The 144,179-nt window shown below is 36.6% G+C and overlaps 2 protein-coding genes across 2 annotated transcripts; both read left to right on the forward strand.

Moving 5' to 3' along the window:
- Positions 1 to 40,452: 40,452 nt before the first annotated feature.
- LOC131079582 (condensin complex subunit 2) lies at positions 40,453 to 96,563 on the forward strand. The gene is made up of 13 exons (XM_058017571.2): positions 40,453 to 40,861; positions 40,977 to 41,075; positions 63,173 to 63,296; positions 65,902 to 65,969; positions 66,060 to 66,123; positions 66,273 to 66,479; positions 66,576 to 66,874; positions 67,001 to 67,151; positions 67,253 to 67,506; positions 67,666 to 67,696; positions 67,828 to 67,982; positions 93,212 to 93,322; positions 96,123 to 96,563. Exons 1-13 carry the CDS (start codon positions 40,625 to 40,627, stop codon positions 96,351 to 96,353), a joined length of 2,031 nt encoding a protein of 676 aa, XP_057873554.1. The 5' UTR covers positions 40,453 to 40,624; the 3' UTR covers positions 96,354 to 96,563.
- On the forward strand, positions 89,460 to 90,048 carry LOC131079583 (uncharacterized). Its single transcript, XM_058017572.1, has 2 exons — positions 89,460 to 89,643; positions 89,747 to 90,048. Exons 1-2 carry the CDS (start codon positions 89,475 to 89,477, stop codon positions 89,956 to 89,958), a joined length of 381 nt encoding a protein of 126 aa, XP_057873555.1. The 5' UTR covers positions 89,460 to 89,474; the 3' UTR covers positions 89,959 to 90,048.
- Positions 96,564 to 144,179: the final 47,616 nt, after the last annotated feature.

The raw sequence follows: 144,179 nt of genomic DNA on the forward strand, positions 1-144,179 counted from the left end.
CCTTTAATTTTCTTTGTTTCTTGATTTTTTTGTCATATAGGAGTATCTTATCGTTAACCTATAAATTATTTTAATTTGATATTTTGATAACATCATACTTTCTACCATCTCCTTTCTATTAAGATATGATATTCCACAGGTTGTCTTGCCTCGTCCAATTTTCCTAACTCTTATAGTCATTGCTTGATGAACTTATCGTTTGTGAGCTTTAAGGACAATTTTTTGTGGAGGTTAAGGACAATAAAATCGAGAGGTGGGCTAACCTCCAGCCCATAGACAAGTTCAAAAGGAGTAAATTTTGTGGAACATTTATAAGTAGTGTGGTGGGCCTAAAGTACCATACGATCTTGACGTCCCAAACTGTTTTGTTTGCATCACACGTCTTAATTATAATAGTTCCAATAATCTCGTTTAATGCTTCACTAGCCACATTTGCATGTGGATGATAAGATGTAATTTGGTTCTGAGTAATCATAACATTGGTCAATAATTCCTTTATTTTATTTACAAAGTGCTTTCCCTAGTCACCAATTATACTTAATGGGCACTTGAATCTAGTGATGACTTTGTGATAAATGATTTTAGCAAAACTATGTGGTGTAGTTTTTAGTTATTTGTCAAATCTATGATGATTAATCTAGCTTTAGAAAGTTTTGTCGGAGGGTCTATGGGCATAGTGTAATAAATAGTTCGTTTTTCAAATGAAACTTGTGCTAGAGCTTGTTGCAGGGATATTTCACCTCTAGTAATAGGTTGTCCTATTTGTTTCTATATGTCATTATTTTTAGTAGACTTCTTAGTATCTTTGTATTAATTAGGCTACCATAACCTAGCTAATAGTATCTTTCAAGCAGTGGTGTTTCTGTAGTGAAAACTTCAATGATGTCATCATGTGCTTCCCATAGAATTTGATCTCATTTATTGTCATATACTACTCTCCAAAAAATGACCTCTCTCTCTCTCTCTCTCTCTCTCTCTCTCTCTCTCTCTCTCTCTCTCTCTCTCTCTCTCTCTCTCTCTCTCTCTCTCTCTCTCTCTCTCTCTCTCTCTCTCTCTCTTTCGTATAATACTACTAGTAGTTAAATTGTTTGTCATGTACTATCATGTTAGTTGGGCATTCTCCTATAGAAAGTAATGTAGATGTGCTATAGAATTATTCTGGTATCATAGTTATCCAAAACTAATGGGTGTCAAATAATTCTTCCTCATCCTGCTTTAGTTTTTCTCTTATGCCAATGCAAGATAAATAGTCCAAACCTTGGTTATTTCTCCCCAGTTTCATCATTATGTAGAAATTAAACTCTTGGAATGTTTGCAACTATCTATAAATTCTTTGTTGTATAATTGGTTTATTTAGTAAAACCTTCAAATTTCATGGTCCATGTACAATGTGAATGGTGTAGATAAGAGGTAGTGTCATGATTTATGTAGTGTGTAGGCCATAGCTAAGGCCACTCTTTTAGTGTTAGTATAATTTCATTCTGCTTGAGAATATTTTTTGCTAGCGAAAGCAATGAGATGATATTTATTATCATGAGGTTGGGTGAGGACTACTCTTATAGCTATGATAGAAGCATCTACATGTATATGAAAGGGTACTATCCAGTCTGGGAATATGAGGATATTGACTTTTGCTTTCTTTTGTTTTAGGGTGTTTAAAGATCACTAACATTGCTTAGTCCATTTAATTTCTTTATTAGCCTTGTTCTTTAAAAGTTCTTCTAGAGGGGCTACTAGGGTGGCATATCCTTTGATAAAAATTCTATAATAGCTTGTGTATCCTAAAAAGGTTTTGACCTTTGAGGTTGTCTTAGGTAGTGATAGTGTCATGATTAGAGCAATCTTAATTGGATCCACCACAAGTCCTTCTTTATAGATTATATGACCTATAGGTGTACCAAAAGGTATCATAAAGATACATTTTTTGATGTTGAGGCATATTTTCATACTTTGTCATTTTTATAACATTGTGCAAGGATATTGAATGGGGTTTTTGGCTCATTCATGCATTGTCTAATCTTCTCAATATACCTCTAGAAAATTATGAATAATTTCTTGAATGTGTTGACATCAATCCTACTAAATTTACTTTATTGAGGGCCTCTTTCTTCCCATCTTTATGTACTACATGCCATGATTGAGCCTCCATGTGATAGACCATAGTGACAACATCTATATAGGTGTCAAAAATTCTTCCATTTAATGTTACTTTGATATCTTTTTGTAACCCAAAGATGAATCATTCAATCATCTAGTGCTCAGTTAAAGGATCTTCTAATTTTTGGCATACCTCCTTAAATATTTTATCATATATTTTAATGAACTCGTCTTCCTTTTTAACTAGGTTTCTCTTTTGTTTACACTCTTTGTAGGAATGTCTAGAGAGTCAAAATTTGCTAGGAAGTCCTTCTTGACTTCTTCCCATTTTTTCTCATGTTTGAAGTATGTCTTTTTATATCAGTGTAGTGTGTCCTTCCACAAGGAAGCCACAAATTCTGATAACTTAACCTTTCCCTCCTTAATATCCTATCTTATCCAAAGTGATGCTAACAAGAAGATATGTTGCATATCCTCTATAGTGTCTTTTTCAAAGACTGGTAGCTTAATTGATGACTCTATTTTGGTTTCTTTCTTCTTTTTTGTTTGGTCTGTAAATTGGTGGACTATTTTTTCTCCTTCTTTATACTTTTTACTATGTGGGGCTTATTTTCTCTACTCTTATCCAAGAATATATATCCAATATGTTTCCTTATGGCTTGCTTGTATTTTCCTTTTCTGGTACTTTTTCTACTAAAATCCTCCTACTCTTATATGGCATGGGGGATGGGTCCTTGTCCAAGGGTTATGACTCTTCATAACCTATCTTCATATTTTTATTTATTATAACATTTCATTAATTAATGAACATAATTCTTCTCCCAAATTATACTTATTTTTCTTCTCTTTTTCTAATTTTTCCTTCCTTAATTTCTTTATACTTCTATTAACTAATTCCTATGAGTATTCTTCTTGAATGGAGAGGACCTTCTCCAAAGATTCAAGAAATCTATCATCTAACATTAACTATTATGTTTGATAGACATGACCTAATTGTCAGATTTTTGGAGAGTTGTAGTAGGGATGGAGCTTTCATTATACTATAGTCTCCAAACAACAACTTTTAGATTTTTAATAATTATCAATGCTCTTCTCCAAACTTGTGAGTAGTTATTCTTTTTCCTGCCATGAATCCAATTTCTCTAGGGTCTTCCATTCTTCCTCTTTGGTTTCTTTAGTTTTTTCCTTTTCGACAACACCCACCTTGATGTGCTCAACAACACCCTCATTAACACACTCAAAAACACCCTCACTGATGCACTTAATTCTTTTATTTCCCACATTCTCTAATCTTCGACAATATATATCTTTTCTCTCTCCTCATTCTATCTTTGTATTTTTTCTTCACTATATGAGCTATCCATGTATGCTTTTATTGTTAATTCAATCGGTTCTCTTATTTCTCTTGAATTATTCTTATCTCCTTTTGGAACGGGTATGTTTGGTTAGATATTACATTACTCCTTTATCTTTTCCCATGGTAGTTATTTGGTATCTTTTCTATTAGTCACTTCTTTTCAAGTTTTCCTTTCATAGATCCTCCTCCTCTCCATTATCCATCCCATTGGTGCCTAACCATCTCTCATGAGGCAACCACCAACGAGATAGTGCTACATATTATAAAAAAAATCATCCTTTTTTCTCTTTCTATATTTGTTTTAAAATTTAAAAAACTAAGTATATCATTGCTATCTTTTATACAACCTAACTAGGGTCCGAATAATAGAACTAATGTTAGCAAGAAAAATGGGGAACAAAGACTAGAGTTTTGAGCCCCATATAATTTTTGTATGGCTTATTTATACCCCAGTCTTAGTTATACAAATGAAGCAAAGAGTTAATCTGAATAGAGCACTTAATTGTTTAACAAAATATGAAAGCATGACATATTTAATAGACATATTCATACACATACATATAATTCCATATACATAGAATTCTAGTATATTGATATTATCAAGATCAATCATGCACATTCATCTCATCCTTATTTCTCTTGTTACATCAAATACAAATATCTTATATTATCTTTTATATCTTCTATCCATGCTTCTTTTTACTCTTGCATTTATATGCTTTGTTATATATATCTTTCATTATATAAATGTCTAGTCAATGAAAGGTTACCTATCCATTCTACTCTTACCCTAGATGATGTTTTTTCAATTTGAAGCTTCATAAGCTCTTTATTGTTGAGTGTGGTAGGTTTTGCATTGATTGTGTTTGCCCTTACTCCTTTCTTGCTAACAAATATATTTACAAGTCTTAAATTTTGTGTAATCCCAATTATTTATTATTTTATCCTTTGGGATAAATATCAAACTTGTTATTATTATTCATATTTTGGGTCTTTAAGAGGGGTTGCGATAACAACAATCTTGGGGGCTAATTTGTATTAAATGTTACGACTAGAGGATCAAGTGTGTTATACACCTTACGGATCTTAGGTCTAATTCAAATTATTTAATAGTTGTAATGTTGTAATTGTAGCATCATAAATTGTATCCACATACAATTTCGTCTTCACCTAGAGCTCACCTTGGAGTTCTATCTTCTGATGCTTGATGTTTGCTTTGATTTTGCTCACACCTCCCACAACCTTGCATTTTCACTCTCTCTTGATTTTTCCCCAAAGTTGAGTCTTGATTCTCATGACTACGGTACCTTGGTCCTCTCAATAAAGACCCAAATTTGGTCCTCACAACAATCACATCAAGTGAGGGGGAATTTAAGTCTTGTGTCGGCTTGCTCAAAAAATTCAAATAGTTTTTGGCCGGTTAAGTATAAAAGGAGGAGTAGGCCTACTCCTCTTGTTTTAAACCTAATGAATTCTAAGAACCTCAATCAATATCTCAATTACACTCTTCCATTAAAGTGAGAAAGCATTCAAACATTCATCAAGCATTGAAGGGGAAGTTTAGCCAATTTCAAGCATTCAAGATGACATCCACGATAAAAATTATATTAAGACATTCTACATAACATCTTAAAACCCTTGTGTGAGGATTCAAGCAAGATTAATCAAGGTATACATCTCAATTACAAGCATTCAATTTTAGATCTAGACTTTCTGATGCAAAGATTCTTGGAGTTGCTCTCAGTCACCTAGTTGTCTTTCTTGTTCTCTCCAACCTTCTAACTCCTCAAGCCCATCCAATGGTACTTGGTAAGGGTTCTGCTAGTTAGACCTCAAAGATTTAATCCACTTTGGTTTTCCTCCAAGGTATAGCCACAAATTTTTTACAACAACGCTTCCTATTGAGGATTCCACCTCAATCCCTATCACACCTTCCCAACGCTCCAACAACCTCTACAAAGGATCTTTAATCACAAACTTGTTCCATGAGTGTAAATGAAGTTGAAATGGTGTATTTTGTGTATTATAAGGGTTTTATCACCTTTGAACCCATTTCCAAGCCTTCTTAAGCTCACTTTGTCTATACCGGGCTCCAAATAGACCTAATTCAATTAGGCCTCTTTTTACTATTTTTCAAGGCTTAAGTTCACCTCTACCCACACAAGGCCCCAAAAAAATTACACTTATGAGTACCCTTTTCCTATTTACATACATTATTGAAAAATGGCATCTGGGTTCTCCGTACACATGGGGTTTCTAGAACTGTCCTATTTTTAAGGGATTTAGGGCTACCCGGGTGACTTGCAAACTTGGCCTTAGAAGGCTTCACCGGTCAAAATCTCTGCACAAAATAATCATGCATTCTTAGAGGGAATTCAATGGGGTCTCCAAACATGTATCAAATTTTTCTATACCAATCCATGTGTGCTCTAAAAACGCACATCTTCTATTGTCCTAGTCTACCAACTCCTAGTTGTGAGCCTAGGGTATCATTGTAAAACCACCAAAAAGGTCTGCAAAGCCAAAAAAACTACACTAAACATATTTACAGACCCCAACCTAGCATTCCACTAGATTTCAATCGGTGCCATCAGTGGGTGCTCAGGTTAGAGCCATTTATTGCTTAAACCCTAGCCTACAAGGGTTTTGTACCTAGTTCACAAAGAATGGGTTGAATCTATGCAACCAGACACAATAAAAACTTGAAATATATCTTGATGGAAAGTAGGTTCACCAGTCCTTCATGCCCTGTAGGTAGGTTCCTCCGACAAGTCTGTACTGGACCGTACAACATAGCAAAAACAAGGAAAATAGTGAAAGCGGTGTAAAACAAGGTTTTTTCCTTACAAACAAAACTTGCTCTGCATTCCAAACTCTTCCAACCTATACAATGATGTTGTCTTTTGCTTTTAACATCATAATTTAGTTGGTTAGAACCAACTTCTTCACCGCTAACAACATAAAGTGCAACTTTTTGTAATGTTGCAAATGTTGCTTAGCATTTTACATCTTTTTGATCCTTAGGATGTAACCTTGCACTCAAGTGTACTCCAAGGCTCCAAAGACCCTCTATGCATTATAGGAGACCTAAAATAATGCATTACACCCTTATTACATGATGATTCTATTTTTAGAGTAATGCACCTGTGAACAACATCAACATTACATCTTTCTAGGATATCAACATCCTGAACACAACAAAAGATTGGACAACTCAACCATGACTTTATTAAGTCCCAAATGGTTGGTCCACTTATTACAACATGAAAGATAACATAAAAGACTTAAGAATAAACCAAAATTTGCATGGAGTGACAGGTGCCCTGCACCATACTCCCCTGGGACAAAGAACTCAAGTCCCTTGAGTTAAGAGGTCTGTAATTTCCACACCATGTTGAAGTATATCTGATTCTGACATCCACATAGCATTTGATTCAAGTAACCCTGCCCACTTTACAAGATAATGCTTGTATACCCCTTTCCTTGTCTTCTTTATTACCTTGGTGTCCAAGATAATTTCCAGCTTGACTAGTTGGCTTGGTGGCAAATCTCTCACGCAATTTTCAGTACCCTGTGATGAAGTGTCCAACTGATGTGTTTGTGATTCTCCCTTGTATGGATAGAGATCACATACATTAAAGATAGGAGAAATACCCAAGGTGGGAGGGATTTAAACTTCATATGCATTCTGACCATATTTATATCTCCAATCTTAAATTGCACATTCCTTCTTGTTTTATCAGCATTCATCTTATACTGCTCGGACTTTTGTTGTAAGGTTTATCTTACCTTATCATGCACTTCTTTGATTCCTTCTGCAAAATTTTCACCTTGTGCACTCTTAGGTGTCATATAACTGAGATCCATGAGCTCTAATATGCCCCTAGGATGAAAACCATACACTATTTCAAAGGGACTTTTACCTGTACTTCGTTTATGTGAGTCATTGTATGCATATTTTGCCTAGCCGATTACCAAATCCCAAGTCTGCCCACATTGTTTGGTGAGGCATCTTAGTAGATTACCCAAGGATCTGTTTACTACCTCTATCGGACCATCTAATTAAGGATGGTAGGCAGATGAAAAAGATAATTTTGTGCCCAACTTTCTCCAAAGGGTTCTCCAAAAGTGGCTTAAGAACTTTACATCTCTATCATTGACTATATTGATTGGAAGGCCATGAATTCTACCTATGTATTTGAAGAAGAGTCCTACAATGTAGGTGGCATCATTGGTGCTTTTTCAAGGTATAAAATATGCCATCTTGTTGAACCTATCTGTATACGGTGAAAATGGATAACAACAATGTTGAAAGACTAAATGAGTTCAACCACAAAACCCTAGCTTAACAACAACAAAGATCCACCATAACATATGAAGATTACCTAAGACAATGCAAATCAAATGAAATCACAAATATTATACCATCACATGTCCAATAGGGTTTGAATCTCCATTCTTCCTATCTCCATTGATCTTGCTTGATATATTTGCTCTCAGATTTTATGTGCACAAGAGCTCAACAAAGAATGGAAATGTGGTTGCAAGAAGGATTGCATGTAAAAGGCGTAGTGTAGTCGAGTGCGCAATTGAGTTAGTTAGTTCGGGTTGATAATGAAGGAAGCATCTCCTTATATAGAAGACACCATAAGAAATGGAGGGATAAGATTGAGAGGTGTAAAAGATAAATGGTCGGCTATGATTAGAGGGTAGGTAAAGAAAATAAGAAAATAATGAAAGGGTAGGTAGTGTAGGAATTAAGAGATGAATGACATGTGCCATAGGTAGAAAAGGCTAATGAATTAATTAAATAAATAAAGATTTATTTAGTTAATAGAGGAAGTGGGATCAATTAAATAAATAAGATATTTATTTAATTTAGGAAAAAGGATAATTTAAATAAATAAATGTATTTATTTAAATGAGAAATAAGGCTAGAAGAGGATAAATTAATTAATTAAATAAATAACGATTTATTTAATTAATCGAAGAATTAGGCTTAAAATAATTAAATAAATAAAATATTTATTTAATTAGACATGACAATTTTAGGTGTCTACATTTTGCCCATCTTTGAGACAATGCAACTTGTCGCGTTGTTTCAAAGAAGATAATATGAACTGATACAAAGTTGCCCCAAGATGGGAATGATATGTCCCCTCAAGAGATTGGATGAAAATGTCTGGAAAGATCGCAGACAATCTCTCGATAAGAAAGAAAGGGGAGAATGAACTGACCGAATGGAGTGACAGAGTCACGGGATAAAGAAAACTAACTTGGGAAACAAGGGCTAGAGCTAGGGCTAGGGTAGTCTATAAGATAGACCATGAGGTGAAAAACATCCTCATTGTCATCCACACATCTAAGAGATCAAAGTGCAGAGAGAGAACAGAGAAGCAACAGTCAGCAGCGATGGCATTGGTGCATAGATTTGATCATGTTTGCCGATATCAGAGACCAACAGATGCAGGAGAGCCGATGAGTACCACAAAACCTCCTTGTACTTTGGTGCATTAATTGTTGTCATAAATGCATGCTAGGTAGTGCAATAAATGCGCTTTAGGATAATGTCAAAAAATGTCAAAAACATGTAGGCACATCTACATTGGTGCCAGGCGCGTCTATGTTGTCTAGGCACGTCTGTGTTGGTGTCAGGCGCATCTATGCTGGGAAAAGCGTCCGTGCTAGATGCGAGCGCGTTTGCGTTGTGCAGGCGCGTTTGTGAAATGTGGGCACGTCTATGCAGGATAGGCGTGTCTATGCAGAGCATAGGCACGTTTGTGTATTTTAGGCGTGTCTGTGTAGAGTAGGCACATTTGTGCAGTCTATAAGCGTGTTTATGTCATGAAGGCGCGTTTATGTCTTCAAGGTCAAATAGGCAATTCTGTGATGAACATATGCTGTCAATTGGATAAGCTGCTGAGAGGATACACTCAAGCAGGTCCTCTAGGGAAGACTAGGATAGCAGATAGGGTTAGGATTGACAATTCTGTGATAGAACATACGTTGCCAATTAGGAAACTACTCAAGAGGATACACTCAAGCAGAGGCCCTAGGATAGGATAGATCGAGGCACTTTGTGATGAACGGTGAGTACCAAGACATAGTACTTTGTGATGAACAGGGAGTACCAATAGGAGAAGCACTTTGTGATGAACAGGGAGTGCAAATATGAGCAGCACTTTGTGATGAACAGGGAGTGCAAAAGTACGTAGTACTTTGTGATGAACAGGGAGTACCACTAAGATAAATATCAACACTTTGTGATGAACAGTGAATGTCATTAGGATAGAAGCAACACTTTGCGATGAATGGTGAGTGTCACTAGGATAGAAGCAACACTTTGTGATGAACAATGAGTGTCACTAGGACTGACATGATTGATTTGCTTGACTACAAGACTACTTGCCTATGTTGGAGTCACGGGAGAGATTCCCATCGACTCAGAGGTTACGACCAGAGTTGACATTTGAGGACAGAGTAGTTATTGAGGTTATGGGTCTGCAATATATTCTGTATGTGCTTGAGTTTTGGGTGAACATGGGTTTGCTGACTACACTTGCTGAGAGATGGCATTCTGAGACATGCACTTTTCATTTGCCGATGGGTGAGATGATAGTCACCTTGGAGGATGTTTATAGGATTCTGAGAATACCGATTGACAGGGAGTTGATTCCCTATGATCGAGATGGAGACAAGGAGGCACTGATGCGAGTGTTTCGGGATCCAAGACTGGAGATGAGGGTTGGACATGTGGCATGGGACATGATGACAATGACAGGACTAGCACTACCAGCAGTGCTAGGAGGTTTGATCAGTGGGTTCCTATGTCCAGACAGGGTGACACGAGGGTTGGCTATGGGCTGGGGGAGCACCTTGGAGACACTAGTTACACAACATACCAGATACGCCTGGGGACCGTGCGTGTTGGCACACTTATACTATGAGCTTCATCAATATGTTTATCATAGATCCATAGGATTGGGCTGCGGAGTTACATTGCTACAGGTGTGGGCATATGAGCATCTGCCAGTTACATGACCGATACATTTCAGGGGCAGGGGTCATGGACGTAGCTTTGTTCACTTGTACAATATGATTACATCACAGCCACGGATTGGCAGGTTGGAGCATTGGCGTCAAGTTCTGGATGAGATCGACACTGTGATATGGAGGCCGCACCGTGAGTGCGAGCAGTGGGAGGATGATGCAGTGGATCTACCCTATAACTTTCAGAGCAGATATCTGACTGGGCGGATGCCCTATGTATTGGAAAGACAGTTGGTTGACAGGGTATGCAAGCAGTTTGGCAGGATCCAGCGGATGCCACGGGGTTCTGGTATGTATGCGCGGACAGTGCGAGACCAAGCACACTTTGGGCCACTATTGTCATATGATCAGGCCGTGATTTAGCTGGTAGAGATGGTGCCCATGCCATGGGATATGTGGCCAAAGATTGAGGATGCAGGTATGGATGTAGAGTACACTACATATTGGGCTAAGCATCCCTTTCCATGACTGACAGACCCAGGGGAGCCGATAGATGGAGATGGTGGGGGGGATGGGGATGATGATGGAGATGGTAGGGGGAGAGGCCGATGGAGGAGGCAGGGTGTTGTTGGAGAGAGGAGAGTGGCTCCATGGAGAGAGGGTGGAGAGGAGAGACAGGCTCGGGTGGTGAGGAGTCACGGTGGATTGCCATTACAGGTGCCAATAGCACAGGGTCCTAGACAGGTGCAGGGACAGGGACAGAGGTAGGTATAGGTACAGGTAAAGGCACAGGTACAGGCACAACCACCAATATAGGGGGAGCCACAGGCACAGGCATGGGGGGTCGAGGAGGAGGAGGATGAGCCATTTGAGCTGAGGGAGATCTGCCAGGGATAGGCAAATGAGATCCAGGATCTGGAGAGGGAGACAACTAGGCTCAGGAGATAGCTGAGGGATACTAAGCGGGAGCGGGATCAGGCTATCCAGCGTTATACTGAGGTTGAGATAGCACTAAGGGCTGGGACGCAGGTGGTAGAGGACACAGGGGCTGGATACACCTATGTTCTGTTGGAAGGGGAGGAGATAGGCTATTGGCGAGACCTATACTATGGGGCAGTGCCACCAGAGCAACAGGCGAGGAGCTTCAGCAGACCATCGCGGATAGTGATGACTACGGGAGGGAGCCAGAGGAGACAGGCGTCCAGCGGTGGGGTTATGGGTCCTCCACCACCACCACCAGATAGAGTGGGTAGGAGAGATGATCCTGGGGCGGGTCCTTCTAGGGCTCAGACTCCGTCGAGGCTAGGTGGCTCTAAGGGAGGGAGTTCATCATAGCCATAGAAGGCTCCCTATGTATTAGTTTTGTACCATTTTTGTATGATGATGTAGACACCTTCAGGTGATTGTAGCCATATGATTTTGACAGCATTGTATCATGACACTTTTGATTATATGTATATGAGATGATTCATCTTTGCGGCAGCTATATGAATGTGTACCTATGTGATGAGATGTTTTATGATGTATGTGATGCTTATGATATAGATGCAAATATGTACATGATGAAATGCAATATTTTTGTTCTTTTATGTTTTATGTGTTATGCCAATGCAAATGTGAATGTGAATGTATGAAATGCAGATGAATATGATAATGCAAATGATTATTTACATGATGATAATGTAAAATGTGCTAACATGTGTTGTGTGCAGGATGTGATGCAATTGTGATATCTATATGTATCTATGATATGCTAACATGTGGTAATGCAGGTGAAAACTACATGAAATGCAAATATTTTTGATGTGTCATTATACTCAGTCGTGTGATAGCAGGCTACACAGACATGGGAAGGACTATGGAAGTCAATCAAGAAAGGGGGATGGAAGATAGAAGATATGAAAGTGAAAGAGCTTCTTGTGCGTTATCATCATTGAGCTTTATTATGGCAAACTAGGTTATGACAATAGAGGCATATGGTCGACCTAGAAAGTCATTGTACCTGTTTGCATGGAGATAAGACAGTCACAAACAAGGAATGCCCTAGTTCACACTAGACTCACAGTGTCCTCATATCCTTGGACAAGTCATAGCATTACTAAGAGACAATCCACAGATAGAAAAGAAAAATAGTTGACAATACCCCATCCTCGCCTTTCTAGTCAAAGACATCCTGGAGATAAAATCTCTAGTCAAAGACATCCCGGAAAATCTAAAAGACATGTCACCAAGAAGATAAAATCAAAAGAAAACCAAGACTCGACACCAACATTCACTGTAGTCCTCAAGTTTAGTGTCTCTTGTCACTTGTATAAGTCTAATTTGATTGTGGTCACAATGTTTACTTTCACAAAAAGGATAGATAGCACTGAACCATATGTTGTCTGAGTCTGTTGAAAGATTTGATTTGTTGAAGCCCATTGTTGCTGTTGTGTCTCATTTGAAACTGTAGTGTCGTAAATTGTACGCGCTTGCTAGGGTGGTACAATTTCACACCTAGTTTAGCACCCGCCTTGGCGCATTTTGCATTTTGCATTGCATTTCCCCTTTAGCACTTAATTAATTAAATTAATTAGGTCGAAGGTTCTATTTCATCATCTTCCACATCATAAAGTTGGGCCCTTTCATTAAAGTGTGCCCCTTTCATTTTATTCCTCCAATATATCATTTAATCAAAAACCCTAATTAGGTCCTATTTTGAACTTGGGGGCCTGATTTCGGGGGTCAAAACATCTCGAAATCACTTGTAACTTCGGGATTCGCTCTAAAATCATCATATCCGACGGCCCTGAAAATTTGGTGAAAAGTTGTCGGGACCATGGCGCCCGGAGTGCACATGGTCCTGGACATTTTTCTCAAAATTTTAGGAGCGTGATCCAATCATAAAATAAAGCTTAACCCCAAGAAATTGGCGGGAGATTCAATCTCTAGGTCGGCCAAAAGTTGAAATTAAGACCTAGGGTTTCATATATAAAAGCTCTCTTTCTTCATTTGAAAGGATAGGAATTTTGTTTTCAGGAACCTCATATGCAGCGAAAGAGCAGATCTTTGAAGACTTCAACAACATTCAACATCCATCCATCAAGAATTCATCAATTTCATTCATCCATTTAGGGCTTTGAAGACATTGAAGAGCAATAAGGGATCACCGACTGAAGATTGGCTTGTACCCCTCCCTTGGGGTTGGGTATGATTTCATGTTGTTTTCATGTCTTTTTATGAGCCTCATTATATCATTTGTATTCATGCTTTAGATCACTTTGCATCTTGATTTGGAGCATTTACATTATCATTTACAAGCAATTAGGGTTTACTTTCTAGGTTGCTCTAGTTTGCTTACTTGCATTTTAGGATCTTGCACACACACAAGATCTGCACACACACTACTTTTACAATACAACTTGGCTATTCATGGAGGTGGAAATCACCAAAGAAGGGGTTTGACTAAGGCAAAACCCTATATAGCTGCCCAAAACACCTTTTCAGATATAAGTGCAGATTTCGGGATTCAGACGACGCCGCAAGTTACAGATCCGGGAGAAGCAGATAGAAACCGAGCAACACACCAAATTTCAGAATAGAAAGCTAGGATAGGGGCGTGGGGCGCCCTGGTCCTACCAGGATAGGGGCGTTGGGCGCCCTGGTCCCTGGGACAGGGGCGCTGGGTGCCCTGGTCCTTCTGTCAGACAACAACTTTCAGCAACTTTCTGACAGCTTTTCAAGTTGCAAAAAAATAGCAGTTTCAGGAGCAAAATCAGGACAGTGGCGCCCGCGCCCCCGTCCCGAACATTTTCACTCATATTTTAACACCAGGTACGCATTTACATTCTTTTCTTGTCCTTGTGTTCACAGCTTTCCATTGTTTAAGTTCAATTCTGCAATCTTGTTATTAGTTCATACTTGCACTTTGGGGTTAGGGATTGAACTTGCATCATTTTATCTTCCAATTACAACAAAGAAATAGAAATCCTAATAGGTAGCCCGTGGCTCTCTCTTCCACAAAAAGAAGTAGCCAATTGTGTGATACCTCTAGGCTCTTTCGTATTCCACAAGTGTGTGATTGAAAGTGAGATTAGGGCATGCTTGCTTAGTGTCACTTTTTCCCCCACACAGAAACTGACTGAATCCATGAAATTGATACTTTATTGCGGAGAAGATGAAACTTTATTGTGGATTGGTGATGCAAATGTTGCTTTATTGTGCATTGTGTGCGGATAGACTGAAGAAAACTGGAAGAAACTGTACTCCTTAGAACAGGCGATGCTCTTAGTTCCACACCCATCACTAGACTTATGATTTGCCTTAGCCACAGATAGGAGCTGATTTATTATGGATGGAAAGGGTGAAAGGGGGGTTATTATGAATGGCTAACCAATCTTAGGTAGATCAATAACAAGCCATGATGGGAATGGGTAAGTTTATTATGAATGGATAGGTTGTGAGTGTGTGCAAAGTGAAGGATGAAATGGAATCCTGAAGGAGAAAGGAGCAATGTCTCTATGCATGGCGTCGATGACCCGATTTTCACCATGGTACTTACCTAGGGCACCACTGAAGTGGTTTTCACCGTTGGACGAATTTATTTCTCTTTACTTTTTTTTATTATTCGCCTGTTTGCCAGGTTTTCACCAAGTAACGATTTTGTTTTTGTTTTTATGATTTTTTTGTATTTTTTATATTTTTTGATTTTTTTGTATTTTTGAATTAGGATACTCTAAAGAGCTATGTGTAAAACCTGCGAAGATGCATGTTGTTGATAGGATCCTCCAAAGGTTCACCCTCTGTAGTTGAAGTTGATATGCACCAGATCCATATGCTATTGTGATGATGTAAGGACCAAGCCAGTTTGGTTCGAACTTGCCCTTCTTCTCTCTGTCTTGTTGATTTTTAGGATTTTCTCTGAGGACCAAGTCACCTACCTCAAATGTGCGAGGCTTGACTTTATGATTGTAGCTGCGACTCACTCATTGTTGATAAGCCTTGAGATGATTAAAAGCAGTTTATCTTCGTTCATCCAATAGTTCAAGTTCTTGTAAGCGAGAGACCCTGTAGTCTTCATCACTAATAATGTTTTGCAAAGAGACTCGTAAAGAGGGTAACTTGACCTCAATAGGCAAGATAGCTTCAGTGTCATAGACAAATGAATAGGGTGTAGCTCCTGTAGGTGTGCGAACACTTGTGCGGTAAGCCCAAAGTGCGGGATTAAGTTGGATATGCCAATTACGGCCAGTGTCATCGACTGTCTTTTTCAAGATTTTAAGGATTGTTTTATTAGAAACCTCAACTTGATTGTTACCTTGGGGGTAATAAGGTGTGGAGAAATGATGGGTAATATGGAAGCGGTCACAGAGTTCACGAACATCCTGATTTTTGAAGGGATGCCCATTATCAGTGATGATGGAAACAAGAATACCATATCGAAAAATGATATAGTTGAGAATGAATGTAGCAATTTGTTTTCCAGTGACTTGTGTGAGAGGCACGACTTTGATCCATTTTGTGAAATACTCTGTGGTAGTGATGATGAATTTATGACCGTTGAAAGATGGAGGGTGAATCTTGCCTATGAGATCGAGTCCTCACTGACAAAAGGGCCAAGGAGTCGCAATTGGTTGAAGTTCTTGTGCTGGCACATGGATGAGGTCTCCATGAAGTTGACACTGCTTACATTTCTTGACAAACTGATATGAATCTTTTTCCATATTGGGCCAGTAATATCTAGTCTTGATGAGTTTCTTGGCTAAGGTAGGACCACTAGAATGTGGACCACATATCCCTTCATGTACTTCACGTAACACAATCTAAGCTTCACCACTTTCTAAACATCTAAGAAGAGTGCCATCCAGACCTCGACGATATAGGATATCGGCTAAAATGATGTATCGAGAAGATTGGCGAATGAAAGTGTGATGTTGGTTATTGGATAGATCAGGAGGTAGGGTATTGTCACGAAAGTATGTGAAAATGGAATCGTATGACTGGGACTTGGGACCAACAACACATATCATCTCAGTAGGAGTGATTTCATATGAGGGAACCAAAAGGTTATCCAACAAGAACTCATAACGGGTCTCATTCGGTGGTAGATCAATTAGTGAAACAATTGTAGCCATGGCATCCGTGGCTCGATTCTGCTCTCTCGGTATCTGCTCAAAGTCTATCTTCATGAAATGTTGTTTCAGGTCATCCACCATTCTTTTGTAAGGCATTAATTTATCATCCTTTGTTTGGTAGTCATTAGTTGCCTGACGAATTACAAGTTGAGAGTCCCCAAAAACACGAAGTTCCTGTATCTTCCACTGAACTGCAATTTGTAATCCAGTTGTTAATGCCTCATATTCCACTATGTTATTAGTGCAGGAAAATGATAATCGATATTATTTTGGTATAGAATCCCCTTGAGGAGTTATGAAGAGGATACCAGCTCCTGCCCCATGCTATGTGTATGAGTCGTCAAAGTAGAATTGTCAAGGCTTTGCATGTGACACTGTTAAAATGGATTCATCTGGAAATTCTGAAATTAGAGGAACATCATCTAACATGGGAACATCTGCTAACTGATCTGCGATAGCTTGTCCTTTTATTACTTTTCTGTCCACATACTTGATGTCGAATTCACTCAGGAGCATCACCCATTTGGCTAGTCGCCCAGTAAGTGTTGCTTTATTGAGAAGGTATTTCAATGGATCAATCCTTGCAACCAACTTAGTCTTATGAGTTAGCATGTAATGTCATAATTTATGTGAAGAAAAGACCACAGCGAGACATGCACGCTCAATTGGTGTGTAGTTTAGCTCATATCCCACCAATGTGCGACTGATATAGTATACTGCCTTTTCTTTGCCCTCAGCAACTTGTTGTGCTAAGAGTGCCCCCAGTGTTGTTGAAGCAGCTGATATGTATAGTAATAGAGGTTGGTTCGAAACTGGTGGCATCAAAACTAGTGGATTCAAAAGATAATCTTTGAGTGTCTAGAAAGCTTGTTGACAATTATCATCCCATTTGAATTTGATGTTTTTATGTAGCAAGTGCTGAAAAGGATTACACTTATTTGCAAGTTGTGCTATGAATCTTCATATGGACTGGAGTCTCCCTTGCAAAGATCAAAGTTGACTGATATTTCTTGGTGGTTGCATCTCTAGGATGGCCTTGACTTTTGTTGGATCGGCTTCGATTCCTCTTTTTGATACAATGAATCCTAGGAGCTTCCCGGAGGTTACTCCAAAGACACATTTCTTGGGGTTCAATCTTACTTTATACTTTTCCAACCAATCAAAAATGACTGAAAGTATGTCGAGATGTGTATCTCTATCTATTGATTTACCCAAGAGGTCATCAACATAATCTTCCACAGTTATGTGCATGAGATCATGAAAGATAGTAGTCATAGCTCTTTGATACATAGCGCCTACATTTTTTAGCCCAAAGGGCATAACATTCCAGCAGAAAGTTCCCCAAGGACAAGTGAATGCTATTTTGTGCTGGTCCTCGGATGCGATTTTTATTTGATTGTAACCAAAGAATCCATCCATCAAAGATAACATTGCATGACCTATTGTCAGATCGACAATCAAGTCAATATTTGGTAATGGAAAATCATCCTTAGGACAAGCTTTGTTGATGTCTTTGAAATTTGTACATATTCCGATACTACTATCTGGTTTACTGACAGGCACTGAGTTGGAGATCCATTTAGGATAATCAATTGGGCGTATGAATCCGACATCCAATAATTTCTCAAGCTCTGCTTTGACTAATAATGCGACTTGTGGATGCATCTTTCTTAATTTTTGTTTCATTGGTTTTGCCCCTGGTTTAACTATCAAACGATGCATTACCAAATCCAGATCCAATCCAGGCATATCAGCGCATGACAATGCAAAGTTGATTTATCGTTCTGTGAAGAAACTTATGAATTTTGACCTTTCCGACTCTATCAAAGATTGAGCCAAGAATATGTTGTGTGGAACTTCTTCTGTGCCAATATTTGGTTTGATAGTCTCCTCTACCAACATGGATGACTTTTCCTCATATGATGCTGGGAGAATGTCGAGCCTTCCATCTTTGGGTGCCTCAGAGAGGTTTTTGCCCTCATATACGTCCTTTTTTTTTACTTTTTTGGGGCAGACAACGCCACAATGTGGTTTTCGCCATAAGACCCTTGGTTTGTTTTTATTTTTATATTTTTGCCACTAGAAGGCCCGACACCCTCACCAAAATATGCCACACTAATGAGTTCTATAGTGTATCCCGCTTTATGGTCCCCAGGGGGAAGATCATCTCGTATGCCAAGATAGTCAATAAAAGCTTCATCATTTTGGAATGTGTCAAACTGTGCAGGTCCTTCATGGTCCCAGTCAATAAGTTGGTGGTGAACAAGGGGAAGGCCTTTGATGTCTTCGAAGTTAGCAGGGTTGAGAGTGAAGATGTGGTTATATTCAGGTATGTCGAGGTAGTTATCAAGGTCATCATTGGCACTCTCCTCATTAGTCTCAATCGTGAATGAATCCAAATTATCATCACTAGTAGCGCATTCTGGGACAGGTGTTCTCATTCTATGTGATTTCAACCTAGGACCTAGAGGCAAGGACTGTATGGGATCCTCCGGGGTTGTTTCTTGACCAACTTTGAATTTTTCATAAAATTCCTCTTCTTCTGTGGGTTCATCTGGCTCCCTGAATGTCTCGGTGAGCTCGTAGTCACTGGCAGATTTGTCTGAACCCCATTCCCATTCATTGGAGTCTGTGGAATAACGATTCTCTTGTTGAATTTTGGTAGCTTTGATTTGTAATGCTTCTTCTATCCTTTGAGTGTGGACCTTGGAAGTCACGAAACCAAGTCCCTTCGAGTGTTCCTTTTTGAATGTCAATTCAGGTTGTAAAGGTTCAATGATGCCTTCCTTTCTTAAGCCAAGAGGGCTTTTGCCATCATACCCATATTTTTGTAGAATCTTGAACCTTTTGCCATACTTTTCACATGGTATGCTGATGTGATCTTGTGTATCATTTTCAAGGTCTTTGTGAAGCATTTTGTATAGTCTTCCTCTTCCAGTTCACCCCATCTTTGAAAGATAGTAGGGTACTATTTGAGTATAATGATAGATACCTTCTTATTAGGATGTGGTCTTCCATATTCTTTTGGTGAACTCATGACTTGTCGTAAGTACATGGTTTGATTCAAAGTGTATTCACCCATGCTCTTGTCCTGGAATTTGCCTTTAAGCTCACCTTGTTTTGAGGTTGAAGGTTTTAATGATTCAAGATCAATGTATGCAGAAGAAGGAACAACTTCATGATTATTGGGAATAATCGTCTCAGTTTTTGGTCTCAGGTTATTGCAGTATATGAATGGATTAAGATCTCCATTAACTGTTATTTCAACTCCATTGTGAGGAAACTTGATGCATTGGTGATATGTAGATGGGACTGCCCTCATTTCATGAATCCAAGGACGTTCTAGTAATATATTGTATGTGAGATCTAGGTCTAGGACTTGACAAACCACATCCTTTGTAACTAGCCCAACTCTGAGGGGTGAGGTGATTGTGCCTTTAGATGAATGCTCTTCATCATCATATGCCTTGATGGTAATTTTGTTTGTAGAATTCACAGCTTTATCATAATTGTTTAATAGTGCTCAATGTACAAATGTTTAGACCTACTCCTCCATCTATCAGGACTCGTTTTATTTGATGTTTGTGTATGAAGGCTTCAATGTGTAGTGGTGCATTATGTGGCTGACTTATGGAGGCATCATCGACTTCTGTGAATGTAAGGGAGTGTGGAATGGAAAGGTATCCCACCATGGCTTGAAATTGGTCCATGTTCAGATCAGTAGGAACAACAGTGTCTCTCAAGATTTTATCAAGAATGGCTTTATGTGCAAGGGATATGCGTAAGAGCTTAAGAATGGAGATGAGCGGGGGGTCTTCCCCAACTGTTCTACAAGGTCATACTTAGGTTTGGTTGATGAGGAAGAAGTGTTTTTAGATGGAGCACCTTTCAAAGTGAATTTACCTCGATGAGTTGTGACATTACATTCAGAGGTAGATTCGAAAGAAGATCCAATGCCTTTTAGGACAATCTTGGGTCTTTGGGTAGAATTCTCGAGTGTTTTGTCCTTGATGATAATGGTAGAGACATAATTGTCCATTGAAACGTGATTGATAGTTGAATTATAGTTATAATATGCTCTTGTATAGTTGGTTTGGTCATTTGTGGCTGCAGCTTTTCCCTTATCATGCTTTGGGAATGGTTCCTTAAACATCTTGTGTTCTTGATTGGATGAGTGTCCTTCAATTTCAATGTCACCTCTATCAATAAGATCTTGTATGATGTTCTTCAGTCGATGACAATTTCCTATTTTATGACCCTTGCTCTTATGGAATTCGCAATACTCATCATCATTCCACCAATTTGGTTTGACCTTTGGCTCATATGGAGGAAAATCTGGAATCGTAATTACTTTGTTTGCCACTAGCTTCTTGAAAACTGACTCAAGTGGTTCTCCCAATGGAGTGTACTTCCTTCGTGACTTGGAAGTTGTTTGAGTATTCACTTGATTATTTGTAGAGCTTGATCTTGAAAAAACAATTTTGGGTCACACTGTATTAGCATCAACAACACCATCATTGACTGTGTTCTTGTTTTTGTTCCAAAATCTTGGTTTATCTTTTCCTTTAAAGTCATCTTTGTTTTCCTTGAATATCTTAATGACTCTTTTCTCAATTAGGACCTTCTATGTTGCTAAGCCTTTTTCAATGACGTCCTTGAAGGTGGACAAACAATCTTTTCTTAGGTAATAACCAATATCTTTGTTAACATTCTGGGTGAACATTTCTACCATTTATTTATGTGGAATTTCACAAGAGCATCTGCTGGCTAGATTCCTTCATCTTTGTAAAAATGATGAAAAGGATTCTCCATCCTTTTGTTTGGTGTTGCACAAAGTGGTGACTGATATGTCTGTCTCTGTGTTGTATGAGAAATGTTGGATAAATGCCTCTACTAGATCACCCCATGACTTAATACCACGTGGGAGTTGGGAGAACCATTCCATAGCTTGATCACCTAAGCTTTGTGGAAATAATCTCATCAAATATGTCTCTTCTGCTGCTACCTCAATACAAGCTATGAAAAATTGTCTTATATGTGCCTTAGGATCCCCTTTTCCTCTGTACTTATCAAACTTAGGTGTCACAAAGTGTGTAGGAAATGGAGGCATTGGAATGCTCTTGTCAAATGGATAGGGATATATGTCTCTCATTGTGTATGTTGGCTTCGGTGTATTTATGTCCTCCATTTTCTTTTGTAAGTCCTTGATTTGTTGTTCCAAATTGTTCTTCGGTGGAGACCGACTTCTTGGACCATACCCCATGCTTGAGGCACCAATTGGAGGAGGAGCATGTTGCATATATGGATGATATTGATCATACACATGTTCATATGGAGGAGGTCTATAATGATGTTGTGTATAAGGACCACTTGGTATAGAGTCATGATGAGGAATGGAATATCTGCTTTGTCCATGTATACCATACTCTATAGGCATGTCATGAGTTTGTTCTAGTGTGTTGCCCCCAAATTTGACGCGGGGTTTCCTTGTGTCCAAATTTTGAGCATGCCTTTGAATATCCAGTTGCTTTGGCGGTTGATCCTTAGCATTGGTATGTGATTGAGCATATTTTTTTGCATAAGACTTCCATAATGGTCTGCGAAGGTGAGTATCATATGCTTGACCACGTGTGTATGGGACCTTGTGTTTTTGAAACAAAGATGATGGTGATTCAGGCACCATATGTGGTCCTCTATTGCCTCCACTATTAGGCCTCCTTTGATCCATGTTGGAGTGAGGTTGTTGCAAAGGTCTATTTTCCATTATTTGAGACATGTCAAAATCATGAGGGATCTTGGCTCCACTTTGTGCCATCACTTGTAAGAAGTATTGTCTATCTCTCCTCATTATTTCCTCAACCAATCAATTGAAATGGGGATTCATAATGGTGTCTTCCACTTCCATTGAATGTACGGAAAAGTTTTCCATATTGTCATTGTGTGTATCATTGTTGTTTGTAGTGTCCATGTGCTCAATATTTGGAACGTTTCTATAAGCATCCATGTCAGGTAATGTAGTATGATCAGAATTGGAAAAGATATCATTGTCATATTCATAGGAACTCATGTTTGCGGACTCTTGAGCCTCTTTAGCTTCTCTCCTAGATTTTTGGGAATGAGTTTCAACCATGAACTAGGTATTGACCAAGATGTGTGAGACTAGATGAAAATGGAAAGAGTATGGAAGACCAAGAGTTGGATGGAATGTAAATGAATCTGAGGTGTACTTGTGATGTCCAAAGTGTAAGACCAAGTATGTATGTAGTAGAGTAGGTGTGGCTTCCAAAGAGATGATAGTTTCTCTTGATGAGGTAAGTTGACCTTGACTCTAAGTAAGACCAAATGAGACCCAAAGGTGATAGACCTTGATGACGGACCACTTAGCAAAATGTTCTTGTATGTAATGTGTTGACAAAGTATGATGAGGACAAGCAAGTGACCTTTTGACTCAAGTTTAGACAAATGTGAATGTAATGTAAGGTGTAAAGCAATGATGGACTTTGTAAGACCCAAAGACAGGTTGAATGCTAGATGAAAACCCCAGAGAGATAACCTAGGAAGCTCAATAAGTCTAAAACTGACTGTTCTTGTTTGTTGAATTATGAAAGTTTTCAATCCTAAACACAGACGTGCCTGTATACTTCACAGACGCGCTTAAAGGACACAAACGCTATTCTGTCAGACACAGACGTGCTTAAATGACACAGACATGGTTCTATCAGACACAGATGCATTTCTAAGATGCTGCAATGTTGCTCAAAAGACACAGACACGTTTCTGCAAATTTTGTGCAATTTTTCCAATCCGTGAAATTGTTTGTTGTGACCAAATCTGAATGTTTGACTATTTTTCATGACAAGAGGACACAGTGTTGATGAGGACTCGATGTTTGCAAGTGTTTAGACTCAAAGACTCCAAGAAAAGTGTGTTGTTTGATGTAAAATTGTTTTGCATACACTTGAAGACACAAAAGACACAATGTTTTGATGTTTGGTCTTGAATGTTTGATTGTTCAAAATAAGTCAAGCACAATTATTATGGCTGGCCAAGATAATAGTTGTTGATCCCACATGGAGTTTCCCCCGAGGCTACGCTATCCAGAACAGATACTTAGATGCTTAACCCCATTGGCTCCAACCTCGACACTCACTTCTCAAGGCAGCCAAGCATCAGTCCCCATGAAAAATCCCCGTGGTGAACTTTGTATCTCTACTAAGAACCGTATGTGTGTGGGCCGCTACCAGAGGTCCGACCTCCTGCCCCAACAACTAGAAGGATTTTGGCTTCTAAAACAAAAAGGTGCTAGTAAAGGCATCCGCTCGTGTGGCCATACATGCGGCACTTTCAGCTCTGTAAATACAGAAGGCTCCCAGCTGGTAGGGGTTACAACCTACAACTGATCAAATAAATTTGATCAAACGGGTTTATGGGGAGACATAGTGTCGGTATGAACTAATCAGCACACGTTATCCATAGTTTTCACCATGGATACAGTTATTTATAGTGGTTTGGAAGAAGATGGCTTTTCTATTGCTACCACTTGGGTCATTCTCTCCTCGCTAGTAGTCCTAATGACCATACGGGGAGATAGGCCCTCTAAAGATTAAACAAAAAGAACCTATTGCTCAAGACACAAAAGACAATGGTTCAATTTTAATGCACCAATTGAAGTGTTTGCTACTCTATGAAAACAAGGCACACAATAAATATCAAAAACCCTTGCCAAGGTTCTGCAACAAAGATCTATTAGTAGTTTGGATTGTTTGAAATAATCACCCCTTCTTGCAAGCACACAAGTTAGGTAAATTTTAGATCCAAAAGACTTTGTGAAATAGAGGCCTTCAACAAAATGATTTTTCTTTCAAGACGAGCTGCACCAATTTCATTAGCTAGATCTGAAAATGTTAGCTCAAAATAAACCAAATCTGAAATCCGAATGATGAAAAATTGAATCAATAAAACCAAAAAAATGCAACAACCTAACACAAACACAGTTGTCACAGACACAGACGCTGCGAGAACACATAGACACGCCTAGATCTGACACAGACGCGGCTCCCGAATGCAGACACGTTTCCCTAATGCAGACGCACCTGAAGACTTCACAGACACAACTATGGAACACAAACACGTTTCCTAAAATCTGCAAAAAAAAAAAAAATATTGTCAAATACGCAGACGCAGTTCCAGATGTCACAGACGCGACAGAAAATAAAAAACACGATCCGAAAGTGCACAAACGCAAAAATGTCAAAATATTATTGGAAATGTCAGATCTGCAACTTCAAAACAAAATCTGCAACAAAAGATGTTAAATGCAAAAGGGACAAGGGTCCCACCGGGCATGCCAAAATGTATACGATGAAAATGGATAACAATAATGTTGAAAGACTAAATGAATTCAACCACAAAACCCTAGCTTAACAACAACAAAGATCCACCATAACATATGAAGATTACCTAAGACAATGCAAATCAAATGAAATCACAAAGATTGAATCTCCATTCTTCCTATCTCCATTTATCTTGCTTGATATATTTGCTCTCAGATTTTATGTGCACAAGAGCTCAACAAATAACGGAAATGTGGTTGCAAGTAGGATCGCATGTAAAAGGCGTAGTGTAGTTGAGCGCGCAATTGAGTTAGTTAGTTCGGGTTGATAATGAAGGAAGCATCTCCTTATATAGAAGACACCATAAGAAATGGAGGGATAAGATTGAGAGGTGTAAAAGATAAATGATCGATTATGATTAGAGGGTAGGTAAAGAAAATAAGAAAATAATGAAAGGGTAGGTAGTGTAGGAATTAAGAGATGAATGACATGTGTCATAGGTAGAAAAGGCTAATGAATTAATTAAATAAATAAAGATTTATTTAATTAATAGAGGAAGTGGGATCAATTAAATAAGATATTTATTTAATTTAGGAAAAGGGATAATTTAAATAAATAAATGTATTTATTTAAATGAGAAATAAGGCTAGAAGATGATAAATGAATTAATTAAATAAATAAAGATTTATTTAATTCATAGAAGAATTAGGCTTAAAATAATTAAATAAATAAAATATTTATTTAATTAGACATGACAATTTTAGGTGTCTACACTATCAACCACTACATACACACTGTCAAATCCCCTTGGAGTTATTGGTAAGCCTAACATAAAATCCATGCTTAAACATTCCCAAGGCCTCTGAGGTATGACCAAAGGTTGGTACAAACCTGCATTACTTGATGAACCTTTTTCTCTTTGTAAAATTGCACATTGTTCTACAAACCTTATCACTTTTGATTTCAACTTGGGCCAATGGTAAAACCTACTAACCTGCTCCATAGTTTTATCTATGCCAAAATGACCTCTTGGACCTCCTTGATGCTTTTCTTGAATAATGTTTTGTCTAATAGAACACTGGGGAATGCAAAGAATGTGTCCTTTGAACAACAAACCCTCTTGTATCATATACTCTAAATAAGAAACATGTGAGGTGTTAGAAAAATCAGAGCAAATAACATACATCTCAACAAAGTCTTTATCATCCTTGTAGAGGTCTTTTAACTCATTCAATCTCACACTTTGCAATTTTATCTCCTGCATAGTCATGACTCTCCTACTTAATGCATCAGCTACCTTGTTTGTAGTGCCCTTTTTGTGCTTGATAGTGAAGGTGTAGGATTATAAGTATTCAACCCACTTTAGGTGTGTTTGATTCAATTTCTCTTGCCCATTAAGGAAACTAAGGGCATGGTTGTCGGTATAAACTACAAACTCTTTGGGTAGCAAGTAATGACACCACTTCTTCAATGCTTGCACCATGACATACAAATCTAAATCATATGTGGAGTATCTTTTCTTGGCTTCATTCAATTTCTCTGAAAAGAATGCTATAGGATGATCTTCTTGACTCAAAACGACCCCTATTGCCCTTTGGCTAGCATCACACTCTACTGTAAACAACTGACTGAAATCAGGCAATCTAAGGGTTGGCAACTCTGCTATTTTAGCTTTCAACAATTCAAAACCCTTATTGGCTTCCTCTGTCCACTTAAATTGACATTTAATCCCTCCTTTAATGGTGTTAAGGATAGGAGCACAAACATGGCTAAAGTTTCTCACAAACTTCCTATAAAAAGATGTCATTCCATGAAAACTTCTAACATCACTTATGCTCCTATGTGTAGGCCAATTAAGTATTGCCTCTACTTTACTTGGATCAATCTTTAAACAACCTTGTGAAATGACAAAACCAAGGTAAACTAACTCTGTTTTCAAAAACTCATATTTTTCAAGGTTGATTTTGAGTTGAGCCTCCTTCAACTTCTTCAAGACCATCTCCACATGCTTAAGGTGTTCCTCCTTGGACTCGTTGAAGATCAAAATGTCATCAAGATACGCAATAACAAACTTGCCAATAAACTCAACAGAGACTTCATTCATGAGCCTTTGAAAGGTACTAGGTGCATTGGTGAGGCCAAAAGGCATCACCAACCACTCATATAGGCCTGCATTGGTTCTAAATGTTGTCTTCCATTCATCACTAGGTCTGATTCTTATCTGATGATAACCAGATTTCAAGTACACCTTTGAGAAGTAGCATGCTCCACCTAGATTGTCCAACATGTCCTCTATCCTTGGTATGGGAAACCGATATCTTATGGTGATATTATTAATTGCTCTTGAGTCAGTGCACATCCTCCATTTTCCTCCTTTTTTAGGCACTAGAACAATGGGAACAACACAAGGACTCAAACTCTTTTTAATAAACCCTTTGTCTAAGAGTTCTTGCACTTGTTTGGCAATCTCCTCATTTTGGCCAGGTGTCATTTTATAAGCAGCTTTATTAGGCAGATTTGCCCCTGGTATCAAGTCTATTTGGTGATTAACATACCTCATTAGAGGAAAAGAATTAGGCATATCATCTCCTATAACCTCTGCATATTCCTTCAATAAACCTGACACTTCTTGAGGCACTTCACTCATTGGATCTACCTTAGCTTCATCTTTAGGCTTTAGCAGTGTAGCATAGCCCTGATTACCTTCTTGTTTTAACACTTTAAGGAACTCTTTGCCACTCATCAACATAACACTTGACCCTACTTGTTTTTCCTCCTTTGGATCAGGTAATTGATCCATTTGATACTTCTTACCATTCTTGGTGATGAGATAACTATTCTTTTCTCCATCATGACATGCTTTCACATCATATTGCCATGGACGGCCCAAGAGCAAATGACATGCATCCATAGGCAATATGTCACATAGAAGTTTGTCTTTGTATTCACCAATTTCAAAGTCCATCCATGCTTGTTCATCAACTAAGACATGTTGACCTCAGTCGAGCCATGATACCTTACAGGGAGTGAGATGAGGCAATCTTTTCAGTTTGAGCTTATCCACCATTTCAACTAAGACAATATTCTTTGTGGAACCTGAATCCACAATCACCTTACAAATGTTGCCATGTGACTTACAAGTGGTCCTAAATAGACTTTTCCTCTGTGGTGGCTCTTGAGCTTGGGGTATCTTTAACATTGTTCTTCTCATCATCAAATTTTCCCCATCTGTCATTGGCCCTGCCTTGCTGATTGGAGAGGTCACACTTTGAGTATCCTCCTCTTGCACTAACTGAGTCCTTCTCTCACTCATGTATGAACTTGATGAACTTGAGGCTTTTCCCAGGCACCTACTCATGGCATGTCCAACTTGGTTGCAGTGGTAACACCTACCGGTGAAGACTGTATTTCCTCTCCCCGAGCTTCCAAACCTACCTCTAAAATTGCTTCTCCCTCTAAAGGATCCTCTACATGTCCCTCTTTGAGAATCCCCACTTCCTTCTTGGTTTTGATGCTCTTCATTTCTTGAAGCACTCTGCCCTCTGCCAAAGGTTCCTCTACCCCTGAGGTTCTTACCACCTCTATGCTTCTGGTTTTGCTCACTTCTCCTTTTGATCTTTTCCTCTGCCTTAATGCCAATTGAAAACACTTGTGAACAGTGTCTGGTGTGAGGATGCTTATTTTATCTTGTATGTTTTTCCTAAGACCATTTATGTATCTGGTCGATTTCTCCACTTCATTGTCATGTTTCCTAGCCATCAAACTTAGTTTGTGGAATTCCTCAGTGTATGCATTAACATCTAGTTCCCTTTGTTTCAAATTTTTCAGACTCTTGTGGATTTGGACTTCATAATCCCCTAGTAGGAATTGAGCTTTAATCCTTATCTTCATACGCTCCCATGAAGTTATATTTTTCTTACCTACCTGTACCCTTTCTTCTTGCATCATGTTCCACCAAACCAGGGCTAATCCCCTTAATCTTGACTTCGCTACATTTACTCTTTTCTCCTTTACTGCCTCCTTATAATCAAAATTATTATTCAATGCTTCTATCCAATCTACTAACTCCTCTCCATTGAGATTTCCTCCATAGGTGGGTAATCCATCCAAATTATCCTTGGAGATGGATTTAACTGCATCCAAGAATAGTTTTTGGTCTTGAGGCATTGCTACTATTGTCTAGTCCTCCTCATCTTCCACTCCTTCATCTGTCTCATCTCCCCATTCTGTCTTAACCTTCACCTTCTCCTTCTTGGCATCTCGGGACCCTTTATTTTCTCCCCGAGCCTTCAATTCTTCTAACATCTTTGTAATCATTTGTCAGATGGATTCTTGAGTCATTGCCTTTGGAGGCATTGAACTTGCTTCTGATTCCTCAAAGTCTGACATACACCAATGTTTCAAAGGGTGGCTCTGATACCACTCTAATGCAGAGATTCTCGGAGTTGCTCTCAGTCACCTAGTTGTCTTTCTTGTTCTCTCCAACCTTCTAACTCCTCAAGCCCATCTAGTGGTACTTGGTAAGGGTTCTGCTAGTTATAACTCCAAGACTTAATCCAATTTGGCTTGCCTCCAAGGTATAGCCACAATTTTTTTACAACACTTACTATTGCGGATTCCACCTCAATCCCTATCACACCTTCCCAACGCTCCAACAACCTCTGCAAAGGATCTTTAATCACAAACTTGTTACATGAGTGTAAGTGAAGTTGACATAGCGTCTTTGGTGTATTCTAAGGGTTTGATCACCTTAAAACCCATTGCCAAGCATTCTCAAGCTCACTTTGTCTATACCGGGCTCTAAACAGACCTAATTCAATTAGGCTTCTTTTTACTGTTTTTAGGGCTTAATTTCACCTCTACCCACACAAGCCCCCCAAAAAATTACATTTATGAGTACCCTTTTCCTAGTTACATACATTATTGCAAAATGGCATCTGGGTTCTTCGTACACGTGGGGTTTCTAGAACTATCCTATTTTTAAGGGATTTAGGGCTACCCGGGTGACTTGCAAACTTGGCCTTAGAAGGCTTCACCAGTCAAAACCTCTACACAAACTAATCATGGATTATTAGAGGGCATTCAATGGGGTCTCTAAACATGTATCAACTTTTTCTCTACCAATCCATGTGTGCTCTGAAAATTCACATCTTCTATTGTCCTAGTCTCACCAACTCCTAGCTGTGAGCCTAGGGTATCATTGTAAAACCACCAAAAAGGTCTGCAAAGACAAAAAACCTACACTAAACATATTTACATACCCTAACCTATCATTCCACTGGATTTCAACCGGTGCCATCAGTGGGTGCTCAGGTTAGAGCCATTTATTGCTTAAACCCTAGCCTACAAGGGTTTTGTACCTAGTTCACAAAGAATGGGTTGAGTCTCTGCAACCAAACACAATAAAACCTTGAAATATATCTTGATGGAAAGTAGATTCACCAGTCCTTCATGCCCTGTAGGTAGGTTCCTCTGACAAGTCCGTACTGGACCGTACAACATAGCAAAAACAAGGAAAACAGTGAAAGCTATGTAAAAACAAGGTTTTTTCCTTACAAACAAAACTTGCTCTGCATTCCAAACTCTTCCAACCTGTACAATGATGCTGTCTTTTTCTTTTAACATCATGATTCAGTTGGTTAGAACCAATTTCTTCACCGCCAACAACATAAAGTGCAACTTTTTGCAATGTTGCAAATGTTGCTTAGCATTTTACATCTTTTTGATCCTTAGGATGCAACCTTGCACCCAAGTGTACTCCAAGGCTCCAAAGGCCATGTATGCATTCTAGGAGACCTAAAACAATGCATTACACCCTTTTACATGATGACTCGATTTTTAGAGTAGTGCACCTGTGAACAACATCAACATTACATCTTTCTAGTATATCAACATCCTGAACACAACAAAAGCTTGGACAACTCAACCATGACTTCATTAAGTCCCAAATGGTTGGTCCACTTATTACAACATGAAATACAACATTAAAGACTTAAGAACAAACCAAAATTTGCATGGAGTGATAGGTTCCCTACACCACTTTCTCTCTAAAGGAAAGCATATTGTTGCAATTCAATTCTATTTCCCTTACAATTATCATTTTAATTTCAAGCTTAATTCCTAAACTGAAGTTTGACCCAAGGCAAACCCTATCCACAACCCCTTTTTCTCTCCTTTTGTGTGCATGAAATTGATTCAAGAGTTGTGATCAAAGATTTTGACTAAAAATAAAGATGATGAACAAGTTAAAATTTTGAACGAGTGAAAAGTGGAGGACCATGATGACCCACCACCATAGTCTCGAGAATTTTGCCCAATCTTTCGACATTGGATCCAGTGCATCTCTTTGATCTAGAAAAGATCTCACTTGCCTGTCAAAGAGTTATAAGACCGGGGTGTGTTGGTGTAAAATATGTCTCATAATTACAATTTACTTAAGTTGACTCAGGGTAATGCATTTCATAGTAGTTTGCATATGAGACACTTAGGGAAGTGTGCACATAGGGATGATGTATGTAGGAGAATTTCCACCTTTTGTGGTCTTATCTTGTTGTTACATTCCACCTTCGGTGGGTGATCCACCTCTTGTGGAATATTTTATTACCTACTCCTACCTACCCCTACCTACCCTTGTTTCTTATTGAGCCACGTGTCATTATTGTGTGCTCACATATCCATATGGCCTTGCCTTTATAAGAAGGCTCGTCTACATTGCATGTAATTTTTGGATGATCTAATTGATCAATATTTTGCATCTTGATTAGAATACAATTTATTCTTATCAAATATTTTGTCTTTCTCTTATGCTATTAATTGGACTCTATATCTTGGCAAATTCTCACATGGTATCAGAGCTATTGGAGTGCCATTGGTTTGCCAATTGAGAGAAATTTGATGTATTTGGGGTTTTGCTTTTTTGGAGCTTTCTATTGCAAGCTATTATTGGAGCTTGCTAGGTCAAATTTGAGGTCACCATTGGATTGAGGAGGTTAGAGAAAGTCAGAATCGCCTTTTGTTTCGTCCAAATCCGACATTCGAGGCCAAATCTAGAGTCGTTTGAAGGAGGAGGGTGGTGATTTGTCCTGACAGCGATCTGCAATTTTGGAGCGTTTTTAGCCAAATCCATCATTGCCATCGCGCTCGGAAGACCCAAAAACCCCAAGATCACCTATTCATTCGTCCAAATCAAAGCCCATCATCTTGCGGTGAAAAATTTCCCCTTCCTCGATCGTATGGACGTTGCAGGTACAATTTGATTAAAAAAATAATTTTTTGCATTTTTTTTTATTAAATTCATTATTTTGAAAAGAAAAAATCAAAATTTTAAACAGGGGTGCTTTTTTGTTTAAAAGTTTTTTTGCGTTTAATTTTTTTTTTTGGGCCATTTATTGGGGGCCCGTAGGTATCGCAGGGTACACTTGTGACACCCCACAAACCTTGCCACCGTAGGGTACACCTACGGCCACCCGTAGGCCCTGCCACGCAGGGTATCTGCGGGTGACATAGGATGCTCTGCGGACCTCGCAAGGTTTAATTTTTTAAAAAACTTCTTTTAGTTAAATAAATTTTTTAATGATGTTTTTTAATTTATTTTTTTTAATAATATTTTTTTAAAAATTAAAAGTATTTAATGTTTTTTAAATATTTAAAAAAAAAAAAAAAACTTTATAATTCATAATAAAGTTTTTTAAACTAAATTTAAAAAAAAAAAAATCATGTGTTGTTTTCTCTTTTTTAATAAAGTTTTTTTGTCAAATAATAATAAAAAAATTTCTTTATTGTATTTAATAAAGTTATTTTTTAAAAACTTTTAATTAAGTTTTTAAAAACAAAAATTTCATGAATAAGCAAAACTGGGAACAATTTTTTTTCTTGTCTACCATGCCTGTCTTACAACGCTTCCAACCAATAGTCAAGGGGGGGGGGGGGGGGGGGTCAGCTTGCTCCTTTTATATCTCTTGGCGACATTCCCAATCATAGGCATCTTCATCTGTTGTATTCTACAGGGCTTCTTTGGTGGTATCATCTTCATGTTTCCATATTTGTAATGTTATGTTGTATGCTCTTGCACGAGCAATGTTGTACTTGCACTATTATAAAGTGCCACACCTCCTTGTATCTTGTTGTTGATGACATATTTGATGTAATCCTCTTGTACACCGTAGATTAGGAATATTCATGTGAGACTTTTATTCTCTAGTTGAGAAAGTATTTGGATCGAACAAATTTTCCATTGGTGCTCATCCATTTGTCTCCTTGTGAGACTTAGTGCATGGCTCTCATTGAGACTTAGATTGTACACATTTGTGCATGTCTCCCATGAGACTTTGATTGTACTAGTATTTCTACCATTTGAGTATCCAGGTGATGCTCAAAGAAGGTTGTCTCCATGCTTGATTTTCATTTTGTTGTAGTGAGTGATTCATCATCATCGATATTAGTACCTGGTTTTGTCACACTTTGACATTATTGGTGCATCATTGGCTCTCTTTCTTCCTAATGGGAAGGTATTTTGGTCAACTTCATTGGACCATCCTAGCAGGAGATTCTACATTGAGGGGGTTTTCATGGTCTCTCTTCTTCTCTTATGGGGGGACTTTTTCCTCACATTAGGTTTTGTTCTTCTCATTCATCATTGAGAACATTATGTGATTTCATCTCTCTTTTGGGGGGGGGTTTTTCCCATTGGTTTTTTCTCTCTTTCTCTGTTTGTGAGAGATTGCATTAGCTTGCGTGCATTTGCATTACATGGGTACCTAACATGGCCTTGTAGTTGGGACCCATCTTGCATTGATAGCTTGAGTCTACATTCCCCTAAGTTGCACTTAAGGGGGGGTGTTGGCATAAATTATGTCTCGTAATTACAATTTACTTAAGTTGAATTAGGGTAGTGCATTTCATAGTAGTTTGCATATGAGACACATAGGGAAGAGTGCACATATGGATGATGTATGTAGGAGAATTTCCACCTTTTGTGGTCTTATCTTGTTGTTAAATTCCACCTTCGGTGGGTGATCCACCTCTTGTAGAATATTTTATTACCTACTCCTAACTATCCCTACCTACCCTTGTTTCTCATTGAGCCACATGTCATGATTGTGTGCTCGCATGTCCATATAGCCTTGCCTTTATAAGTAGGTTCGTCTACATTGTATGTAATTTTTGAATGTTCCAATTGATTGGTATTTTACATCTTGATTAGAATACAATTTATTCTTATCAAATATTTTATCTTTCTCTTGTGCTATCAATTGGAATCTAGACCTTGGCAAATTCTCATAGCGTGACCTACCACCACAGTCTTGATAATTCAACTTGAATTTCTAGAAACAAGTTCTGATCCTCTTCTTTTGCTCATATTTCTGTTTGTGGCTTTGTCTGATATCTGTAGCATTTTGTTATTACTATCTCACTTCAATTATCCATTGCTTTGCCCTAAACCTTACAATACAAATCCAATTTCAACTAAAAGGAGGTGACAGACAAATAAGTAAATCTAATCAATTTCTTTGTCCTTTTCCTAATTAAATTGTGGCTATATTTATTGTATTTACCCCTCTTTTAATGTTTTGGTTAATTATGTAAGATTGGTGGTTTATTATCTTAATTGGTGAAACTCTAATTTTATAACCAAGACAATAATTAATGTGCCCACATGGAAAAGATCATCCCACTTTGATGCTATCTTGAGATTCTATGGTTGGCATTTTCCGAGACATGATATTAGTCTTGTGAAAATTATAAGAAGTCACTAATTTGGGGGTTACTTGATGAAATATTATTAGCATGTTTGACCAACTATTTATTTTCATGAGTATGAGGCCTGAAAATATAATTATAACTGCATGCTGGAGCATTTGGGAGTTACAATTACACCCCACAATCATAAGGGTTAAAATGGTTAAAATGGGAGTTACATACTATCTTAGGAGAAGTTAATTTTGTGGTGGGGTGCATGGGTTAAACTTTGACCATTTGTTCATGGTCTTGGTTCATGGATTTTAGCCTATGAATTTGGTAAACCATTCATAGTTTCCTATGTCTCCTTGGCCTACATTTTGAGGGCTTTGGATAAAATCACCTATTATATTTTCTGCAAGGTTATCTATTAGATTTTCTCCTTGATCGAGAGTGTTGATTTCATATAAAAGCTTAAATCATGATATTGTATTACAGATTTTAGTTGCTCATGATACATTGGTTTAAGTCCTTTAGAGGCTAGGTTTTTTTCTAAAAGGGTTTTCCAAAGATAGAATAGTGTCTTTCTTTCTATCACTTGTGTGGTTGCTTTCTTCTATATTATTTTTTATTATCTTCTTTAGTGTTGTTACTATACTAAAATGTTGTTGAATTTTTTTTAGATTGAATAACTTGGAATTTCTCCTTATAGGATTAAGTAGGATTTTTTTCATATTTCCTTTCGTTTGCTATTAGAGATTGTTAGAATTCATGATTGTTGAATTCCCACAGTCCCAGATAATCATCTGCAAGAATACCTATTACATACAAAGGAGAAATTGCACAAGAATATTGAAGACAATAACAAGAATTGAATGCTTGATTGAATATTGCTTGCTTTACAGTGAAGGATATATCATCCTTATAAAGAAATCTAATTCTAAAGATAGAAACTCTAAAAAGCAATTAATAATTAATAATAAATTAAATATTAATACACCCAAGGGATGCATTTATATTAAATTCGTAAAAAAGCTCCTAAATTCATCTTAAGGGGGGTGCTAGAGTAAAAGGTTTTATTTACTTAATTAATTCAAGTATATTGATTAATTAATTAAGTCACCTTTTTCTTTTTTCACTTAAGCTAAATTTAGGAGCTTTTTTAGGCATTTAATATGCATTCATCCCTTAGGTATATTAATAATTAATTAATTATTAATTATTAATTATTAAGTGCTTTTTAGGATTTCTATCTTTAGAATTAGATTTATTTATAAGGATGACATATCCTTCATTGTAAAGCAATCAATATTCAATCAAGCAATCAGTTCTTGTTATTGTCTTCAAATTTTTTTATTTTTATTTTTTGTTTATTGCCATTGATTAAAACACTGATGGTTTTCTTAAACCACCGGCAGTTTTCAAATCGCTACTGGTAATGGTCTTTACATGTCACCGACCGCTCACTGCTCGTCGACTGCTCACCTCCCGCCGGCAACTCAGCCGCCCAGCATAGCTCCGCCACCCAGCATCGCTCCATCGCCACCTCAGCCCGACCACCACCTGTGAGCCACCAATGGGCCGCTAGGGCTTCTTTTTTGGTCTTTTTCAACCTAGTTGGGTTTTTTTTGCGACATCGGTAGCAAATGGAGGCATTTTTTGACAAACCATATATCGTCGGAAAGCTCTTTTCGAGACGGATCTGAATCTAGAGGTTATATTTTCTAGGTTTGCCATTTTGTACCTTTTTTTCTAGTCAAAGTTAGAACTACTTTTTGGCGCTTCCAGGAGCATATCTTTTGCAAATGAACTCCATTTTTTGCAAACAAATAGGCATAGGAAAGGTGTTGGAACACTATATTAAGATCTACAATCAATTTTATCATAAAATTCATCAGGTACACAAAGATCAGTCATTTGTGTTTTTTGCTTTTTTGCACTTTCTAGCTTTCAGATTTGTGTTAGGGTTTGGGTTTATGTATTGTGGAGGGCTTTTTCCCTCTATTTCACATGGGAGACCTTACCTCTATTAAGCGACTCACTCCACACAATTATCACACCTGGAAAGCACATATGACTCATCTTCTCATGGCGAAGGGGTTATGGTCCTGTTTGGATGAGGTTCACCCTCTGTTGACTCATGCATTTGAGATCAAGCAGCATCAGAACTGCATGGATGAGGCCATGGGGATGATTTTCTTGAATATTTCAAATAGTCTTTTGTTCCACCTTGAGGGTTGAACTTCACCTCGGGCCATGTGAATCAAGTTTCAGACTCTCTTTGGCACCATCAACAAGTTTCAAGCTCTACAAATTGAGACAGAGTTGACTTCTTTGGCACGTGATTCCTTTCCTACCTTTGATGACTTCTTGACGAAGTTCAAATCATTGTGATCTCAGTTGGAGGGTGTTGGTACTACGAAGACAGATACAAAGTGAATCTACCTAATTCTCACCAAGCTTCGAGGTCCTTTTTAGATTTTCTCTTCTTGTTTTTCTCCACCATGGATGCTATGGGAGCACATCATACCATGCCCACTTTTGAGGTGTTTTGTGATTGTCCAACTCATGAGAAGGCCCAAGTATCCCAGTTGGACTCTCACACTGGCTCAGAAAAGCATGCCTTGGTTGTACAATCATCTCAGGAGCCACATAAGCATAAACAGAAGCCGAAGACCAAAGAGTTTGGGAAAGATTCTAGTTCACAACAGTCCTCTGACCCACCTCCTCCTAAAGGGGGAAAATCGAAGAAAGATAGACCTAAGTGTGTTTTTTGCAGCAAGCCAAATCATGACGAGTCTCAGTGCTATGAGAAGAAGATTGATGGATATGAAAAAAAGGTTTCAGATTTGACAACTCTTCTCCAAAAGAGCAACATTGATATTCCTTCTTCTACTTCTCACAGGTCTTCTTCTTCATTCCAGACAAATGGACAAGACAAAAGTAAGGGTCATGCATTGTGTGCAACAATTAGTCCACCTTCTTATAGATGGTTGCTTGATTCAGGTGCTTCGCATCACATGACATCTTCTCAGGATATTTTCTCATCTTTTAAGGCTTCTCCTACACCACACATTTTGATGAGTAACAACACTGTTATGGTTGTATGTGGGAAAGGTTCTATCGACATTGATGATGGTACATTTCGTGATGTATTATGTGTTCCATCTTTGTCCTCTAACCTTCTCTCCATCTATTAGATTACTCATAGTGGGGCAAGGAAGATAGTTGAGTTTACTCGAGATTCAATGCACATTAGAGATAGTGAGACTGAAAAATTGTTGCAATAGGGATAATTGATCATTCTTCCCGCTTGTACTCTTTCTCTCATTTTGGACCACCATCTCCATTGTTGGAGAATCACTCTCTTTCTTCAAGAGAGTATGTTGAGGTGAAGTTAGGTCACTTAAACTTGTGTGTTGTTCTTGAGACCAGTGTTGTGACTTCTACACCTCCACCTCATATTGAGATTGCTTCTATTCAACAAGATTCGTCTTCAACATTGCTTGACATTGTATCTCCATGCATCAAGCCACCTATTCTATTTGTTGAGGATATTTCAGAGGATTTTCATTCCCTCTCAGATGACAGATTCAACACATCTATTGTCCCACCATCATTGGGGATTCTATTACAACATCATCATGCATTCTCCTTTGAGCATCATCAGGGTCTACTAGTTTCACCTCATGTTCAAGGGTATCCTCTTCTTTGTCTACAACCTTTGTTTCTTCCGTATTGGAAACACATTGGTTTGACTATCGGCACAGGGGTTCTATCAATCTGGGGGGCTTTGGAGTCTCAAACCTCTCTCATGGGAGGTTGGTTGTACACATGTTCTTGAGAGAGTCTATTGAGACATGCACTTGTACTTTCTTTTTTTCCATCTCTTTTTGGAGACGAGTTTTTTCCCACTGGCTTTTCTCCTTTTCTCCACTTTACAGAGATTTGCATGTTGTGATCGGGTACCTCATCAGGCCTTGTTGTCGGGACCCAAATTTGCATTATTGCATGTAGTTGCATTTTTTGCATGTAGCTTCTTTCATGCACTTAGCTTTTTGGCTACTCCTTAAATTCATCTCAAGGGGAGGTGCTAGAGTAAAAGGTTTTATTTACTTAATTAATTTAATCATATTGATTAATTAATTAAGTCACCCTTTTTTCACTTAAGCTAAATTTAGGACGCTTTTTTAGGCATTTAATAATTATTTTATTTCATGCATTCAACCCTTAGGGTTTGCTTTAGGGTTTTGATCTCCTTTATTAAAGGATTGATCTCATTGTAATTAATTCAATTTGGCAAGTTAATTCAATTCTGATTCTTCTTGCAATTGTCTCCAATTATTCTTGCACTCTCTTGTTTGTAGGTTTTTCTCTTGTACGTGGCAGGTATTTGCATGTAGGTGATTATTGGGCACTATGGAATTCATCAAACATGAATTCTAATAGAGACTAGCCATCTTTTTATACCTATGAGGGAAGTTGGGCCTTCATGTTAATCTTTGTTCAAGTTGTATCTTTGTTGTACAAATGATCTTGTTTTAAGGAAATAGATGTGGCAAAAAATTCTATAATGGAGGTGTTGTTTGAGATTGTGAATAATAAATGGAAGATTTACTCGTGGGCAAAGATCTATGTGTAGTAGTTGTAGACCATAGACCATCTAGCATACAACATACTCTAATTAGTTGATGAATGAAAGACAAACAAATTCATTAGCTCTACCTTGTCGATTCATTGGATCTTAATGTTTAAGGAGAGATAACCACCAAGAAGATTTGAAAAAAAAAATACTAGAAAAAGTTCATTATGAACAATGTTTTTGTATTAAAGAAGCTATATTCTCTAAAGATGGATGATGGTGATTCAATGAGAGAGCACTCAAATGCGTTTAAAAAAATTAGTGAGCTAGTTAATATCCTAGGATATTAAAATAGATCAGAAGTATCAATGCATAACCCTTGTATGCTCTTCCCCTAATAGCTAGGACAATCTTATGATTGCTAGGGTGGTGGCCCGATGGGTAATTATTTTTTGAGGAGGTGAGCCACACTAGAGATTTTGTCAAATAATAAGTATGCCAATCTAAGGGGAGAGTTGGGTACATCAAAATGGAGTGTAAGGAGTTGAAAGCATAAGATGAGTTACACGAGGATTTAGACTTGAGGACCTCAAATGATGACGTCAGTGATGCTTTTGTTGCAACTCTTGTTACAAATACACAAGGGTGCATGGCTTATTGACTCTAACCTCAACAAAGACAAGTGGTGTTTAGGAACACCTTTAAGAATCCACTACATTGCAAGGTTCATGTTCTCCTCACTTAGACCCTTAGTTGGATGTATTCAATAATTTTGGAAGAAGGATCGAGGACAACAATTAAGCATGTAACATCGTCCTAATGTAATGCCTTGATAATGGTGCAAAAATGTTCTCATAAATTCTCTTTGATGATGCTCTTCAATGAATCCTAGGTTGTCCTTAATGAATCGTTTACAAATAAATCAATATCCTTAAATAGAACAACACAACATTCAAACCAACACAAACACACATTAAGTTGATTAATAATAGTTCCTAGGAGTGAGTCAATATGATTTATTTTGAATTTAATTTCTAAAAATTTAATATTTAGATTTACAATGATTTAGATCAAATCTATATTTGAACGATAAACGATAAATCAAAAGATCACAACCAATTTTTAAAAATGAATAAAATGAAATTAAAACATAATGATATCAAGAAACATGATTTTTTTAATTATTTATCAACTAATATAATATTGATTGAAGGCAATAATGAAAACCTCCCAAAACATAAAAGAGACCAGGGTTTGCAATTTTCACCAATACAATAAGAAGTTGATTAGAAATTTAAAGCCAAAGGATGAAACAATAAAATGAAAATAATGCGTTGTGGAGCGGCAGGTTTTGTTTTGAATTTCGATAGAAAGCGGGGGAAAATAGGCGCCGTCAAATTGAGCCGTTAATGAGGGCGTCACTTCTCCAGTGTTTGCTTGGACTGTTGGGCAGCAATAGCGAATTCCAGTAAGGATGAATAGTAAAACACCGTTGAGGAGCAGGGTTCAAACCGCAGGGAGGCGTAACAGTTTGCTGAGCCCCAATGATGATGATTTCGAGAGGGCACAGGCCCGAGCTGCGCGCGCCGCAGCCACCAGGAGGAAGTCCATTGTTGATCTGCCTCCCCCCGCCAGTGAACACGATGACCTCCTTTCCAAGGACCAAATTCTTGATCTTTTCCACAATACCATCAAGCTCGCCAGCGAAAATGTAATTTTCTATATCCTCTTCTTTTGATATGCCATTAGTCTTTTCTCTATCAAAAACATTTGCTTTCAAATCTAGTGATTTACTTAAATAATATCATGTAGATGAATGCTTGTAGAAAATAAACCAGCGGAACACCTGGGAGCTCAAGTTAATCGATCATCTCAGTGAGATCATCTACATCAGTGACAACGACACGGAGACAAACTTCCAAAAGGTATCTCTCACAGTCCCGTTATCTCTGTCTAACTTAGATTTAAAGATCAAATTTCCAGAGTGACAATGCTCATAAAATAGTCTTTCGTAAAGGCGTGTTAAATGGAAGTAAAATCAAGACAGGCTGTAACTTATATTTGTTTCGTATTGTGTCCGCCACTCTGCAGCTTTGACTCACACCTTTGAACTTCAGTATTAGTCTCTCAAAGTGCTTTTCTCTTAACACATTATGAATGAAAGAAAGATTTTTAATAACATTCAAGAGGCCAAAGCAGCCTATGGGACCCAGGGACAGCACACAATATCCCAGCATCAAATTTCTATAAAATTTGTAATCTCTTCTGTATTGAATTTTGGTAAAAAAGTTTGCAGTCTTGTCCAGCCTTGCCTCCTCATTGAAGGTACTTAAATTGTCAGTTTTCAAGGTGTCTTCATAGCTTGTATGGATGTTGTTGTAGGCTGATCACTTTTAATGAAGTGCTACTCTATCTCCACCACTTCCTTATTGCAAAATCGCCAAATTCTCTTTAGGTATCATCAATCCGCTAGTTTCATATCTAAGATGATGTGAGCTAGTCCTTAATTGCACTAAACATTTTTGCTTTCCATTTAATATTCACTCCTATGGAGGCTTTTTCCTCATGGTCCCATGTGAGATTAAATTATTTGATATAATAAGCTTTTTTTCATTCTATTTGTATTGTCCATATGGTGTTCCTAATTTTTTCTCACATTGTTTTATTTTTTCATTAGTATTTGCACATTTGAGCATATTAACATCCATTTGTCATTCTGTTTTCATCTGTGTGATCTTTCTTTTAGTTAGCTCTTACTCGACAATTAGTTTAGGCTAGTGATGGTTCTCCATATTTTGATAGTTAGATCATTGTCAATGCCTCCAAAGGAAAACTACTTGTTTTTGAAGTGGATTTATTTTGCAATCACATCAACATATTTCCTAGATTTATGAATGAGATTTCTAGTCAACATCTTCTCAATAACTATATATGTAAAGGTAAGGGATACTTGTTAATTTTGTAATGTCGGTCGTACCATTTCATGCTTTCGATATATATATATATATATATTAATTTGATTACATATACTAATATGTTAACGTTAACTAATGATATCGCGTTTGACCAACGGTTACACCGTTCATGGTATCGGGTGGTAAAGCGATTCTCAAACAAGTCGCACTCCTTCCGATTGGGTAAGTAAATGGTGACTAGTTTATATACCGTGGTGAGAGGTACATAGGGAAGAGATGTGTCTTCCCACGTGGGAAGACATATCTCTTCACTACTTAACCCCTCATCCACTTATATAGCATGCTTACATTGAGGAGGATGCACACACCGAAATTGATAAGTGTGGTGCATCTTTAAAACACGCTATAGCAGATAAAATACAACTTTTAGATCATATCTCCATCTCTTCTATTTTGATCACAAAATTTTGAAAGAACTTAACATGGTATCAGAGCAAAGTTAAGGAAGATCATATTAAAATTCTGTAACGATCTCATAAAACTTCACCAGGCTCTTACTAAGATCACATTCCCATAATCCTAATGGCAACCAAAGTTAGGTTTGAAGATAGATTAGATGGAGCATCAAATTTTGTATCTTGGAAATTCAGGATCATGCTTGTTTTGAAAGAAAATAAAATTGACTCCCATGTCAAAAGTGAAATTCCTGAACCCTTTGATGATACAGAGAAAATTTAGTGGAGCAAGGACAGTGAGAAGGCCCTTAAGATAATCGTGGATTTAGTAAGAGACCACATTGTACCAGTCATTTCTAAATATGAGACGGCCTTTCAGATGTTCAAAGCACTAGCTGACATTTATGAAATCAACAACACTAGCAGGGCTCTCACCCTAAAGAATCAACTACACCGTATAAAGAGAATACAGGAGAAACAGTTACATCCTATTTCTTGAGGATCACTGAGCTTAGGGATCAACTATCCACTATTGGACATCTAGTAGACAACAAAGAACTTGCTATGATGGCCCTAAATGGACTTCATACCTCATGGGAATTGTTCATTCAAGGAATCAGTGCTCGTTCTAAATTTCCTAAGTTTGATAGATTGAAAACCGATTGCATTCAAGAGGAATCTTGGCTTGTCACAAGAGGAATAAAACAAAACAATGGTAATGAAGACATTCAAGTTCTAAACTCTAATTCCCACAAGAAAGGAAAGAAGAAGAACTTAAAGAGAAAGAGGGACAACAACTCAAATGGGAAGAGGTCTTCAAAGAAGAAGAGAGACATTTTTGAAGTACAATGTTTCAGATGTGACCAATATGGGCACTATGCAATGAAATGTCCAGACAGGATCAAACAACAAGCTTCAATGGCAAAAATTAAGAAAGGGAGTAATTTCGAGAAGCTAGTCTTCTACTTAGCCCTCTCTAGTCAAGTCACCTCCAGTTTCAACACATGGGTGATTGACAGTGGAGCATCTTGACACATCACTGGATTTCGTGAGCACCTAGATACACTTGTGGAAAGTTCAAATGAAGAAGTGAATTGGTGATGACTCAAATTATCCAATTATGGGAATAGGAACCTGTAGTATCAACCTAAAGTCAGGCATATCCCTATAGCTGACTGGAGTTCTATTTGTACCTGGTATAAAGAGAAACCTTGTCTCAATTTCTGCACTTGAAGATAAGGGTTACAGATTAACATTTATGGAAGGAAAGGTACTTGCTTGCCCAAAGAATTCCACCATCAAGAAAGCCCACACCATTGGAGTAAGACAAGGGAGCCTCTACAGACTTTGCACCACTCCACCTCTAGCCTTGATTCATGAGACTCTAGATTCGAATGAACTTTGGCACAGAAGATTAGGGTGCCTTCATTTCCATGCCCTACCTAAGATAGAGAAGATGGTGATCGGCTTACCCAAGCTAAGTCAAAAATCTGAAGGAGCCTGCAAAGGGTGTGCCTTGGGAAAGAATAGTAAAGGGTCTTTTAATTCTAGCAACAGTAAATCCAAAAATGTACTAGAATTAGTTCATTCTGATTTATGTGTACCCATGTATGTAACCTCATTAGGGGGATTTTTATATTATGTAATATTTGTAGATGATTATTCTAGGAAGACCTGGATATATTTTCTGAGATACAAAGAGTTTGAAGAAATCCTTTCTAAATTTAAGGAATTCAAAGCTCTTGCAGAAAATGTGACAAGTAAGAAAATCATAACCTTAAGAACAAACAATGGGGGGAATACACTTTTAATATGTTTAAAGATTATTGTATAAATGCTGGGATTAAGAGGGACTTAACTGTACCTTATAAACCACAACAAAATGGGGTAGCTGAAAGAAAGAATAAGACTATAGTAGAAGTTGCTAGGGCTATGTTGTTTGACCAAAATATAGAAACTTCATTTTGGGTTGAAGCATCTAGGACAACTGTGTACATTCAAAATAGATGTCCTCATTCTCTTCTTGACAATAAAACCCCTGAAGAAGCCTTTACTGGTAACAAACCTGACATAAGTCATTTCTGGATCTTTGGGTGTCCAGTCTATATTCATGTCCCCAAAGAAAAGAGGTTAAAGTTAGAACCTTCTGGAAAGAAAGGAGTATTTGTTGGGTACAGTGAAACCTCTAAAGCCTACAAAATATACATACCTGGTCAAAGACAAATTGAACTAAGCAGAGATGTCATCTTTGAGGAAGACATAGCATTCAGGAGGTCCAAAAGCTCTAATGAATTAGAACACCAAGATCCTCCTACAAGCTTGGATGAGGATTCCACCCTTGAGATTCAGAGGGAGACCCCTGAAGATGCTGAGCATGAAGTTCAAGGCTTACCTTTAGAAGAAAATTATCTCGAAACTAGGAAGAGACCACTTTGGGCTAAAAAGATGCTTCAAGAAGCGGAAAATTATGCTGCTCCAAAGGGGACCTTTAGAGAAAGTAAGAGACCTAACCTATTTTCTAGTTATACTGCCTTGATGAGTGAGATCTTTGATGCAAAACCTTCCTGTGCTGGAGATGCGCTCAAGCATCAAGTTTGGAAAGATGCTATGTCAGAAGAGTATCAGTCAATTCTGAAAAATGATGTCTGGGATATTGTGCCTAGGCCTAAAGGCAAATCTGTGGTATCTTCTAAATGGCTCTTCAAAATCAAACATGCAACAGATGGCAGCATTGAGAAGCACAAAGCAAGGTTTGTTGCCAGAGGTTTCTCACAGAAAGAAGGTATTGACTATGAAGAGACATTTGCTCCAGTTGCCAGATATACTTCTGTCCGAGCAGTTTTGGCTATTATAACATCTAAAGGATGGAAAGTCCATCAAATGGATGTCAAGACTGCTTTTCTGAATGGTAAGACTGAAGAAGTTTATTTGGAGCAACTTGAAGGTTTTGTGATTCATAAGGCTGAACCACATGTCTGCAGATTAAAGAAAGATCTTTATGGACTGAAAGAGGCCCCCAGAGCATGGTATGAAAGAATTGATCACTATCTCTTGGAATTAGGGTTTTTTAAGAATGAAGCAGATCCAAATCTCTACTACAAGATCCATGACCACACCTATGGAGACAAATCTGCACAAGCTAAAGGAAACAACTGCAGAATCAGAGTTTGCAGATCCTACACTCTACAGATGGTTTATTGGATCTCTGATGTATTTGGTAAACACAAGACTTGATATATGTTATGCTGTAAATGCACTAAGTCAGTTCATGTGTGAACCCAGGGAAATACATCTTGTTGCTGCAAAGCATATTCTGAGATATCTTCGAGGAACTATTGGTTTTGGTTTGAAATATAAACATGTAGAACTTGACCTACATGGATTCATTGATTCTGATTGGGCTAGAAGTATAGTTGACAAGAAAAGCACATCAGGATGTTGCTTCAGTTTAGGATCAGGAATGATCTCATGGATATGTAGAAAACAGTCTTCAGTTACTCAGAGTTCTACAGAAGCTAAATACATTGCAACCTCCATGGGAGCAAGAGAAGCTGTATGGCTCCGGAAATTGCTTGTAGGACTGTTTGCTCAGCCCTTAAATCTTACTGTCATCTACTGTGACAATCAAAGTTGCATCAAGCTTTCAATGAATCCAGTATTTCATGACAGGTCTAAACACATTGAGATTCCTTATCACTATGTTTGAGATATGGTGGAAAGGAATGTGATCTGACTGAATTATATTAGTACAGGTGATCAGATTGCAGACATTCTTACCAAGCCTCTCTCCAGGATCAAGATTGAACACTTTAGAGATAAACTTGGTATGGTTGAAAATGTTATTTAATTTTGAGATAGTCTCATTTATTCTGATATACTAATATATTTAAAGATGTTTAGTGTGTAAACTCTTTTATTTGTCATGTGTGTAACTCCATGACTACATGGGCCTTCTGTGAACATTATTGAAGGGTGACGACTTTTCAATAATGAACACTTGTTTCAAATTGATATTGTAAGGTGACGATTTTACAATTATCAATTTAACTATCTTGATGGATATCATGTGACTTGATATCTGTGGACATGTCATGATAGTATATATATCTCTGAGACATTATGGTAGATATCTGTTGGTTGATATCATTAAATAAACCATAATTATGATAGAGATCTTCATGGTGAATATTATGAACATAATATTTGTGGACATGCCATGAAATCATTATCAGTATGGTAGGCATCATGTGACTTGATGCCAGTGCACATACCTTACTTGATAACTATGAGTTATGGTGAGTATCACGAGACTTGATATTCATTGTTGAACCATATCTCTGAATATCACTATGGTGTGATATCTCCTTTCTCACAATCAATGGATGAATTGTGATGTTTTCTCTAACATGAAATGTGTCCTCCCTAGTTAAGAGGGAGTGTTAATTTTGTAACGTCGGTCGTACTATTTCATGCTTCCGATATATATATATATATATTTGATTACATATACTAATATGTTAACGTTAACTAATGATAAATAAAACCAAAGTTAACTTATCACGTTTGACCAATGGTTACACTGTTCATGGTATCGGGTGGTAAAGCGATTCTCAAACAAGTTGCACTCCTCCCGATCGGGTAAGTAAACGGTGACTAGTTTATATACTGTGGTGAGAGGTACATAGGGAAGAGATGTGTCTTCCCACGTGGGAAGACATATCTCTTCACTACGTAACCCCTCATCCACTTATATAGCATGCTTACATTGAGGAGGATGCACACACCAAAATTGATAAGTTTGGTGCATCTTTAAAACACGCTATAGCAGATAAAATACAACTTTCAGATCATATCTCCATCTCTTCTACTTTGATCACAAAATTTTGAAAGAACTTAACAATACTAATTAGTCCCTTAGCCTCCCTAAAGTTAGAACAAAAAAATGTTATTTTGCTCCCCAATTTTATGTTGGCCATCTAAACGGATGGGAATTAGCCACATTTCCACCAACCCATTGATTGCTTGGCAATTGAGACATTATCACACACTAATTGAGGCATCAAGATGACATCATCATCTCAATTCTCAAGACACTTCTACTTTTTTGTCTAGAAGTACTCTTGGATCCCTTTGGAGGTTTAAGGTTGACTTAGATGATTGATGCCACCTTCGGAAATCAAATTCCGATTTTATAAGTATATACAACATTAATTGTCCCTCACAAATTCATAATCAAATCATAATGTCTTATCGTATGACCTGTGTTGAGCTAGGAGACCAAAATGGAAACCGCATAAAATGATACCTAAATGCATTCTAAGTAGGAAGTCGAGAGTATTTTTTATTGTAAGTTAATTAGACTTGTGAGAGCTTGTGTTAGATGTTGTAGAGATTGGATTCATTGAGATTCAAGTTAACTGTGTGCCCAAGTGCGATTTGTGGTTAAGTGAGTAGTATGCCATAAATTTTGACGGTGTTTTCTCTCTTATGTAGTTTTCTCTAAAATGAATAATTTGTCTTCTTCATCATGCGTGTTGTTTGCTCTCATTTACCTATTGCAAGTTAGTTAATTGTTTAACAAGTTTTCCACACCTTTTTTTTCATAAATTTGTGTGTTGGTGACTAGCATATGGTATAACCATCATTGTTTATGGATCAAGAGGTATTAGAGAAAGTTCTTTCTTTGTAGAAATTGTTGTGAGAGACATTGCAAGTTCATGCCTACAATAAGGAGAGATGTTCACAAGACCTTGATAGTGAAGCAAGGTACCTCAAACTAGAAGTTGATGTCACAAGCATATTTCAATTAATGGAGATGACAAAGAGCATCATGGAGGCGCTCATCAATAATTTGTGCTTTTTAGAAGGCACCAAAAGCAAGGCAAAAGCCCACTCTAAAGATGGAGAAGAGCCTTCACATGGTGAGACAAGTCTATAGAGAACCTATGTTATACCAAGTTTTGGAGACAAGGATGGTACGGGATAAGCAGACTATTTTTTTGGATGGATTTTTTGGGAGGCCAAGGGATGGTTATTAAAGATTAGGGAAAATTAAAAAATATAGGAAACTTCAAATATACATATTATAAAATTGATAAGGCATTAATCATATACATTGTAGAACCTTAATACATAACATTAGAGTTGAATTGAAATTTCACTTGAGTGTTGACAATAAAATTAACAAAATTTAATTGCTTTCATTGTGAATACACATATATATTATATAAAAATTACAACAAAATAACCAAAGGTTGCGAATTTTAACGTAAAAATTACAAAAACATAGGAAATCTGTTGCTACCCCTAATTAGCATTTGTGATCATTGCATCAAAATTGGAGTCTAAATTTGAGTCATTGCCACCACAAAGGGATTACCTCAACTGACGAAACACCAACCAATTTCTCCTATACTTCTTTATTTATTTGTATGGCATTTTGGGATCAACATTCCAATGTGCCACTAAAGTTTGACAATTTATAGGAATTTGTCGATTTGGAAGCTGCAAGGCAGTATGCACAACCACTAGCTTCTTCACTTGTTAAGAGACAAGCCTATTTGATGCGGCCATAACCGGTAAAAATCCTCAAAAGAGTCAATTGGCTTATGCAGCAAGAGAGACACAACGAAAGTAGCAAGAAAACACAACATTTTCACATAAACAGATCATAATACAGCTTTAGAACTTTCAACAATCATCCGACAATCATCATATTATTATCAAAGAACATCCGGTAATAAACCGGTTACATGCAGGCTTCAAGCCAGGTACAATCCAACTGGGACTCTTCAGAATCAACCGGATCACAATATGTGAATCTCAATCCTTATTCTCAGTTCTACTTCCTCCGCCCCTACAAATGATTACATAACATCATATTTATACCCACCGGAACATATCCAGGTCGGCCTCATAAGATTACATTCACCAATGTAGGAAAATGAAATGTGTAATTAGGTCGGCCCTAAGATTTAAGAAATCTTTCTGGAAAATAACAACCAAGTGATGTGGTTCAATAGGAAGGTCAGCCACACACCAAAGAACATCGGACAAGACCCAAGATGGATCCACATGCCAAGAATCGCGCCGGTAATGAAGTAAAACCAACCGGTAAGCACAAGAATTGTCTTGGAACCCAGAAACAGTCAACCGGAAGCGATAACTGGCCGGATAAGAACTCAAATGAACTAAAAATCTTGAATCAAACACATGAAACCGCTAGGAAACCGAAAACAAGATCTACCACGAAGAACAAGCAACTACGGGTACATACTGGTAGGAACATAGAAAACTGCACAAAGATCTAAACAAGAACAAAACTGCAAGGAAATATTTTTGGTTGATGCAAGATTGCTCATCGACCGGGGATGCTCCTGCATCAGACAACCCAGGTAGAAAAAAGCTGTTCCATGAGAGGCAACTCATGAACATCTAAAAGAATTCGGAATGAAGATCCCATGCTCAATTTTGATCCAAACATCTTCTTTATTTGCCACCCTCTGCTTTAGCTCCTCCGGTGCTTCAACCGGCTCCTTTAACCTCTGACTCCCATTGTTTCTCTTTCTTTGCTTCTGATCAACACATTGTCTCTGTTTCTGCAACTTTGATTTGGTTCTGCCACAAGACTTCATTCGGTTTGTCACCATCAACTCTCTGTCATCCGGTTCCATTTGTCCATTAGACTCATCTGTCAGATCCTTCTGCCAACTCATGTCACCCTCCGGTGTAATCTCTGCAACTGGTTCTATCAGATCTTTCTTCAAAACCTCCGGTATGACCTTTGCAACCGGTTCTATCAAACCTTCCGGTATGACCTCTGCCACCGGTTCTTTCAAATCTTCCGGTATAACCTCTGCCACCGGTTTCTCAATATTGCAATTTTTCTCAGGACTTAGATTCTTCAACTCCTTCAAAGAAATCAATGTGAACCTCTGCCCATCCTTTTCAATAGTAACTAGGTTTCTTCTGCAGTCATAAATAGCTCATCTATCATACTGCCACGACTTTCCCAACAAGACATGACAAACACTCATAGATACAATATCACATAAAACTTCATCTTTGAAATGCCCAATATTGAAATTCACAAAACACTGCTCCTTTATCTCTATCTTCTGATCATCTTGTAACCAACTCACCTCATAAGGACAAGGATGCTTAAGCCTCTTCAATCCAAGCTTCACAACCATCTCCTCAAATACTAAATTATCAGTACTTCCACTATCTACAATGACCTTGCAACACTTACCACCTGATTTGCACATAGTTCGAAAAAAGACTCTTCCTTTGAGTAGATACGGTATCTTTTCTTCTGAACATAAGGGATTCTCCTTGCTTCGGTGCACAGTCAGATCCAGTACCATCCGGTTCCTCACTTGCCACACAACTTCTTGACATTCCTTGCTTACATTTGTAGAATCTATGTCTGGTTTCTCCACACTTGAAGCATTTGCTATGAAATTCTCTACTGGTACTGCTGTGACCTTTCCTTAGTGTCTTCTTCTCTGGTTGTTTACTCCACTTAGGTTTTGACTCCTCTTCTTCAACCGGTTTTTTCATACCATCACTCATCTTGAATTTATCCTTTCCCTTATTCGGTTGTCTTCTTCTCACCTTCTCCTCAACCTTCAAAGCATATTGGTAAGCTTCTTCAACTGTGGAAATCTTTAACATACTCATCTCATCTTGAATGTTAAAAGCAAGCCCATTGATGTACCTCACCACCTTTTCTCTATCCATCTCTATGTCCAGATCTGATTACCACCTTGTAGAATTCCTCAGTATATTCCTTCACAATCATGTTTCTCTGTTTCAGGTTTTGCAACTTCTTGAATAATTCCAATTCATAGTCTCTCGGCATGAACTTGGCCTTTAATCTTGCAACCATCTGTCTCCATCGGGTGATCTTCACTTCACCATTCTCCACTCTATCTTTCTGCAATTCTTTCCACCACAAGGCAGCATGCCCTTTCAACTTGGCCTGTGCCAACCAGACTCTCTGCAGGTCCTTGACATCCTCAAACTCAAAGTAGTCCTCCAACTCTCCGATCCAATCGATCAGATCTTCCGGGTTCAGCGTTTCAGAAAAGTTAGAAACCTCAACTTTATGCACTTTACTTGCTTGCGCCATTGCTTTCAGGAATCTTTCCTCTCTCTCATCTTTCGGTCCTTCAGCTTCCTCAAGCTCTTCACTGGCTTCCTCATATTCATCCTCAAAATCAGGGTTTCTTCGCAAACCAGCAAAGCATTCTGGATTTCATTCCTCACTTCATTCTTGAGGTCTTCCATCATCTGCTCTACCCTCTGGGGGTTTGTTCTCCTCGACCGCATCTCTTCTTCCACTTCGGTAAACTGCCTCAACTCGGCGATCTATTGAACACACGCGCAACCTGCCTCCAATCGGCGATCTGTCCACCTCAATGAATGCCTCAATGTTCGCGAATGATACTTCCACCAGTCGGTCCATAACCAGCTCTGATACTACTTAATGCAGCCATAACCGGTAAAAACCCTCAAAAGATTCAACCGGCTTATACAGCAAGAGAGACACAACGAAAGCAACAAGAAAACACAACAAATTCACATAAACAGATCATAATAAAGCTTTAGAACTTCCGACAATCATCATATTATTATCAAAGAACATCCGGTAATAAACCGGTTACATGTAGGCTTCAAGCCAGAGACAATCCAACCAGGACTCTAAGAATCAACCAGATCACAATATGAGAATTTGAATCCTTATTCTCAGTTCTACTTCCTCTGCCCCTACAAATGATTACATAACATCATATTTATACCCACCGGAACATATCCGAGTCGGCCTCATAAGATTACATTCACCAATGCAGGATAATGAAATGTGTAATTAGGTCGGCCCTAAGATTTAAGAAATCTTTCTGGAAAATAACAACCAAGTGATGCGGTTCAACAAGAAGGTCGGCCACATGCCAAAGAACATTGGACAAGACCCAAGATGGATCCACATGCCAAGAATCGTGCCGATAATGAAGTAAAACCAATCGGTAAGCATAAGAATTGTCCCAGAACCCAGAAACAGTCAACCGGAAGCGATAACTAACCAGAAAAGAACCCAAATGAACTAGAAATCTGGAATCAAACACATGAAACCGCAAGGAAACCGAAAACAAGATCTGCCACGAAGAACAAGCAACTACCGGTACATACCGGTAGGAACACAAAAAACTGCACAAAAAACTAAACAAGAACAAAACTGCAGGGAAATATTTTTGGTTGATGCAAGATTGCTCATCGATTGGGGATGCTCCTGCATCACTATTCCTCTTGATGGATTGGATGAAGTTGTATGTCAATCAATTCCTCTTGTAACAGATAAATTAACAATTTGTGAAAGGTTATGAGTGGCAAGTATCCTCAACTTTAGTCCATCCTTTCCATCCCACATTCAATAGTGTTAGTTTGAGCTAATTTAGCTCTACCTGGCCTTTCCTATAGTTTGTTGAATGTTGGACCATAGAGTTTGACAAATGCTAGCCATTGTGTGCAAAGTAAAATAGACTCTTCACTTGTATAAATTTTCAATGCATCTCAATGAGCCTTTTTTCACCTCTTCATCATGAGATGGAGGCATTCTTCAAGGCTTTGCTAAATATCATTTGGGATTTAGAACATAGGTTGCCATATAAAGAGGATGCTCATAGTACTCCATTGCCATGACACAATGAGCCAAATATGCATCTCAATGAGCCCTTTTTTCACCTCTTTATCATGAGATGGAGGCATTCTTCTAGGCCTTGCTAAATATCATTTGGGATTTAGAACATAGTTTGCCATATAAAGTGGGATTCTCATAGTACTCCATTGCCATAACACAATGAGCCAAATATGCTTCTCATAAAATCCCAAAGTAGGACTCTCGCAAAGAATGGCTTGCTTCATCTACCCAAGCATGTTGTGAAATGGCTCATAAATCCATCAAAGGTTAGGAGAGTTTGTATCAACATATCTTATATCTTGCATAATGGGTGAGATGAAGGAGCAAACATATTAAGTTGGTGGACATAGATAAAGCGTGTGCCCATACTCACCATCTTGAGGTAGATAGTCCTCCATCCTCTTCGAGGATAAAAGGATCAAAAGCCAAAAAGGTGAATTCTACAAGTACAGAGAAGCAATAAGTATAACATTGTTGTTGTTGTGATGTGTTTACATCTTAATATCTCTTTAAATAATGTGATTCTGATTTTGAATCTACAACATGACAACATATGCAAATATACATTTATATATACTTAATCATTAAGGTAAGACAAATCAATCATAATCATAGATTACTAATAATACTACTAAGCACATTAGAGTTTGGAGGAAGAGACATGATGGGCCTGCCCAAAGCCATTTCTACACCAAGCCCAAGGGGATGTGTACCATAGCCCGCTTGCTTGCTTGGCGGGCTGTACTTGCTTTCCCCATTCATGTCTCATCTTCCTGAAGACACATGCCCTCTTGTAGGATCGGGGGGAGGTTGTAAGGGGGTTACTTGATTCTGTAAGTGCCCTCTTTGTCCTATGCCGCAATGGTCCTACTAGGACGGCCTCCTTATGAGCTTGCTTGCCACCCACATCTTACTCCTTAGGGCTTCTCCCACAAGAGGGATTTCAAAAAATCAAGCATATCTTATATTCCATCATATAATCATACACTTAAGCATTATCTATTATGCCTAAGTAACATGTATATATATACCATCAGCGGTTGTGAGAGTATAGAGTTGAGAAGGGCAGATTTGAAAATAATATCAAACTGCTTTTTTAAGCCTGATCTGAAGATTAATTCCTTTGATGTATTTGCTGTTGGATGACTAGAGGTTTGATCTGAAATTCCTTTATTTCCTTTATTAGAATTATTTCTTCTTCGATCTGCTGAATATCTTCTTTGGTGTGGTTTTTGCTTGTGTGTTTTCTTCCTCTCCTCATTCCATATCGTTTTATACTATCCTATTTTATTGAGGGGTCACATCTCTTGGAAAAGTGACATCCATTTAAAGGGTCATGCCTCCTCATTGTTGTCTTATAAGATCTGCACTTATTTAAATCAGATCTGCACTTTTGATTCCCTTAAGTATTCCCCAAGTTGATCTCCCTTGGATGTATCCTCAAATGAAATTTTCTCCCCTTTATATCTTCCCATGTGAGGGAGAGTCACACCTCTTCATCATATCTGCCCTTTGTAAGGGTCACAACCTATAATAATTATCATCCTTTGAAAGAGTTACAACCCTATATCATTTCTGCCCATTCCTTTCTACTTCCATTAATCCCTCCTTGTTTTACATGCTCGCTTCTTTCTTCATCCTCTCCCCCATCCTCCTTTCAAATGAGGTTCTCTTCTCCCTTTTATATATCATGTTTGGAAGTCACAACTTTTCATTTCATGCTTTTTGACCATTCATTAAACTTAATTACATTTTAGTTTTATTCTTTTATATTTTAATTTTAATCTTATTTTAATTCTTTTGTATTTTAAATTTATTATTACCATTTATAATTAAATCCTATTAAAAAAGGGGACATTACAATACTGCCATAGGAGCAAAGTGACATAAGCTTAAATCAACATCAAAATGAGAGAGAAAAGAGAAAAACGAAGAATTGGACAAAGCCTTCTTGGACTTAGGTACAAATCAAGCTTTTGAATATACTTCACAAAAATACAAAGGATAAATAATGATGAGCTTGGCATGTGTATATACACTAAGTCATTGGAATATGAAAGGGATAGAGTAGACCTAAATAAAATATTAATTACAAGCTACCATATCAAGAGAAAGCTTAAAATGTTACCTAAAGATGTACCACATGTTGGTAACTTAATGAAAACAATCAACATCAAAATGAAAGAGAAAAAGGAAAGAAAAATTTAGAGAAAGCCTTCTTCATCTCAGGCACAAATCAAGCTTTTGAATATATATCACAAAAATATAAAGGATAAACAACAATGAGCTTGGTATGTGTATATATACAATAAGTCATTGGGATATGGAAGGGATAGAGTAGACCTAAATATAATATTAATGTCAACCTTACACATGCAGATCCTCTACTAGGTACAAGGTAACAACATTAAGAGAAAACTGAAAATGTTACCTAAAAATGTACTACGTTGGTAACTCTGAAACTAAGAGGAAAGAGATACAAGTCAAGAGTATAATCTCCAATATCTAATCCAGTTAAGTCCCTATAAAAAAGATATACTACCACAAATTTCTGCCACTTTTGGAACTATATGCTTGTTTTTTGTTACATTTCCTTGCAGCTCTCAAAAAATATGGATTCATTTGAATTTGATTTCTCTCTCTAACACGTTTAAAGAAAACTTTGAGGGCACATCACTTTTTTGATTCAGTTTGTGTGCTCTCTAGTTGGATCTCCTCTTGCTCTGTACAGATTCATATTTCCTCAAATGATTTTGTAGCTCACTAGCTTTCCTTTGATTTTCATACTAAAAGGACTTGCATTCAACTTTATGAAAACCCAATGAGGTGGGGAATGGATCTATTTTACTTCCCTTCCTTGCCAAACATTTTATGTTGCATTTGAGAAACTTTAATTTGATCCATTCTTCATCCCTTGTTAATCTAGGCAATGAATATAATGCTTTTACAACAGCTTGCTAACTTTTGGACAGTTGTAGTTAATATTCACGAGACATTAAATTTGAATAAACAATGGGTATCAAATAGGTCCTCAACCTTGACATACATATGGGTTGGCATAGGAGGGTTATAAAAACCAGTGATCGTTGGCTTGTGAGTTTGCATAAACAATTATTTTACTGTTTTAGTACTTGTTCCATTAATCATTGTAATTTTTTTTTTAAATGTTAATTCATCTGGGTAGGTGTATTCCTTTTCAAATCATGTGCTATGTTTCATTGCAATAAAGATTCATTGAGATATAAAACTTTATACTGGAGGAAAACGTTGTCCTATTCGTCTTAATATTTAAATTTATTAGTTCTAAGAGTAAGCACAATCATATTATGTGAAATTTTACAATCAAACTGCATTATTGTTTGATTGGTACTGATGGATTGGATTACTTAGGATAATTATCATAGACGCCAATGTTTGGAGGTAAAATATTGGCCAGATAATAGAGATTGGAGATCAAGCCAATTTTTTTTGGATAATAGTATTTGTATTAGTTATACGCCCACACCCCTCCCCAGGTGCACGTATTGTTGTTTCTGATACAGATACAGGTACAATATGACTCAGTTATGTGTTGGATATCATGCCCATGCATGCCCCAAAAACACTAATCTTTCAGCTGTGTTGGATGTTGTAATGTCCCCTACTTGGAAGCTGTCATATTTCCAACAATTATTATACATTACTGAATGCATTGCCAATTTATTATGCCCCTTTTATAATTAATTCTACATTTCATAATTCATAGCCTTCTATATTTATGATCTAACCTTGTTACTACCAAACCCTAAGAGAGGAAGGGGTGATTATTGTAAATCTTGTGTCTCAGACCACCAATCAGACTTTCAGTATTTAATTTCAGATTAACATTAAGTAAATGATAAGCAAGTAAACGAAAGAAAGAAAACAAGTGCACAAGAGACCAACTCAATTACCCTGGGAAAACCTCCAAGGAGGAAAAACCTAGGACTAAAGACCCACAAGTCTGATTAAGTATTCAATTCTGAATTGCAACAATACAATACTTAGCTCAAATCATGTGACTCAGATCTGGGATCTTCAAACTGCACACTTGAATGAATCAGATCTGCCCCTTTTAATACACCAGGTCTGCACTTCTATATTCACCAGGTCTGCTCTTTCATTACAACTGAATCTGCACTTTCAAGTTTGCTTCAGGTCTGCAAGTATGAGTCTCTCAGGTCTGCACTTTAATGGACCATCTAACAGCAATAAACAGCACCAAAATTCTTTATAAATTCTTTGGATAAATTCGCCAAGTTCACTGATTATTTTCGCACACCAAGAGGCAGATGAATTTCGCTAAGAGCATGAATGAATGATTGTTTTAAACTTGCCAAATAGCCTTTATTTATATGGTGCATATACCCTTTTAAGTCGGTTTATTTAAATATATATTTTGGTGCCAATTTGATTTAGGTCTTTATGAGTGTGGCGTGTTCATTGTAGGGCTGGCCCTATTTAGGAACACGCTATCTTCTTTGGCGTGAAGGGTCCAGCTCTACACGTTACCCTTTGGCAAAAGGGCCAGCCCTTTAGGGATTCGGATGTTGCCTTAGGCAATCCGAATCCCCCTTTTTCTTAGCCTAGTTACAAACAACAATTATGTTGCCAAGGGTGCTGAGAAACCAAACTACAACAGGCTCCCTCAAGGTTTACGGCTGCAGACCCTTACACCATCTCAGGATTATACCCTCAAGATTTACGAAATCTGATCCTTACCCCATCTCGGGACTGCCTAATGGGTTGGAATTAGACCTCCTCTCCTTAAGCACAAATCGAGCCCATCCTTCATAGGTATTAGCAGAAAACTAAGTACTGGGCTATATATATAATAGTTTTTCATGTACTATGAAAGTTATGAAATTAAGTATGACTGTCGTACATAAGAACATTATCAAGCTTCATATATCAAGCATACATATTAAGCATAGCCCCATGCATACGACCAAGAACAAGGATGTTACTGCTTGTAACTTAATAACAGTTCTGATCTGATCTGATCGATGGTGATGTCACTGGATCCTTTTGATTCCTTTCCTTTATATCTCTCAATGTGAGGGAGAGGTCACACCTCTTCATCATGTATGTCCTTTGGCAAGAGACACCCTTTCACCATTAGCACCCTTTGAAAGAGTGCAACTCTTCATTATTTCTGCCCTTTGAAAGGGACACAACCTTTCATAATCAGATATGCACTTATTTAAATCAGATCTGCACTTCTGATTTCCAAATCATCCCCCTCTCAAATTAAGTTCTCTTCTCCCTTTAATATCTCATTGTTGAGGGAGTCACAACTTCTCCTTCCATGTCTTTTGACCATTCATTAATTTAATTAATTTTAAATTAATTATATTTAGTTATTTTCTTTTATATTTAAATTTAATTTTTAATATTTAAATTTAATCATTATTATTTATTTTTAAATTCTATTTCAAAGTGTTCGATGTTGCATGAATTGATTATTAATAAGTCTAACATGAACCTTCCTATTTTCTTGTTTTGATAGATAAATTGCAACCTTGGGGGTTGCTCCCAATTATATTAACATAAGCAAAATATACAATTTTTTTGTTTTGACCCTTTTGGCCCTCCAAATCCAAGATACAACAAAAGCTTGGATACTAGTTTTTTGTACAACCTATAGACTTAACTAAATATTATATATAATTTCTAAATTTTCCATACTACCAGAGATCAACAAAATCAAGGGCCATACATTCAAAATATTTTAATAACAGACACAAGCTAGAAACACTATTGATTGTAATCACAATGTGAAATTTTTTCATCTTATTTGCTCCTTGTGATGAACTTGATTAGCCAATTGATCTTGTTCAATGCCCCCAAACCCAAAATTTTCTTCAGGAAAGACATGCCTTTTGCAGCATTTTGGCGAATGTGCAAGATTGGAAGACTTGGAGGAGAAAAGAAAGGGGAACCATTCCATCGTTTCCCTTTTCTCTTGAAGCTTCAGAAAATTTGAGGGAAGAGGAACACCACCTCTAAAACAGGCGACCTCCAAAACCAAATTCAAATCACCCAAAAAATGTTTCTTAATGAGAATGCAAAAGGCTTTTACCGTTTCCTTTGGCTCCCTTATGTCCAACAACGAAACCACAAAAATAGAAGAAATGTCGGTGTTTACCTTGTATTTGTGGTTCGCCACCATGAACTAATCATCCATAAGTCACCAAACGATAAAGAGAATTAACCCATGATGGGTTTTGAAAAGACATTTTAGCCTTTTCTTTGTAATAGTCCTCAGAAATGCCATTTGACGATGATATTTTGTTAGACGAATTGGGGTCTTCATTTCAATACCTTTGTCAGGTCTTAATTGACTGAATAGAAGTGAGGTATACAATTCTTGCTTAAAAAAAACTTCATTCGTGCAATTGCTTTTTTTCTATTTCAGCAACCTATTTTCTTGGGTTTCTTCCAACACAATTGTACTACTTTTTGCATTTTAATTTTCAAAGATTTAAAAAAATCAATTGTTTATACTTTCATATTTTATATTATGTTGTTTAAGCATTAGAGATTTAAAAAAAATAAAATTTATTTTATAAAAATAAATAAAATTTATTAATATATTTTTAATTGTTTATTCTTTACTAAATTATTAATATTATTTAAATTTATATTTACTTATTTTATCATGGTTTATAATTTTTAATTAAGATTTAAAAAATTAAATATGAAAACGAATTGTCTATGTTTTAAATTTAGATTTTTTTTGATAGGTAAAAGTGACATTATGGGGCCACACCTGATAATGTTAAAATAAAAATTTAATAATTCAAACCACCCTGCATCCATCTAGAGCGTAGTCAAAATGGCCATTCAGAAGGAGTGCCCAAAAGAACTGTAAAGCATGAATTCCCATAAGCAGAATACATAATGGTAAGCACAGGGATCCATTAAGATCAACAAAATATTTTCTAAAGTTATAATATTTAGCTCCATGTTTGGTGTGGGAGCGAAGATGCATGTAGAAAGTTGTCTCATTTTCTTCTTTTTCCTTTGCATGATTGTCCTATTCCCTTGACTGCCCCAACATTAATATCATCATTTTTTTTTTGGAGCATTGTTTTTCTCCCCTATGAGACATAATTTTTGAATACTTTGTCTAATTTGCCAACTCTTCATTTGAGTTATGATCCTTTGTAGCCTTAAGGCTATCCCTCCTCGTAGGAGGAGAGCCGTCCGCAACCCTAGGTGTGGACTATATATTACTTGGTGGATGCTTTTGACAACCATCCCCATTGGATTTCTTTGTGCATGAAATATAATCTTCTTTTTCCACCGAGTAGTGATGGAAGGAGACATCTCTCCATCAAGTGGCTTGGCTATTGTTTTTATGTTTGGAATATTGGGCAGCAATATGGCTAGTATTGAAACATTTGCGACAACAAAAGGGTAAACCCTCATAATCTAACCTCTGGTTTCAACACCCATTTGTAGTGTTGAGAGAGATATTCACTGAAAGATCTTTGGTGATATCAATCTCCAATAGAAAGCTGGAATATTCGGTACGCAAATAATTTTATGAACCCTCATCAATCCCTAGATACTTTCCCAATGAATTGCCAATAGCTTCAAAATAAGAATCAAACCAACATTGAAGTTGAAGATTCTGGAGTCTTATTTATATTGGAGTAGTAGAGAAAGATTGACACGTTGGGTTGAAAGAAGGATGCAAGGTTTCAGCATAAGCAAATGTTGCTCATAGCTCCATTGTTAATCACAAAGAATTGTCTAGTGATCCCGAATATTGTCAAAAATCACCACCCAAAACCCTTGTGCATAGGGGTATATTTGGAGATTGCCATCCAAAATAGGATGACATGTGTTCGTAATCCATCAATGTAGCTTAGAGAGGCTTGGCCAAAACCCTTTGAATCTACTAATGAGACCCTTCTCAGCGAAATAAGTTTCATTTTCAGCCACTTCTCTCATTGTTTCCTCGCCAAGAACTATTGTAGAAGTGTTGGTGCATGGGTGTGGCTGGGTTGCTGAATAAAGCCCAGAAACTCTCACACATGGATCTTTTTTCCTTGCTTGAGTCGTATATGTTGTCCTCCCAGCTGTGCCAGAGAATGGCCGAACACTATGTGCAAGATCACCATCAGAGTTTTGTTGCATCCTCCCAAGGTCTCGGCAAAAGCTTGTTGCCCATAAGTGGCATTGAAATGCTAGCCTCGGAAGAAACTCGTAGGGGCAGCATTAGGAGAAAGATGTGAAAAGTTACTTTTAAATTGAGATTATTATTGTTTGTTTAGTTCTTTATGCGGCATCACGGGAAATACGTGAAAAGTTAGTTTTAAATTTAGATTATTATTGTTTATTTAGTTCTTTATATTTCAATTTTAAGTTTTTAATATATTTAGGTGTATTGTTTTTAATTTATATTTAAATTTTACTTTGTTTTATTTTTATTTAGATTTGAATGACATTATTCTTAATTTAATTATAGGTCTTGGTTTCTATATTTTTTTTTGTATATTGCAAATTGTTATATCAACTTATAATTATTTATGTAGCAATTATGTGTGTATATTGCTTGTAAAGTAATGAAAATTTCCTCTAATAATGTAGAAAATCGTGTTAGATACATGTGTATTTTTTTTTTGTGAATGTTGTATCGAGTCATATCCATATTAGAGGTCTTAAAAAATGGCCATATTCGTATCTGATACCGTATCTATGTCTATGAAACTTTGGGTGGAGTATGTATGATTTCTGTGAAGTATGTTTATTATGTTCATATGTTTTATCCCTCCAGCATTTGCCCCTGGTATTTTGATATTGTTGTGCTGGTTTATGGTTTGATTCTTTATTAACCTTTATTTGGAATCTTGGACACAAATCCAGCAACATTCTTTATTTCTTGACAAGATTATGTTTTTCAAATAGATCTACCTTGCGAAAATTTGGAAATTTAAAATTTTATGGTTAGCTTTATGTTTTCCTCACTTTAAATTACATGTATCTGTTCTCGAAGTTTTAATATTTGCAAATTGGCCACAGGATGACATAGTTTTTTCTTGTGAATTATAAATGTGTCTAGAAAACATGATATTGGGATGTGGGTTTTCTTCTGGATTGTTGTTTCTGTGGGTAACAGAGTAGTATGCCCATTGTGAGTTGGACTATTGGACACAAAGCCGGCAACAGTTTTTATTTATTGACAACATTCTGTTTTTAAAAAAGATCTACTGAAGGAAAATTTTGGAATTAAAATTTTTATGGTTAGCTTTATGTTTCCTTTACTGTAGTTGACACACGTATTTTTTCTTGAGGTTTTAAATGTTTGGAAATTGCCCATAGGTTGCCATTGTATTCTATGTTGAATTCTCAAATGTATCTAGTAAATATAATATTGGCATGTGGGTTTTCTTCTGGACTTTTGTTTCTGCTTGGTAACAGAGTAATATGTCCATTGTGAGTCGATGTTATTTTCTATCTGAAGTACTGAGTTTAAGGTTGATTTAATTGCTGTACTTATGTCTAGCATCCTGTACTCCACATCATATATAATACTCTCATGTCATAAAAGAATGGTAATTTAAAAATTGTATGGTCAGCCTTTATGTTTTCTTCACTTCACTTTAAATTACATGTGTATTTGTTCTTGAGGTTTCAATACTTGGAAATTGGCCATAGTTTTCTGATTCTCTATTGAATTAATGAGTTCTCCAATGTATCTAGTAAATACAAAATTGGGATATGAGTTTTCTTCTGAACTTTTTTTTCTGCATGGTAATAGAGTAGTATGTCCATTGTGAGTTGGCATTAATTTCTATGTGAAGTATTAATTGCCAACTTATGTATAACATTCCTTAATCCTCATCATGTATATAATTGTAATTGATATAAAGCGTTGTCAAAGTTGTAATCAAAACTAATGTTTTAAATCACTGATCTGACAGGCTAGCTGCACATTGGAAGCAGGGGTAAAGATTTATTCATTTCGAGTTGACTCGGTTTACTCTGAAGTGTACAAGGTCCTTGGAGGGCTTAATCGTACAAATGTCATTGAGAAGGAACTAAATGGTATGTTTTTCGTGTTTTTCCTATTAGTATGCACTTCACAATGCTTTTTTTCTTTAGTATGAACTATTGCTTTCTAAGATCATTACAAATGACCGTTTCTGTAGTTTATGAGTAGGCTTTCTTGTTGTTTTCTGAGTGAGGTACATAATTGTTGAAGAAAATAACTTCAGAATGGGAGATAACAAGTGTTAAACTATTAATGAAACCTGTCATCCCCATGCAACTTTAAAAATATCGGAGTCAGTATTATGTGGCTGCTGATTGGTGTATAGAGTTAGGAAAAGTATTTATTATTTATTGTTTATTTCTATGAACAATTGGAGCTTATATAAGTAAGTTTTAATGGAAAAATTCATTATACTAATTGAGTTTGCAGTTTTCATGCTGCCAACTGCCAACAAACTATTTGTAGGATTACAAATGAACTTACCTATCTCTATAGGTTCTATGAAATTGAGAGCTACATGTACCAATGGAGATATATGTACTTATCATGACTAAAATATGCTAACACAGATTAGCCTAGAGAAATAGAGACAGACTTAGCTGAGTCCACATTACATGAATCAAAAATTTGTCTAACCTTCCTATACTTGTCTTGCGTTGGCATAGCACATTCTTTTGCTTTCTTTACAATTTGCTTCTGCTTGCCAATGCTCTTTATCATATCCTAACACTGTACTAGCTATTATCTATGTTGTTGCTGATCTTTGTGGATGTCTTGCAGGCCTTAATTGTTTACTCACAATGCTTTTGGAATAGGAGGTTTGGCAGGGCTCAGTTTAATCCCAAGCTTCCCTCTCCCTCACCTCCCCCCCCTCTCTTTGCCCTTTATAGTTTGCTCCTGCTTGCTAATATTCTATGTTGTATCCTAATATTGTCATTGCCATTATCTATTTTGTTGCCGATCTTTGTGGATGTCACACAGGCCTTAATTGTTGTTTATGATGCTCTTAGAATAGGCGGTTTTGGCAGGGCCTAGCTTACTATCGAGCTTGGTAATGAGGTCCAACCACAAGGGTACAAAAATTGAAGAATACTTGTGTGGGCATGTGTGTATCTCTCTCTCCTTGACCCCTCACTTACCACCCCCTGCTGCCTCCCGTGCATAATCACATTCTCGTATGTGTAGGCTTGCAAGTGCCTCCTCTCTCTCTCTCTCTCTCTCTCTCTCTCTCCCCACCCCCCGAACCTTTACTTACCATCCTTTGTTTCCCCCTTGTACACTCATTCCTGTGTGTAGGTGTGCAAGAGCCTCCTCCCTCTCCATCCCTTCCTCTTCCTAGTGCCTCTCTTTCCCTCGCTCTCTCCCCCCCCATCTCTTCTCACTCCTAGATGCACACATTGCTGCGTGTGCAGACATGCAAGTGACTCTCTCTCTCTCTCTCTCTCTCCTTGCACACACATTCTTGTGTGTGCAGGCGTGCAAGTGCCTCTCCCTACATTCTTATGTGTGTGGGTGTGCAAGTGCCTTTCTCCTCCTATCCCCTGATCCCTCTTTCCTTAGCACACCCACTTTCCTATGTGTGCAGGCATGCAAATGCTTTCTCCCTCTCCCTCTCCCTCTCTCCCTGCACTACTCCCTGCGTACACACATTCTTGTGTGTGCAGGCATACAAGTGCCCCCCTCCCGCTCTCTCTCCCTCCCCACTTACCACCCGTGGCTCTCCCCCTTGCATGCACACATTCCTTTGTGTGCAGGCATGTAAGTGCCCACATCCGTGTGTGTTACAGCTTGCTCTGCATGCCAATTTTATTTGTCATATTGGCAACAACATTGCTACTATCTATGCTATCGCTGATCTTTGTAGATGTCATGCAGGACTTAGCTGTTATTTACAATACTCTTGGGATAGGTGTTTTGGCAGGGCCCAGTTTATGTGAGGTCCAACCACAAGGGATGCAAAAATTGAACTATACTTGAGTTGAATGATACCCAAAAAACATCTTTTGCCTTTTGTTTTTGAAATCTTATTTGTAGGTGTCTTGTGCAATTGGGTTCTGTAAATCGTTAAGATATTGTTATCTTTTATATGCTTCCTATGTCTGAGTATGAGATAATGGTTTTCAAAATAAAGCATTATTTTCTTTTAGATATTGATAATTGGCCTTTTTGTTTTCTGTCTGATCATTTTTGATCAATCACTTAGCTGTTTCGTATATATACATACATAGTTCATATTTTCATGCAAAAAACAAAATGTACAGGGAAAGACCTTCAGACCCTTAATGGAACTGAATGCTGCAATAGTGCAAAGTTGATCAAAAGACAATGTTGAAGATGAATTACTATCACCCAACTTCAGTATTTGTGACTTGTTATAGTTCCACAATAACTGTTATCTTTAACTTTTTCCTTTGCTCTAGATAGTGAGTAAATGTAAGCTAAATGTCATTTTTCATGGTCATTTAAATTTTAAATACGTGTTTTTTTACTTTGATTGTTTTTCTCTTGCAGCAAATATGTATGCATTTCATGGCTTGTTAATTTTTGTTTTTTTCAAACAAATTTTACTCGCTAATGTAATTTATGGTATGGTTTTTTTCCAATACATTTTTCAATAAAACATTATTGATTACTAAACCTGCAACAATGTCATCATAGGACAAGGGGAAGAAGGAGAACTTAGAGATATAGAGGAAGATGAAATGAGGAAGGAACACCCTAAGAAGGTCTGTCCTTGGGTTATGGATGTTTGGTATGTATGAATGATGCTTTGTTTATGACTTGGAAATGATTTTGTGTATTTCCATTACTTGCAGATCCCAGCTTCATTGGCTTCTTTGGAACCTTCATTTGAAGCACTTAATATAAAGAAGTTTGATGGTATAACTTACTTTCATTGGAAGCACTTTCTCTCTTCATTTTCAGTATAGTTGTTGCATGTTTTTTCAAACTATGATAGGAATGGAAGGGTTGGAGGTCCTGTTAACTCTTTGATTGATTTAGGCAAGTTCTGATTTCAATCTTTGTAGTTGGCTTTACGGTCGACCCTTTATACCATCAAACTTCTGCACAATTTGATGAGGGAGGAGCCAAGGGCCTTCTATTCAATACGCTGTGTGTCTATGATGATTTCCACATTGTCTTTGACTCTTGGGATGTCCCAGAGAAGAATATGAAGTTATCAGCAGCTAAAAATACAGAAACATCATCCCTGATAGACCTTTCTCTAATGAAAGGTATTGCTGGACCTAGTTTATCTTGCAAAATATATTTTTCATTCATGTTTTCATGCCAAGTTTGCAGCTTGACTGAAAATTATTTTTGTTATCCAGATATTGTTCTGCATTCAATGGCTGCACTGCAAGATTCAACAGAAATTTCACCCACACTTAATGCAATCCTTAAGTTGGTGGATGATCCCTATGATGATAGTGCTCAAGCTGCATCAGTGAGACAACATGAAGACACGGAATGTGATTTATCTTGTGATGATGAAGTTACAGATGAAGGAAGGCCTCAATTCTTTGAAAACAACTTTACGGCTGATGGAGACATTGATGATGGATTGGATAATGTGATACAAGATTCAGCTTCATGGGGTTCTTTTGCTCCAGAAATACACAACCATGAGGTCCAATAAGTTTCTAATCAGCGGCATTCTAACCCTATTATGTGATTCTTTATTTGATTAAAAACTTGTTTATCTTATGAGGCTCTACTGTTTTATGCACAATCAATTTCCAATCCTATCTTTCAGGAAAATCTCAATGAATGTACAGCAGAATACACAGTTAATGAGGATTCTTTAGGCGAGCAGACAGTTGATTTTTTAGTACTGGGGATGGGTATGCCCTCTAGCAAGAATGCTTGGGCAGGGCCAGAACACTGGAAGTTACATAAATCAAAAGGTAAGGACTAACATCTAAATTCTTAATTTCATGTTCTTCCTAATTGTGCATTTTAACATTCTTGTTGGAATAATTGGCAACTCAATTTTATATGCTTGTAGATATTAAACGAAGTACAGAGGCTCAAGATGATTCATCCTTAAATGGAAAGAAGACTAGAAAAACGAAAAGAGAACCTTTTTTGGTTGATTATATGAATTTGCAGGATATTGAAAGCACGGCATTTGCTCCACCCAAAAATCAGCAGTCCTTGCTTCTTCCCCCCAGTAATTCTTCTATTGAAACTATTCTTCCAGAAGACTGCCATTATCACCCAGAGGAACTTGTTAAGTTATTCATGTTGCCTTCCACATTGGTATTGCCATCATCTTTGTAAATACTATTGTTTTTAACCTTCTTATAGAGAAAAAATGAAATGTGGCCCACGTTTACGCACAAAAGAACCTTCAAGCTTGATCTTTAATGTTGGAATCTTGAACTGTAACTGAGAACTGTTTGTTTATTGCATTTGCAGTGCATCCGGAAGAGAGCAAGAAAAGAAACTGGTACATTCTATATCTTGTTCCTGAGACCAATGTGATTTTTAAGTATTTTGATACTATTAAGAATCATATGTATTTTTTATATTCATTAAAAGGAGTTATCTAATGTTTGTTGCTAACTATGCTACTTGCAGATGATTCTATGGAAAGAAATGATAGCTATGAAGCATCATTTACATGTGACAGTGGAGATTTTCATGACCCTAATAGTGGTAACTGGGATAATGTACATGATGGAAGTGATGTTGAAGACTTGAGTGATAGTAACATGGTTGCTCAACCTCGGAAGGTATGGTTTGCAAGTTACCACACCACCTTAATAGTGGTCTGCATTTTACTTCTATCTGTTCTTCAACACAGAATCATTAGGTTGGAAAATGTGCTTTAACTTAATTTATGTTTAAGATATCTCTTGTAACATGTGTTATGTTATTATCCACCGTCATTATTTATGGAAACGATTGAATGAAGAAAAGGCAATGAATGTAGGAGACAATCTTGGGAATAAAGTTCAGGCTACCTTTTCTAGAGTGATTTAGGTTAATATGACGAGTTTATTTTTATTATTGAGGGCTATAATCTTGGGCAGCCTGAAAAATCCCAAAAGGATCCTTTTTCTGTTGCTGCTGTAAATTCTTAATTAAACATACTATATTTTTGTAATTTTCCGGTGATCTTATAGAATAGACAGAAGTTGCAGAAAGGGATTGTTTCTTTTTGGTTTTTGATGTTATAAGTAAAGTAATTGATAAATAGCAACAATTGTGAAATAAAACAGTAAACAATGTTCATATGTAAGAACACTTAAGCAATCTGAAAATACTGCAAATCATACCGGGTAAATAACCTAGTTTTGTATTCAGCAAGAATCCATACATTTATTTGGAGCTGTTCTCAATCTGGATTAATGCCAGATGGAGGAATATTACTGGCAATGAACAAGGAAGACCAAATAAGCTGAATACAACCCTTCAAGCCAACATACAAACAAGGCGTGGTTGCAAAGGAGGCGTGGAAGCTGCTGCAAATCACGTGCCAGCTGAAATAGACCAGCCGCCCTGTTGAAACCCCCAATATGCACGTTGAATCTTCAGGCCAAGAAGATGTGTCTTCTACCTCTGACAATCTCTGTGCAATCCTGGATAAATCCATTGTCAACTTCTGTTGAGGGCTACGTCCCAGCAAGTTCAGACCTGGGGTTTATGTCCCAGACCAAAATCACTCTTCCAGAGCAATTCCCAAATTCGCAAGTTTCAAAATGATCAAAGATGCTATCAATTAGGTTTTCATCTCCTTATAACTCCTTTCCCTTTGCAAGTCGAACCCTAAAGAATAATAAAGCTTGCGCTTTATAATTAAAGTGACACTTTCCCAATTATGGCGTCAAACTATAGAAAAATATCACTTTATTGCGAATAAATAGCTTCAAGCATCCAAAAAGACTCTGGGAGGTGAGAATCATGTAGCAAAGTTCAAGACCTTTCCAACGAGTTATAACACATAGGCATATCAAACCAGATGAAGCCAAAAGCCCTTTATTACTCCGAAATGGCTATATACATAGCCTTATTTTAATTTATTTAATCGCTAACTTAGGAGATATTTAAATGTATTAAAATATTTCCATAGATCCAATAATAGCCAAAAATAACCAACCAAACATGAATCTGACTTTGTCACCTGTCTGTGACTGATGCCAGACAAGATGGGCCAACTGGCAGTCCCATCCCTAAAATCTAGGGATGCTCCTAGAAACTAGGAAACACATCCAATCTACCTGAAACTGAAACCATGGTATGGTCCCGTGGAACCTCAAATATGGAAACTGCCACAACCTCCTAAAAAGTAGGGAATCGCCCTAAAAAGTAGGAACCTCTCTCCAAACACTCAAAAGGATCCTGCTCTACTCCTTAGTCCCCCAGGTGGTCATTCAGTCAACTGCCAGTTCTCCCTAAAAAATAGGAGACCTCCCTAAAATGTAGGAACTGTCGTTTGAAGGTCCAAAATGGCTCACAGAGCCCCTGCAAAGCTCCATGACCCTCAGAATGAGTCCCCTAACCATGTCATTGACCTACAAGAACTCGAATGGTAGGTTAACCCTTGCTCATCTCATGTCACCTAGAAAAGGGGACATTACACAGCCTCAAGATTCACTTTTCTGTCTGGATGCCAAAATTGTGAAGTGCAGTTTGATTTTCCAAATTGGATATAACTAGCTAAAGTCATTGCGTGATTGAGTTATCGTCTCTTTGATTTTCAAGGCAACAATAGTTTCCGTCTTTGGAATTCATTGTGGTCTAATCACTATAGGTTTACTTTTAACTGATTTAGTTATGATGTTAATGAGCTAGCTGAAATGGATGTATGTGTTAGAAAGTTTTTCAAATTTTCAGTTTCTATACAATAGATGCCAATGCTCCATTCAAGACTGGTTTCAAAATGCTAAATTACCACAATAAAGGTTTTGTTGGTGTCACCAACTTAAAATATTTTGGCACTTTGGTGGAGGATGTATTTGTGAGCCATTGTGGCCCCACATCATATAGGCTCTAACTTGACAGTTTGCCTATAGTGAGGATAGAAGGCCAAAGTTTTACTTTACAAATATCATATTAAACCACTTCATCAATGGAAAGGCAATTTGGTTTTGCACAGTGTAAATGCATATTCACTCAAATTTTGTTTGCTTATGGATGAATTAGTCACCTATGCAGCAAAATGGACTTGATCCTTGAGTGATTTGGTGATTGATAGCTAATGATTGAAAGTTTACAAAGTTTTGGGCAAATGGGGAAAACAATGGTTATTAGGGATAATGATGAGCGAATAGTTGGAGAATGGTGGTTGATGCTAATACCAGAATATATGCTTTTTTATATATTGATTAAAAAATCTCAATATGCTTATACCCTAGTAGTATGAACCATAAATCTGAATATAGGTTATACCCACAATATTACTACCATGAGTTCAGGAAGCAATAAAAGTGAACAAAGCATAGCTGAATCTAGATATACATGTTTAAGAAGTATCAAATTTTCAGATTAGATCAATTTGATGCTTTACAATTATTAGAAAGGCTCCAAATGCATATAGCAAGGTCCTAGCACATTGTCCTAAATCAATTTGGCATCTTCGTGGTCTTCTTTTTTTTAACCCTAAGGGACTAAAGTATGCTGGCATTCCTCGTAATGAGCAGAGGAAAATGAAATAACCCCTACCAGGATATTTGACCAAAGTTGCAATTTTGCTGATTTTATCTTGAAGGCATTTTGTCAAACACTTGGCCAATAAGCAAATAAGAGGTATTCTTGAGTGCAAACACTGTGGGTTGCTGCTACTAAAATTATAAATGACAAATTCACCATAAAATCACTGTATTGCTCATAGATTCCACATGGACATTTTGTCAAACAATTTACAGTCAATAGAGTTTCAACAGATTTTCACAAATATTTACCACAGAAAATATTGATTGCAGCTCCAATAGCACAAAACAAATTTTCTTGATAAAAAAAAATTGACTGGTAAACAAGTAATTTTTCAGCTACGGATAATAAACACATATTGCTATTATAAAAAATGTCGCTGACGAATTTTCTGGCTCCTCCTAGGGTTTCTGTAGGCTATATCGATGGTGGGGTGTGGAATCTTAGGCCTTCGCCTGCTTCTTACTCACGTCCCTCACTGCGTGTAGGTGATTTCGGGCATTGGCATAATGCGGCGGCAAGAGTGGTTCAGAGCGGTGGTTTTGCGAGGGGGGGCAATGATTTTTGCAGCCAGAGAAGTGGCCCTTTTGGAGGCTGAGAGGAAGGGTCAAAGATCAATGGCAACACCTTTGGGTTATGGGAAAAAAGAGCAGAGGGCTAATCGACAAGCCTTTGGTTTTGGGGGTGCCCACAACAAGGACACTCAGGTGTGTGGGGAAGAGCCAGTTGCTGCTAGGGCAACAGTAAATTTGGATGCAGAGATTGCCAAGGAGGTTCATGAAAATGAACAATATTTTGCTGAAATGGGTTTGATAGGGAGATTTCAAGGCTTTTGGCCAAGCCTTGGGGTGCTTCATAAGTGGATTTCTGAGACCTAGGGTCTTTCAATGGAGGGGAATGTGCAGATCTACATAGGAGCTCGAGGCTTCTTTGTGGTAATCTTTGACAACTAGGAGGATAGGAATAAAATCTTTTGCACATCACTCTGGAGGTAGGAGGAGAATCATACTCTGCTGCTCAAACCTTGGTATCCAGCATTTAACCCAGTTATTGAATCTTTTGATCGGATTTCGATATGGGTAAAGACTTCCTAATTTACCATTACAGTTTTGGCTCGAATCTTGTTTTAAAGTTGTAGGTGATTCTTGGGAAAATTTTTAGGGGCAAATAAGGGTTCCTTGGATTATTTTCTACCACTTATGCACACATCTTAGTGGAAATGGATTCGTCGAAAACCCCACTTGGAGAAATAATTCTGCAATCTGTAAATGGGATTTTGGTGCAGTCAGTAGATTATGAAGGTATTCCTTTTAGATGCAAGAAATGCTTCCAAACTGGGCATATTTTTAGGGGCAAATAAGGGTTTCTTGGATTATTTTCTACCACTTATGCATGCATCTTAGTGGAAATGGATTCATCTAAAACCCCACTTGGAGAAATAGTTCTGCAATCTGTAAATGGGATTTGGGTGCAATCAACAAATTATGAAGGTATTCCTTTTAGATGCAGGAAATGCTTCCAAACTGGGCATATGGCAGCCAAATGTGATAAGCAAAATAACAATAGGAGGGCGTCTTGGTGGAGGGATGTAGCCCCTCATCATTATTCGATGGAGAAGGATGTGGGGAACACCTAAAACGAGATCACAAACAATGAATATGCATTGAGAGGTAAGGAGAAATCGTATTTGAATACTTTGAGCAAGGAGATTTGCAAAGGAAAGGATGATAAACAATATATAGATTCCTCACCTTCAAACCCTGGGATGGTAGTAGAAACCATAGTTGGACTACTCGTGACTTGGCTCGACTCGCCAAGCCCTTGGGAAAAAAACTCGACAACTTAAAAAAACGCTTAAATTTAATAAAAAATGCATTTTTTTTTGCAAAATTTAATGAGAAGATGCATCCAATGAGTCAATAAATGATAACACAAAAGAAACAAGCTGATTCTACATATATTTAAATGCAAAGTATCTACAAAATCGCATCCTCATGAGGAATCTGATTTTCCTTGAAAAATCACCTCAAATCCCCTTCAAATCCACTTGAAATGAGCAAGAATAGCTTGAAATCTCCTTGCTGGTCACTCTTCCCCCTTCTCACCAAAAAACCTAGCTCAAAAAATGAAATGGCATGAACTTTTGACGTTTTTTTCTTTTGTGTTGGCGTGATCGAGTTTTTGGCTTAGACTCGCCTAGCCCAAAAACTTGACGAGTTTTTACTACTCGTCGAGTTTTTGGCGAGTAGTCCATCTAAGGTAGAAACAAATAGAAAAGAAGTATTGATTCCAAAGGCTATGACCGAGACAGGCTCTTTAAGCAGGCGCGAGGATACTCACAAGGAAGGGGTGTTGAGCATGGGACTCTTAAGGATCTCCTTATTGTCAACACATGAGGCTCCCTCCCAGGAGGGAGAATGGTAGGAAGTTAGAAGAAAGAAAGAAAGGAAGGTTCCAAAGGAGATTTTTTTGAGCCCAGATTTGGATTTGACACAATTTTCTGAGATGTCTTCAGCCATGGTTGGATAGTAGTTTGGGGAGGTGGCTCCCTCACTGTAGCACAAGCTGATCCAGACCAGGTTTGGAAATTTCAAACTCTGCTTGTGGCTTCTGGGTTTTCTATATCATTTTATCTATAGCTATATGATTTGTTCTGGTTTATTGCCCGGAACACTTGGGTTGGGCAATTATATGTAATACTCTACATTTGATGTAGTTTTGGTTAACAGTCCAGAACAAGATGGTCTAACAAGTAGTTGTAATACTCCTCTTAAATATTGATAAAATCTTGGCTTCGACTTTTTATCGAGCCAAAAAAAAAAACACATATTGCTGTTGTAAACTATAATGTTTAGCATAGATGAACTACTCACCACTCGGCAAAACTTGCCAAGGCCTGAAAAAAAAAACTCGAGGAAAACTCGGCAACTTAAAAGCGTGCTTAAATTTAATTAAAAATGCATTTTTTTTGCTAAATTTAATGAGAAGATGCATCCAATGAGTCAATAAATGAGACCACAAAAGAAACAAGCTGATTCTAGGTATATTTAAATGCAAAGTGTCTACAAAATCACATCCTCATGAGGAATGCTGATGGCCGGAAGCCCGGAAGAAAAATAGTAAATAGTTTTTGTAAAACCAAAAGTAAATAAATCATTACAATTACAACTTCCTCTTCCCAGCTCTAGCAAAAACAAGGGGAGAGGTAGAACTAGAGGGTCTAGTCCTAGAAGTTTGCAGTGGGCATGACTGTGCCTCTTCGCTCGGTATGGCTTGCTCGTCCTCCATCCTGGATGAAGCTATGTCTCCACCTGCTTCTGGCACTGGCAATGACTCCTCATACTCATCCTCTTCCTCGTCAATGTCATCCAACGTGAAACCAAATCCACCCCCCTCCTCCTCCATAGCCTGCCTCTCCAAATCAATGATGTCATCCTCGGAAAACAATGGAGGTTGCTCCTGTGATGTCCAATCACTGTAAGGATCTATATCATCCAAGTCAATTGGACCATCTTCTACTTCCTCTACCTTCCTTACGCGCAATCGAAGATTATATTGCACGAAGACAAGGTCATTGAGGCGTTTCTGCACTAACTTGCTCCTCTTCTTCGTGTGGATTGCTTCAAACAAGCTCCTATTGCGCTCACAATTGGATGAACTACAAGGCTGACATAAGATTTTGAGGGCAATTTTTTTGAGATGTGGGGTATTTCCACCCCAACTTTGCACCAAGCATCTGCAAATTAAAATTAGGTTGAGAGTAGCACCCCTCATTGAGGTCTCAGGGTGAGAAAGAGAGGGGTAGAGAGATAGGTCTAGATCTTGGGGGAGAGAGGAGAGAGTGAGATGAAGTGTGTTAGAGAGGGGGATAGAGGAAGAGCGATAGGGAGATATATAGGTCTAAAATTCGGGGCAGATAAAGTGAGTGAGATAGAGAGAGCGAGAGAATGTTGATAGGAGCATACTGATTACTGAAATTTGACTAGGTTTGAAAAATTAAAAGATCTTCTAAAACCAAGAATTTGCATTATAATTCCTAGAGATTTGAAACCACTCTCAAACATCCTGCCAATATATACATGAAATATAACTTGAAGTATAAGAAAGAAAAAAGACATATTGATGAAGAGAATGAAACTAACCTGAAAAAACAAAAATAGATAATTTTTTGACGTGTTTGGGCCTCTTTTTTTAGTGTACCTAAGTTTTTTATAGAAACTCGAGCGAGTTTTTCGGCGAGTAAAAGTCAGAAAAACTCGGCGAGTTTTCAAACCTCACTGAGTACTCAATGAGTTTGCCAACTATGGTGTTCAGAAATATCAAACAACATTCATTTATTCCCATGAACTACAAATATTTTATTATTTTATTTGCTGACCTCAGATAGAAGTCTTCTTGTGGACCATTCTACTTTCACTTCAATAATTAACCCTTCCTTGAAGATGTATGCCACCTTTAATAAAATGTGTGAAAACATTTTGAAAGTGTGTAAGAGGCCATCCTAGTTGCTACAATTTTTTTGCACCTTTCTATCTAACCTTCCAATGATTTTCTGTTTAGGCATTATGTCAAACACTTTCCATACTCATTGATTGTTCTCCATATTATGTATTCTTCACCATGAACATCCAACATACAATTTGCAAGTATGTGACAATGATAAGGTTTGATTTACTGGTGAATGGCTACTTGATTTGAGATATGTAAGATTTCTTTATTATTTAAGGTGACATACAAATTTAACTGGACAATATGCACTAAGTGTAACCAGTAAACAAGTAGCATTCACTGAATGTCAATACATGAACATCCATTAAAAGGATAGTATAACAGAGGAATCATTCAAAGGTTGACCTTAATGACAGTGATAAATTGCACAGGTCTAAAATATATCATGCAAGCTTGAAGTTCCAACATTAAGAGATACAAATGTGACTCAACAAAGTTTACATATAACAACATCCACAACCCAGACTGTTAAGATAATATTAATATCTTCTATAATGGTCATCTTCTATTCTTAGTGGTCATCTTAGTTGTCGACTTATTTAGCTTGTTTAATTAGCTTTTTAAGCTTTTTAGCTTATTTGATTTCACTTTAACGACTAGTTCTTAATTTAGAACGTCGTCTTGTAATCTCTATATATAAGCGTGTATATTGTTGAATAGATTATCCGATTATTTTGTTCAATCAATTTTTCATGGTATTAGAGCGGGTCGATGGGATTTTATAGAATCTGGCGAATTTTTTAATAAAAATTCGTAGGCCTTCGACCTGGAATTAATTTCCAGAAATTTTTTAATCAATTTTTTTATGAAAAAATTGTTGGGGTTTTGTTCTAAAAATTTTCGCAGAGCATGGAAATTGAAGATTTTGGAATTTTTTTTATTTTTCGAAGTTTTTTTATGAGTTTGTTTTTGACAAAAAAAAATCTATTTTTTGCTGGGCGGATTTTCAAGGTTCTTGTTTTTTCTGCATCACTGAGTTTACAGGTGATTTTCGTGCAATTTGTCTGCATGGGAAGATAAGAATTCCCGATTTTTCCTGGCACCCTTTTTTCTGAGTTTTTCTCTGTGCGATTGTCGCACCTTTTCTCAGCGACGACATCTTTTTGTGGGTTTCTATTCCCACGTTTTTGGGTCATTCGACGGTTCTTATTTGTGATTTTTCCTGTGCTTTTCGGCGGCAAGGGTTTTTTGTGGGTTTCGACGCAATTTTGACTGCATTTTTTTCCATGTTTTCCGTGTATTCGCGTGATGCGCTTTTTGTGTTTTTTCGACGCAATTTTTCGTGATTTCCCGTGTTTTTTGTGGTGATTCCGGCGCATTCTAGGTTTATGGAATTTTTCTGATCTTCTGCTGTTGTTTTTGTGCAGGTTCGAAGTTTTTTTGTGATTTTTAGTAAATCGCAAAATTTTCTGCCGGTGGCAAGGGTTTCATGCCTGCCAAGTTTGCAGCTTCTACGATTTTCGCAGCTGGGGCACTTAGATTTATGGGTTTTCTGATTATTTTTGACATTATTTTCTGCAAATTATTTTTCTGATTTGTTTTTAGAAAAATCATTTTTTTTTGTAGATTGTTTTGGGTTTTCTAGAATCTTAAACCTTGGGCTCCGTGTCAAAAATTGCCCCTCCGGAGTAGTGCCATTTTTTTTTGGCTGATTATTTTCTGCAGATTATTATTTTTTTGATTTTTTTCAAAAAAATTACAAGTTTTATAAATTTGCAAGAAATTTTTAATTTTTGGGTTTTTTCATCAAAACCTTGAAATTCGTGCATTGGGGATCGTGCCTCGAAATCCACTCCAGGGTTTCAGATTTTTGTGCAACTGCTTTTATTCTGATTTTTAATCAGATTCTTCTGTCTCGTGCCTTCACTAAGTTTACCTTGTTCAACCTCGGTTTTCGTGATGGCATCTTTGACCAACATCATGTTGGAACACAGTCAGAAGTTCAACAACTGCCACAACACCTGGAAACATCGCTTGTTCACGATATTTAAATATCGTCGCCTTAATCAGATTGATTTAGGGTAGACCTTGTTGGCGGCATTATTGTACACGGGAATAAGATTAGTTAATTATGTGTAAATGTGTTGGTTAGTTGGCAATCGAGGGGTGGTAGTTGCGGTGCGACGGTTGGCGCTTGCACCCCCTCGGTACCCTTTTATGCTTCGGAATGTAACTTGTAACATACACTGATTAGGAATAGAACATCTGATATACTTGTGAGATGAACCCAGAGGCCGACGACGCGCCCACGAAACAATCGGCGAAGGGGAAATTGAACCCTGTAATAATCCCGGCACAATGTTGAGATAAATTGTGGCTGACAGGAAAAATAATAGAAGTTTTTTTTTGTGTACATGGCGTGTGCTTGCTATGTACGGAAGTGATTTATGCCAAATATATTAAAAAAAAAAAAGAAGCAAAAACGGACGAGTGGGAGGCCGCACAATGGGCCTTGATTCTGGAGCAGCAAGTAGAACGAAGGCGCAGGCTAAGGCAGCTTGCCGAGGGACGACCAGCAGAGGGGTTGCTCGAAGGGAACCCAGGAGGTGTCACGGAGGTTGTGGAGGGAGAGATAGACGGAGAGAAGTACACTCTCTACACTGTCGTAGGGTTGCCCGAAAGGAACCTAGGAGTCACGGAGGGTGCCGAAGGCGACCTCTACAGTTCGCCTGAATACCACAACCATAGGGTAAGAAGTCGCGAAGAGTTGGCGGAACAAACAAGGCGAAATCTAAACTTGATCGACGCTACCAGAGACCTACTAAAGAATTTGTCCATTTCGGAGGACAACCGGAGGGAGACGACCGAAGGTGACGGTATGGCCGACAATGCTGAGGGAGCACAAGGGTACCGTACGAGAGGCAATTTGTTCGGTTCGGGGTCAACAACCTTCTCTGGAGGACCCACGAGTGGAGGGTTAGGTGCAGGAGGCGGAGGCAGAGGATCACTAGGTACAAGCACACAAGGCACCAGAGGAGCGAGACTGAGCGGTGGGATGGCGAGTAAACAAAAATTGCCAAAGTTCACAGGGGACGGCAAGGAAGACCCCTTACGGCACTGTCGTACATGTGAAACCATTTGGTCCGCCAACGGAGTGACAGACCAGGATGACTGGGTACAGCAGTTCCCAGCCACGTTATGTGGAGTTGCCATAGATTGGTACTCCGATGTAGATAAGGAAAAAGTGGCCACGTGGGCTAACCTACAGAAGGAATTCATGGAGGAGTTTCGGTTGCTCCGTGATGACAACGAAATTGTAATGGAGATATACAATACCAAGCAAGGTACCAAGGAGATAGTACGGGCATACAGCAGGAGGCTGAAGGAATTGCTGGGAAAAATGGAGAGTCAACTAGCAGATGGGTTGAAAAAGCGATGGTTCGTGGAGGGACTAAAGCATTCCATCCGAAGGAAGATGAAAATCGTTCCACCTACATCATATGACGACGCCTATAATAGGGCGATGGACCTAGAGAGCGAATACAAAACGTCAAAGAAGAAGAAAAGTAATAAATATTCATCTGACGATGATGAAGACTTTGACGGGGAAAGCAGCAGCAGTGGCAAATCGAGTAAAAAGGTGCACGCTCTCCAAAAGGACATGGAATGAATGTTGAAAGAATTCAAAGCCATGAAGGGAAGTACAAGTAAGACTGAAGAAAATGACGTGTGGTGTACGGACTGTAGGAGTGACGGACACACCAAGGGGTCCTGCCCCAAAAAGGCTTTCTGCGACATTTGTCAGATTGCGGGACATTTGACAAAGGAATGTCCCTACAATATGAAAACCAGGAGCCAACAAGTTCTCTTCATGCAAGAGCAGCCGGACGTCGAAACTTCGCAAACCAATGCAACGGCATCATCTGGAGGTTATCGGGACAACAGACGCGGTGGCAGAAGGAATAGCAACAATAACAATAACGGAAGCCGTATCCAGTATGATGCCAAGGGCCGACCTATTATCCAATGTAGGGCCTGTAATCAGTGGGGGCACTTTGCCCGTGATTGCACGAAGGAAGCCACCCCTCAGCACCTCTACCGTTGGTGTGGGCCAGGTGACCATGAGGATGCAAATTGCCCACAAGCAGGGGTTAATCTCCTCAACATTGAGAAGGCTGAGAAGATTGGTGAGAAAGAAGTACTGGCGATCATTCGTGCCTAGACGAAAAAAGCCACTTATCCCGACCCCCGTACGGAGAAGGAGAGATTATGGGAGGCAAAGGCCAATATTGAATGTGAGATGCCGGCCGAACGACGGGACAACAAGGTGGCGAGTACATCATCCCGTACGGAAGCGGAAAATAACATCATTGGGCAAATATTGTAGATGGAGGTACCCGTGAGAATACAAGACCTCCTGGAGACCATGTCGTAGCTAAAAACGGCTATCTTAAACTCCGTACCCTAACAGGTGAAAATGAGGGAGGTCGTGAGCCCCACAGCCGACCCTGTGTTAAGGGAGGTCCTAAGTCCCACGGTCGATCCCATGTTGTTGGTAGTCAACAGCGGACGCCAACCGGCGGTGGTAGAAATGGGCATACTGGGGACTACCTTGACAGACACTATTGTCGATGGTGGATCAGGAGTGAATGTTCTTTCAAAAGAAACCTGGCGGAAGCTCGGGAAGCTGACGCTGTGGCCATCTATAGTCAATCTGCTCGGAGCAGATCAGCATGGAATCAAACCCATCGGGACACTGATGGGCCAACAAGTTACCATCAGGACGCAACCCTTCATACTAGATTTTGTGGTAATCCCACTCAAGAAGAAGGGGTACGACGCCATCTTAGGCAGAGGGTGGCTGGTTACAACAAAGGTGAACCACGACTGGAAAAAGAACACCCTTTCTATGGAGAAAGGGGGGTGGAAGTACGCCATTGATCTGAGGACCTAGGTTGTTGACGAGGAACTGGCATCATCTTCGGAATCGGAGGATGAAGGAAAAGGCGACCCGAGGGCCGAAGGACGGGGCTGCAGGGAGCCCAACGATGAAGGGATTCTCGAACTAGGAGAGTGCTCCGAGGATGAGACAGTGTCATTGAACGGGCTCTTCCATTGGCAGATGGAGGATTATGAAATGTTCCAGAGCTACAGGCTCGAAGTAGAGGAACCAGAGCAACCAACAAAGGTGTACCTGCCGGAATATAGAGAATATTGGAAGGGAGACACCCCAAACCCTGGCGACGTAAATAATCCGAAGAGTGTCGGCAACGATTGGAACCCTGTGTGGAAGGCCGCAGCCTTCAAAATCTTTATTATTCTTCTTCTTCTTATGTACGGGAAGGAGACCGTGGTCCCTATAGAATTTGTGGTTCCAGGTCTTCGGATGGCCATGGAAAATAAACTTGCCACCAATAGGTTCAAATTGAAACCCTACCACGAGAAGCGCGTAGGGGACTCGAGAGGCTGGAAGGACACTCGAGAGTCCGGAGGGACCTGAGAGGATGGAAGGGGACCCGAGAGGTCGGGCAGGCGACTCGCCAAGCACAGGACCAAAACAAGAGACTCTCGGGAGAGGCAAACCGAGAAGGATGAAGGGCGATCCCAGTGGCATGGGACCCGAGCCAAAGACTCTTGACAATTAGATTATATATTTAAAAAAAAACCATCGTACTATCGTACGGGTCCGTACGGTAGTTGACCGTACGGCTGCAAAAAAGAAAAGAAAATGGGCCCACCGTACACCATACAGTGGGGCCACCGATGATGGAACCACCGGCGGTGGAACCACTGTGCGGTGGGGCCACCGGCCGTGGATGCCACCGTGCGGTGGTCACCGCACACCACGCATAAAAGCCCGCACAGCCCCGTGGAAACAAATGAAAGCCCGCACAACCGAGGGGGAGAGAAGGAAAAATGACAGCCGCGGGGGGAGGAACGACGCTAGCCGCACCACGCAGCCCATGCAAGGAAAAAGGAGAAAAACCCCGCACCACGCCAAACAAAAAACGGACGAAGAGAAAAAAAGAAAAAAAGAAAAAGAGAGACGCGCACAGCAACGCAGCACCACACAAACAAACAGAGCCGTACTGTGGAAGGGTGTCGACCGCACAGGAAGGTGGCCGTATGATTGGAGGTGTCTGTTGTTGTCCGTACGGTAAGGAGGTTGTTGACCGTACAGGGAGGTTGTATGGCCGGGGTGCCATCGGGGACATTACAGTGCCAACTAAATAAAATTTAAAAAAAAAACAAAAAAACGACGACGACCAGATTTAAAATGATTCACTGGAGTTTGAAGCCAGGACATTGGAAATTCAGAGTGGAGAAGAAGGGTTTTTGGCATCTTAAAATATTATAGAAATGCGCTACCCCTCGACCCCACTGGGGGGCTGCCCCAGACCCCGCTGGAGGCGCTACCCCCAGACCCCAGTTTATTTTTTTGAGCTACAATACACTTTTTCGAGTTGGGCGAAGGGCATCTGAGAAGTCATGGTAATTGTGGGTTGTTTCGTACAGTGAGAAAGAAGCTTGACGCTAAGCATTGGTGAGAAGCCATAAGCCGTAGAGGGAGACGGATTTGGAGGGTGCGACCAAACAAAGTTGCGGGAAGGCATTGTAGAATCCGCGCAGCCGTACGACAATAGGGAGTTATTCAATTCAGTTATTAGCCTTTGGGGAGTGTGATGGAGGATTTGAGGTGTCTCCTAGCATTTGTGCCAGAGGATTTTGGTCACCTCCAGGCATGACTGGTATGCTTTGAGGAATTCGGAGTATGTCTCGGTTGGACATGAGGTTGCCTTGGTGGATGCACAGAGGGCTTGGGAGGAGCTGACCACCAGGTTGGAGGCAGTAGTCACGTGAGACTTGGTTCAGCGTACCTTGGAGTTGGATGTCGGGAGAGCAGCACGGGTGGCTATCGAGGAAAAATTGGCTAGGGAGACAGTATCATTTGAGTAGCGGTTGGTGGAGGCTGAGACTGAAAAGCATGTTTTGCAGGCAAGTTTTGTTTAGGCACAGGAGGATTGTGATGTCAAAGGAAGCACTTCAGCATAGGATGGTAGTAGAAAAGGGTTTTTAAGCGAGGACGCAACAGGTGTATAAGTTTCAGGCTCGACTGGCGTCAGCAGTTCTGTTAAATGTCATTTCTATTTTGTATTAAGTTGTCCAGAGACGACTTCTTTTCTTTTGGGGGGGATGATGTTAGCGGCATTATTGTACATGGGAATAAGATTACTTAATTATGTGTAAATGTGTTGGTTAGTTGGCAACCGAGGGGTGGTAGTTGCGGTGCGACGGTTGGCGCTCGCACCCCCTCGGTACCCTTTTATGCTTCGAAATGTAACTTGTAACATACATTGATTAGGAATAGAACATCTGATATACTTGTCTGATATTTACGACATTATTCTGCATTATGTTCTTTATGCCTTAAGTTATTCACCCGAGAGGGCAAACTGACCTCGTCCTACAGGTCTCAGGGTTTTCACATTTTTTTTCTCGAAAATTGTTTGCAGGGTTTATAATTTTCCCTTAAAAATTATCTCATCTGTAATCGGCGATGATCGCGTAACATTTTGGTTATCTGGGTTTTACCCTTTTTTCCACAAAAATGATGTTTTGTAACCTTAGATTTCTAGGGTTTTCATGATTTCTTCCTAAAAAAATTGGTTGCATGGTTTTTTACAATTTTTTCCTCAAAAATCATCTGTAATACGCGAAGTTCACGTGGGGTTTGTGATTTCGGAAGTTCTCTGCTTTTGATCGATTTTTCTCCTCAAAAATCGTGTTTTGTTACAGTTAGTTTCGGGTTGCACCTGCCAGAGCGAACATTTGCAACTGTGGCATCTTGCAACCAGTTTTGGAGTTGGTACTCTTCTGCAAAAGGGTTTGCTGATTTTTTCCTCAAAATCATGGGTTTTAGGCTTCAGTTTTTCGCTTGTGTTAGATCTCTAATTCACGTGTGAGGGCTACATTAGCTTGGATGGCTTTTGGTACTCTTGGTCATTTACATTCTGCAGATCCTAGGAGGGTCTCCGTAGCAACAGAGTGTTCTTTGCATCTGTGATCATAACACCTGCAGTGTCTTCTGTAGGGTATTGAGTACGATGACCATTAGGGAGGGTGTTAAAATAATATTAATATCTTCTATAATGGTCATCTTCTATTCTTAGTGGTCATCTTAGTTGTCAACTTATTTAGCTTGTTTAATTAGCTTTTAAGCTTTTTAGCTTATTTGATTTCACTTTAACAACTAGTTCTTAATTTAGAACGTCGTCTTGTAATCTCTATATATATGTGTGTATATCGTTGAATAGATTATCCGATTATTTTGTTCAATCAATTTTTCAACGGCTTTGTTCCAAAGAGATTCACATGCAAGTATTTCTATTACAAACATTTAAATATTTTAGAAGTCCGAGTGAAATCTTGAGTGCCTTAGACAGCCCCCAAGCACACACAATGCAGCAGGTAAGATCTTCACTCGCCGCAGGGTTCTTTTAATTCATAAGCAACCCTTGTAGGGCCATGATCAGACCAAGAAATGCTTGCCTATTCATTGAATGGAAGCCCATGAAATTCTCCAGGACTGAGATGTGATGAAAATCACCTAACCCAATTGGCCAATATCCCTCATATGTTCCTCTTATTCTAATGCCATTATTCATACTAAAGCATTGTACAACTCTTAAACCATTTTGCTGAATTGATATTGCCAGAATCGATGCCTCGAGAAGGTCCCATGACCAGCAAGAAGCAAAAATTCAAAACGCCCAACTTAGCACCTTCCACGCAAGAGGGTAGAGGTCTCACGCTTACCATTAAGTAGCAAGTCGAATCAATAAGTTTAAGTCCAGCTTCAGCAAGGTGACACATTCTCTCTCTCCTTTTTTAATCATTCTTCATTTAAATCAATTCATGAGAGCATATATGAAATCGCTGACTTAGCTCAAATGATATTCCCAGAATATTACTTCATATTTCAAGATGTCCAATACATTAACTCATCAAATGAAATAATCTTCAAAGCTTTTGAAAAATTGTCTCTGCAAGAGAGTTTACAAATTTTAAAACTTCATCCGATCAATCCAAAAGCAAACTTGAAATCTGCTTTTTGCACAAATGCAAACCCTGTTTGGATTTGCCTTCGAAATGCACTACAAATAAGGGTTTTCGGTCCCACACAAACATTCAGTGCCTTGTCGATTCTTGTGTGGTCAGGTTTGAAGGCCGATTCAGATGTCAAAGTTAGAGTTGATTGTATAGATTTGGATTAACTACAGCCTGACATCTTCATATGTTTGAGCATTCTTGAGGACAGTAATAGAAATCACGAGTAAATCAGACCTAGCTGTTTGTCTTGGGAGTTTTGATGCTATATTTGAGGGCGGCTAGGGCTTGAACAAGTCAGAGGTATTTTGGTATCTAAATCTGCATACATATGTCATCATTATCTCAGAAAAAATAAAGAAAAATTATTATAATGCATTTTTGAAATTTCTGGGCAGAGATCTAAGTTACCGGGTTCGCCTGTTTTGGTCCACACACTCGAACTGGGTTCTCCCGAGTTTGGGTTTGTGTGGGGTTCGCCTTGGGTACGCCCTGGGTATGTACCCAAGCAGTTGGGTTCGCCAACTACGAACCCAAGTACGAACCTAGGTGTATCCAAAGGCGCTGAGCACCAAAACATAACAAAAACAGACATTTTAGACCTTTTTTTGCATCCAAAAACCCTAAAAGCACCCCTTCTATCGTTGGGTTTTCGTCACACATTTATTAATGATGAAGTAGCATACTATTAAATGTATTTAGTTTTATAATTCTGAATGGTGTATTTAGCAAAGAAATAGTAATCGGGAAAAAAACCCGATTATACCGGGCTAATCGAGAATCGGTTGTCTGGGCGATTTATTCCAAAAAATCGCGATGTAATATCGTTGACAAAATTCGCGATTTTCAACGATTTTTTGCCATGATTAATCGGCAAAGAAAGATGAAAAACGGCGACTAACCCAGCGATAGAAAATCCCACGTGAAAAACCCTAAAACCGCGAAAAAAGGCGCGCAAATCTGCTGGGAAATGTTATAAGTTAATCGACGCGAAAGAGTATTCCACGAAGAGCTTCTTTGGACGACGCGGGGCTTCTTTGGTCGACGCTAGTTAGCAGAGCCGCATTTTCTTGGAGCCAGGTATTACCGGGCCACCCTATGGTATTGGTACACAATATTTTTATGTTGTGTAGCTCATAAATTATTTGGTATTTACTGGGCAACACAATATTTTAATTTTTAATGTATTTTACAATATTTTTATTGTATATTGTAAAATTCTTTTGGTTGCGGAATAAATGGAAGTTTTTTTTGGCTTTGTTATTTGTATCTTGTCCAGACTCCATACGATGTACTCTAGTTTTGAATCTTTATGTTATGTTCCCTTTGTGTTTGAATTTTTAATGTATTTTACAGTATTTTTAAGTCGTATTTAACAGTATAATACTATAATACATTAAGAGAATGAGCTACAGATTTTAATGTTAATAAAAATACAGTAAAATACACAGTATACAGTAAAAATAAACTTGATGTATACTGTGTATTTTACAGTATTTTTATTAACATTAAAATCTGTAGCTCATTATCTTAAAAAAACTGTAAAATACGACATAAAAATACTGTAGCTACACAGTATGCATTAAAAATACAGTATTAAATTTAATATTGCCACTTTACTCATGCAAAGGAAAACTCAAATACATTCAATTTTGGAAGATTTTTATCCATTGTCTTCTTGTGAGTGATTGAGTTTTTCAAGATGATGATGCTTGTTTTTCAAGATTTTTATCCACTTTACTGTTGTATCGTTTGCAATTAAGCTTATAAACACAAACCCCTTGTAAACAAAGGAAAACTCAAACACATTCAATTTTTGAAGATATTTATCCATTAACAGATTGCTGATTGAACATTAGAATGACAGAAATTTACATCAGATATTAAATATTAACAATATGCCTATTATCAGTGACCAAACAAGTACCATGGAAGTGCTCCTTGCTGTTCATGTCTACAGAGGTTTTAGTGAGTTTCCCTATTTCTGTAGCAGCCAGAATGATGATGTTGCAGACTGAAAAAATGCCTCCAAAAGATTCGAATAGACCTTTCCTTATTGCTTTAGCTTACCAATCTTCAATGCCTATCCACATTGCAAGATATGCTCAGCTCATAGACTCCAAAGACCAGGGCAATCCCTTTCATTTCAGAATTAATGAGCAAGGGAAGGTGTGAAATAAAGGCAGAATACCACACCTGGAATAATTCTTTGAGACACCCAAACCCTTGAATATGCTTGTCCTTAAAGTAAGTCGTCACTGATTATATCCTTGTTGCCACACAAAAGTACTCAAAGCAGACCCCACATACAAGATCACCAAGCTGGTAAGGAAAGCCCACATTCTTCCTTCTTCACCCTAACTGCAGTATGGTATCCAGCTTATACTTGAAAATGGCCCATGGCAAAACACTAATTCCTTTGCATAACAAGTAAAAACTAATGCTTCCAATGTAGGCATCCAAAACCAACTAGAATTGATTTCTAATGCTGATTAAAAATACAGTATACTGTATAAATCTTGTTTCAACATGTTTTTAAAAAAGATTAATGACACCCTTTCCCATTACAAACACTTTATTATCATTTCCCAATTTAACTTACGACTCATAATTATCTAGAGGAGCAAACATATCTCTATTTCCTATCATATGATTATTGCATCCATTGTCGGAAAATCAAATATCATTATGGCAACAATGCTATCTTCCTTAATGGCTATTCGCTAAGTCTATGCTTGCAACTGTTTGTCTTCTCTTCGTTTGTTGCACTTAAGAGACTAGTTTAGTTTTGTATTGGACATCTAATTGTATTGTTTTCTGAAGCTAGTTAGGGATTTTTGGAGGTCTTGGATTATGGATTATGGATTTTTGGAGGTCAGCAAGTTAGAAAAGAGTTACTCCTATATAACAATATTAACATTTTTTTCTTTCATATGGGTATATCTCTTTGAATTCAGTTTGGGATTTGAAATTCAATTACATATCTTAAGTTGTTGCAATCTTGAAATCCAATTACATTTAGATTTCCAATTTCACATGTCAATGAAATACAAATGCAATTAATATATACAAACCTAACCCTAGATCCCAAAGAATTAAAGACTGAGTGTAAAGTCTTTGCAGAATTGATTCTTCATCACAATGCCACGTCTAAAAGACTTTGCGTGGACACGTTGCACAACAATTCCTGGTAGCACGAAGGTCAAGTGCAATTGGTGTCTAGAGGACATTAGTGGTGGAATTTATCGTTTCAAATGGCATTTGTCAAAAGAACGAGGAAATAACACTGAGATATGCAAAAAATGCCCTGCAGATGTCTCGTATCAGGCAAAGCAAGCTCTTGAAGGGATTGCTGATAGCAAAGCCAAAAAGGCAAGAATAGGGGTTGAACTAGGTTCTAGTTCTGCAAATGCCAGGAGGAACCATTTGAGTGAGGAGGATGGTGAAGAAGGGGGTTTCAATGAATCTAGGTGAACACCTAGTTCTATAGCACGTGGATCAAACACAAGTGGAGGAAACATAAGTACTTTCTTCCAACCTCGTACTACACCAAGATCGCAAACCACTTTGGAGAGTACAGGATGGAGGAAAAATGTCATAGAACAAGCAAAGAAGGCAATTGGTAATTATTGGTACTCCTCTCACTTGGCATTCCATGCTTCCAGAAATCCATATTGGCAACCTATGGTAGATGCTATTGCAGGTGTAGGTTCGGGTTTTCAAGCCCCATCTTCTGAGTATTTGAGGGTTGGAATGCTACAAGATGCAATACGGGATGTTGAAGATGTTGTTAAAGAGCATCGGTTACAGTGGGCTATTACTGGTTGTAGCATTATGTCAGATGGCTGGACAGATAGAAGGAACCAGACTCTCATTAACTTCCTTGTCTCTTGTGAGATTGGCATTGTTTTTTTGAAATCTGTGGATGCATCTAATATTTCAAAAAACACAACTGCATTGTTTGAGATGTATGAAATGGTAGTTACGGATGTAGGGCCACAAAATGTGGTTCAATTTATCACTGATAATGCTGCTGCATGTCTTGCTGCTGGGAAACTTCTGACAGATGAATACCCTTCTATTTTTTTTTACACCATGTGCAACACATTGCCTTGATCTAACCTTAGAGGACATTGGAAAAATTGAATGGGTTAAGGAGGCATTTTAGAAGGTTCACAAGGTGACCAAATTTATTTATAATCACACAAGGGTTTTGTCTATGATGCTCTCTTTCACTGGGGGCAAGGAGCTAGTTCGATCGAGGGTGACAAGATTTGCAACAAACTTCCTTGCATTGCAGAAACTATGTGAGCAAAAAGTTAATTTGAAGCAAATGTTTGTTTCAGCTGAGTGGATGGAGTCTAGCTTCAAAAATCAAGCAAATGGCATAGGAGCGACAGAGTTCATCTATTCTACCAGCTTTTGGGAATCGATTGAACAAATTGTTCAATTTTTAGAGCCTCTAGTAAAAGTTTTGAGACTAGTGGATGGGGAAAAACCCCCCATGGGATATTTGTATGAGGCCATGGATAGGGCCAAGGAGGTGATAAATAGTAAGTTGGGAAATAACAGGGATATGTATGTGCTGTTGTGGGACATAATTGATAGGAGATGGGATGGACGGATGCACACTCCTCTCCATGCTACGAGATACTTTCTCAATCCTTTGTTATTCTATAAGACTCCATACATGGATATTGATGCTGAAATCAAACAAGGCTTCTTCAAGTGCATGGAGAAAATGTTTCCTATTGTGGAAAAACTTGATGCGGCTATGACAGAGTTGCAAGTGTACAGACAGGCTAAGGGTTTTCTCTCTTGTAGGGCTACCTTGCAAAGCAGGAAGACCATACAACCAGGTAGACTCTAAACTTTTAAGAATCTCTTTATATTGCCAACATGCTCATTAAGTTTGTTAAGATTTTAAGATAGAAGACTAATAACATCTCTATATAATGTGTTTTTCAGCTCAATGGTGGGCTCCTTTTGGAGATGAAATACCAAATTTAAGGTGGATGGCGGTGCACATTTTGAGCCAACCGTGCAGCTCATCAGCTTGTGAGCGTAATTGGAGTGTTTTTGAACACATACATTCCAAGAAGCGCAACCGCCTATCACAACAACGAATGAATGACTTGGTATTCGTTCACCACAACCTCCGCTTAAAGATAAAGAAAGCTCAAGGTGAGAATATTAATATATAGTTGCAATAGTTGAAATTGCATTCACTATTCAATATGTTTCTCACTCGTAAGGCAAAGACTAATTTCTACATGGCAAAAATCAGGAACTATTGAGGAAGACTCGCCAATTGACCTTGATGAGATAGATCCAGAGTGTGAGTTGATTGTTGTTGTTGTTGATGATGATCATGATGCTCCACTTGAGTCTGAAGATTTTGATATCATGAGGGAAGCCAATTGGGATCGTGAATGGTTCAATCGAGCTAAGAGAGGCTCTCACCTGGGAGCTTCATCATCAGAGCCTGCTACCCTCTAGCATGTCATTGTGTATAGTTGATTTAATTGGAATTTTGTACTTAGTTTACAAGTTGACTTTGTACAAGTCACAAACTATATTGTAATTGACATTTTGACATCTATCACCATCTAGATATTATTTATGTTGTGGTATATTTTTTTGCAATGTAATTAGCGATATGAATATAAACAACGAAAATCTATTTTCTACAATTCATATGTTGAAGTGTCTATTTTATTTGCCTTCAATATCTCTATGCTATGGAAATGCCCTTAAATGGTAAAAAAAAGTAGTTTTTGATTGTTTTTCTGCAATTTTTATGTTTTTTTGTAAATCCGAGTTTTTCTCGATTTTTTCACGATTTTTTCAAAAAATCTTATACTTTTGTTTTGCCGATTAATTCTCCAAACGATTAATGTTTCTTTGGTATTTAGTATTTAGTTTTATAATCTTGATCTAGATCCTTTTGATGATTGATGAAGATAGAAGACAATTATTATTTTTGATTGTCAATTTTGTAATTGTAATGATTTTCATTTGAATTGAACCTAGACATATATGAATCTATGATACATTGATATATATTATATGGCATATGACATAATATGATATTATTGAAATTCTGAACTATCAATTGGCATTTGGCATTGATCAATGATGAAGTAGCATACTATTAAATGTATTTAGATGAACCAAAAAGGCAATTTTTTTTTTGCCCAAACCCACGAACTGGTTTCACATCCCCGAATCCGAACCGGTAACTTGGCAACTGATTGATTGTATGAGCATGCAAATCTTTGTAAACACTTATAATAACTGCTTTGTGTACTTAGTTTTTAGCAAAGACTAATTTTATGCCTACTTGCTGCTGAAATCATTGTTCAAGCTGAGTGTGTGTCATCTCATGTTAGCATATTGGAGATTTTGTAAGTTGAATATCAATTGATAACTACTGCAGGATTCGTATTGCATTTTTTGTTGATTTGAGTGTTTGGAGACGTGTATACAATCTCAAACATTTAATTCATAAGATCTTCTCTTCAAACTGTAATTAATTTGCTGTGTATATATCCTTTCTGATGTTTGCTATCAGGATGTGTTTGTGTTGTCATAAGTACATCACTAGTGTTGGTCATAAAATTCCTTTTGCTTGTTTGTGGAGGTGCTATAACAGCTTTGTATTCATACCTGTGAACCAAAAGATGGGGTAGTTTTTAGTTTGTTTGCTTTAAATGCCAGAAAACTAGGAAGATTATTTGTGCATAGTGTAAAAAGCTGAAACTAGTTTCTGTAATTAGAGTTATAGGGTTTTAGTTTAGCTTTCAGCTACAAGGGAGCTTTCCTTTCCAATTTGAAGAAAGGTTTTAACTCACTTTCTATTCCATTTTGCATTCTCTTGAAAAGGACAGAATATAACACTAACCTAACCTAATGGTTTTTATGTTATAGGTGTTAGCACCACTGTTTATATAGAAAAGACATTGCCTGGAAATGGGTTACCTGTTTCTTTGTAATATCCTCAAATAAAATATTCTACAAATTTCTTTAACCTATAACAATACACAACAAATATGAGACAAGTTGATTAATTTCAAACCCTTTTAAAATTGCTTTTCATAAAGTATGAAATAACCATAAAGATTTGGCAATTTCTTCATAAACCTAGCACCTGAAATTGACAATTTTTTCACAGAAAATTATTGGGATTTCTTCTATTGACATAATCTGATTTTTACGCAGGAAATGTGCTGCTACAACAGCAAAAACTTGAACATAAACAGAAGCAGCAAAATTTTGAAACTAACAAAAGAAAACAACACCTGAAAAATGCAAATCTCGTAACACTACCAATTGGAAGATGAATTCCTCAACACCCGAGGCTGATCTAATTGAACCTGAAAACAGCAACAAATTGATCTTCTACAGCAACACTCCAAATTATGCAACACCCATATTGGTAACAAAACTTTAGACAACTTCACCTACAACCTGCAACAAACACATGCACTCATGTTGGACAATTGTGTTATAACCTACAAATGCTTAAGTTTTGAATGCAATCTTTGAGTGTAATTACCTCCAGAAACCAGTGGGGTTTTGTTCACTGATTTTAACTTTTAATGGATTTCTGTCTGCAAAAGGAATTGTAGAAGCACAAGTGCTCATACAGAAAATTTGAATGTAAAATGATCCAGAAGTCCCCCTGAATGCAAACATTTTGCTATTTATAATGCACTAAGGCCAATTTGGCACCTAAATTCTGATGCCATATATGGGGATAAAATAATAAACAAAATATATTTCCAAATCCTCACTCCAATCTGCATGCTAGAAATTAGCCCACTCTTACACCTTGTCATACATTTGTCATAAAATCTTTTTATTTTGGCTGTTGACCATCACAAGAGCATCCCATAAAATCCCACACACCAATTGGAGTCAAATTAATCAATTTAATATTTAATTGCCCCAAAAATGTTTTGAGAATATAAAATTTCATGGGGTCATAATTAAATATTAAAAATATTATTTACGTATTTATTCATCTTAGCTCAATAAATATTGGAATGAACTTTTTCTTCATAAAAACAAATTAATGACAATCTTAGAGGCTGGTGGTTTCTTGAGTTGTTTTCTTACATTGTTTTGTCTTTCTATGACGATCTTACCAGACAATAAAGAGGATTTTACTTCCTGTACCAGACAATAATAGTTGAATTTGAACCTTATGAATTTTTGAGTGAATCTGTTAGAATCTTTAACTCTTTTAGCTTCAAATTCAAGCTTGAGTACATTTTTAGCTTTTTCTGAGCTTAATTCATTATGCAACATTTTAAAATCTCATGCTGATTTTGAGATTTTGTTTTGATTTTAATTATGGTTTTGTTGTTATTAGTACGCTGGGAAGTTTTTGAAACTAGATTTCTTATTTGAATGGACAGTACCTTGTTTTTTTGTATATTTTCTTTTATTGTGCACAATTTGAAGTATAACTTACACAGATAAGTTAGAATTTTTAACTTATTCTTATATGCAATGCTTTTCTAAATAATTTTAATTTTCAGTTTCTCTCAATAAAACTTTTCTTTACAGAAGTTTAATTATTTTAATTCCTCCATGCTGTTGATAAATCTCTAAAATACAAGAGATGTTAAAATAATGCATATAATTGAACTATTCCCATCATATATACACTGAAACAGAACTAATGATATCCTATAACCCTAACAGTTGCAAGTTACTGATTGTGTATCGTATTTAAAATTCACAGGTTGTGAAAATTGATGTGGACTATGACAAGACATCTAAAGATGTAGATGTAAGAATGCTGAAAGAAACTCTTTGGTATTGCATTCTAGACTCTGGCAAGACTAAGGAAGAGGTATGCAGTTTCACTCATAGGTGTTTTTAAGAAAGCATTGGTTATCTGCATAGGTGTTTAAATTTAAAAATAGGATTATCCTTTCCTATAAAAGAGGTATGTGGATTCACATATACGTTTCAAAGATTGCATTGATATTGTGCATCATTGTTCTTAGGAGCTTAAAATAGTATTTTTTTGTTTCCTGGTTTCTTGGCAGCAATCAGTGTTTTATTGTTAAACTTGGTTTGGGGGTATCCCAGAGTGGAAACATGTTATGTATACGTGTCATCCTCCTTTAGGTTTGCACACACCTTTCAGGGAAAACTGTCCCCATTTGAAGTGGTTGCAGTATTCTTTGGACATCCCTTTTGGAGACAACCTAAACTTGTAAATGCCCACACTGTCTTTCTGCTGGCAAAGCCTTGTTTGGATGCAATAAAAAGGAAGGCATACCATTACAACCTGCTGTTGGTCGAAGCCTTGCAATTTCCTCTAATATTAGTTGTAGAAGGCACTAAAAGCTTTTGTAAGAATCCAAATATCTTGTGGAACTTGCTCAATGTATTCATACATTATGAATGAATTCGGGTAGGGAGGAGTGAAAATATTATCGGTAAGAGTTATATGGCTTTCAATATAATTTGAAAAAAAAAGGCAGCTGGGGAAGAGTACAGACACTTTGTGCTCTGTCCATTACAGCCAACCTGTAAAGACAGTATCTTTTCATTTTGGGTGATGTTTCTTAAACTGCAGAGTTTGCTGCACTGCCTGTATCACAATATCTTATGATTTAATAATCTTCTTTAGTGAATAAGGTTTCTTAAATTATCTTACCCATATATCCACATTGATGGCCTTGAATACCATGACTCTTTATTCCTTTCATTTTATTTGTACTATGCTATGATACTGGGTTTTCCTGTTTTAACCTGGAATCCGGTCCTGGTGCAATTCGGGTCCTGGAACGGTCTGGGTTCGCACCTGGGTGTGACCTGGGCGCCCAGGCTACACCTGGGATGAACCTGAGCCGAACCTGGGCGTTTCTGAGCACGTGGGTGCCCAAAAACAGGCAGGGAAATTGTATAATAAGCTTATTTTCCTACATAGTTTAGATGGCAGTTTCAAAATAATCCATTGGCATGATAAGTTATCGAAGGAATTTGAATGTATTGGGGATAAGAAGTTTTTACATGTTACTTCTAGTCCTAACTGTCATTTTGTGCTGATTGACTCTGTAAACTAAATTCCTTGTTACTTCTAAACTATGCCAATGGATTATATGGAAGTTACATTGTATGGATTGTAATAATGGGAGTGACAGTTTATATTGGATTTTTTTTCGCTGTACCTGCAAATCTGTACCCGTACCCTAATCGGCAACGTAAGTATCTTGTTTTTGTCATTTTGGAGAGTTGCATGAAATGTGTGAACATGCAAATTCATATGATGCCTATGGGATTCAAGGTCCACAAGCCAGCCGACGAGTTTCAACTAATGAGTGAAAAATAAAGGCCTTAAATCTGGATATTAAATCCAAAGGTTTCTTGGAAACATATTAATGACATTAATCCTTTGTGCTTTCCCCTCTATTTGCCTTAAACTCTATGAGTTTTGCAATATTCTGTCTAAAAATGCTTGCCACAACTGGAATTCCCTTTCTATGCATTCTAGTCAGCACATAGAACACATAATTATGGTAACAAAAGTTTTACTAGGTAATTCAAGCATCTTGTCTGAAGTCCTCCATTGTACACAAGTTTTGATTTTTTACCCATGTGATTGATAGAAGTTTGTTGCTTTGTTTCATTTACTTACTTCTTTTTCACTCTCCAGTCTAGAGGACATGGTTTCCTATTGAGTATTATTATTATTTAATCATTCAGTACTTTTGAAGCTTGAGTTGGTTTCTTTCTAGCTTTTCCATTTTGATATGGTCATTATTTATTACCATCAAAGATGTTCTTTTAACAGTAGAGTGAATGCTTTTTTTCATAGTGAAAATATAAGCAAAAGTGCATTTGCAAACTTCTAAATTTATTTGCTCTGAATGCTATATAGCCAGGCATCCTACTGCTTTGCCTATCAGTTCAAGTTTGTCTTGAAAAACATGCATGCATGCCATATGCCTCATTCGAAATCATGTCTCTCACCAGTAAATTACATGAAAGATTTTGGGCTTCATTGCACTCAGCGGTCTTTATTACCATGGATTTTATCTAATCCATGAAAATCTATTATATTTTATTTATGTTTTGCTTTTTAATTCAGGCTTTTGTATTTCTCTTAACATCGATCAAAATATTGTTTCATTCCATGACTTGATGAAGGAACACAATATGGTAGTGACTTACTATGGTCATTTGCTAATTTCTAAATTTATCTGGTCTTGAATGCTGAATAGCCAGGCTTCTTACTCCTTTGCCTATGAGCCCAAGTTTGTCTTCAAAAATTATGAGTCTCACTAATCAATTACATCGAAGATTTTTTGACTTCATTACATTCATTGGTTGTTATATCTATGGATTTTATCTATTCCATGAAAATCCATTATAATTTATTTTTCTTTGTAATTCATGCTTTTGTATCTTTAAAAATCAATCAGCATATTGTTTCATTCCATGACTTAAAGGAACACAAAATCACGGTAGTTACTTATGGTCATTCTGGATTGAGCACAAATGTCACAGGACAAACCTTTTTGGTTTCGATCTATTTGCTCGTTTCTTATTTTGGTTTATTGAAATGATTATGTAATTTTTTTGTAGTTCTCTTTGAAAATCAATGTGGTTTTGAGTGACGTTGGGATTCATTTTGTCAGGATGATGAAGCTAGGCCAGAAAGCATAACATCATTCAAGCGACTACTTAACAAATTTCCAGCCACATGCCTAGCTGCTGCACCTGAGGATATCTCTGCACATCTCTGTTTCATTTGCTTGTTACATTTAGCAAATGAGCATAATTTAAGAATTCAAGGTTGCCCAAGCTTGGATGATCTCTTTATTTTTAGTATCCCAAACATTGATCATTTCTCTGATGCAGATGATTAAGCAGGATGCATATGTATGTTATGTACATTAGTCTAATAACATGTAAAGTGTGTTAGTATGAGAGTGTTGTAATGATGTAATGTGTCATATGGGAATGTGAGAATAATTCTTTGCTGTATAGTATATTGCAGTCTGTACAAACACATTTCTGGCAGTATTGTCACTATTTTTGTGCAACGCAAAGAAGACCCTGAAGGGCTTTTTAAATTATCCTTTCTAGAGCTTGAGATGGTAAGAACAAAGGTGGAACAAAATATGATGACTTGAGTGCAAAGCCGTTTACTTAAGTATACAGCTTGTGAAATCTTAGCATAAAGCTTTTAAAGGTGGAAACTGAAAAATTCGCTAGTGTGCTAGTTTTCTGAAATTTTCCCCGAAAATAAATCACAACTTAAAAACATTTGGAACTGAAGAGTCCTCCCAACTTTTACAGAAGTTTGTTGTGCTATGTTAACCGCCAACCATGTATATAAAAAGTACAGAATTTCAAGAAAAAAATGAAGGATGTTTATAAAGTAATGCTAATTCAAGAATACAATATTGACCTTTGAATCACTAGTATTCTAAGCTTCAGAAGTTGTAGGCTTTCTTAAAATTAGCTCTAGCAGGGAAGTTATATTGTGATCTGCAGGACATTTTTCTGTTTTATGACATGCTCATATATTTTGGGCGTACTGTAAGGTTACCTTTGCTTTTGAACTTATCTCCATAACGAAGTCTGCAAAGTAAATTCCAGTAGCCATAATCCATATCTGAGGAAAGAAAACTGATGATATTTTCATGTTTCGTTGCTATATACATGCAACTCATCATTTGAAAGACATTATGCTGTGATCAGACAGAAATCTAATGCCTTTACATTTCTTCTCGGAGCTCCTCCTCATTTTGTTTTTCTTTAGATGCTGGTTCATTACTTCTTATCCTTGTTAAACTGATAAACTTGGCTTGGTGTGCCATTGCAATGAATTTGATGTCCCATGTCTTGGGATTATTGAAATGGAAATGGTCATAATGTTATAGATAAATTTGTAGATTTGTGAAAGTGTGTTCGATGTAACAGATTTTTTTTCTTTCTGTAGCTGAAGACTATATTGTGCAACTTAATAAACAAAAGCTGCAGTGCAGCCAAGTTCCTGCAGGCTGGTTTTGTTTTGTTCCTTGTGCTTTTGGCTTAATTAGCAATTGACTTATTTGATCAGTTGCATTTAAGTTAAGTTGCTTTAAAGGTTAGAACTGACTGGCCCTTCCGGACGGTGCTTTTTGGGAAATGTAGAGCTTTGAATAAGTGCCTCAATATATCCTCCAGTTTTCCTTCCAGCAAAGACATCCACGAGAGTTGTCTTGCCAGCATCAATGACTCCTATCAATGCTGTAAGAACACCAGGCCTAAATTTCCCTGTAACATCTCCAAGCAATTGAAGTCTATCTTCATTGGCAGCATGTTCTCTCATTTCCTACAGTCTAAAGGCAAAGTTTGTCAGTCAAAATCTTCGAAGTAAAACAAATTATAAAAAACAGCAATCATTGAATCATTTAATTGGTCAGTCCCAGAGCTCAATTCAAATACTGAAGGTAACTCAACAAAGTATTTGACATCTTCAGAAGACATGTTTAGTGGTTGAAATGGTAGAAACATTCTTCATTTTGTAGAACTCCTGTTGCAGTCTCTAGTGCTGATTCACTGTTGCTTTGCAGACTAGATCATTGGCTACTCATTTGTCTGACCTGCACTTCAAATGCATAACCAAATAATCAGCATCGGATCATAATTTGGTAAACAATCAGAAAATAATGGATCGGATATACTCAAGTTCTACTTACGTTCTTCCCGTTCAAGTAAGAAGAATATCTGAACCAGAGGAGTTTCAAAGATCCCTTACAAGTATTGTTACCATCTGTGGAAGACAATGGCCATGGCAGAGATTGATTTGTTGACCTTGATATGTTTAGTCTCTGCTCTGTACCATTCTCTTAGGATTGCAATTCATCTAGAGCTTCGTCGGAGACAGAAGCTTGAGGTTTACCAAGAGCTACAGAAAACCAAATCCCCTATTATTTCATATGGGAAAGGAAAAGACAAATGAGGGAGCAGTACAAAGAAAAGATGTATTTGTATTGAAATAACTCGCGACTTAGATATGCAGGAGCAAATGTGAAAACCACTGAAAATCCCAACAAAGCAGAAGATCTTAGCGAAAAACAATATTCCCTTGAGTAGATGCCATGGTTCTCCTTCGCTGCTACACCCAATTTTTTGTCATTTTCTGCACTGAGAGGCAAACAGCATCCGAGGAAACAAGTTACTTGAGGCAAGCAATGGAAAAAAGTTCCCTGTAACTTAAAACTTCGCTTCAAGTAAATTTATGATTTTATCATATGCATCCGTTATAGCTCAATATTCCATCCAGGCATAATATTTCCGTTCTACGATCCAATAGGGAATTCTTAAGACATGTAACATGTGGAAGGCTTAAAATTTTCCATCTTGGAGCAAGCATCTCATTAATAGTGATAGCATACTCTGCGTGCATCAAGGGTGAATACTAGTAGCTCGATATCCCACCAGTTAGGAATGTTTTCTGCATTAGAAATACATCATACAGTTAATCTCAATGTGTAGTGATAAGATATTCTCAACTCTAGTCTCATATAAATGCCTTAATTTTTTTACGACAATATGGCTTGAAGGTAGAAAGAGACGGAACTGCTAACCCCTCGGCAGCATGAATCCCCAAGCTTAAATTTTATAAGGAGGGACAAAGACCCTCTGGTGTCAGCTATTATCATTGTCCTGCATATTCCTGCAATAAGGTGGAACATGGAGGATGCGATTTGATGAACTATAAAGATCAGAAGGAACTACTCAGATTGGAGAATCTAACTAATTTTGTTTATCCACTTCTGTATTATTATGTGCCTTCTTCTAACTTCAAAATTCTTAGGTGTTACTTTTAACTATCTTGTCGATAATGTACACTTTATAGATGATTAAACATTAACTTTTATTTTATATTACATATTTATTTGAAAGTTTAAAACTATTTTAGTACTTTTATCAATAAGTATTGTGCATCAATCTTATATATGGAAAAAATTATTGAGATAAAATTAGTCAATATTTCATTGAAATTAAATAATTTTTTTAATGTAATAAGGAAGAAATTTCTTGATTATATAATTGTAGGTAAAAATAAGTGTACTCTTGATTTCTACAACTAATTTAGATTGCTTAACATTTTACTTGATAAAACACAACATTTATATTTCTCCCAAAGCATGATGATATCTTACAAAGTTAAAGACATTCATCTTTCCAAATCAAACAAAGACATGAAAGGATTCTTTCATAAGCACAACTTTTAATGTGTGATGCATCACCCTTTACATTCATCACTTGTTCCATAGCATGATATACTAATCTAATCATTCATTAGATCTCTTGATATTATCCATGCAAAAGGCATCCAACTAATTTACTCTTTTATACGAGGTCATGAATGCAATTGGAAACTTAGGCCGTCAACTGAAAAATTGGCTTAAATCAAACATTTCTTTTATACACTCCAAATCATATTCATAAGTAAACTCTCAAATATTCTAATTGATACAAACTACCCACCAAGTAGTATCCTTATTAATTCATATATTTAGATATAGAGAAGAGGATGAGAAAGAGAGAGAAAGCTACCAATCAAGCATTATTTATATCAAATTAAGTTTATCTTATATTCATCAAAATGCATGCCAAATAGAATTCAAACATGTCCTTACACATGCAAGCACTTCATTTCATTAAACATAGGGGAAACAACTCATCATTTCAACATAGTAAAGCTAATAGCGTGATTATATGACAATACTTCATTTTATACATACACATCATCACCAATTAAGGGGGGACATACACTTTCATTCTAATCTATAAACATGATCATCCATAAGTCTAATATTATCTTTTGCATCCAAGAAAACACTAGAAGTCACAGGGGCAACTCAAGGGACATAGAACCAAATCACCAATTACTTTCATTAAGAGCATACAAAAAGAGATAAATTCATACAATGTCAGTAAACAACAATAATCCAAGAAGAGATTGCACCAGTACACACAACCAAACTAACTCTAGGGTTTCCATAACCTTTCCCCAAACATGCATTGAGAAGATTAAACACATAGACACGAAGCACTATGACTAACTTGCTACAACAACACACTATACAAGATCAAGGGCAATAATATTAACCAGAGATCCTAGTGTTTGAAACATGGGCTCTGAAACTAGTTGTAATGCCCTGCTAAGGAACCCCAAAGGACAACTAACCAAACAAACATAGCAATAATTTCTTTATTTATTTTTTAACAAATTACATTACAATCATAAACTAATCATGAAATTAACTATTACAAATGCACAAGCGAAAGATAAACATTCACATAAACTAAGTCCTCTTGTGGGTTCCCTATTGTCACTACTAATACAACACTCCTAAACAAGATCTAAGAAAATTAAACCATACTGAAACAATAACAACATTACATAATGTAAGAACATTCACATCTATCACTAGGTTCATTTTAAACACCAATTCAAGTGTTCTTATGACAACCTTTTTAAGAAATGATAAGGTAGTTCATACATCCACATGAGAGTAATCGGTACCAACATTGAGCTACCTAATGTCTACTCAAGGATTACATGACCACTAATTATATTAATCCAATTTACATCATCCTCCATGAGGAGTGTCCAAAATATAATAATAATGAAACAATTACAATAATTTCCAATAATACATATCATCTACTAACACAATAATTGAACAATCTGCATCATGAATAAAGAGAAATTGGAAAGAAGATACAAGATCCAACCAACACACACAAACCAATGGAGATTAGTAACAACCACCTAACCATGTGGAACCCTTAGGTCCACCCCATCGTGCTCTGGAGATAGACACTAGACCCTACACACAAACAAACTAAGCCAACTCACAAACACAACACCATAACCAAGGAAATTGGATATACATAAGGATAACCAAGATACTCAACAAGGTTCCACCAGAGGCTTCTATACACAACCACTTAGCAAAGGGTCCTAGAGTACAAATAGGGAAGAGTGTCATCACATGGCCTCAACACGAGTTTCCCTTGCAGCCTCTCTAGGCTCCATCGCCCATTTGACAACTCATGTGGAATCGAACAATCCTTTCATAGAGATGAGGAAGTTCGATCATGCTAGATCGACCTCCCCAGGACAGATAGGCCTCCCCAATCCTATCCTTAGTCTGAACTAGCATTCAATGCCATGGGTGGGACACCTTAATTATCTTGTTAATGTGTGTTTTCCCCCCAGTTCATTTATTATGTTATCGCTTGTTTAAGAAACTCTTAATGAGATTCCATGGTAGCCACTTTAGGGCTCCAACATCCATTAAGAGACACTCCCCTTATCCTGCACCTAGACACCTCTAACCTGGGGTTCCATTCCAAGGAATAATAAGCACCAATAGCATATATATCTCATATGAATCATACATAAGTCCATACTCAAGATACTGAATCATAAATCATACACATGCCTTCCTAGACCTTATCCATCAAGATTCATCGATGAAACCATTCCGAAAAGCAATAACAACTGTATTATTCCACAACAAAGCATATGAACAAAAAAATAACCCAATTCAAATCTATTATACTCAAAACCATAAAATAGACAATCTACAAGATCAAATTGAACCTCTGGGATACTTCGAGAACCAAAACAAGATCAAACAAAGAACTATGCACTTGAGCCCAGTTCCTATGCATTTGTAGGTTAATGTTGCACATTTGCAGACTATTGTTGTACATTTGTAGCCCAGACTGTACATTTTCATCCCAACACTACACAGTTGAAGCAAAAACTATGCAGTTGCATGGAACCCTACACATTTGAATAGGGGTGATTTCAGGCACTCAATCGGGTAACCAAATGACTCTAGAAACAAAATTAGTAAACAAACCATTTGAGATAGGTCTGATTATCCTCCATAAACTCAACCAAATCAGCCCCAACAATTATACATAGAAAACAAGACATCGAACTCTCAAACAACCCCCTATTTGCAGAAAAAAATGCCAACATTTCAATGTATAACTTCACATTCATAACAAGAAATTGAAACCACAATATTTTTCCTTTTCAAATATAAAAAATAAAAGAACATATAAAGATCAAACGAAGAGGGTAATAAACCCTACCTCGAATCTTACAAAAACAAAGAGAAAGAAGAAAGAAGGAAGCACAAAATCAACCCATGAACAATAAGGAGTTATACTAGAAAGCAAGCCAAAATGCAACAATAATCCTCTAGAAAACCCTCTACCAACACACAAATCCAATCTCCCAAAATCTCTCCAAAATCCTTTCCCTACAAGCACACAAATCCATCCAAAAATCCTCTCCAAAACTCTCAAATTCATTCTCACAAAAATTCTCTCCCAAAAACTCCAGCAATAAACTACCTTCTCCTTTCAAAAACTAGTCATAAAGTAAGAAATTCCCTTGCACAAACATGTACAAGAATTCACAACCAACCCCCAAAACAAAAACTATACAAATCAATATAAAAATTTATTAATTAAACTTATATAAAATGCAGCCAACTCCCACCAATAATGATAAATAAATATAAAGAACCAATGCATAAAATTCACCCCACTCCAAAATAATTAGCTAGTTAAAAATACTAATTAATTATCACTCCACCACAACAAATGCATTATGCTTATAAATCACATAATAATAATAATAATAATAATAATAATAATAATAATAATAATAATAATAATAATAATAATAATAATAGAGTTGACTTGGATCATAGATTTGCTCCCCATTCCCATTGGTCTCGAGTTTGACTCTAAGGCATGGAATCACTCAATGCACCTGGCTTGCAGGCGACTTGATACATCTCCAAGGATTAGTCTTGCTTCAAGCTCACCCCATCCTGAACCCCAACTTGGCAGCAAGTCCAAGGTTTGGTAGGTTGGGCTCTAGGCTTGGGTCACGGGGATACCTTGAATTACCAAAAAAAGAGTCATAAATACTTACACCATAAATGATATTACCAACTCATAAATATTATTAAAAATGCAACACATGAATGCACATGAACATAGCCAAGATAGAGAATGTCATTTGACACATCACCAAAGCAAACTGACTTAGGGATACGAACATTGCCTTTATGGCAATTCAAACAAGTTATCTCAAGACCAAAGGTGATTGTCTTAATATGAGACAATGGCTAGGGCTTAGTGAATGTGGGCCTTAATGCTATCTCCATTGCCACCATAGGGGATTGTTTAGACATGCTTAGACCTATGAAGCCAGGTGGAGTCGATGCCTAGTACCTACATCACCCAAACATAAAACACCCGCACAATGTATATAACCATATGCATATCTAACAATAGCATCATAATCAATCCTCCAATAGAATCACTTGAAATATATATTAGTACTTCATGATCCATCATAATCATAACACTTCATCTCGTATAAAAACATCAAGAAACCATTAGCACTAAACCTTACTATCATCGTTACACCCTCATCATATCAAAACCAATAGGACATCATAATTATAATCCTAAACCCTAATACCACCAATAGGTCCTTAAAAGTATATATCATTATAACATAGTCATGTCCTAAAATAATATAGGCCCATTATACAGTAGCAACCTTCGATAAATCAACTGAGTAAGCCTACTTGTAATAGGCAACATACTACTAAAAACCAATCATATATGCAAAAGAAACATAATAAGAAAACAAACATAGAAAGAGTTACCCTAGATCATAAATCATTTCCCAAAAGAGAACACATAGAAAACATGGTTAGAAAAATCCACTAGTCAATAACACATTCCATCAATAGTAGAGTAACATTAAATAACCACCTAATTAGCACAATCCAGACATTTTCACCTTATACTTAGGCATCTTCATATTCACATAAGCAACCAAAATATTAAATTCATTGGAAGGGGATTCTAACATCAAATGCATTCTCATCTATTTAGATGATGTTGTTAGAATAACCGGTGGACAACTGAGGGGGGAAGGGGGGGGGGGGGTTGAATTAGTTGTCAACAGATTATATTATTCAAACCACTTTATAACCTTTAACTGGAGCACATAAATGTTAAATACCGGAATATCAGAAACAGATACTGGTAAGCAATAAAACTTAAGAACGAAACAGAGAATCAACACAATGCAACCATACCACATAACACCATGATTTGTACGTGGAAAACCCGATAAAGGAAAAAACCACGTTGGGAAGCCTACCCATAGTCAGATGATACTTTTGCAGAAAGTATGTGATACAATAAGGGGCCTACACATGCAGGGAGGCACACTGCCTAGAGCGTACTGCTCATTACAAAGGAGTCTCACTGATTACCGAGAGGTTTTAACCACCTCAATATAATTGGACAGCAATCCAGAAGAATGAACTGCCAATGATAGCATCTACCATGCCTGATTATAGTCTCGGTTAAGCTCAATACCGGAGGCCTTTGACCTTTTACATAAACCCAATTCGATCACCTATGATCGACCAAATCTCCTTCGCATATGATATTTCATTCCATGACTATTACCAACACGATCTACAATGAGATCTTACATGAATTTATACAAACCCTAAGGCCTAAACCAATTAGGTCAGCCACCTAAAAGATATTGCAATAAGATCATTACATACATCCACATTACAATGATATACCATGTCAACTTTAGACCAAAACAACATTAACCAATCCATAAATCATCCTAGTAACGTGTAGAGAACACGTAACATGATACCGGTCCATAACCTGGACCCAAATAGATTTACCATGCCAAAGCGATGTCTCCAATTAGTTGAGGCACAAACAAAGATCACCTTCTGCATCCTGAATTCCATCTAGAAGCCGCACCAACACCACTTATACATCTTGTCAAAGATTCTCAGTAAAAGCTCTATCGGTAAAACCTTAAACCCTTACCAATATAGACTTACTAGAGTGTATGATAGCATCCGATCATCAAGTCAATACCAACTGACCAAAACATACTCCAGAAACATCCAACCAAACATATTCCATTGATCCAAACATGTCGGTAGTATCCAGTTGATAGTCCCTTCTGCCGGTAACACTAGTTCTTCTACCGGTAACCAAAATCTGTCTGCCGGTAACCAATCATAATAGCTAGTGTTGACATCAATGACAAAACATCAATGCAACACATAATCAATTCCTTCATATTTCCAACAATCTCCCCCTTTGGCATTGATGGCAACACTAGATGTGAAAAAGAAAACATCCAAGTGCCAAGAAATGCCAAAAATTTCTCATAGAAGATATAACAATGACAAACTAAAAAATCCTAGCAACTCCCCCTGAGGAGTGCAGTCCAATCTAAAACTGATCTGAATCTCTCTCCCATATGACATATTATGACATTATTTTTCACATATAACTCTCCCCCTTTGATATCAATTCCAAAGTTATGACATAGATATCAAAATCCTGTGAATTTCAAAGCTGACTACTCCCCCTGAGTAGTAGCACCACTACATCAATCCAGAACAAAGGATAAAGCTAATGATGCATACTGGACTGATGCTCTTCTCCATCAATTAAGTTTTTTCCAGAGGGGTAGATACCCATAATCTGTCTCTCAAATATTCAAATGATTCCTTAGACAACGATTTAGTGAATACATCTGCAATCGGCTATTTAGTGTTCACATAAACCAATTTGATTTCCTTTTCCTCCACCTTTTCCTTCAGAAAGTTATATTTTATTGAATTGTGCTTAGTCTTAGAGTGAAATACCGGATTCTTAGATATGTCAATAGCTGCAGAGTTATCACAATAGATAACTACCGGTTCACTGCAATTTACCTTGATATCCTTCAACATATGCTTCATCCACAAGACTTGAGTGCAATTAGTTGCTGCTGCAACATATTCAACTTTTGCAGTAGATAAAGAAATGCATGACTGTTTTTTGCTGATCCATGAAACCAATTTCTTTCCAAGAAAGAAAGCTCCACCAAAAGTGCTCTTCCGATCATTAGTATCTCCTGCCCAATCTGCATCTGTATATGCACATAAAGTGAAGTTATCATCTCTAGAGTACCATAAGCCATATTCTGTTGTTCCTTGCAAATACCGGAATATCCTCTTTACTACACATTCATGATTTTCTTTTGGATTACTTTGATATCTTGAAACAATACTTACTACATTCATAATATTCGGTCTAGTCCGAGTTAGATACAACAAGCCACCAATCATAGACTTATACCTTGTTAAATTTACCAGTGTAGATGTGTCTTTGATAGATAATTTCTCACTTGTCACCATAGGAGTACTTACCGGTTTGGAATTATCCATACCAAACTTCTTCAACAATTCCCTTAGATACTTAGTTTGACAGATAAAAATGCCTTTGTCAGTTTGAGTAATCTACAAACCTAAGAAAAATCTCATCTCACCAATCACAGACATTTTAAATTCATTCTTCATATTATTAGAGAATTCCATGCACAATTTATCTTCACCTCCAAAAATGATATCATCAACAAATACTTCAATAATCAGAATATCATCATCAATGACCTTGTATTATAAATTACTATCAGCACTGCCCTTAGTAAAACCAAGCTTCAAAAGATATTTATCCAACCTTGCATACCAAGCTCTAGGAGCCTGTTTCAATCCATATAATGCTTTCCTTAACTTGCAAACCATATCTTTGTCATCTGTCAGTGAAAATCCATCCGGTTGCTCAATGTATACTTATTCCTCAAGTTCACCATTCAAAAATGCACATTTAACATCCATTTGATAGACCTTATAGTTCTTGTATGCTGCATAGGCAAGAAATAGTCCAATAGCTTCAATTCTAGCTACTGGTGTAAATGTCTCACCATAATCAATTGCTTCCATTTGAGAATATCCTTTACAAACCAGTCTAGCCTTGTTTCTTACAACTTGACCATCCTCATTTAGTTTATTTCTAAAAACCCATTTAGTTCCAATAACATTCTTATTTTTTAGGCCGGGGAACTAAAGTCCAAGTCTTATTCTTCTCTATATGATCTAATTCATCTTCCATAGCTTTTAACCAATGTTTATCTTTACAATCATCAATAACAAATGCCAGTTCAATATAAGAAAAAATACATACATCTTCATTTTCCAGTCTTCTTGCCATAACTCCCTTGTTCCTGTCTCCAATGATTTGATCTTCAGAATGATTTAATCTTACATACCTTGGTGTTTGCTGAACTTCAGGTTCTCTATTCTGATCATCAGTTACAGTTGAATTTTCTGAATGTACTGATGTAACCGTCTCAGTATCTTGTACCGATTGAGGCATTGCCAAATTAGTTATGATCACTTCCACTGCCGGTTCTCTGTCATATGATATAGATTGATCTCTGTATTTCTCATCAACTTTCACATTTTCTCTCTCAACAATTTTCTGCAATCTTTTGTTATAACATCTATATTCTTTTCTCTGAATTGAATATCCAAGAAATATCCCTTCATCACATCTAGGATCAAACTTCCCAATTGAATCATCCCTTTTGATATAACATTTACTTCCAAAATTTTTGAAATATTTAAGAGTAGGTGTATGTCCAAACCATAATTCATAAGGAGTCTTACCAGTTTCACCTTTGATATGAACTCTGTTGAATGTGTAGACTGCTATACTTACTGCTTCTCTCCAGTAGACGTGAGGCAATTTGGCTTCTATCATCATGGCTCTTGCTGCATCCAAAATGGTTCTATTTTTCCTTTCCACTACTCCATTTTGCTGAGGAGTCTGGGGTGTAGATAACTGTATCCTAATTCCATTTATCTCACAAAAAATGTTAAATTCATGAGATGTGAACTCACCGCCTTGATCTAATCTCAGACATTTGATTTTCAATCCAGCATCCATTTCCACCTTTGCTTTAAAGATCTTGAATTTCTCAAAAGCTTCAGATTTCTCTCTTAGAAAAGTTACCCACATCATTCTAGAATAATCATCAATTATTAGCATGAAGTACCTATCACCTTGAAAGTTTCTGGTCCTTGCTGGACCAAATAAGTTGGTATGAACCAAATCAAGCACATCATTAGATTTATCATGTATGCTCTTAAAAGAAGTTCTAACTTGCTTTCCAAATTGACATTCCTTACATACCAGATTATGAGGCTTTATTTATTTTAGGTATATCTCTAATTGCCATTGTTGAACTGATCTTAACAATACAATCAAAATTAATATGACACAACCTCTTATGCAATAACCAACTCTCATCAATATGAGCAATCAAACATGTCTTATCATTGGTGTTCAAGTGAAAGATATTACCTCTAGTCTGAGTACCGATTGCAATCTCCAAACCAGTTCTGTTAATGATTTTGCATTTTCCATATTTGAACTGAAGTTGGAATCCCTTATCCACCAATTGACCAACACTTAAAAGATTATGGTTTAAACCTTCTACATAGTAGACATTATCAGTATTATGTTTGCCATCCAGAGAAATAATACCTTTACCTTTGATCATATATGCTTTGTCATCCCCAAATTTGACTTGACCGCCATTGTATTCTTGTAGGGACAAAATTTTTCTTTTACCTCCAGTCATATGATGTGAGTATCCACTATCAATTACCCATTCATCCTTGTCTTCAACTTTTGTTGCCAGGGCCTTTTCCTCATTCTTGATAACTGGTTCATCTTCCTTTAAAGCATAGAACGCCCATTCCTTTCCACTGCCGAATCCACTAGCAGAGTCTCCTACCGGCTCATCCTTTGAGTCATCACTTACTCCTTCCTCATCCGCTATATAGCATAGTTTGTTTTTCTTGAATCTATATTTGTTCTGATTAGGCTTAAATGTTTTCTTAAGTCTGTCTTCAAATCTTGCATTCCTTTCAGGACATCTAGATGCGAAATGCCCAATCTTATTACATGCAAAACATTTAAAAGGTTCTTTTCCTTCATACTTACTTCCTGCCGGTCCTTTAGGTACTCTTCTAGCAAATAGGGCTTCAAGTTGCTCAAATTATTCATCACCAATTGTTAGAATAACCGGTGGGCAACTGAGAGGGGGGGGAGGAATCAATTGTCAATAGATTATATTAACCAAACCACTTTATAACCTTTAACCGGAGCACATAAACATTAAATATCGGAATAGCAGAAATAGATACCGGTAAGCAATAAAACTTAAGAATAAAACAAATAACCAACACAATGCAACCATACCCCATAACACCATGATTTGTACATGGAAAAACCGGTAAAGGGAAAAACCACGATGGGAAGCCTACCCATAGTCAGATGATACTTTTGCATAATGTATGTGATACAATAAAGGGTATGCACATGCAGGGAGGAACACTGCTTAGAGCGTACTGGTCATTACAAAGGAGTCTCACTAACTTCAGAGAGGTTATAACCACTTCAATATAATTGGACAACAATCCAGAAGAATGAACTGCCAATGATAGCATCTACCATGCCTGGTTACAGTCCCGGTTAAGCTCAATACTAGAGGCCTTTGATCTCTTACATAAACCCAATTCGATCACCTATGATCAACCAAATCTCCTTCACATATGATATTTCATTCCATGACCATTACCAGCACAATCTACAATGAGATCTTACATGAATTTATACAAACCCTAAGGCCTAAACCAATTATGTCGGCCACCTAAAATATATTGCAATAAGATCATTACATACATCCACATTACAATGTTATACTATGTCTACTTTAGACCAAAACAACATTAACCAATCCGTAAATCATCCCAGTAATGTGTAGAGAACACGTAACATGATATCGGTCCATAACCTGGACCCAAATAGATTCACCATGCCAAAGCGATGTCTCCAATTAGTCGAGGCACGAACAAAGATCACCTTCTGCATCCTGAATTCCATCTAGAAGCTGTACCAACACCACTTATGCATCCTATCAAAGATTCCCAGTAAAAGCTCTGCTAGTAAAACCTTAAATCCTTACCGGTATAGGCTTACTAGAATGTATGATAACATCCAATCATCGAGTCAATACCAACCGACCAAAACATACTCCAAAAACATCAAATCAAACATATTCCATTGATCCAAACATGTCGGTAGTATCCAACTGATATTCCCTTCTGCCAGTAACACTAGTTCTTCTACCGGTAACCAAAATTTATCCATCGGTAACCAGTCATAACAACTAGTGTTGACATCAATGACAAAACATCAATGCAACACATAATCAATTCCTTCATATTGCCAACAGATGTGATATCACCCCTTTCCATCCAACATCCATAGAACATAAACATGCTTCTTTCATCAATTCACCATATTAGTAGGAACTTCATCATCGTAGTGACCCCTAGATATACCATACATCTCTTTCTACACTAATTATTACTACATCACTTACATCATCTACGTTAAAGTGTAGTTTCGATATTATACTACCTGCTTTATCATGTGAGTGTTAGAGAGGTATTACAACAAGTCACTGCTTACAGGAACTAGATGATGAAGTGAAACTTGTTGGTTGTTGGTTATCATTTTGATAGGGTATCCAAAGATTCTAATTGACCTTTTTCATCACTAAAATTGTTAGGGGTATCTACAACATGTTACAATCTTGACTAGTTTTTACACAAATTAATGACCACATGAAATAAAAAACTTGAACATGTCTTTTAAGCGGTGTATAATCAGGCATCTCAAGTGAGATATTTGAATCTGCAAGTACTTGGACTTGCAAAGCTCTTTCAAATTTCTAATTTCCATTTTACTTAGCAAAAGTAAAGTAGAATTTCATCCTTGGACCCTTGTAACTCTATAGGACCCTTTCTTTCATTTTTGATCTTCTCATCTTTCTTTGGATGAAGGATTACTTGGTTGTGCTTGAAATTGCATAAGTCATGAACCTTGGGATTTGTAAGCCTTATATTTCTATTTAAGTGTTGTTTATAAATATTTGGAATTTTTGTTGTCTTCATCATATCCTAGATTAGAGTCTTTGCAATGAATCTTCTTTTGGATGATAAGTTTGGATTTTTTCCACCCTATGCAAATTTCATTAGGTTGTAGGTCATACTTAGTTGTAGTATCCACTTACTGTCTTGTTGCAAAAATAAATACACAGACTATTGTTTTCATACAAGTTATTGGAAAAAATAACAAACAAACAAGATTATGGAGATCAAAGGAGGGACAACTATTTTAAAGGCAAAGAACATATTTTCTATTTATATCAAAAAATTGTACAAAAATATTTACAAGTAGATCACAAAATATCAACAAAAAATGTTTTATGTGTATGCTCTCTCTAAAGTTGTAATTTGTGCTCTCTTTGCAGGTGCTATGTATGTTTTTTTGGAGTAGTTGTGTGTGCTTACTTTTAAGAGCTATCCTAGCTAGTTTGTGCATGGTTTTTGCAGCTACTACTCCTATTATTTCCAATAGCTACTATGGTAGGTTTCTATTTACTTCCATTCTTTGAACTTTTCTTCTCTATATTTCCTTTTTATTTTTGTACACCTTTTTGGTTTGCACCTACTAGCAATAAATTTATATTAAAAAATCCTTTACTATTCCAAAATACCCAAATTTTGATTAATAAATTTAGCCTCTAAAAATCAATGAAGTTTGGTGAAAGTTGAAATATGGGATGTCTCCAAATCCAAGGGGTCTTGGGTAGGGAAAAAGGACATGCAATAATTTTAATTCTTTGAATTAAGTTTATTTATTTCCTACATGCCCCCTTAATCACAAGTCTCTTTTATGCTCATTGTATATATTTGGAGCTAGATTGTGTAATTCTAGATTTGTCTACAATTAATTGCATGAGACTTCTAGAGTTGACTATCAAGGCTTTAGAGTTATTGCCACTATATCCATGATGCCTAAAGTGATTCTTAGCTATTCAAAACTATCTTTTGTGATTGGCTAGATAGAAATCTGTGAATTGTTATTTAGATGTACAAAATTAAACTTTGATTTATCCATGTTCTATGGGCTCCCTTTGAAATGATATTAGATCTCAATATGCTTGTTTCACCCAGGAAAAATGGGTTCTTTGTTAGAGATATTGATGATACATTATCACAATATGTGGTTGTTCCATATTCTTGTTCCTCCTTCAAGTCTACTAGGATCCTTAAGAGCCAAATAGACTGACATGTTGCTGCATTTACTACGATATACTTATGCTTTTTCATGGAATGAAACTATAGGCTATTTTTTAGATGCTCATAAAATGGGTCTTAAGCATATGTGGGAGAAATATCTTGATGTGATGTTCCTATCATCTATACAACTTTCCCAATTGCTATTAGTATATCCAACCAACTCAAACTCACTTGATGTTAATGCTATTGACATATCTCAAGATTATCTTCCATACTTGTCTACGTGTATCTTTTTTTGTCTCCATAAATCTAGAAATCAAGCTTACTGAATGCCTTATATTAGAGCCAGTTATTGTTAAATACATTAAGCTTTCAACCACCCTCTTGTACAAGGTTGGGTTTACATTGTTGCTCCAATCTTTCTTACTTTTAGATTTGTGGTTGTTGGTGTAGGTTTGTTGTTCAACATTTTGAACCTCTTCAAACAATTTCTAGCATTCCTTGTTTGAGAATCAAAATTGTCATGATCCATTTGTTTTATTTGATTACCAAGGTAATATTTTAGCAAAATAAAGTTTGTTATTTCAAACTTTTTTTCACGATTTCTTTGAATATGAAAATGAGGTAATCATTATTTCTTCTAAAAATTTAATCATCTACATATATGACAAAAATTAAAATATCCATGACTTGCCTTGATGTAGAGTGTGTTCTCACTATTGCTTTTGCTAAAGGCATTGCTTAATAAATACGAGTCAATTATATTCCATCAAGCTTGAGGTACTTATTTTAGTTAAAATATTTCTTTGTTCAATCTATACACTTTATTTTCTTGTTGTAAGACTTCATAGTGAGGTGGTTGTTCAACTTAAACTTCTTCCTTCACCTCTCTATTTAGGAAGGCAAACTTCACATTAATTTAATAGGCATTCCACTTGTGTTGGTACCTATTACTAAGACTACATGCACGGTTTCCATTCTTACCATGGGTGATTTGTCTCATCATAATCTCTTCGAGGTTTGTATGTGTATCCTTTCATGACCAACCTTACTTTATGCTTTTCAGTTATTCATTCAACATTTTTCTTGGTCCTATAGATCAACTTAACTTTAGCCACTTGTTTACTTGTAAGTTAGTTCCCGTGTTTTATTTATTTATATTATATTTGTTTCTTTATACATGGCCTCAAACCATTTCTCTTCTTTTACAAATTCAAAATGTATTACATCACCATGAGAAAATAGTGAAAATTCTTATTTAGTTTATTGTACCCTACGTTTTCATAGATCTCCCTCAAGCTCCTTATCTTTCTTAGAATTAGGGAGATGAGTTTGGATCCGAGTTCTCGTTGTTAGAGCTACATGACTATAACGTATGTCTCTAAAGTTGACTAGTGGATTTTAGAGTTTTAGATAATCTTCAAAGCTAAGTGTTGGGATCTAAATTTGTTGTAGGTGATCTTCAAAGTTGTTTGTTGGGATCCAAATTTGCTGTAGATACAATTTAATGAGCTTCATTTCCTTCTTGTTTGTCTATGGTACCAAAACTAAGATTCATTTTCTATGACTTCAACATCATTCCTAATTACAATCTTCTTAGTGATAGGGTTGTACAATTTATATGTTTAGGATTATTCATGTAGCCTATGAATACACACTTTTCTCCTCTATTATCTAATTTATATCTTTTAAAATCTAACACAAATGCAAATTCAATGGACTTAAATGGTTAGAGATGCTCCACACTCCATTTGTATTTTTTTCATTTTTTTTTTCTTCAGAATCTTGTAATGCATGACCTATGGGGACATTGGTGTAGGTAAAGATCTAGGGGATTTTTAGAGATACTAAATTAGGTGGCAAAATGAAGCTTACACATAAAGACTTAGAATCATTAATTAAATTACAATTAAAACATCCCTCCAAGAGTTTTAGATGTTCAATACATTACAATTCAACATACAAGCATGGCTTTCCACATTTCTTTGCATAAGAGTTACAATAATAAACATCTAATCCAATATTTGCCTTGGAACCACCCTCAATCTATAACCACTCTCTAAATTTCCTTTATTTCAACTCTTTGGAAAAGAAAACCCAAAAATTGCCTTTAAAATAAGCTCAAGATACTGCACAGACCAAAACTGCACACGTCGGCTGCAAAGGATAGAACTGTTTAAAGCACACCAACCAAACTTTATCAAAACATGATGCCAACCAACAAAACTCTTATGGAAAAATAACATATAATCACATGACACCAACATAGCTAAATCATTGACTTGCACCAACAAAAAAACTGAAAGTAGAGGAATGCAACACATTCCTGCAAACTGTCACACTATCACTGTACAAGTCGATACTCATACCATCATAGCTTCAACTGTATATCAAATGGAAACACATAAATTGACATATAGTAAGCATTTTTATCCAATGAAATCATACTACAACCACAAACAATGATGAAACAATGTTCCATAATGCAGACCATAAAATTATACCCAGTTAGACAAATTGTTCACCAAAACAATCACACTTAGTGAACTTCAACTATGAACCACAAAATATACCTCCAAAAGTCCTAGAAAAACCATAAGACAACCGAATATACCATATAAAGAAACCACAATCAATCTCCACACATCTACATGAATTCATAACCAATCCTTTGATACTGCATTACTCAAAAACATAATTGATCAACCTCCTAGACCAAATTATCTTTAATGACAACAAGTTTGACATCAATGACATCTCAAACACTAGAAAAATATCAAAACTCTATAAATTGACCAAATAAACTTGAATCTTTGTCAAATTTTATATGTAAGCACCCAATTTGCCTCTTAATAAGAGAATACAATCAGTTGCTCATGAAACATTCCCAATTCTTTGATAATTGCATCATCCATTCCTATAAGCAAGTTAAAGAAGCAAAACGATAGCAAATAAAAAGACAAAATCTATTTGGGTGATTTAGGGTTTGTTGTAGACTCAAATGTTCTTGCATCAAACATGCTAGACAAGGGAAATTTTTGATGAGTTAAAAAATATAATTTTTTTGACAATTCTAGAATCATAATTCCATACTTGACTACATCTACAACACTCAGTCAAGAAGTTTCATCTGCAAATTTGTTTTTTCAACAGACTAGGTATGCAATGTAGTCCTTGCCTTGGTCTTCTTAGCTATTTGGGAAACAACTACTCTATCTACATCTTCCATCTTCTTCTCAAGAAGTTGATCTATATGCCCTTGGACATCATGCAAAATTGCATGTTTACCTCATTGAAAACTCGTCTCTCCTCCATGATACTTGTACATTTTAACAACATTAAAAATAAGAGATATGTCTATCCCTTCTATAAATTGGATCTCATAGGAATTGGATGTGTGTGAGCTTGAATTTCATCCTTAGAATATTACCTGTAATAAGTTAGTTTCACAAAATACAAATGGAAATGCTACAGGAAATCCAAATTCAACCAATGAAACTGCATGAAATACATATTAAAATAAAACATTATTTTACCTTCATGGCTTATGTCTCATTGTGTCCTAACTCCACTGTTCCTGGTTGCAGATGGTGTGCTCTTAGACAATGCACTGTTGGCTTCGAAGATGGCATATGAAGAATGGACTGATAACTTGTAGTTAACTAATAGTATGATATGCAAAGCTACATGATTATGCTAAAATGCTATATGGTAATTGCTATTGCTATTTGCTTCAAAAACTCACAGATGCATATGATTAGCTTGCAAAATGCACTTGAAGTCTCTTGAAGTCTAACTCTCTCTCAACTGAAGCTCTTGATTTTATAGACTTTGAGAGGATTAGATGATGTGGCTCAGATCAACGGTCCTAATCAGATTTGCAGATTTGGATGGCCGTGAGCAAAGATGAAGGTTGAGAGAAAGAGGGAAGGAGAATACAAGTGTCACTCATCTCACCTTGACTGGGTTGTTGACTGAGAGAATCTAGGGATGGTTGGAGAAGATTTAGGCATGATAGGACAAGTGGACTCAAGTCCTTCCTAAGATGTAGGGGGTGTTGGAGAGAATATAGAAGATGATTATGAAATATGTGTACGTACACAATTTTCATTAAGTTTGGAAGTTGAAGATAAATGATAAATTAATATTTAAGAAATATTAATTTCTTTAGCCACATGATGGATGAGTTGGCAAAGGAAAGATGAAGTGGAGATGGAAGAATGAGTTGGATAAGGGATTAAATAATTTAGGAATTATTTAATATTTGAGACTATAGGATAGGAGAATAACTATTAAATATTAGATATTTAATTGCTTGGAGGAGATAATTAAATATTAGATATTTAATTAATTGATTAGAAGGATAATTAAATATTAGATATTTAATTAATTAGAAGAATAGGATAAATGAATTAATTAATAGAAAGACATGAAAATAAATTAAATAAATTAATCTTTTCAAATTAACTATATAATAGAAGAATAATTATTAAATAAATATAAAGTATTTATTTAATTGCTCATAGCCAATTTTAGGTGTATACATTTTGCCCCTCTTTGAAGCGAGGTGTGATAGGATGCCCCAGACCTTGGTTGATAAATTACGGTAAGATGATACCCCCTCGGGAGATCAATTGAGATAATTGATTGGCGAAGCGGTTGGATGATTACGAGATTGATGTCCCGATTAGAAAAGGTTTGATTCTGCAACTTTGATTGATGAAAGTGCGAGTTCTTTGATCACAATGGTTTAGTTTTCTATTGATAAGATGAGATCGATAAGATCTAGATATAGTCTAGTTTCAGGAATGACACGTCCTGTATAAGACAAAGATGATCAAGAGCGTCTAGTTTCAGGAAAGATATATCCTGTATAAGACGTGATCAAAATGTCTGGTTTTAGGAAGGATACATCCTGTATAAGACATGATATGATAGATCAGATGGAATTGATTGATAGAATGGATTAAGATTGATTGGACAAAGAACTGACAGTTTGTTGATATTAGGTTGCAGGATCAGTAGATATGCTGATGGTGATTTGGTTGAGGGGGTGATATAAGATTGGCGTTGGGTTGACAATATCATGAGAGAGATGAGTCATCAGTTTGATTGTGTATACACTTATGATGATGCTTCGATGATTCTTGTGATGGATTTAGCCTTGGATAAGATGAGCTTGTAGGATCCCATTCAAGAATGAAATGCAAGCTAAATGCAAATGCGAATTGAAATGAAATGCAATGATTTATATACAACTAAATGAGATGGATAATGATTAAAATGATTCTAAAATAAAATAAAAATGAATGTACCTATAATGATTAAATGCAAATTGTTTTTGTTGTCCAAGTATACTCAATCTTTATTTATAACCGTTGATCTATTAATGAAATGATATGCTTATAATGCAACTTGACAAATGAATGCTTATAATGTAGACGAATAATGAGCTAATGAAACGATCTAACTAAAAATTGCACTGTCATTCTTCATATGCGATCTTGTAACAGTGCTTTGATTTCATCATTGAGCTTTAAAATGTTGTAAGAAAATACAAGCAACTTGACATAATGATTTAAGATGACTTGAGTATTTATTACATGGATTTTGATATAGCAAGTTAATACAAGCAACTTGATATAATGAATCAAGCTGACCCGAGTATGACTTGTAGAACAGACAAGGATTATCTCCTTTCATGCATGACTTGGAACGTCCTCCTTGATCTTTTACTGATCATATCCTGAGACAAGTTCATACTGTAGCAAGAGATAAACCACAGATATCAATCAAAGAAAATAATCATGCCCCATCATAGCTTCTCTAGTCATGGACATCCTTGAGTCGCATAGGGTACATGATTAGCAATAAAATCGAGAGATAAACACTGAATCTTGTATGTCATTCACATGTTCTAATGATCATTAACTGATATTATCATCTTAATGAATGATCTTTGATAATCCTTTATAGCTTGCTGATTGATGCTTCGGTTTCTGAGTTGCATGATTCAGTTGTTGATGAAATGCCTTGATTTTCATTGCTTTGTTGCTTGTTATCTATTTCAAAACCCTAGATGTTTTTGGTTTTTCTAAGTTTTTTGAATGTTTTTTTGGTTTTTAAAGACTCAAAAGATCACCTTAGCAAAAGGAATTAGGATTTTGCCCCCAGTGGAAACAAAAATTTATTATGGATGTATGAATTGATCAAGATCTAAACCATAGCGGGATAGAAATGCATATATGATTGATTTTGATAAAATCTAAGACAGTGACTATGACAAGTATGTCAAAGATTGATAATTGTTGGTAAGCTGCATATTTCTTGCTAATGGTTCAGAGCAATGGATGCAAAAGATGGAATGGATAAGCTAAGATAGATGGAAGTGATAGATGCGATAGGATGGAATGGATAGGTGCGCAAAGCAATCTCATAGATGGAGGAACTTACTTCTTAGATAGCGTCTGTTTACCAAGTTTTCACCACTTGTTTTTATTGCACATTTTGATTTATTTTTCTGATTTATTTTTTGTCTTTCCTGATTTTTGAGAGATGAAACATGTCCTGCCACCAATTGATAAAGATAAGACTACTTAGAACAAAATCCAGCAGTCATACTGATCTATGCCATTGTTTTGCTTTGTTTGATGATTGATAAAAATGTCTGGTTTCAAAGAGTGAGTACCCCATGTAAGACCGATCTGTCTGGTTTCAAGTGTACCTATCCCTGTATAAGACATGTTGATGTTGATAGATTTCGAGTGATGAATTGATTAACAAGACATGTGATCATTTTGATTGCAGTATTTGATAAGTGCAAAAAGCTAAAAATCACTTTTATGATTAGATTCAATGTGTTTGATGCACATGTATGATGAAATAAGGAATTGATTGATTGATTTGATTGATCAATTGATTGATGTTGTTGGATAGATTGATTTGATCGCTTGATTGATTGCTTGATAGATTGATAGATTGATTGCTTGATAGATTGCTTGATTAGCTTGATTTCTTGATGGATTGCTTGATAGATTGCTTGATTAGCTTGATTGCTTGATTTGATTGATTGATTGATGTTGATTTGATAGATTTGATTGCTTTGATTAGCTTGAGTAGCTCTAATTAGCTTGATTTGATAGATTGCTTGATTAGCTTGATTGCTTGATAGATTGCTTGATAGATTGGATAGATTGGATAGATAGCTTTGATTAGCTTCAGTAGCTCTAAGAAACCGATTTAGTTTTTGATGTAAGAGCTGAGTAGAGTTTTGAGTAAACTCAGTGATTGATAAAAAAACATGATTGATAGTTTTTTTTAAAATGATTTGATAGCTTAAGTTGCTTCAATTTGATTTGATAGATTTGATAATTGATGATTGATTCAATTTGATTTCATAGATTTGATTGGCTCTAAGAAACCGATTTAGTTTCTAATGCAAGAGCTTAGCAGAGTTTTAATTGAACTTAGTGATTGATAGAGAACCATGATTGATATGTTTTAAAAAATGATTTGATAGCTTAAGTTGCTTCAATCTGATTTGATAGATTTGATAATCGATGATTGATTCAGTTTGATTGCAGACTTTGATTGGCTCTAAGAAACCGATTTAGTTTCTAATGCAAGAGCTTAGCAGAGTTTTGATTGAACTCAGTGATTGATAGAAAACCATGATTGATAGGTTTTAAAAATGATTTGATAGCTTAAGTTGCTTCAATTTGATTTGATAGATTTGATAATTGATAATTGATTCAGTTTGATTGCAGACTTTGATAGTTTTCATATTGTTGATTTGATGGATGGGCCATGTGCTCATGCTTTGATTTTCCATTTTGTTCTTTTTTTTTAGTTTTTGGACATTTTTTATTTTTTGAGCTTTTTGGATTAGAAGAAAGATGTATTTGGTTTCCCCAATGTATAGCAAGACAAGGAATGGATGAATTGTTGAGCTGAAGATGAATGGGTGAAAGATCGAGGTAGTTTATGAGAAGACACGTCAAGAGATTTTTTTTGAAATCATGTTTTTGTCCTTAGTTTTGATCAAGATCAAGGATGTAAAAGGGATATGGATAGGAGAAACAAGATCATAGATAGTGATAGATGAGGGAAGAAATGAATAGTTAGGATAGATGGTATAGATTAGCATGAAGCAAGATCATAGATAGCACTCGATGAATTTAGATAGGGTAATGGACACTAGAGGAAGGATAATGGGAGATGTGGCATGAAGAATAGAGTGGATGAAACTTTGACCCCAAGTATAAAGGTCTCCATTTGTAAAGAGGTGATATGTAAGATTGTCACAATATTTAGCACCACCTGAATAAATGTTCCTGAACTTTCCAAAGATAGAGACCCAAACCACACTTAGAACCTCTGGAAAATTCAACCAAACATATCTAGAAACTAGGAAGTAGACTCAAAAGGGAAGAAGAATCCCAAACTGGATCAAGGCACTTAGTCTTTGATTACCCATGTGTGTGAAATTGGGTTCATTCTAGCTCATATGATCATTGTAATCTTCATAATCCAACATGGCTAGCTACATGAGTTACCTTGACTTCAAAAGCATCCTGGATAGAGCCTCGTTGCCAGAAAGAATCCATAGCTCCAATGAGGTTATCGCTATAATATCACAAATATTGCTCCATTGCCAGCCAGGCGTCCATAGCCCTGATGGAGTTACTCACATTTTCCCATAGCCAAGATTTTGATATTTGATTTTTTTCTTTTCTTTTCTGGATATTTCTTTTCCTGATCATGCTTTGGATCTTTTGATATTGTCTTTTTCTTTTCTTATTTTGATTGCATTGGCTTGTAAGTAATGAAACTTACATGGGTCTGATAATTACAGTGGTGCTGAAGCAAAATTTTAGATTTTTCACTTGCCATGTCTTCGACTAAGAGATCATAATGATTTAGAGCAATTGATTAAGTGTATAAGATATATTAATCAAAAGATGTCGGTACCAAGATATGATAAGTGGTTCTTTTCTGGATTGAGTGTGTATCCCAACCAAAAGATAATGTTAAAGAGGAACAACTCAGATTCTGAAGTGTATCATGAATAGATATCTAGGAAAAGGACTGAACATGAGATTCAAGCATGGACAAGCATGTAACAAAATGACACAAATGCCTATTTCATAGATGATTGATTTATGCAAAGGATTGAATGAAAGGGATCGAAGGATAGAAAATATGTGTTGGATAATAGATAGAATGTTTGAAGATTTGCGTGAGGATAGATGGAAACGTATTCAAGATGAGTGTTGGTACACAACTTGAGAAGTGACGAAGATATGGAGGATAAATTGAATTTTGGGACATAAGAACCCAAAATAGATAAAGGAAATGATGGAAGAATAGTTTTGAAAAGATGTTTAGATAGTTGTTTGAAAGAAGTTCAAGGATGTGTGCCTTTGTTGATCTTTCTTATGGATCATTTGAGGTGATGGAATGGTGGATGAAGGGAAGTAAGGACCCAAGATGGATGGAAGGGATAGAGAGTTTGAATTTGGAATGAAAGGACCTAAAATGGATTTGGAGGATGAAGAGTTTGACTTTGGAATGAAAGGACCTAAAGTGGATTTTGAGGATGAAGAGTTTGACTTTGGAATGAAAGGACCTAAAATGGATTTGGAGGATGAAGATTTTGAATTTGGAATGAAAGGACCTAAAATGGATTCAGAGGATTAAGAGTTTTCTTGATCTTGACTTGGAGTAGGATCATTTGAGTTTGTGTTTTCCACTTGATTTTGAATTAGATTAGTGAAGGAGATGGAAGGGATATCATGCTCTTTCTTAGGAGGTGGATGTTGAATGGGACTCTGCTCTTGAGATAAAATGGGATCATCATGGATGGAATACTAAAATTTTAGGGGATCATCATAAGATTCTTGATTGGTAGGATCTTGATAAAAAATGGGATTGGATTGGAGAGCCATGATATCTTGATCTTGATTTAGGCTAGGACTCATTTCCTTTGAATAAGCTTCTTCTTTTTTCAAGCAACAAGGGATGATAACATGAGTGATCAAAGTTTCAATTTAGATAGGTTGATGCTGTTGAATTGATGGATACTTCATTTTAGATACTCAAGCTCACTAAGTCAAATAGAGGGTTTGTTCGATAGGCCCCTATGACAATTGTATGTCAAATGATATGGATAAAGCTTCTTGATAAGGAAACTTGACTTGACTAACTTGAATACCTATCTAGGTATTGTTGCTGTTGAGATAGTTGGATGATATACACTTGATCACTTGGTTTGATCTAGTGTTTCAAATGTTGAAAGCCTTTGTATTACCCTTTTGATCAATTTTTTTTTTCTAGCAATTTGTTGGATTTTTTCTCACTCGTAGATGATAATCTTCTTCAATTTTTTTGACCATTTGGAACATGTTACAGACATAGAAGACACAATGTCTAATAAACAAAATGCATAAGCAAGTAAAAATCTTATGGTAGGCTAAGACAATAGTTGTTGAATCTCACATGGAGTTTCCCCCGAGGCTACGCTTATTCAAAGCGGATATTTAGATGCTTGACCCCACTGGCTCCATCCTCGACACTCACTTCTTTGGGGCAGCCAAGCACCAAGTTCCATGAAATCTCCTCATGGCAAACTTTATATCTCTACTAGGAACCGTATGTGTGTGAGCCGCTTCAGAGGTCCGACCTCCTGCGCCAACAACTAGAAAGATTTTGGCAACTAGTACAAGTGGTTTTTAGTAAAGGCTTCCGGTCATGTGGCTATACATGCGACACTTTCAACTCTGTAAATATAGAAGGTTCCTAGCCTATAGAGGTTACGCTCCATAGGGTTTATGGGGAAACATAGTGTCGGTATGAACTTATCAGCACATGTTGTTTGAACTTTCATCACAAACACGATTTATTTATAGTGGATTGGAAGGACTCGGTATTAGCCTATTTCCACTTTAGGTCATTCCTCTTTCACTGGCCCCCTCAAGGCAGCTCGGGAAGGCAGGCCCTCTAAAGGATTTTAATTGCTTGAAAGTAAAGAAAGCATAAAAGAGTGGGTTTGGCTTTTTGGTCACCCAATTAAGGGGAGAGAATATACCTACCACTTTCGAGACATGAAATATAAGTGTTCTTTTTAACTTTCCATAGCAATGTGATCTATCCTCTACTTGGAGATGTTTCTCCAACAAGCATGGTGTTTATTTTAGCCCCATATAGCAAATGATTTTCTAAACTAGGAATTGGAAATCTTGGTCAACAAAATGAAAATCGTTGCAAAAAGTAACTTGCTTCGTAAGAATAGACAAGTTGATTGTTCTTTTTAACTTACAAAATATAAGATTGATTGTGCTTTTTACCTTTGCAAGAAAATAAAAGATTGTTGTTCTTTTTAGAGCCCAAAATTTGAGGTGTGAATCCTAACTTTGTAAGAAAGTAAATGTTTGATTTGTTGTTCTTTTTACCTTGCAAATGTGATTATTTTAGAGCCCAAAAACAAGTGAGGTACTTTTTAGAACACCAAATTTGAAAAATGAAGTTCTTTTTACCCAAAAGGAAATATGAGTTCTTTTTAACCAACTTTGAAAAAGCTAGAAAAGAAATCACTAAATCCTAACTTAACTCCTCCAAATCTGCAAGAAATTGTTAGAAACCTGCAATAAAAAAAGAAGTTAGTGAAAATCCAAAACCTTAGGTGGGCTTCCACAAGCCTAATTTCAAATCATGGTTACAAATTTTTCATTCCTGATTCTGAAATGCCCTGAAATTTGACTAAGTCTAAAATTTGGAGGATCTTCCAAAAACTAGATTTTGCATTATAACTCCTAGAGGTCTGAAACCCCTCTCAAACATCCTGATAATATATATGGAATATAACTTAAAGTATTTCACTTATACTTAAATGTTATATTCCATATATATTATCCTTGCACAAGCCTAATTTCAAGATTTGATAAAAAATTTTGCACTCTGTTTCAAATGCGCTAAACTATCTATCAAAAGCGCTAACCTACGTCACAAAAGCGCTAACCTGCGTCACAAATGCGCTAACCTGTGATGCAAATGTGCAGATTTTCAGACAAAAGTGCTAACCTACATGACATATGCGCTAACCTGTGATGCAAAAGCACTGACCTATGATGCAAATACACAGATTTTTAGACAAAAGCGCTAACCTACATGACATATGCGCTAACCTATCAAACAAAAGCACTATCAGAATTTACACATGTGTGAATCTGCATTACAAATGCGTTAATTTTATTTTTGCGATATTTTTAAAGGTATATGTGAGGTCCAGCCCCACGGTGGGTGCCAAAATGTGTGAGCTTGAATTTCATCCTTAGAATATTACCTGTAATAAATTAGTTTCACAAAATACAAATGGAAATGCTACAGGAAATCCAAATTCAACCAATGAAACTACATGAAATACATATTAAAATAAAACATTATTTTACCTTCATGGCTTATGTCTCATTGTGTCCTAACTCCACTATTCCTGGTTGCAGATGGTGTGCTCTCAGACAATGCACTATTGGCTTCCAATATGGCATATGAAGAATGGACTGATAACTTGTAGTTAACTGATAGTATGATATGCAAAGCTACATGATTATGCTAAAATGCTATATGATAATTGCTATTGCTATTTGCTTCAAAAACTCACAGATGCATATGATTAGCTTGCAAAATGCACTTGAAGTCTTTTGAAGTCTAACTCTCTCTCAACTGAAGCTCTTGATTTTATAGACTTTGAGAGGATTAGATGATGTGGCTCAGATCAACGGTCCTGATCAGATTTGCAGATTTGGATGGCTGTGAGAAAAGATGAAGGTTGAGAGAAAGAGGGAAGGAGAAGACAAGTGTCACTCATCTCACCTTGACTGGGTTGCTGACTGAGAGAATCTAGGGATGGTTGGAGAAGATTTAGGCATGGTAGGACAAGTGGACTCAAGTCCTTCCTAAGATTTAGGGGGTGTTGGAGAGAATATAGAAGATGATTATGAAATATGTGTACGTACACAATTTTCATTAAGTTTGGAAGTTGAAGATAAATGATAAATTAATATTTAAGAAATATTAATTTCCTTAGCCACATGATGGATGAGTTGGAAAAGGAAAGATGAAGTGGAGATGGAAGAATGAGTTGGATAAGGGATTAAATAATTTAGGAATTATTTAATATTTGAGACTATAGGATAGGAGAATAACTATTAAATATTAGATATTTAATTGCTTGGAGGAGATAATTAAATATTAGATATTTAATTAATTGATTAGAAGGATAATTAAATATTAGATATTTAATTAATTAGAAGAATAGGATAAATGAATTAATTAATAAAATATTAATTAATAGAAAAACATGAAAATAAATTAAATAAATTAATCTTTTCAAATTAACTATTTAATAGAAGAATAATTTTTAAATAAATATAAAGTATTTATTTAATTGCTCATAGCCAATTTTAGGTGTATACAGGATGATAATTTCTTCAACACATTGCATGAGTCTATTTTATTTCATTTTAAATTATGTATGTTCCCTATGGGAACATCTCTTTTCTATGATGTTCTAAAACTAAGTCACTTATCTAGAACTTTTGTTCCCTTTTTTGCATAGTAGTATGCTCCTTATACTTCGTGGCACTTATCTCCAACTTTTCCTTCACATCTTGTGTAACTCATGAAGTTGTGCAACAAATTCATTTGCTACAACACTCTTCTTGTTCAATTTACACTATCCCTCAGCTCATCAATACCTCTTGGGATGTACCCATAAACTATTTGTAATGGGTTCCTCCCTACACTTTTGTTCATTGAGTTTATGTAAGAAAATTATACTTGTACCAAGATAAGGTCCCATTGATGTGGTTTGTCTTTCACCGAACATCTTAGTAAGTTTCCCAAGATTCTATTCATAATTTCTATTTTCCCATCAATTCAAGGATAATAAGTTGAAGTGAAGCCTAACTCGATGCCCATATTCTTCTATAATGTATCCAAAAAATGGCCAACAAAATTAGTGTCCCTATCTAAGACAATTCTCTTAGGAAATCCATGTATTTTAAATACTTCCTTGAAAAATAATGTAGCTATACGGGATGCATCACTAGTCTTTCGACATGGTATAAAATGAACTATTTTAGAAAAGTTATCCACTATGATAAAAATGAAATCAATACCTCTATGTTTGAGGTAATCCAAAAAATAAATTCATGCTTATGTACTCCCATGGCCTCTCTAGTATATACATTGGATGATAAAGCTCCATATTTTGTCTTTCTCCCTTAGCATGTTAGAAAATAGTAAAACCTTGTACCAGCCTCTCTGTATATGTATTCATGCTCAACCAAAAATAGCCACCACTTAGCGAGGACAACATATTATCTATTCAAAATTGACCACTCAAGCCTCCACTATGCTTTTCTATTCTGAAGTTATCTCTCATTGAAACCATGGTTAGATACAACTTCTATCTCTTGAACGGTAAACCATCCTGAATGAAATACTCCAATCATGGAGTTTTATCATTTTCTACTAGATTTTTAGTAGTTTTCCACGCTTCTTTAAAGTTGGTATCATTTGGTTACAACTCCTTCATAACATAAATCCACTAATATTGACACTTAACTTAGTCGTGGGTAAACATTTTCTGCTAAGTGCATATGTTACTCCATTTGACTTAGCACTCCTATGTCTCAAGATAAGAAAAACTTTTCAAGAACTCCACCCATTTCATATGCCTCTAGTTTAGCTTACCTTAATTGTTGATATATTACAAAGCACGGTAGTCAGTGTACACGACAAATTCCTTGGGTAGCAAGTAATGCCTCCATTTCTTCAAGGCTTGCAATTCTAGGTTATAAACTAAGTACTTCCTCTTTACTTCATTTAGTATGTCACTAAAGTAGGAAATGGGTCTACTTTCTTAACTTAGTGCTCACCCAACTGCACTACAACTGGTATCATAATGCAATTGAAATATTTTCCAAAGTTTGGCAATCCCTACACTAGTTGTTTTGTCACCTACTAGAATCTTGTTTTTGTTCTTGATGTCTATGAGAAATCTTTCCTCACACCATTCATTTCTTTAGTAATAGGTGCACATATCTCACTAAAATTTATCATATAATTCATTTAGAACTCACCAAGCCATGATTTTTTTTGGCCTCAAGCATTCTCTTGGGTGAAAGGCAATCCACTATTTCCTTATCCTTCTTAGGGTCCATATTTAATCCTTCCTCAAATGCTATAAAACCTAGATATACTAGCTTTTTCCACATGAAATTCTACTATTGTAAATTGTACTCCTTTAATAATTGAGTCCAATTTCACATACTTCTAGAACCCACTTAGTTTTCCCATTCCTCTAAGCATTTTGAGACATTTTCTTACCTTGAATTAATACTCAAATCAAGAATATGAGTGCTATCTTGCTTTAAAAATTCAACACATTTCTCTTTTGGCTCTAACTTTAGTGTGCCCCTTTTCCTATATCATTTCAAGATTATTTAGGTTCTATCCAATTTTAAATTTCAATGCACTTTTTCCCCAATTAAATATTGTGAATCATAATATAGATTACAAATCCAATATCAACGCCCTATTATTTTGCTTCACTTAAAATTCAGGCCTATTTTGTTAGAAATATGTGGCTTAGTCACATAGTTCGACGTTTTTTGGCTAATTTTTTGAGAGAATAATGTGTCAGCCTTGACATGTCCAATTTTGTCCCTAATTTTGGGATATGACCATTGTAAGTTGGCCAAAAAGGGAAAATACTTTGAGAACCCTATATAAGACACCATCCCTAATTCATTTCATCACAACATCTTTACAATTCAAGAGTAATTCTTCTTCACGCAAGAGTAGATCATAGTACAAGGAGCATCAAGCTACAACAAAGTTGTCTTCAATTATGTTTTTATGATGGGTTTTGTGATTATTTATCATGTTATTGCATCAACATAGGGACGACTTATCCAAAGAGAATTTCATCATCAATCAAAGGTATAATCAGTTTAATTCAACATTTATATTCAAGAATTTCTTTTAAAATTTAGCCTATATGCTACTAGTAGGAAGTTCTTTCATCATTTTTGTAGGGTTAATTCCAACTTGAGGTTTGACTTAGGAAAACCCCTATACAATCCAACAACATTTTCCTCTTTTTTTGTGCATGTGCAGGTTCAAAAACAAGTCACTAAATACATAGGAGCACTCATGAACCATAAAAATAAATCATTGCGATTTTCATCAAAAAACACTTGGATGCTAGCAACAAATGGCATAGTCATTTAGGACTAGGGTTCCTAGTACCATAGTATTCCAAGACTAGAGAACCTAGTGCCATAGTCCTTCTTGTGTAGGACAAATTTTGGTTGGAAGACAATGAAGAGTCTTAGGATTATAGATTTGATTTCCATGCTCAATTGATCATTTGTTAGTATAAGGGCACCTAGCCACATTGTCCACCTATTTTGAGCTTATAATTCAACAAGAAGTTCCTCTCTACATCCCCTTTCTAGTTTTATACATCTTAGTTGATTCTTAGATCTACATTTATCTATTTATGTTATTTATTATCAATATTACATCAGTTAGCCTAGTTCTTTGTATCTATCTCATCCAATTGATCAAACACAAAAGAGAACAATCAAACTATCAAGTGTCCAAATCTCCCAAGGGTTTGTAGTTGGGCCTATTTGTTTTTCTCTAATGTAATTGATGGTAATGGGTTTGATTCCTAGCTTTCATGTTTAGACTAGTGAACCCCATTTCCTCCATTTTACGGAAACTAAACTTCTTCAAGTTTGCTAGCAACTTCTTTTCTTTCAATATCTACAATACTACCCTAATATGCTCCAAGTGCTCCTCCTTTGTTTTAGTAAACACTAGAATATCATCCAAATAAACAATAATAAATTCACTAATGAAAGGTTTCAATACTTTGTTCATCAACCTCATGAAGGTGCTAGGTGGATTTATAAGCCTAAATGACATTACTAGCCACTCATACAACCCATACTAGGTCTTGAGTGTTGTCTTCCACTCATCATGTTCTTTAATTCTAACTAGGTGATACACACTCTTCAAGTAAATCTTATTGAAGTTCTTTTCTCCACTCAAAAAAGGCATTAAGTCATCCATTTGATGTAATGGAAGCTTATACTTTATGTTGTTCTTGTTTATAATGTTGAAGTAATTGCATATTCGCCACTTTTCATCCTTCTTATGTGCCAATACAATAGGTGGACTAAGGCTTTCCTTGATTGACCTTATCCAAAAGCTCTTTCATATATTTGTTCACCTCTTCATTCTCCATGGGTGTCATTTTGTATGGTGCTTTAGTTGGTAGACTAGCACCTAAGATCAAATCCATATAGTGAATTATGCTTCTCACTAGAGGTAACCCATCGAGTAAGTCTTTCATTAGTACCTTCATGAAGGCATCAATTTGTTTTAGAAGGGAATCTTTTCCTCTCTCCATTATCCTATTCTTTGTGGGATTAGGTAGGAAGACAAAACATACCCTCTACTTTTTGTTATGGGCCAATGTAGGATGAGGGGACAAACTAGGCCCTTAAGCAGAAATGAAAATTCAAAAATAAGAGTTAGGAAAATTCACATAAAAATTTCAATAGGTTATTAACATAATTTGGAAAATATCTAAGAATAGAATTTGTAGTGAATTGAATGTAGTTTGTAGGCTACTAGTTATTTTTTGGAAAAAAAAAGTCATCTATTTGATAAAATTTTGAACTTCCAATGCAACAATGATATTTTTTTTGAAAATAAAATAAAATTCAAGTGTATGTCTGGCCGACCTAAGTACAAGCAATCTTGTTTTTTAAAAACTTTCGATATAAGTAGAGGATACATGCTCAGATGTGATGCATATTTTTTTGTAATTCTTTTGCGAGTAAATAATTAGTATTGAATTTTAAAAAATATTAAGAACAAATTATTTGGCCACCTTGACTTTGTCAAAAATATATGAAATTCAAATTATTTTTTTCAACCTTTATTTTGTGAAGCATAGAGTGTGACACATCTTTCATATTAAAAAATGTGAAACCCTTTGAAAGTTAAAGATTTTCAATCAATCTATCAATCAAGACTTTAGACATAATGCATGTAATAAAATCAATAATAATTTATCTATTAAATTCAAAATAAAACATATCTTATATCATTAGAAGGTTGATAATTTCCATAAAAAACCCCTTTTGTTTCATCAAGTTTGGATAAAAAAGAAGTCATTAGCATGAAGGGCAAAGTTTGAAAAACCAAGGAAAACTTGTGAACACGTTGGGGTAGTTGACTTTTTAAGTTTGATACCCCAAGCCAAATCCCAACATAACCCTAAGGCAAAAATAGTGGTGGAAAATTTTGTCAAAAAAACCAATTTTTGTTAATAATAGACATCTATTTTTATTTAAAAAATGAATATTTGGTTCTAACAAATAACTTTGTTTGCTTTTAGAAATGAAAATTTGTTTCTTGTGGTTTGATTTTTTCATAATCTACATATCGAAATACAATATATGTTATAATACTAATAAAAATAATCATATATATAATATTGATAGATATAATTAAAATAATATATGATATTAATATATAATATTAATATATTATATATTATAATTGTTATATATTATAAAAAACATTATATTATAATATATAGTAATAATATATTATATAATATAATTATTATATATTATATAAATATTATATTATAATATATAATAATCTCTCTCTACCTCACCCTCTATCCCCTCTATCCCTCCCCCCTTTCCTCTCTCTCCTTCCCTCCCTCCCTCCTACTCCTATTCTCCCTCTCTACCCACCTTTTTTTGTCTCCTCCCTCCATCATCTCTCTCTTCCATTCCCTATGTATGCTTCTTTTGTTGGCAACAACAAGGAAAACATAGAGGAGGGGTGGGTGAATCCGTATTCATCAGATTAAACCAATTAAGCACAATATCAGATCCAATCAATTGAAAAAATAAGAAATATAACAACACACATAACACCAATATTTTTGACGTGAAAAACCTAGTTAAGGGAAAAACCACGGTGGGAACCTACCCACAATGAGATTATACTCTGCAATAGTACGTGTAAATATTACAATGGGGAATGCACATGCATTCAGGCACACTTCCTAGAGCTCGTGCTGCAAAAATTTCAATGACCCTGAAGGCTCCAACACTCAGGGAAGGTTCACTACCTTATAAAAAGATTCTGACTACAATTCAGAAAGAATAAACTGCAAAAATAGCATCTGCTAAAGCCAGATGACAGTTTCGGTTAAGCTCAAATGTCTACCTTCCACCAATCTCTTCTCAACACATCACACCGAAATATAAATTCACTTGATTACACATACACCACTCTCTGATAATGCAAACTCGACAACAACACCACCGAACCACCAATATATCACCTATTTATACAAATCATCAACCTTGACTACAAGGTCGACCAAACCCATAACACCTAATTACAAAACTACATCACATGATACATAAATCAACCACTAGACCAATACAATGTCATAGACAACATAGCATGGACCTAAATCAATTCCTCAAACACACACCACTACCAGAAATCTTACCAAGATCAACCACAACACGTTACACCACCAAAATACCGCATAACATGAAGAATATCACCGGACAACGAAGATCATCAAGATTTCACACAATAATCAATGTGGACCACCAAAACAAATAGGAGATGATTAGGATACACCAAAAATCATGTTATAACTATCCGCAATAGTTGCACCAACACCACTTATCCAAATCTTCATCGATTAGCATGCTAACACTCAAGAACACTTAACAACAACAACTCAGATAAGAAAGATAGCTTTTGGAGCACCAAATCATGAACCATTTGAAATGAAGATACACACAAGCATCCCAAACACTCCCAAATCTGCAACACAAGATATAATCATACCGGAGCACAATGGGTCAAACACCAGGATACTACAACATTGAACACTGAAAACTAGTCTCCATATCGGAATCCACAACTCGACCACATCATAACATAGCATCATGGAATAAATAAATAATGAGGTATATCTAGTTGATTCAACATCCTAAGTAGATAAACCAATCAAATCAACTCAATATAATCACCGGATCACTAAAACAATTCTCCGCAACACCAAAACACAGGAATATATTGACATCAATGACAATAACATATCCTAGCAGTAGCAATATCCAACATATTTATCTCTCCTCACTCTCCCTCTATCCCTCCTCACCCCCTCTCCTTCTCCCTCTCTCCCTCTCTCTCCCTCTATCCCTCCCACTTTGCATCTATCTCTACCCACCTCTACTCATCCCCCTCTCTCTACCTCCCCCTCCCTCCCTCTCTCTTCCCCTCTCTATTCCTCCCACCTTCTCTCTCTCTCTCTCTCTCTCTCCCCTCACCTTCTCTCTACCTATCTCTCACTTTATCCCTCCTACCTTACATAGACCTCTCTCTCTTCTCCTCACTCTCCCTCTCCTTCTCCTCACTCTCCCTCACTCCCCCTCTCTCATATTTATCTCTCCTCACTCTCCCTCTATCCCACCTCACCCCCTCTCCTTCTCCCTCTCTCCCTACCTCTCCCTCTATCCCTCCTCCCACCTTCTCTCTCTATCTCTCTCTCTCTCTCTCCTCACCTTCTCTCTACCTATCTCTCACTTTATCCCTCCTACCTTATATAGACCTCTATGTCTCCCTTTCCTTCTATACTTCTCTCTATCTCCTATCTCACTCCCTCTCCCTTTATCCTTCCTCTTCGACTCTTCCTCTTGATCTCTCTCCCCCTACCTATACATACCTTCCCATATATCCCTACCACCTCTCCTCATTCCTCTCTCGCTCTTCATTTCCCTCCTCCCTTCTATCGCTCCTCTCTTTCCTCCTTATCCTACCTCTCTCTCTCTCTCTCCCTCCCACTCTCCCTCTCGCTCTCTACCTAGTACTTCTATATATTTCCCTCCCTCTTAATCTCTCTCATCTCCTACTCTCCCTCCCTCTGTCCCCTTCTCTCTCTCTCTCTCCCTAAGTCTCCCTCTAACCCTACCACATTAGGTATATCTCTATCCACCTATCCTCATCCATCTCTCCACCTCTTCCTACCTCTCCTCCCTCCCTGCCTCTCTCTTCCCCCTTATTTTGTTTGAACACACCCCAAGATTGAGAGGGGATAAATTAGTCTTGATTTTTTTTAACAATTTATACCATAATTCAAATTCAACCTTAAACCTTAATCTAATGAGAAACAATGAAAGATAAACTAATGAACACACATGCATAAGAGAACACTAGATTAACGTAGAAAAACCAAGAAGTGAAAAACCACGGTGAGAGTCAACTCACACCATATGAACAATATTATAATTTGTTTTAGGGTTCATTGGCCAAGGAAGCTCACTACTCTTGGAAGGACTCGAAGGCTGAGGTTCACTACCCTAGGGCAATATGTACAAAGGACTTTCTAGGGAGATATATGAATATTTGAGTTACAAAGAATAAGCCTTCTGTAGACACCTATTTCTGTCCACCTGATTAAATGAATTTTATATTTATTTAATTATCCTCCATGTAGCTATTAATTAAATTTACATTTAATTAATCTATCATCCATTTTTAAATTATTAATTAAATTAAGATATAATTAATTCACCCCTTTCTTCTATTAATTAAATAAATCATCCAATTTATTTGATTTAATTCATCTAGCCAAAATTAGACTATTAATTAAATAAATCATATTTATTTGATTAAATTCCCTTTCCACATTTAATTAAATTCACATTTAATTAAATCTCTCTCACATTTAAATAAATCAATATTTATTTAAATATCTATTCAAAAGGCAAGTTGCACCATTATTTTAAATAAATGAATTATTTGTTTAAATTCCTAAAATCCCCCCCTTGCACTTTCTAGTTAACCCTTTAAGTCTTTAAGCCTTTAATGGCTTCCTTCTGGAGTCTTCTCAAACCTTTAATTGTTTCCTTTAAAGTCTTTTAAGCCTTTAATGGTTTCCCTCAAAGTCTTCAAACCGTTAATGCTTTATCCTCCTTTTTCTCATTTAAATAAAGTAAGATTTATTTAAATAAATCAATATTTATTTAAATCTATCAAATGCAAGTTGCAACCGATAATTGAAATAAATCGATTTTATTTTAATTAAATTATAAAAAATCCCCCCACTTGCATGCCTAAACCCCTTCTAGATTCTTCTAATCACTTCCAATTTAACCTAATCCCCCTCATAATCATTTGCACATTCCTTAAGAAAAAGGCCACTTCTCAAAAACCTCCAAAGTCTTCAATAACCATTAAAGACTTTATGTCTTCAAATGGTTAACCTCTAAAGTCTTCCAAACCATTAAAGACTCTTACATAACCATTTATGGTTAACTCACCTTTGACCTTTGGTTACATACTTTCTTCTAACTTAACCATCCTTTTAACTCATGTGTCTCTTCAAAGCATTTATTGCTTTGACTAAGGTAACCATTTAACCCTTGCACATTCATTTATCTGTTGGATAAAAGGAATATCCATTAACCTAACCCTAACCCAACCCCGTAGGGTAACCATCATGTCCCCTCAAGCATTTAATGTTCCTTATCTCTCCTCTCAAGCCTCATCATGGTGAAACTTGTCAACATGGGATTGGGTTGAAAGTACCACATGGATTGATTATCCTTCAATCCTAACCCTTGTTAAGATTATTCAATCTTGACCATCCAATTTCCCATTTCTTCTATAAATAGGCCTCGTTTCTTCATTATCATCATCCAAGTCTTCATGCATCTAAGTTATAGTCTCATTTCATCAAGCATTTTAGCCTCTATTTGATAATAGCAATTAGATCATTTTAGTAACATCATAGCATAGATTTATCATGTTTTTCATTTCATGTTAGTCTCATTTCCACGCTAGCTTAATATCATCTTAATATCATTTTCATGCTAATTTAACTTCATATAAATATCATCATCCTTGCAACATATTATTATCTAGTTTCATATCAAAATCATTCACTTAAATCTTAGTTGCATAGCCTTTAGGTCTTTTATCAAACTATCCCTCATTCTTTGGGTAGTCATCATAGAGATCAAGTGCTCTTCGAAGCTGAGAGCCACCTTGATTTGAAGGATACTTGGAGATAGAGAATAATGAGACGCTTTTAGAGTTTTTTATTGATTAACATGTTTTGTTCTTATCGAATCCTCTAATATAATGTTTCATTGGTATTCTTGATGTGCTCACCTTCATTTTGCAGGTTCCACTCTTTCTAGCGTACAATTTTGGCACCCACCACGGGGTAAGTCCCTGAATTTTTAACTATTTTGCATGCAGGTTGGAGACACTTTTCAAAAAGAATATTAGAACAACACATAGGTGAAAAAGTATAGTGCATACAACAGACATTTCAACGCATCTTCCCTCTACTACAATGCATTTGAAGGCTAAAGTAGCACATCTACACTTGTTTCAAGTGAATATAGGATCTTTCTAATCTAATATGTCTTACTTTATCTTAGTGCATAGGATCATCAATATAGTGCATAACTGCCCCAAAGTAGCGCATCTGCTTTGGAAAGTAGCCCATTTGTTCCATTTTATTGCACATATGCTCTTTTTTAGCACTTTTGTCTTAGGCAGAGAACTAAAATTTGTAACCCCAAAGAAAAATTTAGGCTTGTGAGCCCACCATATGAACTAACTTTTTGAAGGGATTTTGTAGGTATTAATGTTTGTTGCAGGGTCCAAGGAGGTAGTCTAAAATCTTATATTTATTTCTTTAACAAAGGGGCTTAAAAATAATTCATCTTATAATTTTTTTTACAAAGGCTAATCACACTTTCTTTCTTGCAAAAGAGGTAAAAAGAACCACAATCCAAACTTTCAATTTTGCTGAAGGGTAAAAATAATTCACCTCTTTTTCTTGCAAAGGTAAAAGGAACTTAATTTGTAGTCATTTTGGTGCTTAAAAAGAATCACATTTTATTTCTTGCAAAGAGGTAAAAAGAACAACAAATCAAACTTTCATTTTGCAAGTTAGGTTCACACTTCATTTTGGGCTATTAAAAAGAACAAAGACAATCTTACATTTTTGCAAGGGATAAAAGGAACAATCAACATCTCTTTATGCAAGTTAAAAAGAACAAACCACATTGTCATTAGCAAAGTGATTTTACTTTGTTGACCAGGTTTTCTTTTAAAGTAAAAAAATTTGCTATGTTGGATTAAAAAGAACACCATGTTTGTTGGAGCAACATCTCCAAATAACAATTAGATAACCTTTGCAATGAGGGTTTAAAAAGAATAAGCTTATATTCTATGTCTCAAAAGTGATAGGTATATGCTCTCCCCTTAATTGGGTGATCAAAAATCCAAACTTACTATTTGAAATCTTTATTTCAATTTTTGCAATAAGATAAAACCTTTAGCAAGTTTGCCCTCCCGAGAATCCCATAAGGTTGGTGAGAGGGGAACGAACTAAGTGTGAAATGACTTAAAGCCAAGTTTACCAACCCACTATAATCAAATGTGGATGGAAATGAAAATCACATCCAATTATAGTGTGCATTGATAGCTTTCCCCCAGTATCCTCGAGATACAAAAAGCCTTTGTTTTAAAGGTAGGGAAGCCTATTGAGGGAGTTTATCTTTCGCCGTGCTGAATGGAACCCTTATTACAAGCCTTAGAATTAGAAGCTTTGCCGAGTTAGCAACCAGACATTTGTAATATCATAGTGCAAGGGTGGGGAAGAATCTGCCCCCATGAAAATCACCATACATCTCCCAAGAAAATGATCCAATTGAGGAGTAATCCTCTTTGGTTCAAATTCTGGAAAAAGGCAAAAAAACAGACGCGCCCTAGGGTGTGACAGGGCTGTTTGAGCTGAAGGAGTATTGAGCTGTGGGATATGATATTATTTATGACCCTTGAATAAAGAGTCTTCTTGGTGTGTTTTTCTTGTATCAAACCAGTGAAAACATTGGGGGTTTGAAAAGATCCTCAAAAGAACATACACTTCATGTTAGATTAAAACAAAAACTATTATTGTTTTCATGTGTGTTTGCTATGTTCTTGTCAGATATCAAACAAACATCTTGCAAAAATATCAACAAAATCAGAAATCACTTTGCAAAAGTCTGAAATCCAAAAATTGATCTAAGAATCCTTTTAGGTGGTCTTTTAGATTCAACTATCACAAATCAGGTTTCTTCCAACAAAATCAGAGGAAAATCAACTAGTGATCAATTTCCACAATTTCAACCAATATCAACATCAGGTAACTAGTCTAGGTATCCAAGTTAGTCAAATCAATCTAGTTTCCAAAATCAAGGAACTTTATTATATCATTTGGCACACTTAGTCACATCAATAGGGGGCATATCAAACCCCCTATTTGACTTAGTGGGCTTGTGTATCCAAACAAGGTATTTGTTATCAAATCAACCTATCAATAACATCAACTTTGATCACTTGTATGACCACTCCTCAACACTTAAAGAGGAAGAATCTTTGTTAGAAAACTAATTTTGAAGAGAAAGAAACCTAGGCAAGAGAAGATCTTAAAGAGAAGGAAGTTTCTCTACATAAACTGTGAACTCTTCCTAAAACATCACACTTTCTTGCACCGCTTTCATATCTATCTACGCAGTAAAAGAACTGAGTTTGATTAGGAAACCTTGCAAGAACGAGCCTTTGAATAAAAGTCAACATTCTCTCAAAGGATCAACAAAGGAGGAAAGGTCAACTTAGCTTATTTTCCTAAAGATCCAATCACTTATTGAATCCAATCAATAACATGTCAGTCTTTACATGATCCTATAAAAATAACGAGTGGGACACGAAACCTGAATCAAGCATGGGACATAGAGAAACTAACACCTAGAAAAAGTCTAAATATAGGTGAGGATGATATAATGGATGACATTATCTAAGAGGCCCAACAAGACCTTGTCATACACAAATTCCTAGAGAAACTCATCGAAATAGACAAACAAAAATACTTCCTCCTACTATCTAGCAAAGGTGTTAAAATCCCTGAGGATTTTGACATGGATCAACTGAAGCAAATTGAATGTGTGAAAAAGACAAAATCAAGAATATATACCTACAACACCGACAAAGACAACACACATGATCAAGACAACACTAATGAGAAAGATACCACCAACAATCGTGATACCAACAATGAAGACAATCCCCTTACTACACTTACAAAATAACTACAAGCGCTTCAACAATAAATGCAAGACATGCAACAAGGGACCACAATGTGATATTCCTTAGAGGATATTTGTCCTTATCCGTTTGGTAGAAGTTTAAACATGGTACCATTCCCACCAAACTCCAAAATACTAAAGTATGACAAATACAATGGTAAGAGTGATCCCCACGATCATATAAGGGAATTTTGCGCAATGAGCTTAGAGTTTGCCCACAATGACACTTACATGATGGGGCTATTTCCATGAAGCCTAGGAGGAAAAATGATGGAATGAATTTAAAAACTCACACCTCCCATTAGATCATTTGAAGAGTTGGTGAACAAGTTTGTTTCACAATACTCTTATAACATTCAACATGAGGTCACCATGCTTGACCTTTACAACACAAAACAAAAGAACAATGAACCATTCATGATGTTCTTGTAAATATGGAGACAATTGATCTCTAGATATCCTCAGACCGTATCTGAAAATGAGAAAATGAAAATCTTTATAGACAATCTAAATGACGAGATGAGTTATCAACTTAAACTACAATGTCTACCTAGTTTGCAAAAGTTGATCGATAATGGAATCCAAATAGAAGAGGCCTTAATAAAAAAAGGGAATTTTGAAATTTTCCAAAGAAGGTACTAGTTCATTAAACAACAAATATTATAACAACAACAACTCAGACAAATCCAAATTTTGGACAAGGAACAAAATATCGTCAATGATGTTGTAGTTGATGCTATCAATGTTAAAACAAAACAACTAGTGTTAAACTTATCAAGTACTACTTGACTAAACACTAATCAAGGAAACACCAATCAAGGAAACAACTATCAAGGGAACAATTATCAAGGGAACAACAATCAAGGGAACAACACTAACACAAAACCTGCACCATATCGAAGGAAGTTCACACCTTTGGGACAATCCCTTGAATCAATATTTCAAGAACTATTGACAAACAAACTCAATATGTTAGCAAACATAAGGGATTTTGAACCCCAAGTCAAACCCTCATGGTGGAATGACACTCACTACTATGAGTATCATAGAAACAAAGGGCATCACACAAATGATTACCTAAGGTTGAGAAATTTGGTTCAAGATTTACTAAACAAGGGTGACATAACGATAGATGGTCATAAAACCAACAATGATCATGAGGCCTTGAAGAATCCACTTCCTAATTATGACAAAGGTGCATCATCATCCTCAAACAACAAAGGAGCCCATATATATCATGCGTACAACAATGTCATCAATAACATCTCAACATACAACAATCATATCAATGTCATAAAGATCAAGGACAAGCAAGAGCAAGTCCTGGTAAATGTGACTACACAGGCCCAATCCAAGTATATTTTGAAAGGAAATACTTCCAACATGTCGACTCCTCTAACAGATCAAGATAGCCTAATAGATCAATTGAAGAAAACATCAGCCCACATATCAATATTAGAGCTTCTCAAGATCTCACCAGCACACAAGGATGTTATGGAGAGAGCTCTTATTGACACCACGATTCCAAACAACCTGGATATGTGGGCATTATTATAAGAATCTCCTCCAAGATTCAAAACCAAAAATAGCAATGTGGATCAATGCGAAGCATTCTTCATACCAATCCTAACCAATCATCAAATTGCAAACATAGTACCTTTATCAGAAACATCAGTTGCTACACTAGGGACTTGATGAGATAGGAATGAGATATCCATAGAGCATAAATATTCAAATGTGGAGGAATGTGAATCGTTCTTCCAAATTGTCTTTAGTCAAATTTCTTGCATTCATATACTCATCAACTTTTGGAGAGAAAAACACCTTGACACTCCATTTGCTCACTCAAGAGAAACAAAGAAGATACTACAAGAACATGTAGTATGCATAATACCATCTGAAAAAACATCACTTCATCATCATTCTTCTAATCCTGATTGTAATACTTCTAATCCTAAACTTAATGCTTCTAATTGTCATTTTAAAAATATTTCTAATCCTCAACTCAATGCTTCTAATCCTCACCAAAATATGATATCATCATGAAACCATCTTAGCATCATCACAAAAAACTGACTATAGACATCAACACTATCACTGTCATGAGGATACAAGAGCAAGCTGCATGTGAATGTCTTCATTATCATTGTTCTTCATACAATCACACTAATGGTGGACATCCAACTGAGAATATTATCAACACCATCTCTACACATCTGCATGCTATATTAATGATATCACACATTTGATCATCTCCTTAATATTCATCTACATTCCATATTACTACAACATATTGAGTGTAGACATTGGCACCAAGAAGATGAACATCCAAAAAATGCCTTCAACCATTAACCATATATCCATACATTTGAATTTACAACAACACCTGATATTTACATTATCCAATAATTAGCAACAAATACTTGATATATCAATCTACGACATCAATATACCACAAATCATCATCACTATATCATCAATAACAACACCTAGTCATCTTAATCACAACTTTGCAATGACAACATACAATCTGAGGATTGACACTAATGGAAAACACCATAATTTCACTAACAATGACCGTCAATATCCTCCATAATCTAACAATCACAACACAATACCAAGTATATTATCAATACACAAGTTGAGGGTTAACATCAATGATAACACCAAGTCGTCAAAAACAATAGATGCCAACAATCTCCCCCTTTGCCATTGATGGCAACACTCACACAAAACAATACTTTCTCTCCCCTTTTGACATCAAGAACAAAGGTCAAAGGTCTTCACTACACTTCTCTCTCCTATATGCTTTTCTCTCCTTTCATCACAATATATTCCCTTTTGAGAAAACAAACAACCCCCTTTGACATAAAGGGAAGAGATCTTCACTTGATTCTAAATTATTTATTCTTCAGTACTCTACACTTTTCTCTTTAACATTCATCTTCTTTCTCTTTATATATATGACAATCATCTACACTGTACTTTCTTAGACATGCTCCCCCTATCAGCAAATCAACAAACTAATTGCTCCTCTTGAGGGGTAATCATCAACACACTTTCTTTCTTTAGCACTCTCTCCTAGCTAATGTGATGACCAAATTATCAACACATTCTATGCAAACATCTACAAAGTTACTTGTATCATCCTCTCTTTTTGTTTCATTCAATAACATTACCCTAAGAAGTAGTTTAATCACCTCCAACTTCCCCTGAACCTTCTAATCTATCTCTTTGTTTTCATCATTACTTCAATATAGATCTTCATCTCTTAAACACAACCAGACTAGTTAGCTTGCCAAGAAGAAGCCATAAAACTTAGGGGGGAAATCAAATATATGTAGTGAAGAACTCCCCCTAACTCTATGCTTTCTTTTTAATTTTATGAGGATACTTGTACACTGGGCAAAAGTTCAGATCCCTTTACTAACTCATCTAACTTTTTCCACATTTCTCTCATCTTCTTTTCTTGATCTAGATCAATCTTCTCCTGTGGAGCAGTGGATTTCACTGTCTTCCCCTATATAACCTTACATCATGTTCTAGTTTATTACAATCATATCATGTGTTACCATATTGCAAATCATTTCCACCTCTTCTCACATTAGATCTATACTCAATAGCCTAATGACCAAACTTGTTTCATATGTAGCAGTAACCATAGAAGGATTGAGTAGTCATGGCATTGTTCTTGAAACCATTCCTCATTGCTTTAATTTTGCATATATTAGCTTTATGACCAATTTTTTTGTAAGAATGGAACTAACCACTAAATGGTTGAGATTTCATAGAGTTATACCTTGGATTCAAACTCATCTTGCTTCTCCATTCAATATCTCTATGCCCAAACTTGTTGTAGCAATAACAATTAGCATTGAAACATTTGGAGTACTTGGTTTCAATAGTCCATTTAAGAGTAGGTCTTCTAAAATTATTCTTTTGGTTCCAAATTTGTCTAAATTGATTCTTATCTTCATTTGCCTTCTAAAATGATTCATCTTCCTTCTTCTCACTCTTGTCTTCATCCATAATTAATTTAGAGCTTTCTCCCTTTTCAAAACCACTGTGGATGTCTATCTTTTCTTTTGGATTTTCCAATTATTTTCTCAAAGTAACAAACTCTTCCTCAAGCTTGGAGCATTCAATAATTTTGTCATGAAACTTGGAATCCAAAAAATCAACAATCATCTTACCTTCCCGAATTTGAATCTTTAGGTTGAAAATTTCAATCATCTTTAGTTTTTCTTCACATTCTTTGTTTTCTTTCGACTTAGCAATTTTATCTTCTAGCATTTTGAGTTTGATTCAACTTTATTTGCTTCCTTAAATTTATTCTTTTATCTTTACAATTTTCTTCTTTGCCTTACTAAATTTAATCTTGTATTCTTTGCACTTAAATGTGCTTGCAACATCCATGTCATTCAGAATAGATTGGCTCTCCTTCAAGATCCACTTCACAATCATCCATATAAATATCCCAAGCTTGTGGCTCCATTGCCTTTAGAATTGTTTTAGAATAGATTATGCCATTAATGACTACATTACTTCTCATTTGTTCAGATACAAGATCTTCCTTACCCAATGCATTTAGAGAAATGAAAGAGTTTAACTCCTTTAGGTGATAGTTATTGCTTCCAATCCTATTCTTTGTTGTATATATATCTCACACTATGAATATTATGTTTCAATCCCTTGACATAAAGATCATCCTCTATCTTGTGCTTTTCACTAATGGTGATAGTACCCTTTTTCCATAGATTTGTGTTGACCCTCCATCTTCAAACTTGATAGATGTTTCAATCCCTTGACATAAAGAACATCCTCTATCTTGTACTTTCCACTAATGGTGATAGTACCCTTTTTCCATAGATTTGTGTTGACCCTTCATCTCCAAACTTGATAGATCCTTCTTTTGCATGAAATGCAGTCCATACAACCATAAATTCTTTATTGTTTTCATCAGTTTGCAAGGTGCTATACTTCTTCCCCTTTTCAATATCATTCATCTTGTCATCCACTTTCATAGCCTTAAATAGTATTTTATCATTTGAATAATCACAATTCTCATATCCCAATGAATAGACACCCTCTTTAGAATAAAGACTTTACTTGGACTTTTGTCTCTTATCTCTATTTTCTCCTCTCTTATTGCAATCTTCTATGAAAGTACACTTAGAAGAAAAATGACCAATTATTTCACAATTATAATATTTGAAAGGTAAATTACCTTTGTAATCTATAGTGCCTTTCCTTAATCTTCTCACAAAATTTGCTTCTACCTCATCAATTTCATCATCTTGATGAACACCTTCAAATTATATCCTCTTACAAGCTT

The sequence above is a fragment of the Cryptomeria japonica genome, chromosome 9, assembly GCF_030272615.1.
Source record: "Cryptomeria japonica chromosome 9, Sugi_1.0, whole genome shotgun sequence".
In the NCBI taxonomy this organism is placed as follows: domain Eukaryota; kingdom Viridiplantae; phylum Streptophyta; class Pinopsida; order Cupressales; family Cupressaceae; genus Cryptomeria; species Cryptomeria japonica.

What these genes read in the sequence shown, in the direction of transcription:
- LOC131079583 (XM_058017572.1), top strand. Translation starts at nt 89,475, where the DNA reads ATGGCGGTGCACATTTTGAGCCAACCGTGCAGCTCATCAGCTTGTGAG. An exon ending in AAAGATAAAGAAAGCTCAAG is followed by an intron (nt 89,644 to 89,746) that starts GTGAGAATATTA and finishes GGCAAAAATCAG; the next exon opens with GAACTATTGAGGAAGACTCG.
- LOC131079582 (XM_058017571.2), top strand. Translation starts at nt 40,625, where the DNA reads ATGAATAGTAAAACACCGTTGAGGAGCAGGGTTCAAACCGCAGGGAGG. An exon ending in TAATATAAAGAAGTTTGATG is followed by an intron (nt 66,124 to 66,272) that starts GTATAACTTACT and finishes CAATCTTTGTAG; the next exon opens with TTGGCTTTACGGTCGACCCT. An exon ending in GAGAGCAAGAAAAGAAACTG is followed by an intron (nt 67,697 to 67,827) that starts GTACATTCTATA and finishes TGCTACTTGCAG; the next exon opens with ATGATTCTATGGAAAGAAAT.